General features: G+C 44.6%; 1 protein-coding gene across 3 annotated transcripts; it reads right to left on the bottom strand.

The window, feature by feature from the left end:
* Nucleotides 1-841: 841 nt before the first annotated feature.
* On the bottom strand, nucleotides 842-111,824 carry LOC146857227 (uromodulin-like). 3 transcript variants are annotated; one of them, XM_085647714.1, is made up of 9 exons: nucleotides 111,671-111,822; nucleotides 45,464-45,538; nucleotides 44,608-44,813; nucleotides 41,862-41,971; nucleotides 23,731-23,958; nucleotides 20,161-20,326; nucleotides 18,136-18,208; nucleotides 10,211-10,243; nucleotides 842-2,456 (listed from the first exon to the last, which is right to left on the bottom strand). In XM_085647714.1, the coding sequence occupies exons 2-8, from the start codon at nucleotides 45,510-45,512 to the stop codon at nucleotides 10,230-10,232; spliced, it is 846 nt and encodes a 281-aa protein (XP_085503840.1). In that variant the 5' UTR covers nucleotides 45,513-45,538; nucleotides 111,671-111,822; the 3' UTR covers nucleotides 842-2,456; nucleotides 10,211-10,229. The 3 variants fall into 3 exon arrangements, with proteins under 3 accessions (XP_085503840.1, XP_085503841.1, XP_085503842.1); XM_085647715.1 differs by lacking the exon at nucleotides 111,671-111,822 and adding an exon at nucleotides 111,008-111,146; XM_085647716.1 differs by lacking the exon at nucleotides 23,731-23,958 and having other exon boundaries at nucleotides 111,671-111,824.
* Nucleotides 111,825-113,233: the final 1,409 nt, after the last annotated feature.

The raw sequence follows: 113,233 nt of genomic DNA, 5'->3' as shown, positions 1-113,233 counted from the left end.
CTGACTTTATTTTCAGTTAGTTAAATAAAGTCTATTGACTCTGAGTTTTTGGATGCCATGTTACAATGAGAACAAAAGATGGAAATACCCGGTTCTATATTCATGCATTGATAAAGTAAGATTTTTTACACATTCCTGCGGAGTATTTTTTTGTACTAATACACTAAGATCAAAGGATAGGAACATAATAATAATAATAATAATAATTTATAATTTTATATAGCGCTGAATCACCCCAAGGGGTATCTCTGCGCTTGTAACAAATATACTTCCCTATCAAACAACTAGAAGAGGTAAGTTTTCATCAACTTTTCTAAACTGGAGAAGGGTCATTTCAGCGCGAAGGTATTGAGGAAGGCTGTTCCAAAAACTCGGAGCGAGGTAAGAAAAAGCCTTACCTCCGGTTCCTGCCTTCTTGATTCTGGGAATCGAAAGAAGTCTTTTAGATCCAGATCTAAGTGAGCATCCAGGAATATAGATATTAAGTTTCCTGGCAAGATAAGAGGGACTAAGCTTATTTAAGGCCTTAAAGATCATACATCCTATCTTAAATTCCACTCTTTTTTTACTGGGAGCCAGTGAAGCTTAGATAACAGAGGCAGAGATGGGGTCCTAGACGGTAAGCCCGTTACCAGGCGGGCTGCCGTGTTTTGTATAACCTGCAATTTTCCCAATGAGGCTACATGCGTAGAAAAGAGCAGAGCATTACAATAATCAATTCTGCTCATAATCAGGGCCTGAATCAAGGTCTTCCTGGTGGAAATAGGGAGCAACCCTACATACAACCCTCCTGCCCCCACAGACACACACAAAAAGTAATCAGCACTCGTGTAAAACAATCAACAATGTTGATGGGTTTAGTTTTAATCACATAATCAATTGGTTAAAGTTCACATTTGCATAAATGTACTTATTTGATTTTTGGTCTTTTGACAATCAAATCGCTAAGAAACTGCCTAGTTGGCTAGTACTAGTCTCGTGAAATTGCCCTTTGGCTGCTCTATAGAAAAAAACGAGCATTCACAAATCAAGCAGAGCATTTGCCTTTTTTATTTTTACTAAGCTGCGATATAATAAAGGTTGATTATGCTAAACAGGAATGGGGCTTTTACACTGTAGGTTGCACACCATAGGAGGATGTGTAGGTGCACGTCCGGCGTTCCTAACGTTTGTGTGAAAGGCAGAGTTAGCCTGCACTCTCCACACAAGTGGAAAGAGGGATTGGGATAAGAGGAGTTTTTGGATAACGGACTCGGGGATATTTACAAAGAAGTGGCAGAGTTTGGTGTTAGCCGTCATACCATAACGCCTCATTACGCCACTTCAGAAACACAAGGCTGCACCGTATTTACAAGGATATAGTGCAGCCTTGCGTTTCTCCCTGCGTTTCCCCACTTAAGTAGCTCCAACGCAGGCACCCTTGCACCATAGTGCAAGGGTGTCTGTGTGCAAGGGAAGATTGTTTATTGACAGGAAGGTCCCCCTTCTTGAAGCTTGAAATGCCATTTTGTCACTTCTATGTGTGCTGCCAAATGCAGCACACATGGAAGTTACAAAAGATTTTTTTTTTAAAGGATTGTTTATGTGCAGGAAGAGTCACCATTCTGAACTTAAACAATCAAAGGCATTTTGCTTTTTCCATGTGGCCTGAAAGCAAAAACGAGGAGACGGTAAGAATTTCTTTCTCGTTTTACCAAGACTACGGGGCATATTATCAAGAAACGGCGTTAAAATTATCGCCGCTTTAGTGGCAGAAAACCGCTGCTAAAGCGGCGATAATGGGCTTGATAATATGCCCTTGAGAATTCCCATAGAAGCCCATGTTCTGGTGTCAACATGGGCTTCTATTGGAATTCTCTGCGGCATATTTTCAAGCCCATTATCGCCGCTGTAGCGGCAGTTTTCTGCCGCTAAAGCGGCAATAATTTTAACGCCGTGGTTGATAATATGCCCCCAGGTTTTCCCTGGTCTTAATTTTGGAGCTGCCTCCTATTTACGCTGCCCTTGTAAATATGGGGCAGCGTCAAAATCAATGGGTGTTGCGGTGGAATGTCCACCGCAACACCCACTGCCCACCCCTTTCACGCTAAGAACAGCACGAAAGGGTGACTTATTTACCAGGCAGCGTTAAGCCCCGTTAAGTGGCTTAACGCTGCCTTGTAAATAAGGCAACGTCCCTAACGCCACGTAAACGTCACAAAAAGTGACGTTTCATCGGCGATAGGGGCTTGTACATATGCCCCTCAGTGTGAAAAAAGGTCCCTGATTGAAAGCAGAAAAGGCCCTGTCCCTATGTAGTGCAGATTAAAAAAGTGAGTCAAAATGGTCATAGGCAGTAATAAAGAAGTCCTCTGATCTCTGGTTGGCACAAGATAATCCCTTGTATTCGTTCACCACGCCATCATCCTTAGAACCATGCGAAGTCAACGAGAGGAACCCGCACCAGAGCTGGATGCCTGCAACGTAGGAGAGATGAAAGACGAGTGAGATAAGTAGCAGCGGGCAGTGGAGGGCAGATATCACAACAAAACTGAACTTTCCTACAGGCTCCTTTGGGTCCCAGGAAACTGAACCCACTCAGTGTCATTTCGAGGATGTTGGGGGCCCCGGGCAAGACATATTTTGAGGGCCTCTCATCGGAAAAGTTTTGAATTTTGTCACCAAGTTTCTCCTAATTCATGCCCACGGTGCCAACAATACTAAATTATATGCTTGTTTAAAGTTTGATTAAATATGTCTTGCCTGAGGACCCCAAAAATCCTTAAGATGACACTAGGTTGAGAGAGATAGAGTCATAAGTAAATATAAACAGATACGTTTAGATAACAAAATAGACTAGGCAGATGTCAACTAGGGAAAAAGTTCACCTATCCAGGGAGCCCCTTGGAAGGCGAGGACCTTGGTCAATTGCCCACTTTGCCCATGCTTTAAAATGTCTCTCAATACCCACTAAATGCCTTTGTCTTAACAACTCATGGATCTAAGGAGCAGCTTCGGTCAACCCTTAAACTGGAACACAGACCTGACAAAAACTCAACCCATAAGTACATTGCCTCTCTGTGCCTGTCTGGATTTCTTAAGAAGCCTGCAAAATGCTTGAATCATGAATCTTAAATGCATATCAATGAGCCGGAAAGAGTGGTTGCTTTTTAGTGGAGGTTGAACTTAAGATTTATCAGAAGCAGTTATCACTTTATCACAGAGGGATTACTGTTTGGGACAAGAAGATCAATTCACATTGGTAAATATGCACAAATGTATATTTACTCCTACACATTGAGTATCTCTACTCTTTTTTGCTATTCAGCATTACAAATGTAGACCTACCTCTAAATGTAGACTTACATGTGTCCACCTCCTCAGATCAGGAGGTGAAGCCTCCTACAATAGGCTTTATGAGTATAAAGTTACTACCAGTAACTTGGCACACATAGGTGGAGAGCCCCGCCATTGTGAGGAGATCTCCCTATGGGAAAGTATAGGGATAATTATTAAAGCATATCATACCTTAAAAAAGCTACTAAAAAATATTTTATGTATATTAATTTTACATCTGTATTTTTAACCTAAAACTAATAAAATAAAATGTTACAGCACTTTAACTCACCAAATTAAATGGGATTAAATAATTGATTAATTCAAATTCTAAGTAATAAAATGTAAACAATTTTTAAAACACCTTTATGAATATATATTATTTTACATTTATTTTATTTAACATTAAATAAATGCTGTAAAAAATGATTATTAATTAAGTTAACTTCTTTTTGTTTTATTTTAGAAATTTAACAGTTTAATTTTATTATTATAGGAATTATTATTACATTTTAGAATAATAAAATAATTCATAAATATATATAATGTTTATCGCATACTGCAAATTCTGAAACAATGAAATTTCGTTAACATGAATTTCTAGAGAGTGTTATTTTATTTCTCTGCCTCTATTGTTTTTATAGGAGTGTATTGCAGTCCTATGAGTGGCCATTTGCTTGACTTAGTCCAAGGCTGGGCACATGGGCCCGATTCACAGAACTAACCTAAGACAAAATCCTAAACTTACTACCATTTTCGTATTCACAGAAGGCACTTACTCATTTTGGTATTCACAGAAGACACTTACTCACTTCGGTATTCACAGAAGTTAGTGACTCCTAAATGCCTTCTGTGAATACCGAAAGTCTTAAAATTAGGATTTGTCTCAGTTTAGGAGTCCTAAAGTTAGGACTCCTAACTTTACTACTACTAAACTGAGAAAAATCCTAATTTTAAGGCTTTCGGTATTCACAGAAGGCATTTAGGAGTCCTAAAGTTAGGAGTCCTAACTTTACTACTACTAAATTGAGAAAAATCCTAATTTTAAGACTTTCGGTATTCACAGAAGGCATTAAGGAGTCCTAAAGTTAGGAGTCCTAATTATACTACAACTAAATTGAGATAAATCCTAATTTTAAGACTTTCGGTATTCACAGAAGGCATTTAGGAGTCCTAAAGTTAGGACTCCTAACTTCTGTGAATACGGAAATGAGTAAGTGCCTTCTGTGAATACCAAAATGGTAGTTAGTTTAGGATTTTATCTTAAGTTAGTTCTGTGAATCGGGCCCATGAGCTCGTTTTTACAGCTTTATGATTGTAGTAAGTTCAAGACTGTGGTTTGTGAATAGCAATGGTCTTAATCTTGTGTGGGAGGGTTGCCACCTAAACCCATCTTTAAATTATCAAAAGCCCCTTCCATTTAATTTAAAGTATTCCCCATTTCTTGATCCACTCCTTATCCATTTCATAAGTTACACCTACTTGCGCGGCGATCTCTGCCTCCGTGGTAGAGATCTCTGTACATAAGAGGTGACAGAGGCAGAGACAGAAGTCTGTGGCTGTATATTTGTGAACAGCATTTTGTAGTATGTGACTAGCACTGCCATACTACTACTTTACATACTACAAAATACAGTTTGTGAATAGGATGTAATTATAAACCGAGTGGGAGGCATTTTTAGGTCTTGTCTAAAGACAGCTTTACGTGTTTAGCTTCAGCTGTCTGCCAGTATTTTGTAACAGAAATTATATATATATATATATATATACATATACATACATAAAAATAATAATACATATATGAGATTTGGGCTCGGCTCCTTCAGCCATTGCTCAATTGGAGTGTCATTCAAATGTTGTTTCAGCCCTTAGAACAGCACAGTCACCGACCAGCTCCCCTCTGCCATTGCCTCTGTTTGCATTGCCAGTCTAATTTTGCATCATTTACACTGGGCAGTCATTCATTGACTGCATTGAGTGGCAGTCATATTGAGTGACAGCATTTTTGGCATTTTTCCTCTTTGTGTCTGAATCCACATTGGTAAGGGGAGAGGCTAAAGAGTCCTTGTCCACCACCACCCCCACAGCAAATGCATGCGAGACCTGGGAACTGTTGTGCTCAGTGTGAGGTTGAAGCCAGAGACAACAGCGCTGCTGCCGCACAGGTGAAGGTACTGCAGGGCAGGGGTCGTGCTCAGCACTGGTGTTGCCTCTGAGGTGCACTCAATCACAAAGCATCACTCACGCTGTTCATTGATCACTAGATAAATGCAGAAAGTGAACCACACCACTTTAGGATCATGGTGGCGAGTGAGCTCTGCAGCAACTTGGGCCCAACACTGCATCACACTGTATCCAGCGCTGTGGTAATGCATGGGCATGCTGGGCAGTTGCCCGAGGGCCCACAAGCATAGGGGCCCCATGCAGACCAAAATTAACACACATTTTCCTTTAAACATTTCTATTCCTGTGAGTGGTTTTGTAGGCAGGTCCCAGTGCACTGCTTTGTTTTGCCCAGAGGCCTATAATGCTGTTAAGACGGCCCTGACTGTATCACCAGATTAGTAGGAAGTGCCTTGCTATAATTATTATAGCACTCATGGTCCCCTGGAGATACAGGAGATGAACTTTCTTGTTCTTTTTGCCTGCAAGAAAAATCAGGCAGGAATCCAACATGGCGTCGAATCCCACCAATGTTAGGTGAGGTTATTCTTGTGATGCATTACAGTGCCTAATGGGCTATAAAGTGGAAACCTGAAGCAATTGCAACATGGCGACTGAGCTTACTGGTGCAGCCTACTGAAGGATGGCTTCTGCGTAACCAATACAAAGCATAATTTTGCAGCAATCCAGAAAGTGGACTCTTTTGTCTCCCTGGCTACAAGGAAATCCAATCAGAATTCATCATGGTGTCCATAATATGTGCAATGTGATCCTAGAAACGTAGGGAACTATTTGCTGCAATGGAAGGAAGTCCGGCCTGATTCCAACAAGGTGACCGAATCTGGATGTGTGGTGCCATGCATGTGGATACAGGTTGGTTATCAATGTGATGATTTATAAACTAGGCATTTTCGGTCCCTGAAATAACACTGTTGTTTATGCCCTCGCTCCTTCTCTAGTACTGAGACCATTGGATGTGGCTTCTGGGCTTCTAGCAATATGGTGAATGGATGCACATGAATTTGGGGTGTAGTTCAGTAGATACAGGGAAAATTATGTTCAGTGCATGAATTTGGCAGTGATCTGGGGGCAGATTTACAAGAACTGCCGCATCCCTACATTTACTGATTTACTGCTGCTGCCCATCCTGTGCCTGTTCTGTGTGTGAGTAAGGGAAAATGTCACTGCTGCTGCCCATCCTGTGCCTATTCTGTGTAAGAGTGCTACCCATCCTGTGCCTGTTCTGTGCGAGAGTGAGGGTAGATTGCACTGCTACTGCCCATCCTGTGCTTTTTTGTGCGAGAGTGCCGGTCAGCCTGTGCCTGTTCTGTGCGAGAGTGCTGCCCATCCTGTACCTGTTCTGTGCGAGAGTGAAGGAAGCTCGCACTGCCCATCCTGTGTCTGTTCTGTGCAAGAGTGAGGGAGGCTTGCACTGCTATTGCTCATCCTCTGCCTGTTCTATGCGAGAGTGAGGGAAGTTTGCACTGCTGCTGCCCATCCTGTGCATCAATGAGGGATGATTTCACTGCTGCTGCCCATCCTGTGCATGTTCTGTGCAAGAGTGAGGGAAGATTGCACCATTGTTGCTCATCCTGTGCCTGTTCTGCGCAAGAGTGAGGGAAGATTGCACCATTGCTGCCCATCCTGTGCCTGTTCTGTGTGTGAGTGGGTGAAGGAAAGTTGTACTGCTGCTGCCCATCCTGTGCCTGTTATGTGTGAGAGTGAGGGAAGATTACACTGCTGCTGCCCATCCTGTGCCTGTTCTGTGCGAGAGTGCTGCCCAACCTGTGCCTGTTCTGTGCGAGAGTGCTGCCCATCCTTTGCCTGTTCTGTGTGAGACTCAGGGAAGATCGCCCTGCTGCTGCCGCCCATCCTGTGCCTGTTCTGTGCAAGAGTGCTGGCCATCCTGTGCCTGTTCTGTGCGAGAGTGAGGGAAGATTGCACTGCTGCTGCCCATCTTATGCCTGTTCTGTGCAAGAGTGAGGGACGTTTGCACTGCTGCCGCCCATCCTGTGCCTGTTCTGTGCGAGAGTGCTGACCATCCTGTCCCTGCTCTGTGTGAGTGCTGCCCATCTGTATCTGATCTGTGCGAGAGTTAGGGAAGTTTACACTTCTGCTGCCCATCCTGAGCCTGTTGTGTGCGTGAATGATGGAAGATTGCACTGCTGATGCCCATCCTGTGCTTGTTCAGTGTGTAGGTGAGGGACGATTGCACTGCTGCTGCTCATCCTGTGCCTGTTCTGTGCTGGAGTGAGGGATAATTGCTGCGCTGCTGCCCATCCTGTGCCTGTTCTGTGTGAGAGTGAGGGAAGCTTGCACTCTTGCTGCTCATCCGGTGCCTGTTCTGTGCATCAGTGAGGAATTATTGCACTGCTGCTACCCATCCTGTGCCTGTTTTGTGCATGAGTGAGGGAAGATTGGACTGCTGCTGCTGCCCATCTTGTGCCTGTTCTGTGCGAGTGTGAGGGAGACTTGCACTGCTGCTGCCCATCCTGTGCTTGTTCTTTGCGAGAGGGAGGGAAGCTTGTACTACTGCTGCCCATCCGGTGCCTGTTCTGTGCGTGAGTGATGGGAGATTGCACTGCCCATCCTGTGCCTGTTCTGTGCGAGCGTGCTGCCCATCCTATATCTGTTCTGTGCGAATGAGGGAAGATTGCACTACTGCTGCCCATTCTCTGCCTGTTCTGTGCGAGAGGGCTGCCCATCCTGTGACTGTTCTGTGCAAGAGTGCTGCCCATCCTGTGCCGGTTCTTTGCGAGAGTGAGGGAAGATTACACTGCTGCTGCCCTTCCTGTGCCTGTTTTGTACGAGAGTGCTGGCCATCCTGTGCCTGTTCTGTGTGAGCGTGCTGCCCATCCTATATCTGTTCTGTACGAATGAGGGAAGATTGCACTGCTGCTGCCCCTCCTCTGCCTGTTATTTGCGAGAGTGAGGGAAGATTGCACCATTTACGCCCATCCTGTGCCTGTTCTGGGCAAGAGTGAGGGACGTTTGCACTGCTGCTACCCATCCTGTGCCTGTTCTGTGTGAGATTGAAGGAAGATTTTACTGCTGCCGCCCATCCTGTGCCTGTTCTGTGCGAGAGTGTTGGCCATTCTGTATCTGTTCTGTGCAAGAGTTAGGGAAATTTACACTTCTACTGCCCAGTGAGTGATGGAACATTGCACTGCTGATTCCCATCCTGTGCTTGCTCAGTGTGCAGGTGAGAGATGGTTGCACTGCTGCTGCCCATCCTGTGCCTGTTCTGTGCTGGAGTGAGGGATAATTGCAGTGCTGCTGCCCATCCTGTGCCTGTTCTGTGTGAGAGTGAGGGAAGCTTGCACTGCTGCTGCTCATCCTGTGCCTGTTCTGTGTGAGAGTGAGGAATTATTGCACTGCTGCTACCCATCCTGTGCCTGTTCTGTGTGTGAGTGATGGAAGGTAGCACAGCTGCTGCCCATCCTGTGCCTGTTTTGTGCAAAAGTGAGGGAAGCTTGCACTGCTGCTGCCCATTCTGTGCATATTCTGTGTGGAAATGATGGACGTTTGCACTGCTGCTGCCCATCTTGTGTCTGTTCTGTGCGAGAGAGAGGGAAGCTTGCACTGCTCCTGTCCATCCTGTGCCTGTTCTGTGAGAGAGTTCAGGATGATTGCACTGTTGCTGCCCATCCTGTATCTATTTTCTTTGGAAGTGACAACAGCTTGCTCTACTGCTGCCTATCCTGTGCTTGGTCTGTGTGAGAGTGAGGAAAGGTTGCATTACTGCCGGCCATTCTGTACCAATTCTGTGCGAAGGTGAGGGAAGCTTGCAATGCTACTGAACATCCTGTACCTGTTCAGTGTGAGAGTGAGGAAAGTTTGAACTGCTGCCGCACATATTCTTTTACAGAGTCTGTACAGTACTTTTTTCGTGTGTGTAAGTGAAGCTTGCATTAGTTAGAGGGCTTGGATATGTTTCAGGAGGAGAGGTGATGTTTTTCTTCAGTCATGAATATACATTAAAAAGTAATAATGCTCTATTTTGGAGTCCTATTCCACCATCATGTGATTTCTATTTGAGCTTCTAGTTCACATTATTTTAATAGACTATCTCTCAATTATATATTTAACTTAATAAATGCACTCATATTATGCATAACTTGATACCATACTATGTTACATTTGCTCTGATATTTATATGTATCCATTTAATAAGTATTGTTACATATTGTATGTATATTAGCTACTGGGACACCCTTTTTTGTTTATTGGAGAATTTCATTTTTTCATTAATGTTTTTTGTCCTTTCATTATGCCAACTATTATCAAGTTTGTATTGTACATTTATGACGTCCTATCTTTTACACATCTCTTTGTATTGTTTGTCTGAATTGCAGCCCGCAGGATTATATAATACAACACAATGTGCTTAGGAAACAAAATATTAACTTCATGTGCCTCTGAGGCACCTCTGTCGGCCATTGCTTGCCTGCCTTGTGCATTTGAGGATGTGAAGACAGCATCGCTCTACCTGAGCTGGACATTTTCTTTATGCATCATTCTCTAGTCCAATAATCTAGCATATGTTTAATGCCCTGGTTGTAAATAATCTGAAGTGATATAAAATGTCTATTCTGTTAATGAAACATAAATATAAAATGGAGTCATTTGTTCGAGCAAGGTGTCGTGCCATGATGAGGTATGGTCATGTGCATACCTTACAAGGCCCGCTGATAGCACTGCATGTGAATTCAGAGATAGTGAACACATTTACCGTAAATTGAATCCGACAACTATTCCTCGTAATCTGCAGGGAAAGAAAGGGGTGTATTTCAGTCAAATGTCCACAGAATATTTTTTTCTCACAGCATAAGACAGACAATTTTACAATTCATCTAGTAAAAAAAGCATCACCATTCCAAGCCACTGACTTCCGTTATGTGCATAAAAAGGAAATTTAGAAGTGCAGGTACTCACTATCTCAGAGTGCCTGTTTGCTACTCAGAAGTGCTGGGACTCTTCCATTCAAAATATTGTACTGCTCCTGAGATGCGCTGGTACTCTTCCTTTCAAATTAAAGTGCTGGTACTCAGTACCTGACAGTGCCTGTCTATTTAAAGCACTGTCCATTATCCTACAACTCTCATCCAGCACATGAAGCAGCTCACAATATGCCTGTTCGCATCATGCAAGACTTCCCATCTCTGCAGTTCTACAGCTCCTGTCCATCTGCGGATTCCTCAACCTCCAAGGATCAAATTCTCATCGTAAATCAACTCAATTTATAATTGGTTAATTGAGACCCTGGTCTTTTAACCTCTATAGATTAATTAAAAAGGCAACTTTTACACAATACAATGAAATTTAAGATGTCTTCAATTTAAGAATTGATATTCTCTAATCAGGTAACTTTTCCAAATAAAATAATCTTTCCTCTCTGGAGGCCCAATTATAGCATATTCACACAACCAACTGCTTTGTCTTTATGTGATCGGATCTCTTGACTGTTACACTTTAGCAACTGTTTTTTTAGACTCACATTTGCACACACCAAGGGAGAATCAGCGTTATTACAATCAAAATGACACTTCCCTTTCAAGATACGCAGTTGTTTCTGTGTTGCTTTTGTTCAATGTAAATGACTTTTTATCAATTCTTTTACCCTTTTTTTCCACTTGACAACAACAAATTATTCCAAAAGGTTATGGTTTGTTGAAAAGCTAAATCAGACCAAGCAGTCAATTGAAATTCTGGTCTGAGAGCTTGGATCCATGCTCCTTTAAGAAGCACAAACAGCAGTTTCACTTTCATATTTTCCCACATGATGAGGCCATCAATACAAAGGAACCTTAAAAAACCCACAGGAGAACTTTGGCTATTAATGCCTTATGGAGGGGAACCGTAAAATGTCCACTGTAGTCGATGGTAAATTTGTATGATCCCGCTATCTTGGACAAAGCTCTGGTTTCACATAGGTTATGATGGACCAACCAGTTAAAGCCTTTATCAAACAGAAAACCCACATATCTATATACCGTCACTTCCTTAATTTTGCATTCCCCAATAAACTATGAATATTTTTTCTGCTTTGAGTAAAAAACCTAGTGTCTTGTTTTTTTCTAATTTGACAATTAGGCAATTTTGCCCGCAATTAAGGTCACGTTCTAGTAATTTTCTTTGTAGGCCTAACTGTGTCTGAGCCATTATTACCAGTTAATCTACATATAATAGGCAAGGGACCAAAACACCAACCCTACTTTTGGCAAACATGCATTTACACTAGAGAAAACTGCTGACAGATCAGCTAGAAAAAGGGAAAATAATGTAGGGGCTAATACACGTCCCTACCAAAGTCTGTCATTTATTAGGATCTTTTTCTGATCAAAAACACCTTCTTGATCGATTTTAACTTTTGACAAGTTACTGTGATGCAGTTCTCTCAGATTGCTAAGAGGCCCGGTGGGATAGCCATTCCAATCAATTTATTCCATAATATATCCCAGCCTGCTCTGTCAAATGTAGCTCTGAAGTCTACAAGGCAACTGAAGCAATTTCCCCTCGGCTCAATTGCTTTTTTTGCCACGGCCCATAAACTAAAACAGTGGTCAATATTTCAAATGCCTTTTCGTAAACCCCCCGTTCTCCCATAAGTAGTTCTTTTTACCTCAACCCGCTGTTTTCAACTTTTTAAATGTATCTTGGAATCAGCTTTGGCTGTCATATCAAGAAGACTCATTAAACAATAAATGTTTTGTAATGTGGGGTCATCCTTCTTAAATATAGACTTCATCACTGCTCCCTTCCATCCTATAGGTAGGCACCAGCAGTAAGGGGGGCAGATTGTCTATACAAGCAGAAAAAACTGTTGTTTTACTGTTTTGCCTTGGCATTTATGTAGCACTTTTCATTCCCCTTACAAAGCGCAATGTGCTTTTCAATTGGTGAGTTATGTATCAGTAACTTCACCACCGTTTGGCTGTGCTGTGGCCTTAATCACAGGGACCTGGAGCGTGACATCATAGAAGACCTTCAGGAAATTGAGTCCAGTTTAAGGGAACAGACAAATGTTTATTTCTTTTCTGAATTCTAGCTGCTGTCGATTGGCCTTAGTTTCTTGGGTAATGTATTGAACAGTTTGTAGGTTTGTACCCAGAAAGAACCACCACTTACTAGTTTTTGGCGGGACGTAGTTTCAGCTTTTGTTCAAATTCATCTGTCACCTGCCTGCAAGGCATTTTGTAAGCCTTGATGTACCAAAAGTAGATGGATTGTCCAGTTTAAGAATAATCTGTGTGCCATCTAAGTAGCTGTTGCAGTGTATCTTAAAACAACTGATAAGTTCAAGTGATGGGGATACGTATATGTTGAAGAGAAAGGGGGCACTCATTGGGCCTCCGGGAACATCTAACTTTTGCAAGTATACAGCTGACAGGCAAAGAGACAGTATACGAGTTATGCTCTCTCAGTGAGGGAGGACTGAATCTATTTTAGAGCCACACCCCTGTGTTCCCTTGTCATTTAAATTTTCAAGCTGAAGTTGATAAGAAAAAGAAGTGCAGCAACTCTGCATGAATCTACTGTGTCCTAAAGGTTATCCCAATTTGCAATTTTTTGAGGTTGTAGTTCTAAATATCATCTGAGATCTGATTGAAGGTTGTCTTTTCAAGTAGATTGCCAACATTGGTCTGTTTGATATAGGCTTGAAATCTGCTTGGATCTTGGTGCCCAATTCTGTTTCTTTATGATTTGATGTAGGATATTTTTATTTCACTCTAAATTCTCCGAATGATATTGACTCATTTATGATGACTCTCCCTGGTGAGGCAGCTGAGGTTGCTGCTAGGATTCGCTTGAATATATTTGGTGGGTGGGGGTAGTAGATGATTCAGCAGTCATAACAAACAAGAACATGTTTCTTTTATGAATAGTAGGTTGAAGGAGCATAATTTTTGGTTGTGTCTTATTGTGTTCAGAATTCAGGCTATTTGGGAGCTGGCAGTCTTTATTAAAAATAGGCCTAAAAATATTTTGATTATTTTGAGGTTTTCTGAGACATAGGTCAATACTTCTTTTTTTATAAACTCCTTTTATTTATTTCAGGCAGTGCAGAAACAAATTAATAGACATCCACAAGCATTAAAAAAATTAAGTCACTGGAACTCATATGAAGAATGCACAGAGTTGGTTTGGAAAGTCATGGTACATCAAGCTCCTTATGTGCCAACATGGACCTTTTTACTTCTGATGTTTAACAGGGCACAGTCTTACTTGGTATATCATCTTCTCGATATAGGAGCGACAGTCCACTCCCCTCAAAACAACCATCAAAAGCCTGTAACTTTCGGATGGCCAGTAGCATGCAATCTTCCATGTGCCCAGAGGACACTCCATGACCAAATGGGAACTTGCTTGACAGGAACCCTCCCATAATTCACAGAAGACCTAATTCTGACAGGAGATCAACTGGGTGTCTCAGGACCATAGTGAGGATATTTTTCACCGCAGAACTCATGAGAATGATAAGCCTGGTATTTGTTTTTTGAAATTCGGTAATCATTTTGAATAGTTCTTTTGTTGAGTAGGGCCATCTGAAATATGTTGGGAGTACTGAGAGTGCTTCACCTTTGTAATTATTTCCTTGAAGGTTCTGTATCAGTTGTCTTCCCTCTACGTTCTTTGTCTTCCTTCAATGTCTTTCTAGAATTTAGATTTTAGTTTTTTGTACACATATGTTTTAATGTACTCCTTCCACATTTTGTCATGGTTGCCTGTCAGGTTTTTAGCTGGGCCTCTTTGTCAAAAAAACCTCAGTAAGTGAGTGCTGGAACTGTTTGGCAGTCAATGGTGAATTCAAAGGTCATGTTCCTGAGAATTCCTTTGGGGAAGAATCTATTTTAAAACTTTAGCAATATCTGATAAGGGAAATTAAGTGGGACATTTAGGGTAATAGTGGCACATTTGAGAGGTTTAAATTGAGGTGGTGGGCAGTGTTCCTTTGACTGAGATAATGTCCTTTGAGGTGAATAGGACATTGAGTGTATGGCCCACATTATGTGTGGCTTAAGGAATGCCTAATTTGCAATTGCACGTTAAAAGGTTATTGAGTAGGCCTGTGGTATGATGGACATGTGATATGCCGAGCCAGGTATTGAGCTCTTCTCAGATCAATAGTTTAGGGCGATCGATTGTGATATCTGTTACCAGGGTGGCCATTTATCACTTTGTGCGGGTATCTTGATAGAAGTTTGGAAGGAATGAAGTGGTGAAATTCGGGGTGGTGATCAGTCAAAAAGTAAGGATTCACACAATGGCGTCGATTATGGTAGTCACAGAAGCCGGGGTATTGTCTGGTCTACAGCCAGATGTCTCCCGTGCCTCTGATTTGGCCGATTTCTGTGAAGTGGTAGTTATCCACTGGGAAAGGCTTGGTGGAGCATGGATGGAGAGTCATATGCCTACCCATAACAGAGACCATGCACTGGACTTAGTTTGGACACTAAATTTAGAGATTACAGACATAATCATACAGCCATGTATTTGGTCAAACCATCATTTGACTGAATCATCTATTCCAATCTTGAAATACTCAAGCAGCCAGCTCATTGAATTCACAAACAAAAGAAAATGGAAGCAATTTAACATCAAAGATATGGAATCTATGCTTATTCAGACAACTCCGATACTAGGAGATTCAGTGTCGGAGGCTGAAAGGGAGGATACAAATTGGCTAACAGCAGCACTGGAGAGATTTATGCAATGGCAATTTATAACCAAACGAGCAAAGTCTGCTTCATGGGTTAATAAAGAACTGGAAGAGGCGAAACTTAAACCGTGCCAGATTGAATGCCAGTGGCGCAGTAACTATTGGGAAGAATAAAATACAAAGAGGGACAAATTGAATATAAGGCAGAGCTACAGCAAGTGAAATCTAACTATTGTACTAATCGAATTCTGGAGGCAACTAATTAACAGAAATAAACCTTCAAAATCTAAGACGATCTTTTTTCCTCTAAAAAGTCAGCCCCTAAAGTGAAAGCCTCTCAAGGCTTATGTGACAAACGAAATTATTTGTTATTGATAGAATCAAGACTATTGAGAATCAATCTCTTCAGCAAGGACTCCTTTCCAGGTGCGGCCAGCACAGGTAAGAGCGGTGAGGCGGGGCGGGGACGGGAAGTCAACAGACGACAGGATAGGGAAAATCAAATAAAAAAATTAATAAAACCAATTACCTTGCGCTAGCCACATTGCCGACTCGGCGATGTGGCGAGCGCAAGGTAAGTGGTTTTATTGATTTTTTCATTTCATTTGACCTATTCCGTCGTCTGTCGACTCCCTTCACCACACCCCGCCCCACGTCTCTTACCTGTGCTGGCCGCACCTGCTCGTGCCTAAGGCCTTGCTGCATGCAGAAGTGATTCCCCCGCTGAAAAAACAAGGGGATGATCCCATGGATTTGGAAAACTATCATTCTGTTTCACTACTTACTTTTCCAGTTAAACTATTGGAAGCACATCATGGTCTCGCTCTGAGCTGAGATTTACAGACAACTGCCTTCCTTCATCCACTGCAAGCAGGTTTTAGACCATCTCATAGTACAGAGTCTGTGATAACAGCAGTAATGGTTGCATTAAGACTGTAAAAGGATTACGGAAGGAATGTTGCCCTGGTTCTTTTAGACTTTTCCGCAGCCTTCGATACGGTCGATCACAGGATTTTGATTGACTGAGTATCTGAGGCAGGAGTTCAAGGCAGATCCTTTGAGAGAATTAAATCCTTTTTAGAAAGTCACAGTCAGTAAAACTTGGACATTTCACCTCAAATTCGAATGGACTTGAATGTGGAGTTCCTCAAAGCTCCTCCTAGTCCCTCATCTGTTTAATCTGTACACGATACCGCTAATAGAGGCACTGACAATCTCGGGTTGCAGCGTATATAATCACGCAGATGGCTCACAACTACTATTTCACATTGATAATACCCCTGCAGCATATGAAAAATTCCAAAACACGAGGAGATGTATTGCTAGCTGGATGGCGGCTAATCAGCTGAAGTTAAATACTGATAAGACTGAAATAGCCATGCTGATAAATAAGGCCAATATTTAGAGCAATACATTTTGACCTATTGACCTTGGTACAGCACCTATTCCAGCTCCTGCTGCCAAGGGCCTTGCAGTAGTGATAGAGACAAAACTCAAGATAAATTCCCAGATATGGACTATGGTATTAAAATGTTCCTTTCTACTAAAAACTATGAGGAAAATTGTATCCTTCCTGTCCTTTGAAGCAAGGAAATTATTTGTAATTCATGTTATTAACTCAACTCGACAATAGTGACAATTAGGGTAAATATAGGGAAAAAGTCCCTAGCACACCAGAGGTATAGGTTGGATTACATGATGTCCTCAAGGATACGAGGCAATTTAGACGGCTACACACGAACAGACCAGGAAGAGGGAGGGGAGAGGGTGGGGGTAGTTACTTTAATTAGTTTAGGGAACAAAAGTATACTCAAATGTTATGGACCCTTACAGACATTACTGATTACTATAGGCGAGTTCCGAATATGGTATTTACTGCATTGTAATTATTACGCTGTGTAACTGTTGGATACAAAGGTTGAAACATGTTTAGTTACCCAGGAAGTATGACGAGTCAATGCTACACAAAAATGAAAACTGCCATGAAAACCTGATATCATGTAATGTCCTCTGACTGTTGGCTCAATAAAGTTTGTATAAAAAAAAAAACTCAACTCGACAATGCTAACTCTGTCTATGCTGGTCTTACTCGCACTCCTTTTCACAAATTACAAATGATCCAGAATGAAGCAGCACGGCAGAACTTTCTACCTCCTGTGTACTCGCATTGCACACCCTTGCTTTGAGAGCTGCATTGGCTTCCAAAGGAGGAACGAATTTTCTTTAAAGTGTGCTTTATAGTGTTCAAATGTTTGGACAGTACCGGTCCCATATTTCTGGCAGAGAAAATTAAGAGGAATATACCCTTCCGCAACCTGAGATACAGTGAGGCAAACCGTCTTATCATACATACCTACATTTCGTAAACATAGATCAGGAGGTCAAAGATTTTCAGTAGTGGCCATTTCTGCTTGGAATGCTTTACTAGACACAATGTTTGGAGCAAGATCTTGGGACTTTTAGTAGTTTGCTGAAAACTTGGTTCTTTAAACAGGCTTGTGGTATTAAGAAAATTCTAGTTAGGCTCTCGATCGCTCCAGCATTATAAGCGCCAAGAATCTTTTGGTGAACGTGTGCTCTACAAGTATTAATAACATAACATTATAACATAACATCTAGCATCCAAGTTTCTGTGATTAAAAGAAGATCCAGAGTGGACTCAAGCAATATGCTGCAAATGTGGATTCACTTTTTTAAGGATCTAGGGTTTATCACGATGCTTAAAAAAGGTGTTTAGGTTTTGTGCTGCAAAATATCACTTCATCTAGCATAGCAAAAATCCTTTAACTGCCCTAACAAGAGCTCCTTCAAAATATGTGAAAGGTCATGGTAAATAACTTTCATGTGAGTATGACAATAAGTAACTACCACCTTGATTTACTGGTGAACTGAGGATTGTAATGCCAGTTCCTGGTCAGTCAGTGTCTGGACACTCATCCAGCAGCTCCACTAAATAGCCCATAATGCACCAGAAAGGATTCACAGTAATAGCTTACACGAGAATGGTCCTAGGGATACCATCATAGAACTTCGACGTATGTTCCCATCGGCGGACCTTCTGCGACGTCTCTGTATAGGAGAAAGGACAGGCGAACATCAGAGAATTACAGAACCCTCCTTACGGACACCCCCAATCTTCCAGTCTCACTTGCAGAGCCCTCCATTGTCTAGCAGCCATCACATTTTCTAATTCTCACTACTATGCCTCTTACATGTTTGCTCCCAACTTCCCTTTCTTTTCCCCTCTCTGGTGCACTCCCGTACTTTGACATCTGTGGGGTAGATTTTCAAACATTTTGCGCTGGGTTAGTGTCACAAAAGTGATGCTAATCAGCACAAAATGTTTTTTTACCAATTTCCAGTGCAAAACTTGGGTTGCATTGGAAAGTACCCTACATAGAACGCAAAACAGCGTGAAGAATTGCTTTGCATTACTTAGCCCCAAGGTGGTGTTACATGGGTGGTACATGGGTGTTCCCATGCAACCACCCCTGCCGTTTGATGCAAAACCCTATCTACAAACAATTGTAGACAGGGTTTAGCGCCAAAAGTTGACACCATCTGAAACACCATCTGAAACACCATCTGAAAGGAGGCGTTAAGAGGAGAAATGTTTTCATTTCTACTTTCTTTACCTACTTTGCATGCATGCTGCACTGTGCAGCAAACATACAAAGTGGGAAAAGTGTCTGAACTTGTCTAGGCATAGTATTTTGTACAGGAAGGGTACCCTCCCAGTACAACACCTATGCTAGACTCAGGCACACACCTTAGCACTAAGGTGTGTGCCTGGTGCACAGCAGCTGAAATCAGCGTAGATTTGGCACTCTCATGCACCCACCCTGTCATGCAACGCAGCATTTTTGGCTGCTGCGCTGTGTGACTTCTTTGAAAATCTACCCCTGTGTTTCTTACGCACTCAGCTCTCAGTGGCGTGCTTACCATTGTGTACCAGACACACTCGTCTCCTAGTGCACTGGAAATGACGGTCACTGCACATGCACTCACTTACCTGTGTCACTTGTTACTGCTCTGCATACAGCATCACCTCTTGGTGGCGAATTCCACTGCTCTACAAACACGCTCTCCTTCCAGCAGCTGTGACCGCTACTCTGCATATACACCCTCACATTACTTTAACATCTGCTTTGTACACACTTCGCTCCCAGCGGCTGTGCCTACTCTTCTGCTCACAGACACATCTCAGTCTCCAGAAAGATGAAAGGCTGAGTGGACCCATCTGGATTTGAACCTGTGACCATGCAGTCAAACACAAATTTGTGCAGTGGATGCATTAGTCCACTGAGGCACCAGAATTGGCTATTCACACATGTTCACCTGCAAGTCGCAGTGCAGAGTGCTAGAATAAAAACACTCCTTTAATGAAGGAGCTCCAGCTGTTCTGTACACACAAATACACTCTGCCACACACTCAGTCACTTAAAAAAATCGCAATACCGGCTATTCTGGAAAAACACATTCAACTGCAGTAGTAATGACGCGCTGCTTTGCTCTTAAACTCAGTGGTGGCTGCTAAGAAATGGGGGTGGTGAAGCAGGGATGTAGGGAGGTTAAAGAAATCACTTATCTGGTTACAGCCGCTGCCTCTCCTCCATCCTCTTCTCTTCCTCCTGACTCTCGGAAGCAGGAAGCTTCCAGGCTCCCCTAAGCCAATCAGGGCGCTGCTGTTACAAGTATGATAGCAGCGGTCGTGATTAGTCTGAGCGGCCTGTTTGGCCACCACTCAGGCAGTGCCTGAGAGCCTTGGGACATTTCTCCACCCAGCTGTGCAACATAGCCTGGTGGAGAAATGCTAGGTGCACATGATGGTTTGGCCGGCCCAAGTCTGCCGGTCAAACCGTCATTGGCGCTTAGTAGAAACCATAACACTCCTCCTCCTGCAGTCCAGCCCCGCCCCAACCAAATGTGTTATCATTTTATTTTTCCTTGTTGCACTGCTCTGAGAGCGGTGGGCGAAGCTCCTCTGCCTTAGCGGAAGAGCTGCCGCTGCTTGCACTCACCTCTTGGTGGCAGGCTCCACTGCTCTGCACACAAACATGGACGTCACAGTGCAGGTAGAGGTCACTTGGCTGTTGCCTGAATTTAAACATTTTGAAAGTAAATTTTCCTTGATCTGAATCTCCGTTCTGGACAACTTTGGCGGAAAAAGGTCCTGGGACAGAGGTGCTATGAGAGAAGAGATAACATGGTGAGTGCCGTTGTTTACATTCTGTTCTGTATCGTCAAAACTGTGTAAAAGTTGGCCAGCTACACCCGCAACCTGAATCAAAATCTACCATGTCCAAATTCAGCAAGCTTACATTTCTTCACAACACCCATTAAAACCTTTCCTCTTCCCCTACATTCTCTCAGGATTGTCAGAATATTATGGGATGCCCGGGGCAAAACTTAATGTGTGCCCTCCAGATGTTTCTTCAATTTGCCCAGGTGCCAGATGCACCTGTTTAGTAGTGCACACAAAAAATACACTCCACAGATGCTGCCTCTTTATTAATAAAGATAGAAAGCTTTCCTTTATTTAAAAATGATTAAATAACTTTTAAAGAAGCAGAGCAGGGCCCTGAAGAGGGCAGGCCAGTGACAGAATGCCACATCCTTGTGAAAGCCCTGCTTTGTCCCACAGCATACTCCTGATATCTTCAGACTAGTCTGTTCCTCTCGCCCCACTTGGTCCAACCAACATCCTTCCCTCTACAGGTAATCTTCTTTAGGAAAATATTAGTTTGACCGGGTCCTCACAAATTATGAATTTATTTGTAACTTCCTTCAAGTTTTCACAAGAACTCTACAGGTAACATCTGAGGTATTACAACTGCACTTTTGTGACCAGTGAGACCTAGAGGTATTCTTGGTGAGCAAATGTTTAATCTACAACCATGCCTCAATATTACATAGTATCTCACCAATATTCAGCTACCTGGGCAATCATCAACACTCAAGCGGCACAACATTAATTTATAGATATATTATCTATGATATTATCATACTGATTCTTTATCTTGCAAACCGTGTCCTTCGCTGTCGAACAACAGCTTCTCATGCCACGGTGACTTTATTAAGCAAGGTATATCTGCTTCCATATAGCATCGTACGCCATTAGTCAGTTTGAGTCCCATGGATCTCCAGGCTCTTGTCCCATTTTTTATTTTCTTGATAAATCCCCCAGCTTCCTCAGCTGATATCCTTTGGAGGGACCCCCAAAGTCTCTAGGGGACGATGTACTTGATAAGAGTGTGGCTCATATGTCTATGTGGTCATTACTCATCAGTTAATAGAGTACCTATATCTATGTCCCAGTGTTGTCTGTCATCATCCTCTGAACTAGCCATCAGTCAGCTATAGGCCCACTATGGGATATCATCCTCCAAAGTGAGGAGGTCACAATGATCTATGAGAGAACCCCAAGCTCCATGGGTTCACGGTTAAGCCCAGTTAACAGCTTTGCATAGCCTAGCAGAACTGAAAGTAAAGAAGATATCTAGCGGGGAATACACAACCTAATTTCTTAAACAGCAAAGTGTCATAAAGGTAGAACTGAAGTAAAGCCCCACCTACCTTTGTCAACATCAGTCTTATCTGCTGTAACAACACCTTATGTTCCGACGTGACCAACAATCTAGCATTCTTTGCCTGAAGTATCTCCGCTGCATATAGTTGTTTGGATCCGGTGCTTGATGCCAACTGATACCATGCCCACACAATGCATCATATTTACATGACCAATAGGTGTAGTCAGCAGGAGTACAATTTCTGACTCAATTATTACATAAGGCACCAAGTGTACCAAGAATTGCACAAAATATACGTGTGACGTCGGGAAGTACGGCTCCATATCTGGTGTCAAGAACCCTCCTTCACTGAACAGGAGTGTCATTACATCCATACTTAATCGGGGTTGTTTACTAGTCAATGCCATTTTATCAGTAAAGTACGAAGAGTTTGGAAAGGGGATATGTTAAATGTAATAGGGATATTTACAAATAGGTACTGCATTCTTAGGAGGACAATCATTTTAATGGGGGTCGTCTTGACCGCCATTGAGAGGTATGGAAATCCATCTCTCAATGGATTCCTGTAATTTAGACATCAGCCGGGACATAATGTCCAGCAAGATAACATCTAATCCTTGATGCATATTCATCCCTTTATATTTAACTAAACTTGCTCACCATTTCATTGGGGTATTCTAGATCCAGCCTGGTGATACACCACATCAGAGGAAATGCCTCTGACTTGCTTCAGTTGATCTGGACTATAGATATATTGCCTTAGCCTATAAACTCTCTAACAATAGGAGAAAGGCTGTATGCAGTGTACCTCACATATAATAATATGTTATCTGTGTAAAGGAAAACTATGTATCATCTATTACCCATTCTTACGCCATCTATCTGAAAGTAGTTCTTGTAACACACAAGCCTGGGTACAAGTACAATAGCAAATACCAAAGGGGATAATGGACAACCCCGTCTGGTACCCCTAGAAATGCCAATGAATGGTAACAAGCACCATATTTGAAAGTGGGCTCGAGGCATGGAGCCCGCATGTAGTTTCACTTCATAATTTCCTCGCCAAATCTCATTCCCTTGAGCGTCGCAAATATAAAGGGCCCTTCCAGTGAATCAAATGCTTTTTATAAGAGGAACGATGAATCTAAGCTCCCTGTGAATGAGCCTGTGAACAAACACGACTATGTGTTCCTCTTCTAATTCTGATTTTCATACACATTCAGTGTGTTATTAAGGTTATTAAGATCCAGGGTGTTGAGGCTAGGTTGCTACCAGTCCATTGTCCTGAAGACGACCCCATGTGTTTCTTCATGAGCAGGTCGAAACGTCGACTTGCTAAAGTCTACCCATATCTTTAATTGTCGAATTTCCAAACTCCAATGCCCATATCATTGGATTTGTTATAGATATATTCATGCATCCTATGGATGGAGACCCAAAGTATATATTGTAAATATTAATTTTGTGTTATGACATGTTTGTCATGTTCTATAACTCACTGTACTGCACTTGCACTGCGCCGTCATTTGGAGCACCTACTTTTGATTACGTTGGATGATCAGTCTACTACCTTATTTTTGCGTGTTGAAATATACATTTACCATCTTCATTTATGTGGATATTTGTCCTTCATTTTTGCGTTTATGTTGAATTATCGTCAGAAACATTGTTTCGAATAATTCCTAGACACTCACATTTATATATATGTACTCTATACCCTTGTTCTTGGGAATACAGGGTCCCCCATTTTTTGGTAGACTTCTGGACAAAGCAGTAAAGTCCTTTCTAGGCATCCAGTAATTGTTGCTGCGGATGCATTAAACTGGACGGTCCATGGCTATACGGGCAGAGGACTTAGCTCAACATACCTACGAGAAGGCAGTTACATGTACAGTTTCCACAGATGCCAGAATTGATCTGTTCCTATTTGCATCATGGTTAATTATACAGGCTTTCGCACTTTTGGCTTTTGTACAAATACAAACAATATACGTTGAGACTGTCACAGAGAGATACCCCACATGTTCTGCCCACCCCACTTACCCACCCCTTCCCACTTACCCACTCTGGAGAAGTGATACTCTGTTTGCATCATCCGCAGAAGCAGTTGCAGTGGCATAGCAGTTCTCCAGCAGCAGCACTATGCCTTCTTCATTGGGGCTCACCAGCTGCACCTTCACGTACACCTTCTTACCCAGCGGCAAAGCCCCAGACTCTGGAATTGTGTAATTCGAGTCGACAAACACAGACATTTCTGCCCTTGGTCTAGTGCCAACTGATTCAACAACGCTGGTGAGAAGCAGAGTGACATCTATGAGTTAATTAACTAAAAACAGAACCTGAAAGAATGTACTGTTATTGTCACTAACAACAGGCATTCTAGAGTGTTCCTTTGATGATGTCCGAGTGGGGTTTGAGAACTATTGGGACGTTATTTACTGGATGGCCCCTTTAAATAGGTACAGGGACAAGTGCAAGATGTTGCCCTCACAGAAATAACATGTTGCCATTGTATCATACATGGTAATGGAGATACAGTTCCAGCCTGAGTGAGTATCTGGGACCCCTTGCTGATGGTGCCCTGGGCAGCCACCCAGTATTGACTTACCCTAGAATTGGCCCTGCCATCCCTTCAGCTAGTACTGGTTTTTAACCCAATAACACTTTGGTAGAAAAGAAAACAAGCCCAGTTCTCAGACTGCAAGTCTCTGCTAGGACCGGGTTCTCCTCCCACCCACAACCATGACTATATGATGGCCAAGAAGTCAAACTGACCTGCTCTTTGGCTAGCCGAATACAAGATGGGAACTGGCCACTCGATATCGCTGTTGTATCATATCCAACATTAGCAGAACAATGCGGGTGAAGTAGACTTTTACATGCATACGGGACACCATTTTTACAAGCCCAGTCACATTTCATCCCAGCCAATTACAAAGTGCCATATGTGCGCAATGTTTTCCCATGGGCACAGAAAGGGTAAAACCCTTTGATACATCTGGCCCAAAGTTCTACAAGCATTGAAAAGTATTGGTTACTGTGAAAATGCTATTGTCAGCAGCACAGCATATTGAACTGTTGCAAAAAAGCTGTATTGAAACCAATAAAGGAAACAAGATTGCTTTCAGTCACTGCACAAGAACAATGGAGTTTTTTTACATCGCTAGTTGAGAGGCTCATGGTTTGATGAAAATACGACTGCCATGTTGCTTGCTCTGTCTCAGAAAACCTAGAGTCACCAGAAACTCTGTCATTACTCGAGACTAGTGTGATCAGAATTTCAAAGCCAAAAACCGGGACATTTCACTAAAATAGAAAAGGGACTACAATTTTACTACAAGCAAGTGCACAGAATTAAAGCGCTCCTCAGCAGAGAATTATAGAACAGGCAGTAAGAACATACATAGAATGCAATTTTTAAACCCAGCAGCTTGCCTATTAATTGAATTGCTTTCTTGAAACAACTGCTAACGCACCGGGACAGTCCTGGTAAATCCGGGACGTCTGGTCACCATAATCAAGACTTTACTCTATTTTAAAATGGAGTTTTTTAGACAAAGGGCTAATGTCTCTCATTAGCCTCCATGTGCGTTTCTAAGGAAAACAACACATGCAGATGGACACTGCTGTTGTGAGGGGGTGAATTCATAAGCAGAGTTTTGGAGTGGATTGAATTTGGTTGGGGCGAGGTTAGACCCCTGCGCTGTGGACTTAGAAAAACAATTAGTGGAATATGTTGAAGTACCAGAGTGACATTAGGGGGCTTGATCAAACAGAAGCCTTTTGGTAAGGTTCAGATTAAATATTTTGGCTATTTAAGAGTAAATTTGAGAGGTAAAGAGGTAGCGGTATGGAAGTGTACTTCATGTTGCAATGAATGAGTCACTTCTCCAGGTCATATGCACATCATTCAGTACTGTCCTAAATTAATTGTATCTGTGAGAAATTGGGTTGTAAATTGGCTGGGGTGTGAGCCCTGGTCAAGCAACAGCCACAATCCCTTGCAGGATGAACCACAAAAAGTCACTAAATTAACATGTGCTTAACCGTGGGTAACTTAGCACCAAATGCAGTTCGGGTTAACTTAGAGCTAATGTGTAAAGTATTTATGCAACACACACACAGCAATAAAATGAAATCACGAAAATATCCCAACCAATTTAGAAACAAAGAGTACATTTTCATAAATTATTTGACACCAAATTAAAAACAATTCAATCAGTAGAACCGGAGTTATTGATTTTTTTATGTTTTTAGTAAAAACTAGTGCCTAAAACAGAGCTTTCCAAAGTGTGTGTTGCAACACGGTACTGTGTCGCCTCCTATCTGTGGGTGTGTCGTGCGACGATGACGTCTGCGGCCAGATTAGGGCGAATGCTCTTGCATTCAGTGATGCAGTACAGCATAGGCGGAGGAAGGAGAAGCGTGCAGTGATGTGCTCCCCAGATACATTTTCGAACTTTTAAAACTCTGTTTTTGGCCCCAGGCGATCGTTCTTGTTTAGTTCCAAAATCATATGCATTCTGGGAGTTTGAGTTGTATGATGCTGGGGGGGGGGAGGTTTCTGCTGCTGTTAACATGCTCTGTAGCGCCTCCATCCTGGGTCCAGCAGGCACCAGTCTCGCCTGCCAAGCCCCAGCCTCAGCCAGCCGGGGGCAATGGCTGCTGCTAACAGGATTCCTTCTCCTTGTCGGACACCTGGCAGTGGCAGCTTCCGAGCAGTATCCGAAGGAGTCTCTGCTTGGCGCGTTGGCTCAAGACGCTGCATTTTATTACTTAGAAAACTCAGGCGTTAGCAGAGAGGCGGGGACTCTGTCCATCCTCAGCTCTCTGGGTTTTTTAACTTATGACCTCCGCATTTATTTACGAAACGTTACATATAATTGTATTTCTGTCTATTTTGTTGAATTTATTTCTCAGTAGTTGCACTTAATAATTATATCACAACCAACGGCTCCTTGTAATGCACAACCAGCAGATGCAATGCTTTTCCAGAGGCGGCTCTCGCGAGAAGTTCCTGAGGGAAGAGTAATGACGAAAGGGTGCCACAGAGATATGGGGGGGGTGAGAGATCGAGGGAGAGAGAGAGAGGGAGAGAGCGAGCAAGAGAGAGGGGAGAGACAGAGAGAGAGAGAGAGAGAGAGAGAAGGAGAGAGAGATACTGTAGGATGGAGAGAGAGGGCGAGAGAGATACCGAGGGAGAGAAACACAGAGAGAGAGAGCGAGAGAGAAGATGGAGAGAGAGAGATAAAGAGGGGGAGAGAGAGAGAGATAAAGAGAGAGAGAGAGAGAGAGAGAGTGGAGGAATAGAGAGGAGGGATAGAGAGGAGGGAGAGAGGGAGAAAGACTGAAGGATGGAGACAGAGAGAGAGATAGGAAGAGAGAGAAAGAGAGAGAGAGAGAGAGAAAGGAGGAGAGAGAGATACTGAAGGATGGAGAGAGGGTGAGAGAGATACTGAAAGAGAGCCAGAGAGAGAGAGAGGGAGAGACAGAGACTGAAGGGTGGAGAGAGAGAAAGAGAGAGAGGAGGGATGGAGAGGGGAGAGAGGGAGAGAGACTGAAGATGGAGAGAGAGAGAGAAAGATGGAGAGAGAGAGGAGAAAGGGAGAGAGAGTGAGGGAGAGAAAGAGAGGGAGAGAGTGGTGGGGAAAGAGGGAGAGAGACTGAAGGATGGAGAAAGAGAGAGGAAGGGAAAGAGACAGAGAGAGAGAAAGAGAGAGGAGGAACAGAAAGGGAGAGAAAGAGAGAGGGAGAGAGAGAGAGATGGATAGTAAGACACAGTGAAGTAAGGATGATGTGCCCTTTGGCGCGCTGCGCTGAGGAAAGCGGTCCCACTTGAGTTCAATGCGCAGAGACCGGCTGATAAGTTGCACAATTGTTTTACCACTCACAATTCACCCTTCCTGAACGGATTTTTGTAAAACTCATATTCAGCAAGGCAGCAGGCGGACATTGTGCATGGTTGGAAGGGTTGACAGTGCGTTCACCTTCCCTTTTTGTGCCATAAATCACTGGGGCATGTGTCAATGTGTGCATGATTATATTCTTGTTTCAGGCACAAACCTAACATTGCTTACACCCAGTTTTGCCAGTCACTGTCTTTGTTAGAACAGATTCACAATTGCTTTATTAACCTTCCTGTTTTCTCAAATTTGCTTGAAAATGCACCATTTGCCCACTATTTTTTCAAATTTTTCTCAGGGGAGAGCCCCCCTAAACACCCCTTAGGTGGTTCGGGCTCGCTCGCTGTGCTCGCTCGCATTACCGTGCGGCAAGATGAAGATTGTCTAAAAGGTGTGTCACCAACATGAAAAGTTTAGAAAGCTGTGGCCTAAAAGTACAAAGCACCAACTGTGGACATCTAGTCACATAAGACCGCGTCAAAGTCAAAGTTGTGATGGAGCGCGGTTCGGAAACAAGAAGTGGATTAGGTCCAGTCAGCGCTTACCTCCGGACTTAGAAAAATTCTTGAAGAAAATGTTCTGAGAAGGTAAAGTATAGCGGGCATGGCTGCAGGAAGAGTCAGCGGATGGAGCTTTGTCTGCGAATGGCGTTGGGTTGAAGCCTCCATGAAGATTTCTACGTTCGGACTTAGTCGCTGAAATGGAAGTCGAAAATCTCCAGCGGGACGAGGTAGAGGGATGTAGCCGAAGACAGTTCCACGAGGTCGGATACCCCTTAGGTGAAGGATTGCTGAAAAGGATTTGCTTCTGCTGAGAAAAATGTAGCTGGAGAAGCTGCTAAGTCAATCCAACCGGTGATGCACCTCGGGCAACTAGGTGAGCAAGTTGTTCCTGGTCTTCTCCTGGTTCTCAGAGCACTTTTGGGACAAAATGTGTCTAGGTCCACAGTTTGCGAAATTACCCATTTGGGCACCTTTAGCACCACAACCAAGGGTACAGGACCGATGGGACACCTCTTGGGGGTTCAGGACTCAGGCTAGGTCCATGTGAGAGTTCAACTGCTGGGAGCCTTTTATGTCCCTGTGACTCTGAACAGAGGCCATCAAACTAGCCCTTGAATTCACTTCTGGTAGTCCTGGGCACAGGTGAAGCTGTAGGGCTCAACAGCAGGCCTCTGAGGGTTCAAGGCAGGCTCCGGGCAGCAAAGCAGTCCTTTAAGGTACAGTAGCAGTCTGGCAGAGTGCACAGATGGTCACAGCAGCAGGCAGACCTCGGAGAGTCCTTCTGCAGGTCTCAGTAGGTCTTAAGGCCCTCTTTTTATATCCTGGTGGCTGTCTTCTGAAAGGTGGTATAAGCTTTTAGAAAGGTTCTTTGAAGTGCATGGAATTTTCTGACTCCCCTGCCCTGGCTCCACACTGGCTGCAGTGACAATGCATGGTTGTTAGGCCCTTTGTGTGAAGGCAGAGAACAGGCTATTCAGCTGTAAGTGGGACTGTGCTCAGCTCCACCCCCATCCTGCCCGCAGATGGCCCATTGAGGCACACATACTCCCTCTATGTGTGACTGTCTGGTAGGAATTCACAAAGTCTGTTAGCGACACCCAGTCATATGACCTAAGACAAAGACAGGCTGCAGGCACTAAGGGCTAATGACAGAAAAATGCCAACTTTCAAAAAGTGGCATTTTCAAAATTGTAATAAAATATCCACCTTTACCTTTAAAGAGGGTTTATCGTTACAATTTCATAGGTACCAAACAGGACATAGCTACCTGCTCCCTCTTAGAAATTACAGCTTATTAAATGTAATAATGAATCCCCAATGTTATTTATTTATTTATTTACAAGGTTTTATATAGCGCTGGCTAGACCCAGGGGTTTCAGAGCACTTTACAGGAGTTTGAAGAGGGACCGAGATAAAACATTTGCTCAAAGATATAGCATTCAGAACCATAAGGACAAAAAGCACAAATTGAAATGGCAAGGAATGTTTACATAAAGATTACATACAGCTTTTGCGGGTAATGAGTAATAAAGCTAGGGTAGGGGGGAGAGGAATAGATAGAGGAAGGGGAAGAGGATTGGGTGGAGGGAGACTCTGAATGGGGATGGGAAGGAGTAGACCTGGGAAGAGTAGTTGGAGGCCGGGACGGGAAATAGGGGGGAAGTGGGAGAGAAGCTTAAGGGAGCTAGGTAAAGAGGAGGAGTGGAGAGGTGAGAGACAGGATTGTAGTGGAGGGGAACCTGACAGGGGAAAGCAGAATAGGGGTCAGCGTCCGAGGCAAAGGATTAGTTCTTTTTTGAAGCTGAAGGAGGAGGGGTTACAACGCAGGTCTTAAGGGAGGGTATTCCAGATGGTTGGAGCGGTTCCGGAGAAGGAGTGAGATTGCGTGGATTTTTTATTTAGCAGAGGAGGGAGTAGAACGAGAGCGTTGGTGCTCCTCATAGGTCTCGAGCAGCCCGCTTTGTGGAGCTTATCAGAGAGGTACGGCAGAATATTTTGATGGAGAGCTTTGTTAGTGATGCATGCAATTTTGTAGGAGGTTCTGCCTTCGACAGGCAGCCATTTGAGGGCTTTAAGGGAAGGGGAGATGTGGTCAAAACGTTTGTAGTCGGATGAGCCTAGCAGCTAGGTTGAGCACAGATTTGAGTGGTGCTAGGAGTACTTCAGGTGTTCCAGAGAGAATAGCATTACCATAGTCGATTCTTGAGAGGACCAAAGATTGGACCACCGATTTGAAGTCCTCAGCAGGAATGAAGGGTTTAATTTTCTTGAGATGACTGAGAGTAAAGAGTGCTCCTTTAGCCAAATTTATTATGTGGGAGAAAGGAGTTAGGCTATTGGTAATGGAGATACCGAGAGATTTTACTGAGGTGGATACAGTGAGCGAGCAGTTGAGAGCATTAAGGTCGGATATCTAGGATAGGATGGGGAGCGTTTTTTTTTAGGAGAGACGAGAATTATTTCGGTTTTTTTAGGGATGAGTTTGAGATGATTGTGGTGGAACCAGGATTGGATCTTAGTCAGGGTGTCATTGAAGTGCATAATATCAGAGTGGGTTTTAATCTTATAGTAAAGTTGAGTGTCATCGGTATAGAGGTGGTAATTGATTCCAGCTTGTTTTAGAATGAGGGTGAGGGGTTCCATGAAGAGGTTAAAGAGAGAGGGTGAGAGAATAAATCCTTTGGGACACCAAGGGAGACAGGTGTAGGGTTAGAAAGGCAGTCATAGATTTTGATTTGTTGAGTTCTGTGTTGGAGAAAGGAGGTGAACCATGTGAGGACAGCACCATTGAGTCCAAAGCGAACTTTGAGTGTGTTAAGTAAGGCTGAGTGGTTAACTGTATCAAATGCAGCAGAGAGGTCGAGTAGAATGACTAGGCATAACTCGCCCTTGTCGAGGCAGTGGTAAATGTCATCAAGTATATTAAGCAAGGCAGATTCTGTACTGCAGCCTTTTCTGAAGCCTGATTGCAAGGAGTCCAGAAGGTTGATAGTGTCGATGTGTATATCCAATTGGAGCAGGGCGCATTTTTTGAGGACTTTGGAGAGAAGGGGGAGGTTAGAGCTAGGGTGGAGATTATTTGGGTTGTTAGGATCGGCATTGGGATTTTTGAGAATGGGGGTGATTTGTCCAAGTTGAAGGGAGAAAGGGACACACCCCGTGTTCAGGGAGGAGTTAATGATGGTAGTCCAGTATGGGGCAATGATGTGCTTTAGGTCTTGGACCAAGTTAGAAGGGAGCGGGTCTTTAGTATGAGAAGACGGTTTTAGTTTAGCAATAATGTAAAGACTTCATGTTTGGAAACGGGGTGGAAATTATGCCAGGATGCATTTTTTTTTGCCGGGGGTTGGTGAGGTTGGATTCAGAAGGGGATGTCATGAGAGGGTGGTGTGAAGAGTCGGGGGTAGATATGATAGGGAGAGAGATTTAGGAGAGCAGTCATAGGAAAATGGGGGGTTGGGTGGGAGCGGAGTTAAGAGGAAGGATTGATACATTTTGGTGATCTTTTCAGCGAAGAATTTTGCAATTTCTTCGCATCTCTCAATTGAGGCCGTCAATTTTTGGGGGGAGAGGATGTTTGGCTTTTTACAGCTCTGGGTCTATTTTTGGCCCGATCGAGTTGTGCACAGAAGAAGGAAGCCTTTTCATTGAGAATGTGTTTCTTGTAGTTGGATCTAGCGGATCTGAGGAGGTCAAGATGGGAGGGGGATGGGTGTTACCTCCAAGTTCTTTTGGCCAGTCTATGAGAGCGTCTTTCGTTGTTGAGCTCTGCGTTGAACCAAGATTTGGAAGGGATGTTCCTTTGGGTTTTTAGTTTGGGTGGGGCAATTTGGTCTAAGACCTCTTTGACAGACTTATTAAAATGTTCAGTGAGGTTGTTTGCATTTTGGGAGAGAGGAGTGAGCAGCCGTTGAGCTTGGAGTTTAGATTCCAGTTTGCCTGGGGTGATAAGATTAAGGTTTCTAGTCAGTTTCCTGTGCTTGGTGTTCTTAGGGGGGGGGGGGCAGTGGTTGCAATTGTAAAGAGAATGAAGTGATGGTCGGACCAGTCAATGGGGATAATGTTGGAAATGGAGTCATTGCTAGTGATGATAGCGTCAAGAGTGGCCCCTTTGGTGTGTGTTGGAGAGTGGCACAGTTGCTTAAGGTCACTAATCTCAAGAAGATTAGACAGGAGGTTGACAGTTGAGTCCTCAGTATCATTCCAGTGGAGGTTAAAATCTCCAAGGAAGAGGATTTTGTAGTTAGAAAGTAAGGATTGGGTGAGAAGGTTGGATAGTTCTTCAGCGAAGGGAAGAGGATCACCAGGAGGATGGTAGATATTATGGAGACGAATTGGTGGAGAGCCTTGAGCTTTAAGTTCAGATCCGAGGTATTCAAAGGTGGTATGGTCAGAGTTCTTAACAAGAGAAAGTTGTAGTTAATTTTTAAAGATTATATCTAGTCTGCCTCCAATTCTGTCAAGTCTGTCTTTTCTGAGGATGGACTAACCGGGGGGGGGGGGGGGGGGGGGGGAGTAAGTCAAGCATAGATGTAGAATTGTCCTTGAGCCAAGTTTCAGTAAGGAAGGCGATGTCAATGGATTCGCTAAGGATGGTTTCAGCTATTTCAGTCGCGTGTCGGACAGCCGATCGGCAGTTAACCAGCAAGCAGGCGAGGGGTTTAGGGTTGTTCTTAGAGTGAGAGCCTACGAGGATGGTGGTAAATTGCAGAGGGGGTCTGGGTGAGACGGGGAAGATGGGATTCTGCGAGTCCCCAGGATAATGGGAATGGTTGAGTGGGGGATGGGAGGGTCGATAATAGGAGGGTAGGGGAGGTATGAGTTACATAGGTCGAGAGTGTCAGAGGAGGAGAGATGGCTCGAGGCACAGGGGGCCTATGTATACTGTTGTAGAGGGGAGTAGTTCTCCAATGTTGAGGGTTAGAGGTGTTTTGTAGGCGATGACCAGTGGAATTATAATGATTGGGGAGGTTCAAGGAGGAGAGGGAATTGAAATATTTTTTGAGTTGTGCGAGTTCAGAAGTCAGGGTTAAGAGGTAGCGTTCAATGATATATATAGTGTCTGGGTTGAAGGAGAGATAGGGGAGGTTGGTAAGAAGGTAGGAGGGGAAAGGGTGTGTTCCGTGTTGACAGTGTAGGGAAGTCTGAAATGTGGGCAGGGTTGGAAGACAGGAGGGGTGGAGAGAGGGGTGCTCAGGTTGTTGGACAAAGGGATGGCCGTGGTGGGGTCAAGGGCACTCAGAGAATCAGGATAAGTGATCTGAGATGGTAAGGGGGCGAGAGGGGGGTGAGGAGAGATAGCATCCTGGATAAAGTGAGACAGGTGGCTTAGAGAGGGTGAAATAGGTGCCGCCGGGCGAACATTCGGAAATTCCAGGTGAGGGTGCTGGGAGGTAGAAGCGAGGTTAGAGGTGGCATTAGTGGTAGGCGGAGAGAAGTCATTAGGGAGCGAGTGAGATTGGGTGACTGTCCATGCTGTTGAGATGTCAGGAGGAGATTGAGGGTGAGGTTGGGTGATTGTGTATGCTGTTGAGATGTCAGGAGGAGGAAGGGTCGAAAGTGAGGGTGGGGATTTGGATATCGTAGAATGGGAGATAACATTAGAAGTTGAAATGCGGGGGGCAAGATGGCTGCTGACTGATTGCAGCGTGAGGTCGCGGTTTCTCTCCCTCCTCCCCGGTCCCAGAGTATGCCGATTTAGAGAGGGCGTGGGGATGCCCCTTCAAGCAAACTATCTGACTGTACTGTCCCGGGAATCGTGGGTGTCCCAGCTGTCCGCTGCTTTTCAAAATTTTCGAAACTTTTACTCCGGTTTGTTTTACCGGCAGCTGCGGCGGCTTTGGAGGCTTGGAGGTGAGCTGGACATGGCGCCCAGGCCAACCAAGCAACTGAAGGATGACGGGGGCCAGAAGGAGCCGCTTGATTGTGACGGCGGAAAGGACCACCCGAGGGATCCATCGGCCCCCCGGGTTACAGCGAGCTGCGCTGCCGCGGAGAGGTTCTAAGAAAACGGAAGATGCGCGAGGCTATGTAATTAGCGGTGCATCTACAGGTACCGGTAAAGGTCCCGGCGGCTGTACTCACCAATCAGCAGCGTCGGTGGCGGCGGCGAAACCTGGTATCGACGGGAGTAGGCTTAAAATCTTCAAAACCCCCAAGGAGCCAAGACAGGAGCTTCGACAGCCCACCCTGCAGGAGTCCTTCTCTGGGAAAACGATAGAGACGGCTGTGAAACAAGCCGAAGCAGGAGATAGAGCTCCACCAGTGGTCGCTGAAGGTACTGCTGCTGAGCAACAAAATGATATATCGCAGGCAGCCTCTGAGACCCAGGATATCTCGGTCATAGTTCCTGCGGGATTGAGAGCTGAAGCGCAGAAACTACAGAGTAAGGTAGAAGGTGAGCTCCCTGGAGGTCTGAAGTTGACTTATAGTATGGCATGTCCTAATGGCGATATTATATTCACTCAACCTACTGATATTGACGGGAGGGAAGTAGGGTCATTAAAGGAAGCATCAGTGTTGATTGGGGGCAAGGGGCCTATGGGACAGGCTAAGGTATCACTTAATAGAGGAATCCCTGGCACCCCGGATGATGAATGTTTTTTCTCATTAAATGACGACTCTGACTCCTTAATATCAAGCGAGGGAAGTCTGGATACTAGCTCTGATTTAGACTCTACAGTTAGCTCTTCAATCCAGAAGGCACCTGCTACTCATAGGGCTCTATCCAAAAAAAGGACAAAATCCAAACCAAAGCATCTTCCCAGCCCATCAGAAGCTGGGGAAGATAGGAAACTCTGTTGGGATTATTCGGCAACGTCACATCTTTATTGTGAGGGTGTGGCAGCTGATCCACAGGTGGACCAGGATGAGCCCCAGACCACATCTCTTGATCTTCTCTATACTACTTTGAAACAGATGCAAGGCGAGGCTAGGCTTGAGAGCCGGAGAGCTAAGCAGGCGGCAAAAAAAATTCAGAGTTCTATGCGGAAGATGAATAAACTATATGAGGAGATGGCTGACAGGGTCGCTCATGTCGAAGAAAGAACGGGCCGGCTGGAAGATGACGTTAGCAGATGGCACTCATTCAGAGAGGCGCAGGAGAAATTGACTGAGGATGTCCAATGGAAACTGGAGGACTTTGAGAACTGCCAGAGACGTAACAATATAAGACTTTTGGGCATAGCAGAAGGGGCCAAAGGACAGGATGTCAGAACATTTGTTATCAATTTATTTGAGGGAGCTTTCCCCGAGATGGAGTCCTGGGGATGGGAGAGTGAAGTTCAAAGAGTGCATCGCTTCCCCTTCATTCAAAAAAAGACTTACGGGGCACCTCAGGCAGTAAGAGCTCGGGCAATCCTGGTTTATGTGGGTAACTTCCTCCTCAGGCAGGAGACTATCGAGAAGGCTAAGCCAGAGGCTAGACGTACATTTAACGGGGTAACTTTTTTTGCCAGGCCTGATTTTTGTCACGCTACCGTAGAAAGATGATGGAGGCTGAGGCAATTGATAGCGCCCTTTCAGAGCCTCGGGTAGGAGGCCTTTTTGATGTACCCAGCAAGACTTAAGGTTGTTGTTAAGGGGCAGGTCAGGATCTTTTTCTCAGAGATTAAGGCTCAACAATACTTGACAGAATTAAAAGAGCAGAAGGGGGGCTAGGGGGTTAGCCCTTTTTGTCTGGCTTTCGAGACTTATAGGGGTTTTTTTGGAAACTTTTCGTCAGGGATTAAAAGAATATGGAGGGGATATGTGGGACATGGGGGGGGGGGGGCACGACCGCTGCATTCTCAGCTGCCACATATGGGTCATGAGTGACCCATTTGCCTGTAAGGGGGGAGGGTCTGGGGGGGGGAGCTGTAGGGGAGGGGTGGGGTTCGGGAAGGGGAGGGGAAGATTCAGGGCCAATCGTTTAAAACTCTAGTTTATGCGGACGACATTGCAGTAGTGACTCCCTCCCCAACTAGAGCAATTCTCGAAGTAGAAACAGAGGCTGAGGTGTTCGGTCGGATATCGGGATAAGCATTAAATGGCCCTAAGACACAGATTGTTAAGAATACCCAGGTGGTATGTAACGATGTGCGGGTAGTGAAATCTGCTGGGTATCTCGGTATCGCTATATCAGCAGATCTAGATAGGATAGTAGAACATAATATCGAGCCTATAATGGATCAAAGTAAAAAAGATCTAGACAGGATACATAACCTTCATCTCTCTATTGTTGGGCGTGCTAACGTTGTTAAAATGATCATTTTGCCCAAATTCCTTTATCTATTTAGGACCATTCCATTGATATTTGAAAATAAATGGTTTATTGCCATTGAACGTCTGATTAATAGATTTATATGGGCACAAGGGAAAACCAGGAGAGCCCTCCGATTTATAACTCTCCCTAGGGATAGGGGAGGATGGGCGGTTCCCGATTTCAAGTTATATTACTGGGCAGCAGCCTTCCAATATATGAGTGGGCTTATGCGAGGAGACACTTCAGATCCATTGGTTAAGATAGGATCAACTGATATATACGCAATACTAATTGGCGAAGACGCAGGTGATTGCTTCTTGAAATACACAGATCCTGGATATTATAAAAGAACCAGATTTAAGACGCTTATAGCAGGTTTTAAAATTTGGGCATCATTCTGTAGAAAACTTGGGCTAGGTAGATTTAATGCATATACCCGGATTAAAGGGAATGTGTCTCTTCCAGGAGAAATATTTGCAGACACTGTCATAGGTGATTGGGGCGGCGGGGGATTCGAAAATTGGGAGATCTTATGGGAGCTCAAGGTATCTTACAGTTTACTGAAATTCAAGGGTAGTACTAGGAATAATTTTTTTAAGTTTTTGCAAGTCCGGAGTTACTTGACAAATAAAAAGGGCGGCACTGCCGGGTTTTGTTAAAATAGGATACTGGATGCTATTGAGGGTGGGGCAGAATGTTCTATAAGGAAAATCTACGCTGAGCTATCTGCCTTAAAAAGTGATGATCTGGAAAAATATGGAAGGAAATGGGCAGATAAGCTACAAATTGCTCAGGATTGTTTCCAGGATTCTCTAGAGTTGGGGCAGACTGTGGAGAAGTGTGGCTCAATGATTAGAGCGGCAGACCCTGATGCAGAGGTCTAGCCCGGGACCAGGGTTCAATTCCCCGCCTCGGCGGGTCTTGTGCTCAAATATTCCACGAACCTGATAATTCTCACCTCGGTGCCTATTCCAATCATGGAGTCCCACTCTGCAACTCTGAGCAATAGCTTGCTTAATCTCCACAACGGCCCCCACAACGGCCCCCACAACGCTAAGGATGCCTGGCCTCCAACTTGGGGGTGCCCAGGAGTGGACGCCTCACAGGGAAAGCCAGGATGGGTTCCACAGCGGTATTCGTACAAGCGCCTTGAGACCCTTGCGGGTGAGTAGTGCGCTATACAAGTATCAATTTACATATACTCTGTTCAGCATCACTTCAGGCCCAACATTATAAAACGATATATTCCCTGTACCATACACCTGATAGGATTGCTCAATGGGGGGGAACAACAGGAATTACGTGCCCCCGGTGTGATAGCAATGGGGCTGATATTATTCATATTTTTGCGTTATGTCCACAACTTAATTCGCTACACAGGGCTATTGAATCTTTCATAGATAGGAATTTAGGAATCAATTTTGTCCTTACGCCAGTATGGATCCTCCTGGGGTAGGTCAGGGAAATGAGGAGGTCAGTTCGTCGTATTTCTTATATATGGCTATGTCAGTTTTGAGAATCTGTCTGGCAACAGCATGGCTGGATAAGGTACCCCCAACATTCCATCAATGGTTGGCTAGACTGTTGTCAGTATATAATCTGGAAAAAGGGATTTATGATAGGAAGGGAAAAAAGGGAAGGATTCTAGGGAAACGTATATGGGAACCTATTAGGAGGTGGAAGGAGAATGTTTGAAAAATAAGTTTTGGGGAAAAAGAAAAATTGGAATTTCTGTATTTTTTTTCATTTTGAGGTATAAAGGATCCTTTCTATGTTCTTAGCTCTATCTGCCTCTCGGATAAGGGACTGTGCTATGTGCAAAACTATTGTAATGTTTGTTCGGATTTTTGGAAAATTCACATTCAATAAAATAAAATAAAAAAAATAAAAATAAAAAAAAGAAGTTGAAATGGATGGTTATAGTCGGGGAGGGAGAGAGTAAAGGGGTGTCATGCGGTTGGGAAGCTGAAGAGTTAGGAGGTTGTTTGGATAGTAGGTAGGACAAGGTGCTGAAATGTTGCTCAAAGATGGCGAGGTGGTATTAGGAAGCTTGTATGAGGATGTTACCAGATTTGAATATAGAGATGTCGATTTCACCGAGGAAGGCAGGGGAAGGGGTAGTAGACAGTTCAAATCCATACAGAATTTTACTAGATTTAGTGATGGGGAGGTGGTGGAGGAAGATGCTGTTCTATTTGGAGGGGCGTTTGGAGTAGAAGATGGAGTTAGTTTTTATTAGGGAGGAGAGGCTGATGTAGTTGTCGACAAAAAATGTTTCATGTTGACGAATAAGTAGCTTTTTTTGGAAAGATTAGGAGGGTACAGAATGGTCCATGAGTTGGGTACATGTCTGGTAATGGGGGGGTCCTGTGGCATGAGGGAGTGATTGAGGGGGGGATGGTAGTTTGATTGAAAGAGGAGAGGGGAGAGGTGGCGCAGGATCAAAAGAGAAAGGGCGAGGAGAGGAGTGAGGGTCAGAGAAGGGACAGGGGAAAGTTAACGATTGGAGTAAACACAAGAAGGGAGAGTGGACACAGAAACAGGGTTAACAGTCAAAATAAGCAAGGGAGGGAAGCTAAGTTTCAATGAGAGAGCATTGCACAGTTTGTAAAACCAAGATAAGCTTTGGCGCAATTCAGTATAGGGGAAGAGATAGAGGTTGGAGACATGGTAGAGTCAGAGAGACTCAGTGAAAGAGTTAACAATCCGAGTAAACATAGGAAGATAGAAGACAGAGAGAGAACAATACAGAGATTATCAGACTTCGACTAGTTAAGAGCAAGTCGGGGCAGGAGGAAAGTAGTGAGGGGTAATTGAGGATCAATGAAAGGCAAAGATAGTGAAGGGATCAAATAATGCTAAAAAATAAGTGAATAAGCAGAAGTTACAATGAAAGGGTGATTTGGGGGTTAACAACAAAAGGTTACAATACAATAGAGCACCAAGAGTTAAATTAAACACTAAGAAAAAATAATTTGTGCCATTGTGAAGTTTGTCTAGCAGTATGCGATTTAAAGTCTTGCTTGTAATAACCAGAATGTTGAGAAGTCAAGACGAGGTAGTTCAGTATGGTCACAAAGGTGCAAGTTAGGTCCAGAGAGTCATGCAAGTTAGGCCCAGAGGGTTCTGCAAAAGGTTACAATACAATAGAGCACCCAAGAGTTAAATTAAACACTAAGAAAAATCATTTGTGCTATTGTGAAGATTGTCTAGCAGCAGGCAATGTGATATATCATAATTATCAGAGTGTGGAGAGGCCTGGACTAGGTGGTTCAGTATGGTCACGAAGGAGCAAGTTAGGCCCAGAGGGTCCTGCAGCTGCTCAGCATAGAAATATGGGAGCAGTCTCTCTGTACATGAAGTGTCAGCGTATCACATAGGTCCAAAAGTCAGAGAAAAATGTGATAGGTGGTGACCTCTCAGCAGGGGTCAATAGTTTGCTAATCAGGGGGATTAGTTAATCAGGTCCTGAATATAGGACGGGAACGCTGCTAGCAAGGGAGGGCCCAGTAGGGGGAGACAAAGATCACAATAAGAGAGCAGGGTGGTCGTCTGGAAGGGAAGAGAGGCGACTCACCATGATTTAAAATTCCATGGACAGCCGTGCGCCATTTTGTGGAGCTAGATCGAGTTGATCTTCGCCATCTTGTGGGGCTGAAATATTGACGCTGTGGCTAAAAGAGCCTGACAACGAGCGCTAGGGCGGCCTCACTGAGAGGTTCAGAATGCTGCTAGCAAGGGCGGGCCCAGCAGGGGGAGACAAAGATCACAATAAGAGAGCAGGGTGGTCGTCTGGAAGGAAGAGAGAGGCTGCTCACCATGATTTAAAATTGCATGGACAGCTGTGCTCCATTTTGTGGAGCGAGATCGAGTGGATCTTCGCCATCTTGTGGGGTTGAAAATATCGAGGAACAAAGAAAGATGGCCCCAGGCTTCTGTTGAAGGAGTCACCAAGCGGAGGGTTCCCCACTGGGATCGGGGAGTCAGTATGTCGGGAGTCTCGGCAGAAACGGACCAAGGCGATCACCATCTTCGGGGCCTCCCCGGAGGCGGTACGAAGGTGCACCTGTCTAAAGGAGGGGGGGGGGAGACCGAAAGAAGAGGAGAGATGTGTACAGTGGCGGACCGATATTGAGTCGGTGCATCGGGGGGGCAGCGGCGTCAAATACAGGGCCGGCGAAGTGGCCGATGGGGGCGACGACTGCGAGCAGGACCAGACCCCGAAGCTCCGGAAACTGGTCAGGTCAAGTGGCTCATCAGGAAAAGCGGCATGGAAAGTGTAGGCCGCACAGTAGTGAAAAGCAAATTTAGGAGTTTTTCAGTACCAGGGCAAGTAAATGCTCAAAAGTACATGTACAACCTTTCAAGTACACTGCACCCACACCCTGCCCTCTGGGCTACCAAGGGCCTATCTTAGGGGTGACTCATATGTAATAACAGGGGGAGGGGGTTTAAGGCTTGGCATGGGGGTTTAAATGCCAAATCGACATGGCAGTGTAAATTCAGACTTCCATGGCAGGCCTGGGACTTGAGTGGTTCTTAGGTGGATGGCACAATAAGTGCTGCAGGTCCACTGGTAGCATTTAATCTACAGGACCTGGGTATATGGTAAACCACTTTACAAGGGACTTATAAGTAAATTAAATATGCCAATTAGGTATATGCCAATCAAACCATGTTTATGGGAGTTTGCACGAGTCCTAAGGCCAACAAAAATCAATTTTAGCAACAATTGGAGGTAAGTAGTCCAAACATTTGGGAAAAACCATCCTAAGGCTTACAGGTCTAACAGTATCTAAAGGTAATCCTTATAAATATGAGGGAATTATAATAGTTGTAATGTGCTGTTATATTTAAATCTGAAAAAAACTAGAACTGAGTGGAATACACAGGCACGTGGACTACAGATTGACCCTTCATTTGATAGTTTTATGAGTATCTCATTTACAATTGTTTCATCATAAGGTTTTTTATATATTTATTGTGAAATCTGTAAATTTGTACTTTTACATGCAAATCATGTTGTTGTAAAATTACAAAAATACAAAGAGAAAAAAAAGAATGTTATAAGTCAGTTCATTGACATTAATACATGGAAAACATCCTTTTTTACCTCTACTCCCTAACATATTACACCAGTTACATAAGAATTATGCATCAAACAAAGACATAAGTGAGACAACCATAAGAAAGACTCTACAACCACAAATACAGACTCCCGTCCTTTAGAATGAAAAGAGTTGCCCTGAGACTGTGCCAGACAAGCCCATAATTTGCAGACTCATCCCTCCTATTAAACATCACATGTTCATAATATAAAGGATAACCCAATGGATGACATAATCATGCAAAGATGGTTGAAGTTTGGCTTTCCAACTTCCATATACAAGTTCTTGGCTACTAGAAGACCTCAAGTAGCTGTAAACTTTCTGTATAGTAACATGGAAGGTTTTCTATTTCACTTAGGTACACATAGACTGAATATGTGCATTACCACTTGGTGCGTGCCTCTAGTGATAGCCCATTAGGACCCTCAACACTTACCTCAGTGTGTTCAAGGCGAAGGTGCATGAGATAGGGATGTCCACATTGGGATTAGGGCTGGTAGCCAATAGGTGAACTGTGCCATTCATAGTAACAATGCCGTTCACGGACTGCGATAAAGAGAGGAAAGAAGAGGGAAGAACACATAGGAGACAAAAGAGTTGATGTGAATATGATGAAAGAGGGAAGGTTAAAATCAAATGTGAGGAAAGGCGAGAAATACAGAGAAGAAAGGGAGACAAGAGGCAGATATCAAGAGATAAATAGGAAATATGAACCAGAGTGGGAAGGAGCAGGGACTTTACAGGAGAAGTGTTGGGGATTCAAAAGATAAGGAAAAGGGAAGAAAGAAATAATTATAGAGGAGAGAGGATGCAACGAAAAATGAAATTATGGGAAGATATCAGGAAATAAAGAAGAAATATGGATTAGAGTGCAGGATCTAGGGTAGATCATGTAGGAGAACAAAAGGAGAGGACACAGAACGAAGGGGAGGGGCATAAAGAAGATAGGAAGTCGAAGGCAACAATAAGAAGAGACGACATACCAGGGAAGAAAAAGGAGGAAACAAGTTTGAGAGAAGGAAGGAGGGCAAGACACAGAGGAGAGAGGGGCAAGAAAGAGATTAGAAAGAGAGTGTTTAAGGCAGGGAAGGAGAACAATTAAAGAAAATAGTTGAGAGACAAATGGTAGAGAAGTGAGGAAAGATTTCAGAGGAGAGAAAGAATCAATGCGGAGCAGAGAGGGGGCGCAGCACAGAGATGGTCAAACGAGGAAATAGAAAGAGAGCAGGTAAAGGTAGGGAACAAGAACAATGAAAGAACACAGAGGGAGACACGCGGGACAGAAATGAGGGAAGATATATCAGAGGAGAAAAATAAACACTACAGAGCAGAAATGAGGACGTGGGGAGAGTATTGGAAGAGCAAGGAAGGAGGTAGAGAACAGTATAGGGAATTGGAGTCAAGAGAAACCCAGAATAGAGGGAAGCCATGGGGAGAATGCACCGGGGAGAAAAATTGGAAGACAGAAGAAAAAGAGAAGAGGAGAGACGGCAAGAAAATATAGATGTACAGGCGAGGAGGGTTTCAAGAGAGAAAATAGAGGAGAGGGGAAGAAGAGTTTAAAGAAGTGAAGGATAGAGGAAAGTGAGGATGAGAGAGGGTAAGAAGGAATGGGAGAAAGGCAAAGTGGGACATAATTGAGGTGAGAGGTGAAGCAGAGAGAAAGACGACAAGATGGAGGAAGTTAGAAAGTGTAAATTAACAGCGAGAACAAACAGTATACAGAGGAGGAAAGGGGGGACGTGAAAATGAATGGAAAATTATAGGGATAATGTGAGCAGAAGAGAATAAATTCAAGAGAGGTGAGTGGCAAAGTATAAATAAAAAACAAGAGAGACAGAACAGAGAAGAAAGAGAGGTGGTAAGAGAGAGAAAGAGAGAGACAGAGAAAGAGAGAGACAGAGAGAGAGAGACAGGTAGAGACAGACAGAGTGAGCGAGAGAGACATCACTGTTATTTCACAAAAGATTCAATTTCCCATTCAAGGACCTGAAAGCATAACATCATACAAGCAGAAGACCAGATTTTTAATAGCCCCAGACCAGTCAACACGAGAACTCAAATTTGTAAAGTCAGAACAGCAGCTTTTAGAGGCAACTCAAAATCTGCTGGTTAAGAAAGAGTTCCTCACCCACCACTTTTGAACATACAGATGCCACCTGAACTCCAGCCTCCCAGTACCGCTCTATGCATTTCAGTTTCTCAAATACCACGACGCCTAAAGTACTTATTGTCACATATCACTAAGCATACTTTACAAAAGTACTCTGTGAAAGGCTGATAAGGTACTTCAGACACTTATAGGGCTGGGCGGTAATGGGATATCAGCCAAAAACTGATGGATGTCTGACCAGCATCCCTTGCTCGACCCCATATTGGTTAGAATTGGAAATCACGGCTGCCTGATTGCGTGGTGGTTGCCACTGAACTAAAACTCACCAGTGCTGCACTATTGGCTGATATGCTGTTGGAATGTCAGCCATATTTTTTCCAATCTGCGATAGTCCTGGTCATGAAAAATATAAAATGTCCCCCACATGCTTGGAGAAACCTTCAAGCATACTAAGAACATTGCTTTCTATTTTACGAAAACCAACTCTCCACTTCTGGGATTTCTTTAGAAAATTGAACAAAATTCAAGCCGGACAGACATGTCTCTGTGACATGGTTGTCTGGCGGGCATTGAGTGGTTTCCCAAAACTGCTCCTGCTGTGGTGGCGGCAGCAGCTTCAATAAATAAGAGCCATCAACCAGCAGCAAACTCTACATCTGAGGAGTGATCACAGCTTGGCCGGGGGAGAAGGAGCTTCTACTGCTCCATCATTTTAGTGACCCGCCCGCCCAAGTCTGCACAGGGCCAAATCGGTCTTTGATGTGAGGTAATGTGAGGTCAATTTCCTTTTTATTGCTTTACCAAAAGACATTGAATGAGGAGATAATTCTCCTCTAGCCAGACCTAAAAATGACTCACCCAAATGTTCAAGGGATAGTGGTCAGTGCTGGACTACTGTATGCCCAGTCTTCATTAAGTGTTAGAATATTTCACATAGTAATACTGGCAATGGATGTGAATTCTAGCCAAGCCAGTAGAGACAGGTTGGATGTGAAAGGCCTAGGCAGTCAGTCGAGGGGTGTAAAAGTTAGGAAGGAGAAACAAGGAGAAGGTGGAGACAAGTTCTTACGCTGAAGTGAAGGCCGCATGCTCCACGCAGGAGGGCCGCACTGGTTAGTGAGACCCTCCCATCCGCAGATCCAATGCATTGGCTATCCAGACTGTTCTGAAATGAAAAGCCCTGGTAGCCTTGACTGGACATCTCAGAGGCATCGAGAGAGACCACAATACCATCCATGCTGCAAGTCACTGAGGGCACGGGGGCCGCTGAGATACCTGCAGGGTAAGAGAGGCAAGAAATTGTGGGCATATAAGGTTATAGAACAAGCTGTCCCACCAATCATAGTAAAACAGTGCCAATCAAAAAGAGAGATACAGACCACCCAACTCAAGGAGATGCCGACAACCATAGAAAACATCACCGATCACCACATACATGGAGATATAGATCACCAAAAACAACAAGGAGAAAACAGTAGTCACTTTGGAGAGTAAGACACACCACCACAGGGAAAGATGTGAGCATGTCCACCCTTCCAGCCTGATCATGTACAGCATCTAAGCAATTTTATAGCTCTGGACAACTCCAATCCCTGCCTTGAGCATGCCTACCTCTCAGGCAATGTCCACTCCCCTCCCCCACGCAGCTCCACACCTCGACCCTGGCCCCTGCAGCATGAGTATGCTCTGCTACCTGACGGGAGAGCTAGGTTCCTGACAATTCATAAATAAGGCATTTCAGATGTCTTCTATGGCCATAGTTCCAACATCATGGTCTCAAGTGCCCTGACATAGGGTTTTCACTACATTGAAGGCTGGGTTTGAATATTCCTCAACAAATTTGTGTCCTAACTCCTCTCCACAGAGTTTCCACACACTGAATTCATTGGACCAGCACACCTGCACATTCACAACCAATTACTTACCTGACGAAAGAGAGCCAACGACGAGAAACACCCCAAGGAGCAGCGCCATCTCTGCGACGTCCACACTTCGTATACCTGAGGAAGAGAGAGAGAGAGGACAAGGATGAATGAGTGGGAAAAATAAACCTTTCCCTCATTTCTGCTCATTAATCTTCTAAGTTCTCCCATACTTGCAGAGGAGTGATTCCGGCATTTTTTATCACATTCATTTGATCATTATAGTGGCTGACCTCTCCTCAGTCTCTGATCTCTTCACAGTGACTCTCTTAGCATCTGATGTCTTCTCGGTGATCTCCTGAGGCTCTGATCAAGCCTCGGTGACCTGAGGTTCTCTGCGGATACCTCTGTCTGTAGCATCTTCTAGGTCCAGCTCACAGTCACTTACCACATCTCAGTGAACAAAGCTTTAGCTAGATGTGAACACAATAAAGATCCATATGGGGCAGTTGCACCCCAAAACAAGGATTTATTGACACATGAACACAATACAGTATAGCAATAACCTTTTCTCTGAATAGGCTTAGGCGAAACTACTTTTCCATGCATAATGCACATACATCTGTGGAAAAATGTGTGTTTTAAGCATAATACATACGGGGTCATCCATTTGAAAAAAGTATGCGATGTATGTTAGGTGTAGCTGGTAATATTGAGTAGGGAATATTGTAATACTTAAATACCATAGCTAAAATACTGAAGTCAAAAATGTTGAAAAGTAAATGCAGAGAGGGAAACATAGCTTTACCATTCTTAACTCTGCATCTACGTACCTTCACGATATATGGCTATACATATATATCTTCAAGGTACATAGATGTGGAGTTTGGTCTAGAGAACCTTACCTATTTACATATCAATGCCTTTGTCCTAAATATTTTGGCTATGATATTAAGGCACCACAATGTTCCTTACTCGATATTAGAGACCCACACCAGGCTTTCCCTCTCATTAAAAAGGCACATGAGACGCCGGCTCAGTGTTTGCCCATACAGATGCAAAGGTCTGACAGTGAACCTTGCTCGTACAGTGTATGCAGGTGCAACTCACATCCTCTTTCATATTCCAGTGAGACATTTTCTATTCAAGCCGCCTGTCGACACATAAGGAAAAAATCCAGAAATGACTTGAAGTGCGGAAATGTCAAAAATTGGGAATTACCCAAGATTTTGGTTATGTAATAAAATGTACTCACATCCCCTGACTCTGACCTAAAACCATTTTAATCTGTAAAGAACAATGTATCCCCTCATGTGGCACATGTACTTAATGACCTGGACAAAGCTTTCTGCCAGGGCCGTCGTCAGCCCTGGTGGCGCCCGGTGGGACAATGTTTTTTGGTGCCCCCTCCCCCCAATGACCACTCTTGCCATGGGTTCCCTCACTACCACCCTTTCACAATGTCCCTGAAGTCTCCATTACCACTCTCTCTCAGATGCATTTAATTAGTTCTATAGCGTCACTCATGAAAGTGAAGGATGTCAGAGCACTTTACATCACACATACATTACACAGAGACAAACAATCATACATGTGTGAATCAGTGTATAGGACACATTACATAAGACAGAGGACTACAAGGGGTAGGATTCACATGCCATCCATACTGGTAGTTTAAGTGTGCTTGGTCTGGAGAAGCAAAAACTCAGAATTTAAAACATAACACCGAGGTTAGGGATTCTCTTTAATAATTAGAACTGATTTCTACCCAAATTAACCCTTTTTGTAACATTAGGATAATGAAAGACTAGGGGGGGAAATAACGCTCCAATCTATACCTTGCAGTTTGCATGCAGTTCTTTGTTGATAGTTGATAGCTCACTGTTCTATGTTAAGATTTTAACTTATAAACTGCAAGTATTAGGAAGTCTCTGACAAAAGCATTAACTCAGTGACCTACTTACATTATATTCACTTTGTGATCTGCAAGATACATGTTCTTTGCAGCAGTCGTATTAACCCTCTGTGCTGCCTTACGATGAATCAAAACCTCCAGGAGTCAAAACTTTCACTAGACAAACCTCTGATCTCTCTCTAGGAAGAACATTAATCACCGGAGTCATCTTGACATTTTTATTGTTGCCTGAAAATTGCTGGAGGCCAGGAACGTGGCAGCAGTGCTTTTCAAACCACAATTTACTTGCAAACAGGTGCCACCACCTGAAGTCAGCACCCAGTACGGTGGAACAGTCATACCGCCCTAGAGGCAGCCCTGCTTTCTGCAGAGCAAAACACAGAATAGTTCTTTGAGGGGAAGCTCCAGCACCCTGGGGAACAATAGCGACAAAGGGTCTGATTTACAGGTCGGAAGTAATGGCAGATCCCCCAATATCTGGACTGAACTCTCAATATGGAGTAATTTCCACCAGTTGAATTTTCTTCTCAATACTATATGGTGGATAAAATTCAGCTGGGGGATTTTACTGTTTTTAGCATTTCCTGAAGTTGTTTGGATATGTTCACTTACTATTGAACTCTAATTAGAACATTGGAATTTTAAGCGCTCCATTGAAGACAATGGAGTGCTCCGGGCTTCTAATGGCCAGTAGAACCCGGAGCATCAACATTTCAATGTTTGTTCACAGTTGTTGCTGTGAACAAAATCCTCACGGAGCCCAAGGGAATTTCAATCCCCTCGGGCTCTGTGCTGTACGTGCAGCACACATGCGAAGTCAGAAAATAAAGGAGAAAAAAAGCATTTCTCCTTCATAGCGCATGGTTGGAGGGCACGCTATTTTCTGGCTCTAAACCCTGTCTACTTTATTTAGTAAATAGGGTTTATCGTCAGAAACCCTGGTTGGGCACATGGGAAAGCCCATGCACCACCCATGGTATGCCCCCTTGGCGCTAAGTAATGCAAAGCAGCTCTATGAGCTGCTTCGCATTACTTTCACGTTGTTTCCAGCTGGAAAGAAAATTGGACAAAAAGGTATGGTGCCGATTTGCATCATTTTCATGATGGAATCAACGTGTAAAATCTTAGTAAATCTGTCCCATGGAATCCTTTGTTTGACAAATTCTTAAACAGGGTCTTGCTTGACAAAGTAGAACTAATTCCAGCAGGTAGCAGGGAGCATCTATATCAGTTTATGTAGCACCAGTGTCTTGGCAATAAAAGTGATATGTTACATCAATGAGGACATTGTTCCAAGTTGGAGGTGAAACAATATTAATGAACACCTACTCAACGGGGAAAAAATAGAAGAATCAAAGAGAGGAGAGGGAGAGAGAGAGAGAGAGAGAGAGAGAGAGAGAGAGAGAAAGTGTGGAGGGGAGGAAGAGGTGGAGGAGAGGAACTTTTCCCGCGATCACTCAAAATTCTCCCCCCCAACCTGATGTTGTATCTACATCTTTGTTGTTACGTCTGTTACGGATGTGGCACACCTATATGTTTTTTCCTTTTTTCTTTGAGCTACCAGATGACTGATTGCAACGCCACTTTATAGATGGCAGTCTGGGGCACGGACAGTTCTTGCCGTGCATTACCTGACACGTTATTATCATTATTAATATATTCTTTAACTCCCGTTCCCCCTTTTTTTACTGTGTTTTTTTACTGTTTATTTTTGTTGTCTCCTTCTTTCACCCCTCCCCCCCTTTTTTTTATCCCCTCTAGGTAACACACAATCTTGGAACGCTCTGAGGAAATTATTCTTAGACTTATACTGCTTATTAGGTCATTGCACCCCGCAGTTTTTAACCAAGCACACCCTCTCACTTACGCGGGTTACCCTACCTAATTCCTGGAACCCCCGTATATACCGTGCACATCCTTTCACATAGCTAGGTCCTGAAGAAACGCCACTGACCTTTATAGGCAAAGCAGGCGTGAAACATGTCGACCTTTTTCCGAGTCACATAAGCACATTGCGCCCACTAGTGACTCCCTGATCTTCTGGTCTTTTTATCTTACCAGGGACCCCACAACATTAAAGAAGCGTATTTGGACACCCCTAGGTAATTTTATCCACATACCTTGCACGCACGCAACCATTTATTTCTTGGATCCTTTCCTTTCCATCCCCCTTTTTTATCCCACACACTCGCACTCACCTATCGGCTTTTCGAGGAGCAACAAAAAGCCCGATGATGAAGCAAGACATCCTTCGGGGTGTGTGAGGGCAAATAAGAGGCTACACTGAGTCCTCCCCTTCGGGATTGGATTCTTGATACTGGGGATAGATCTCTCTGCCACTCTTCACCTTCACCTCTTCCTCTCCTCCACCTCTTCCTCCCCTCCACACTTTCTCTCTCTCTCTCTCTCTCTCTCCCCCTCCTCTCTTTGATTCTTCTATTTTTTCCCCGTTGAGTAGGTGTTCATTAATATTGTTTCACCTCCAACTTGGAACAATTTCCTCGTTGATGTAGCAATTAATGTTGGACCATAACTAGCTCCTGGTCCCCCCCTTCTTTTCTTGACATAATAAAAGTGATATAACATTTAATAAGGAAATCTAAAAGTAAACTGTGATAACTTGGTTATCCAGTGGAACCAAATAGTGTCTTAGGCCAATCGACACCAATGGTAACAACAAGATGCACCATGCCGATTTGCCTTGGTGTCGCAAAAGAGACTTCCGGCGATACTGTGTTGTAGCTCTGGCATGAAGGCAGGTATAGTACTTTTTAGGTCTCGCCTACGCAGCACACAAGCGCTGCATAGGAGGGGACCTTTAGCAATCGCTCAGGACTTTTGCCTAAACGCGTGCATGTTTTCCATTGGTTTCTATTGCGACTCGTGCACGTTGGGTGTTTCCCTTGCGGGAGCGAGCAGCAGCGCCATGTGTTAGCAATTATCGCGCTCGCTCCCGCAAGGTAATGGCTGAGCGTCGCTGCACTCGCCGCCGCTCATGAAATGTGTGATGCTCCTCATAGCCCACTCTACCCTAGAAGGCGCTAACTGATCCTGTCACACTTCTTTTTTAGCAGTGATAAAAGCCCCTTGAAGCCCAGTTGGTCCTGGCAGGCTCTAGTTGATCTGTCACACAGCTCCCCCACCCGTTGGAAGTACAACCTACCCCCTTGAAGCTCGATTGATCCTGGCAGGCACTAGCTGAGCTGTCACACAGTTGTCCACCTCCTCCCACCCCCAAACCTCCACCTTCACACCCTTTCGAAGTGCAGTCTGGCTCCTTGAACCCAGGTTAATCCCAGCAGGCACTAGCTGGCCTGTCACACAGATTCCTCCTTTGAAGGTGCACCAAGCCCCTTGCAGTGTATTCGGGTCTGATAGCTTTCTCTTTTTAAATGTGTGACGCTCCTCGAAGCCCACTCTACCCCGGAAAGCTCTAACTGGTCCTGTTACACTCTTCTTTTTTAACAAGGATATTGCCCCGAGAAGCACATTTGGTCCTGGCAGACACTGGCTGATATGGCACACAGACCCCCTCCTTTGGAAGTGCAGCCAGGCTCCTTGAAGCCCGGTTGATACTGGCAGGCACTAGCCGGCCTGTCACACAGTCCCCTTGCGCCCTGGCAAGGCCTGGCAGGCTCTCTTCTCCTGTTAAGTGTGCATTAAGCTCCTTGAAGCCTACTCGAGCCTGGCACGCTGACATGCCTGGAGGGGGCCGCCTGCCCCCCTGTCAGCCGCTTTGTCCCGCTGTGATGTATGGGCCCCGCCGACCGAGTCGGTACATTGTCCCTCGGCCACGTGCCCCTACCAGGCCAATCCTAATCTAGCGCTGAGATAATCGCTCTTTTAGAAGGAGGACAAGAGGTGCGCGGTGTGCTGGACAGGTGACCCCCCGCTTTATTGTGGCCTTGCTGGTCAGCTGCCCAGCCGCCCCGAGTGTTTACAGAAAACCCCTGCCCTGTGTCCTTATCTCTAAGGGGAGGGGGCATCTACCACGGACCCTCTCCTCATTCAAACAGGGCCACAGAGGGTCTGTGGAAGCACTCGTGTCCGGCCATTCTCTACCCGCCATGTGCGCTGGTGTAAGACAACACACACCCACCAGAGATAGGCTCATTATTGTGAGATAATTGACCAGAGGACAGGAAGCCTGTCACTTTTGGACTGACGTGGACAATGAGGGCCAAGGGGGTGCCCCCCCCCCCCATCCTGCCCCCTCCTAGAGCAAACACTCTTGCTGTGTCCTCTTTCCTCCTCCCGAGGGGGTCTCAGAGGTCAAGCTCGCAGTGCAGTGTGTGCTCAAGTGTGCTTGATGCTGCACTGGGGACTGGCCTATGGGAGAAAGAGGGGGGAGTACAGAAAGGCAGGGTCTCTGAAAGGCTGTTAGAGCTGAGACAGACTCATTCACTTCTGCCACAGCCACAACGACAGCATTGTGTAGGAAGTCAAACTACAGCTGCTTCGTAGTGAAAAATGGAAATTACATTTACTAGAAACTTGTCAGTTTCATTTTGCCAAATCATGCTTTTCCTGGCTCGAATGCAGAAGACCACACATAGCCTTCGCAGGGAGCTGGGAGTAAAAACTGGGATTCTGGGCTGGAAATAGGAGTTCTAAATCACTGAATGCCATCTCTTCGTCTCCGTTAAGGGGATGCTGAACTTTATTCTAAACAAGAACTAAAACAGTGTATTCGTTCAAACACAACTGACACGAAGATAAGACGTATTAGCAAGCACTGGCAAAACCAACAGGGCTGCGTTTGCCGAAGGTGGTTTGTCTTTGCCTCTGGTATTACGTTTTAGATTGTTTTTAAAAAATATAAATTTTATTACAAAAATCATTGAAAATGGCTACCAGTGCATACACACAAATGGGTGGCCAGTTTGAAATAGCTTTGTAAAAAAGCTTTCAAAATAACATTGAAAGAAGGCCACCTACAGTTACAAACACATGTTCAGCCATCTTTGTATGGTTTTAAAATCCATTCAAGCATGGTCACCCATGTGTGGACATATGCATGCATGCACATGCATGGGCAGCTGTCTTTGAATTGTGTTAAAGCCCATTTAAAGATAGATGGTGCTTGTATTGCCCACATGTGTATGTGGCGGCGAGGGCCCAGGAGGAGTACCTGGGAGGCTGCTGGGCCAATGCAAATTAAAACAAGCATTGGCATAGCCAAGAGGTCTCGCCTTTCTGGCCTTATAAGTGTTTAGCCATGTAACAGTTGATGTTGTTGCACCAAGGATATTGTACTGCATAACTAAATACTTATAAGGTCCCAAAGGCGAGACCTATTGGCTATGCCAATGCTTGTTTATTTAGCCAGCGAGGGACAGAAATAGAGAGCTGCTTAGGGCCCTGGTTTAATGCACATTTTTTTATTTTGCCAGGGTTCGGTCCTCCGAGACCACTAGTCTTAGCGCCCTGCAGACAACTCGAAAAGTCACCAATGATGCTTCCTTGACCTCAGCAGGATGGGCAGGCCTACCTTTTGGAGGAAAAGTAGAGCCTCTGGACAGAGAAGCATTGGCATATACAGGATGATATCAGCTGCAGATGAAGAACCAGGTGGGCTACATCGACGGAGAACCAAGAAACATCCTATCCGTTCAGCGGGCCAAGCCAGATTCTCTATACAGACCTACAGGCTCTCCCAACGTCCCAGTTACAGGAATGTTTCCATGAAAGGTTAGGAAAGAACAGAAAAAACTATGCAGTGACCGATAAAAACCTGAAGGTTTTGAGAAAGGAGACGGGATCTTGCAGTCACCTTGTATTTATAAAGTACAGTTTATGACACTTCTGAAGAAAGAGTTTGAAACTCACTGACACATCAAGGAGAAATGTTCGAGACAAAACATGCCCTGGCCCATGTTCCCAGGTCAAGAGCACCGCATCCCAGCAGCGCAGAAGGCGCTTCAGTTAAACACAGAGGTGTTCGCGCAATAACCACTCCACGCTGATTAATTTAGCGTAAAAGGCCATTTATTAGGACAGGGTTGCACAACATACCATAAACATCAAACCCCCCAACAATCCCAACTTCATGCCTCTCATTCCCCCATTCCAATTACTCCTTCCCACATCCCCCAGCGACCTCTTCACTTATCCCATTCGCTTCCTCAATTCCCTTTCAACCACCTCCATCATTTCCAGCCATCGCACTCCTGCCTGGTGCACCCCCACCTTGCACCTGTATCCCCCTCCCCGGAAGGGTGAGTATGCCCATCATGGACTCCCCCCCTCCCAAGTACCGCCAAAACACACCTCAACCCGTCCTAAACTGGCACGCTTTAAAACAATGTCACCCTTACCCCCCTAGAACAGTCGGGTGGACAATTTTAAACTTCCCTAACCCACCCTAAGGCGCTGGGGACAGGAAGAGGCAGAACTTCCTCTCCTGTCCCCTTTTAAACCTTGCCTAGTACCCCACCCCTTAACCTTGCCTAAGACCCCACCCCTTAACCTTAATACATCACCCTGTCCTGATCCCGCGCGAATACCCCAGGGGAAGACTGGTCTGCCGACCTTACTTCCCCTGGGGGCCGCATTGATTTTATAGGAAAGGGCTTGGCAAATGTTTCAAAGTAATTCATCCAATTAAAGCGAGACTGGAGGGGGGTCTCTGAATTGAGATGAAGGGGAGACTGACGAAGAAGCTCTGGGAAATGTCATATCGTGACCCATACAAGAAGGAATCTTCTGCTTAGGAATGCCTCTGGATGCCAATCACTGCAGGAATTAACTTGTGTTCTAGAATTGTCTAAAGGATGCGTTTAGAGGTAGGCTGTGGCAGGGCGCCTCTTGGTAATCAGAGGCTGGGGAACTGCTGAGTTTCTGTAAGTTCCTTTGTGGAAAACCCCTTCCGTGCGAGCCAGGCACTGAGGGGCAGACACCTGTGTTGTGTTGGGAGGCTCATCCTGAGTAGGGGTCAGGGCCATTTCTAGGTGTTTTGCCGCTCTAGGCGAGAATTGAAAAATGCCGCCCCCCTCCCTTTTACTACCATCACTCGCTCCCCCTGTCATCCAGGCTAGAAGAATTAATGCATTAGATCACAAAATGTGCCTCGTTATGCCGCATAATTTGCCTTTTTTATAACCATAATTTAGCCAACCCTCCGCATAATTTGGTTCCCCCTGCGGCTTAATTTCAAGTGGCCCGAGTATAAATAACACCAACAATCAAAGAGCTCATGGCAAAACAGCTGAGTAGGTTAACTGCTTGCTGCAGAGATCTGCAGTGTTAGCTGGCCACAAATTGAAATATTTGCACAGTCTACTCCGCCTTTTATCTTTCCAAGTTAAAAAGGAGTGTAATATTGACCTATTATGTAAGCCCGAGGCACAATTTAATTAGCGATGTATATTTTGTAAGTGGGCATATAGAGCGCAAACGCAGCCATAGAACATCACAGCGCGGTACAATAGTTGCCTGGGTACTTTTGAGTGGTAAATCATACAGAGCTGCCAAACTGACTCTAGAACCAGGTGGATTGGAGAGTCTTGCTATATGATTGTTTTCACGCAGGTCAAGCATCACACGCTTCATATCTATCTGCCGCTGATATGTCTTGCATAAATCGTGACAAACAACCCCAAAGGCTAAAGCACAGGAGGCAGAGCATGTGAACTTGTTTTTATTGCAGGTTAGAAAATAAATTATGGCTATTCGTCTTTTTTTTACTATTTCCAGATCATAATAAGACCGGAACCTGTATTTTGGGGTGAAAAAACAAAAAACGAATTTCAGATTAACGTGATGGAAAAAATAAGCCTCTTGGCCCCATATATGTTTTTATGTGTGGCGTGCTATTAGTCACCTGTTTGCACAGCTTAAAAACAAATGAAATTCTTGAATTATAAACCAATTACCTGACACGCTTATTTTATTACCTAGGCACCAGAGCAGCTGACACAAACAGTTCGCCCCCCCCCCGCGCCGAGAGAGAGGGTGGTGCGACGTGCGAGACGTAGTCACCATCACTGGCTGCTGCATAAAGCACCGCTCAGGGACTGGCAAAAAATGACGCCCAGGGCCGTCATTGATAGCGCTTTCCCGCGCTACAAGATTGACGGCCCTGGGGACCCACACACTGGTACCGCCGGCCCGCTCCACACACCACTATGCTAGGATGTGCTGTGCAGCATGTACAAGCAGGTGCGCCTGCACTCACATACAGGTGCTGCTGCCTGACCATGAGGCAAAAAAAGTTGCAGTACAACTTTTTATGATGCAGCCCATCTCTGAATTACTTTTTGTGAATCTAGGCCCTGATTCCTTACTGCTCATACAGATTGAGTCTCCCAATAAGTTGCAGTGATCTACGACATGGATTCTGGGAAGAAATTCTGTTTGACACTTTAAGAAAGAGCTTATTGTGCTGTATGTTGTGCTCCTTTCCGCTTTGTTATCTCTGACGACCCCCTTTATCTCCACTTCTCCACGTTTTTCTTTCTGTTTTACTTTTCCATTCGTCACTTGGGACACTGCAAAGTGTTCCTTGCAAACTTAGTGATGTTATTTAAAATACAATGTATTTGTTGCTTTTCTTACTTTTTTTACGTTCACTTACATGTGTACTCTTTTCCATGTGTCTGCACGAGAATGGTGACATTATTTATACTGCTTTTAAAGGTTATGAAATGGGTTCCCTATGGTTTCTTTACAATACTGAAATTATAAAAATGAAAAGAAGGATAACATACGTAAAGAACTTCACCTGCTTCTTCTGTGAAACAAATGCAGACTATTCCAGTGGGCATTATATGCATGCACAAATAAAAAAATAAAAAATCCCCCTTTCGCCGCCCTAGCCCTTTTGCCACCCTAGGCGGCCGCCTAGTCTTGCCTAATGGTAGAAACGGCCCTGGTAGGGGTGGGCTTCCGGGGGCTGTTCTTCCTGCCTTGGTCTACTATACATGGCGGTTTCCAGTATCAGGGACATTGCTTTTATCATTTTTCAGAAAGAAACCCCGTGCTTTTGGGAATTATCTATAAATAATGAGAAAAAAAACACCAGCTAGTCATTCAGGTTGCCATGGCACAGCGGGCGGGCGGGTGGGAATTCTGTAATTCTGCCGTTTCATATGAGGAAGACAGTGAATGCAAGTGCGCGTGCAAGTTAACAAGGATGGTTAGGAAAAGGAATGTCAAACCCAGGAGTTTCAAATGAATACCTGGCGGAGGAGGTGATAGACATGAACCAGAATTATTTATTGTTCATTCCTTTGTTCACTAAAATATCCACATTGGAGTCTGTTGTAGTGAAAATGAAAGTTGTAAATGTAGAAGGAGTGCTCCTCCGCATCGAGAAAATAATAAAATAAAAAAATACCCTAAAATAAGACATTTAGGGGTGTGCGTAGCACCTTTCCAATCACACTTGTAATTTGCCTTTCTCAGTTAGATCTTGCCACACAGGCCCCCGACCCCTTTATGAGCACAACCTGGCACCAAGCCATATGGTTAGCAAAGACCTTCCCCATCAGCAGCACTCTCTCACCACAACACCAGAACCCCTCAGATAAAGCTAGCCTAAATATGCTGCATCCTCATGTGCACAACCTGCTGTGAGGCATAGGCGAAGAACACTGCCCAAGTGACAACACAATCCAGATAAAAAACAGAAAACCCATTTGAAACGCCCACCCATATACATGAAATACAACAAAAAATCTCCCAAGAGAGAATGGAACCAAACTCTATCTTAACTCCACACACCCAAACACCAGCAGACACAATAGACATGGAAAGGTGGCAATATAGAGAATGTATTTTGCTTCAATAATAATGGTACTTAACACCATACAAATGTGAACACTATAACATATCGTACACCCTGACACCACTTTCTGCACTCTAGGGAAGGGATTTGTAGAGCACTGTATTCCTTGACCAGAGTCCATAAAATATCAGAAGGGTATAGATATAAAAACCAGCACAACTTTCTGCAATGATAAATGGCAAAAGAGCTCCACAGCTTGGAAGATTTCCCTTAGCATCAGGACACGGTTATAAAAACCTCTATGCTGGTAATGTCCCTCTACCTAGCACCATCGGCACGTATAGCAATTAATGGATGTCTTTCTGATTCTTTCACCCTTCACCAAGGCACTAGACAAGGTTGTCCCTTGTCCCCATCTTTGTTCTTGCTGGCATTGGAACCATTAATTCAAGACATTAAATTAAATTTGAATATAAAGGGAGTAGGATTTAAAGATATACAAGTTAAATTAGCTGCTTATGCGGATGACATACTAATTATGACTGAAAATCCGGGTCCTTCAACTACGGCTTTGATGGCTACTATTGCAGAATATTCCGTACACTCTGGCTATAAACAGGGACAAGTCGGAAGTAAAACCCTTGAATGTGCATTGTACAATTTTTTTTTTTAGGTAATTCGGGATTGGCTTGGCAACTGGGATACATAAAGTATTTAGGGATTGAATTCGGTTGCAATATTATTGACACCCTGTATCACGAGAAAGTAACTCTAGAAAAAAATCACAAAACCTTTGGAGTTTTGGTCACCAAAATTCATAACATAGTGGGGAAGAGTAGAAACCATAACAAGCATTTGCAATGCAATAGGTCTCGTATTATTTAAGTTTGAGCTATTGGCATTGCTAAATAATGCAACACCAATAGCTCAAACTTTAATAATGCGAGACTTATCGCATTGCAAATGCTTTTATTGTGTGTAGTGGAGTGCGATATAAAGTAAATTGGATGATTTTCCATTAGAAGAATATATAAACCTCCCTCACAACTCAGGCGACCCTCTGGGTCCCTAGCCCCTGATATGAATTTTAACAAGCTCAACACTCCCCCTCCACTCCCAATGCGTGAAAGTGACACCTTGCCTGCCCACATTCAGCATCATTTGTTTAAAGACCCAGGGTCAACATCTCTTCCAAGTCACCTGTGAATGAGGAGTGTTCGTGTGCGCAGAGCGGGCCAAGGTTAATAGCGAAAATAACTTGTTTTATACAGCGCTTCAAATCAAAGACTTGATGTCTCAAAGCGCTGTAAGCAATAGGTGTTCCTTAACTCCAACTGTTTGGCAGCTTATAGCTTCCCTATATAAGGACCAGCGGCAGAGAAGACCTTTTGCGGGATTCAAAGTCGTTACCTCCAGGTAATAGTAGATGTTAGTGGTGAGCGTTTAAATGTGGATCATCCTGCTGATAGTCGGGTGGTTTATGGCCTTTGAAACAGTGCGCACCTGGAGCCCTTCACTCCCTTCTGGTTCATAAAATAGCGCGGTCAATTATTGTCCGATAAAGGCCCCGCACTGTGATTTACAGCGCCTGTACCGTTAATCGAAGTGGGTTTGTCCAGTTGGTTCATTCAGACTGACTGTTCTCTTGGGGGTATTTATTCCCCTAGTCCCAGAAATAATTGACTATGTGGCGGAATTATTCAAAATGTTACTGAAACTAGAAGCCAGTGGATATGTTCTCATTTTTATAAGTAAACCAAGAATGGCGCCCGAAGGCTCTGTGCATAAATAACTCATGATAAAGGCCCTATTGTCAAGAAAACTTGAAGGAAATTTGGGGAAAGCAATATAATTAACTTCCACTACACGTGTGTGAATTTGTAGACGCAAATAAGAAAATGTTGATTTTTCGAGAGTTTGAAACTGCTTTGTGCTGTGTGACGTGCTGGAAAACGGGGAATTTTATTTCAGGCGGTTTTTAGTAAATGTGAAAATTACGGACGCGCTGCTTCACACACCGAAATATATTTGGTAAAACTCCCACACCCTTACAAGTTGAATGCATGCCAGTTTTATAACTATCAACTATGTTATCGGTATGTTGATATAGTAAACACACATGGGAGAAACTGACTCGCATTAGAAATGGCGCCGGAGAGTGGCGCATGCCGTTATATTAAAAGGCGGCCGTCTTTTATTTTACCTGATAGGGCCCAATAAAACCCTAGCTAAAATATGGAAAAATGACAAAAAAATTGGCTCCGGCACCAGAGGAATGAGTACATGCTGGAGATTTTGGTTATATATCATTCACAATCAGTGTAGGGTCCGTTCGTGGACAGATTAATAATGTGAACCATTTTCGGAATGTGTAAATGGGCCGCAGTGCGATAAAGAAAACTGCATAATCGAAAGTTTAAATACCAACAGTTCTAAAAATCCTGCAACGTGAACCAGCGGCTGCCACTCGACTTTACTTGGCTCTCCACCGTCCGTGCACCCCCAAGCTTGTTCTCAAGGTCTCGACTCAAGACGTCTCCTCTCTGTCTGCGTCCCTGCAGACCTCACGTGCACTCCAGTGCATGTACCGCCAACTAGTGCCCACGCCCCTGCATGACCTACCTTTAGGCTCTGCACTATGCCTGCTCCCGACCAGCGCAACCTCGGTGACCCCACTGTGCACTGTGGACGCAGCCCCTGTGACCCAGTGGGTGTGTATCCGAGAGCGCGCGCAGCCTCGGTGACCCCCCTGTTCACCGTCGACAGCAGCCTGATGACCCCACTGTGCACGTGTGGGCGCAACCTCGGGGCCCATCGAGGCATCTCCACTGCGCCTGCACCCCTTAACAACTGCACCGTGTCTCCTCACCTGTGCTTGCACCGCCCTGTCTCACCTTCAAAGACACACTTCAACACTGCCGCCCTTGTGCCTTCACCCTCATGCACTGCCCTGCACCACACCTGCAGCTTTAGCCCTCAGCAAGACCACTCACTGACTCATTGTCAGTGAAATTGCTCTCCCTCCCTCGCAGCTCCACCATTAAGTGAGGCCTGCCCCTGCACTATCAAGTGTTGGTTTGAGGCCCTCCTCCACCCGCAGGTTTCCCTGCGCCTCATCCCTGGTGGTCCAGTGGACCTCTGTCTCCATTCTCTTGCTCTGCTTTTTCTCTCCTCTTTCACTAGTTTTTTTCCCTCACTTCTATCTCCCCCTTCACTCTCCTTCTGGGTCTTTCCTCCATTTTCTGTCGTTTTCCCCTCATTTCAAGCTCCCCCCTTCACTCTCCTTCTGTGTCTTCCCTCCATTTTTCACTCGTTCTTTACCCTCATCTCAATCTCCCCCTTTTACTCTCCTGTGTCCTCTGTGTCTTTCCTCCACTCTTTCTTGTACTTTTGCTGCCTTATTTGCACTTTTATCTCTCTTTTTGCCTTTTTCCTTTTGCCTTTTTCAGCCCGTTTTTCCCCACCGCTGCTGCCCCGCGGACCCTCACCCCCAGCACGACCAGTGCGTCCAGCCAAGTCCAGCTCCCCTCCCCGCTCCCGCCTCCCAGCTGTGCAGCCCTCCCCGACCCCTACTTAATGGTGGCCCCTGCGCGGCCGCTCTGCGGCCGCGCCGCCGGGGCACCAAAGGCAAGCCTGTCTGTGCCCGTCCGCGACCCGCGCCAGGAACCCTGGATCTCTGCACAGCCAACGCTACAACCCAGCGGCACTCCACGCTCTCAACCCAGGCCGCAACAACGACTGCAAGCTAGCATCACCATCACCATCACTCACAGACCCTTCAGCTGTCACCGCTGCCGGCACACCTGCAGCACTGCCAAGACCACTGACCTAGCGCAATCCGCCCGCAAGAACACAACCGAACCGAAGACCCTGCAATGCATCCTCCTCAATGTCCGATCCCTCCACAAACACGTCACCGAAATCTGGGACCTCCTCGACAGCACTACCCCGGACATAGCATTCTTTACCGAAACCTGGACCAACACCACCTCGGGCCTGGACATCGCCCTCGCCATTCCCCAAGGATACAAGATCTCCAGGAAGGACCGCCCCACCCGCCCGGGAGGAGGAATCGCCATCGTCCACAAATCCACCCTCCGCCTGAGCACACTCCCCGACGAGCCCACAGACCTGATGGAACACCTTCACTTCAAGATACTGGCCAGCCCTACCTCCACCCTCCGAGGAACCCTCATCTACTGACCCCCTTGACCCCGCGGACTTTTCGCCAACTCCATCACGAACATCATCTCCCCGCATGCCATCCAGTCCACCAACTACACCCTACTGGGAGACCTCAACTTCCACCTCGACAACCAACTGGACCCCAGCACCACATCCCTCCTGGACAACCTCCACAACATTGGACTCCACCAGATCGTGACCGAACCCACGCACTCAGCAGGACACACCCTTGACCCCCCTCGACCCTCCTCTACCCAACAGGAAACTCCATCACCTTTTGCCACACCACCAAACTCCCATGGACTGACCATCGATGCGTCCACTTCACCTTCAGAACACCCACCATCCACAGACACCAGCACCTGCTCCCACGAAGAAACTGGACCAGAATCACTGAAGACCAGCTAACTTCATCACTCAGCAACTCCACCCCAACCATCGCGGAAAACGACGACGCCAACACCGCAGCCCGAACCCTGCACAGATGGCTCTCTGACAGCGCCAACACCATAGCCCCCCTCAAGAAAAACAACAACACCCACGCCACGAAAGCTAGATGGTTCACCACTGAACTTTGAGAGTCCAGACGTACTTGCCGCCGCCTCGAAAAGGCCTGGAGAAACACCAAATCCACAGAAGCCCATAACAACTTCAGAGCCGCCACCAACGCCCACCACCAACTCATCAGAAAAACGAGGAAAAAAGCGATTGAAGACAGAATCTCCACTCATGCACACAACAGCAAAGAACTCTTCAACATCATCAAGGAGTTCGCCCAACCCACTAGCGAGTCCACCGACATCCCTCCCTCACAAGACCTCTACGACAAACTCAGCACCCTTTTCCACCACAAAATCAAGAGCATCTACGACAACTTCGACGAAGACAACCAACACACTGAACCCTCACCAACCACCCCAGACACCCTGAAGCCTGCGATCAACAACTGGACAGCCCTCACCACTGAAGACGATGAAGTCAATCCACTCCGGGGCCCCCACGGACCCCTGCCCTCACCACATTTTCAACAGAGCCGCCGACACCATCGCACCCATGCTCTGCCACACCATCAACCGCTCCCTGGCAACCGCCTCATTCCCTGATGACTGGAAACACGCTGAGATCAACCCCCTCCTGAAGAAACCCTCGACGGACCCCACCGACCTCAAAAACTACAGACCCATCTCCCTGCTCCCGTTCCCAGAAAAAGTCATTGAGAAAGCTATCAACAGCCAACTCACCACATTCATCGAAGAGCACAACATCCTCGACTCCCCCCAATCCGGCTTCAGAAAAAAACACAGTATGGAAACCGCCCTCCTCGCCGCAACAGACGACATCCGTACCTTACTGGACAAAGGAGAAACAGCAGCCCTCATCCTCCTCGACCGCTCAGCGGCGTTCAACACAGTCTCTCACCGCACCCTAATACGCAGACTCCACAACGCAGGGATCCAAGACAAGGCCCTCGACTGCATCTGCTCCTTCCTCTCCGGCAGAACACAGCGGGTCAGACTCCCCCCTTTCCTCTCAGACCCTACACCTACCACCTGCGGAGTCCCCCAGGGGTCCTCCCTCAGCCCTACGCTCTTCAATATCTACATGGCTCCACTCGCCCCCATCGTCAGAACCTACGGACTCAACATTGTGTCATACGCAGACGACACCCAACTCATCCTCTCCCTATCCAATGAACCCAACACCGCCAGATACATCTTTCGAGAAGGCATGGAAGCCGTCGCCAAATGGATGAAAAACAGCTGCCTACAACTAAACACCAACAAAACGGAAGTACTCATCATGGGCCCAAACCCAGATGCCTGGAATGACACCTGGTGGCCCCCTGCCCTCAGAAGCCCGCCTACCCCCACGGACCACGCACGCAACCTGGGAATCATCCTGGACTCAGAGCTCAAAATGGACCGCCAGATCAACTCCGTCTCGTCCTCCTGCTTCCACACCCTCCGCCTCCTACGTAAGACCTTCAAATGGATCCCCCTCGTACACAGAAAGACCATCACTCCCACCCTGGTCACCAGCAGGCTTGACTACGGCAATGCACTTTATGCCGGAATAAACAAAAACCTCACCTGCAAGCTACAGAACATCCAAAACGCCGCCGCAAGACTGGTCCTCAACCTGCCAAGACACTGCCACATCTCCCAGCACCTGCAAACACTCCACTGGCTCCCCACCGAAGCTAGAGTCACCTTCAAGATGCTAACCCACGCTCACAAGGCCCTCCACGACACGGACCAGCATACCTGAACAGCCGACTCAAATTCCACACACCCAAAAGGACCCTACGATCAGCCCAGCTCTCCTACGCAGTGGTCCCCCGCACCAGAAAGACCAGATCGGGAGGCCACTCATTCTCCTTCCTCACGGCCAGAGCCTAGAACGACCTTCCGCTCCACCTCAGACAGATAACATCGCTCCCCGTCTTCGCAAGCAACCTCAAAACCTGGCTCTTCGACAGACCTCCTTCTCGATGGACTGGAACCTGCGAACCCTCCCCACACCCCCAGCGCCTGGAGACCCTTACGGGTAAGTAGTCGCGCTTAACAAACACCTGATTTGATTTGATTTGAGCACTGCCCTGTGTCTCACATGTGCATGTAAACATCAGCACTGCCCTGTGTCTCATCTGTGCATGTAAACATAAGCACGTTCTTGTCTCACCTGTGCCAGCAGCTTAAGCTATGTCCCATGTTTCACCTGTGCTGCCGCTTTAAGCACTGTCCTCCACATTACCTGTAGATACACCCCTCAGCATTGTTTTGCGTCACTTCAATGCCTGCACCCCTGAGCACTGTCCTGTGCCTCACCTGTGGCTTTACGCCTCAGCACTGTCCTGTGTTTGCAACCTTAAGCACTTTCCTGCATCTCAATATTGTCTGTAGCCCCCAGCAGTGTCCCGTGTTGCACCTGTAGATATAGTCCTCAGCACTGTTTGTATCTCACCATTGTCTGTACCCCTCAGCGCGGTCCAGTGTCTCACCTTTAGGTATGCCCCTCACCATCGTCTGTACCCCTCAGCGCTGTCCTGTGTCTCATCTGTAGATGCACCCCTCAGCACTGTCCTGTGTCTCACTTGTGGATACACCCCTCGGCACTTTCCTGTGTCTCACCTGTAGATACACCCCTCAGCACTTTCCTGTGTCTCACCTGTAGATACACCCCTCAGGGCTTTCCTCGGTCTCACCTGTAGGTACGCCCGCTCAGCACTGTCCTGTGTCTCACCTGTAGGTACGCCCCTCAACACTCTCCTGTGTCTCACCTGTAGGCACACCCCTCAGCGCTTTCCTGTGTCTCACCTGTACGTACGCCTCTCACCATTGTCCTGTGTCTCACCTGTAGATACACCCCCTCAGCACTGTTTTGAATCTCACATTGTGTCCCCTCAGCACTGTCCTATGTCTCATCTGTAGCCACACCCCTCAGCACTTTCCTGTCTCACCCGTACATACGCCCCTCACCATTTTCCTGTGTCTCACCCGTAGACACACCCCCTAAGCACTGTTTTGAATCTCACCATTGTGTCCCCTCAGCACTGTCATCTGTAGCTGCACCCCTCAGCAATTTCCTGTCCCTCACCTGTAGGTATGCCCCTCACCATTGTCCTAACTCTCACCTGAAGATACACCCCTCAGCACTGTTTTGTATCTCACCATTGTGTCCCCTCAGCATTGTCCTGTGTCTCACCTGTGGACACAGCCCTCAGCCCTGTTTTGTATCTCACCATTGTCTGTCCCCTCGGCACCATCTTGTGCCTTGCCTGTGCCTGTACCGTTGCCTGCAGCCCCGTCTCCCGTACCCTGTTTCCAGCCGGTGCCTGTTATGTGCCTGTAAACCCCATACACTCCAGAAAAATAACAAACCCTTCAGTGATTCTCCAGAACCCTGTAATCTGATTCTGTAAAGTACCATATCTCATGACTCACAAGGATACGAAGCGAATCTAAATTAGTAATTTTCTCTAGTTCTTCTCTTACTAGGAGCGCATGCTGGAGGGCGCGTGGAAAATGAGGGGGCACTTGACGGGCACACATCTCTCAGACACCCTGCAGCAAGCAAGCACTCGTAGTGATGGAACACGTCACCCCGGTAGTAGTGTGTGTAGGGCTCCTCTCGGCCTGTACCCCCTCAGTACGGCCTAGCTAGACTTCGTGTATCCTCTCAGGCGGACTCTGAATGTCTACACCGAGCTACGAGGTCTCTCTAGTACACGGTACCGGGTCTGTCCTGTGCAGAGTACTGGGGGTCTCTGCTTTGCACGGTACCGGGGTCTCTCCTGTGCACGGTTCTAAGGTTATTCTGTATGCGGTACCGGGGTCTTGGGTCTGCCATGTGCACGGTGCTGGCGTGTCTCCAGTACACAGCACTGGGTCTCTCGTGTACACAATACTGTTTGCATTTCCTCTGCAGGGTACAGCGGTATGTCCTGTGCACTTTTCAGAACAGATCTCCCATCCTCCGACAGCACCCCCAGCACAGATTGGGATTCGCAGTGAATGCATCCCTCAGCACAGATTGGGGTCCTCTAAATGCACCCATCACCACAATTCGCTACCAGCTAGCAGACTGCATGCCCTTAGCACACAGAGAAGCCCCTCTGACTGAGCCCCTGAGGACAGCCTGAGTTCTTTCAATGCACCCCTCAATATAGACCCCCCCACCCCTAGACAACAGCTTGGGACCCTTTTGCTCGCACACCCCCTCAGCAGAGATTGGAACCCCTTTCTTTGATCGCCCAACCTCAGCATGTGTGAAGACTTCATACGTTTCGTACCGAAGTGCTGGGCAGGAGCCGAAGGCAGCAAAACCCACAATCCGGGGATTTACTCAAGTGGCTCCTGCAGCAAGTGACAGAGGCAGGCATGTTTGAACAGCATGACTGTGAATAATGAGCACCGAGGGGAGAGGGCGGGGCTTCGCGGCTCTCTGTGCCCCCTAGCTCCGTGCGTGAGGGCTCATAATGGCCCCCAGAAGCGCCCTCTGCCTTTTGGTGCCTCTTCCTGGCATCTCGTTGTATGCGCCCCCCCCTTATACCGATCGCTCCCCGCCCCGGTATGTGAGCACTAAGGATTATTAGGGGAGGTGGGGGCGGTTATACCGAAGTAGCGCCAGTGACAGCTAGTGCCAGGGCGCCGCCTCACCTGCCAAGCTCATGCCCCGGTGCCAAGGCGTAGCGATTCGTGAAGGGTACCGTGCAGACCGGCGTGCAGATCTCGCCCAGCAGCCCCGGCAGTGTTGGGCTCAGCGGTGAACGGCAGCAGCATTCCTCGGGTACCATGCTACTATCCGGGCGGAGGATGTCACGGGGATTATGGAAGTAAGGGTTTCCGGCTGATCCTCCTTTCAGCCGGGCAGTGGGTCACTGTCCCAATAGCACACGGCTCCACCACACTCTTGGCAGGCGTCAGTTGGTTCTGTCACTTCTTTCCCACGGCTTTCACTGTTCCGTCGTAACTCGTACGCAAGGACTTTTAGTTTCGTTTTTTCTAGTCTATTTGTTTTACAATAGACATGTGCTTTCAATTATCGCGCCCGTGTCTGGGCACGATAATTGAAACCACATGGCCTATTGGTGTCTATTACGCGCACCAAGCGCGTAATAGACACCAATAGGCCGTGGGCGGAGCAACGCGCCCACCTGTGGCCAATTGCGTGCAGTCTTTTATATAAAAAGACGCACGCAAAGGCCAATGGGATAGCAGAAAAGGAATCGCACGCGCACAAGTGTGTGCAATTCCAGGGTCGATTTCTGAACCCCGGACAAAAGGACTCTCGCCTACGTGAGCACTGCTGCGCAGTGCAACGCAGGTCGCGAGAACTTAAAATGATGATCACACCTTTGGTTAACTACCTTTTAAACATGCTTCCTCTGCTCCTGACGGAGGACTTTCATCATAAACTAGACATTCTTCTTACAAAGTTTTTATGGCGTGGTGAAAAAGCCAGAATTAGCATTAAAAAATTGAGACTTGATAAATCTTTGGGGGGAGTCAATTTAGCGGATTTTAATTGTATCAATCAGCTTTTCTTGCAAAACAGAGTTCCTATTGGATTTCGCCTCCAGTTCATTATAACCCGGTGTGGGTAGATGTAGAAAAATCCATTCTTGACAATTTAAACCCTCTGGTACTATTTACCTCCAATCAGCTTTACCCAAACAGGTCTAAATCTATTTTCAAAAACACAAAACTGGCACTTCTGTTGATAGATAAGAAATCAGACGTAAGTATTAGAGATTCCAAGATGGAATCTTTATCGTTCAATCGTAGGGTACTCTACAATGGGAAATCATTGGAGCTTGTTTATTGGATTAAAAAGGGTATCTTTTTTCCATATCAGTTGGAACGCTCTCAGTATCCAGTGACTTTTGCAGATCTTCAAACCAGCGATAGTTTAGATAACATTGAATTTTATCATTTTTTTTAAGTGAGAGCGGCAATAACTAGTGCCAAATTTCATAATGTGCCTCCATCCTTACCAAAGTTCGTGGCAAAGATGAATAAACTAGGTCACCAAGTGTCACATATATATAAATTGCTTCGCCCTAAATCCTCTAAGATTAATGATAATTTGGTCGCTTTTTGGGAATCGCACACTTCGCTTCCAATACCGCACTCTTCATGGCCACTTATTTGGAACGCGATAACAGTAAATAAAATATCCCCAGTGTTATCACAAACTAAATATTGTCTTTTGTACAAGGCATTTTGGACACCAGCTAGATTACACTCTCTTGGTATCCGTGAGAATCCTTTTTGTTGGAACTGTAAAGAGGAAACTGAAGATTTAGCCCATCCAATTTTACACTGTAAGGCTGTATCGTCCTTTTGGGACAAGGTTTTTGCCTTTCTTTTTCAAAGTATTTAAACGTGAGTTAAAAAGAGAGTTTTCTGTAATAACTACTGTTTTTTTAACAAATGATTTGTGTACCGACACAGTCAAAGATCTCTTGGACCTTTTACTTACGTCGGCAGTAAAGATGGTTCTCAATAATTGAAAAGACACACACAAGACTTCATACAGAGGATGGATGACCTGGGTTACTCACCTTAGAGGTGCTGATAATATTGCGCTACAGAACTCTCCTTGGAAACCCTCGTTTAGATCATTATGGTCCTCCTTGGACATTTATTTCAATACACACAGACCGCCATGATTAATCATATTTCGCCTGTACTCTCTGCAATAATTATGTTGATAATATTTGAAGCTTCGATTGTAATTATCATGTTTCCCTTTTATTTACAGTGAAATTTCCAATGTCTATATACTAATTATGTCAGTTTCTCGATATAGGTTTCTCTAGGGGTTTATCATATGGTGTTTTTTCCCCCCCTCTTTCTTTTCCTTTCCTTTCCCTCTGCTTTTCTATTTCTTTAGGGTTTTCTTTCTTTTTCTCTCTTCTTTCCTTTTTCTTTTCCTTCCTTCTCTTCTTTCCTGTCCTTTTTCCGGGTTTTTTCATTGCTTTATTTTGAGTTTACTTGGTTTGGATTACTAATTTCGTTACTTTGCAAAATTTTCTGCCATGCTATTTTGTAATCTTAGCCCACGCATTAAGCTTGTACACCACTCCAAACTTGTTTTCTCTTTTTGGTTATGTTGACTTCTTGTTGAAAATTCAATAACGTATTTGAAATCATAAAAACCTCTATGCTAAGGACTTCAGACGATGAACAATGGATCAGTTCCTTTCAGTGCTTAATTTGTGCCAGTGACTTCCGTGCTCGGTACCAGCACTTAACTGTCAAAACTGGCACTTCTGGCAGTCTGCCACATGGTGGCGCTGATTGTCTAATTTAAAGATCAGCACAACAGTAGTTATGAATTCAGCGTACATAAAAAATTACTAATACCTTCTGCCCAAGACATTCTTATAGCTTTGTGGGCCTAGAATAGTCTGATTTGTCACACTTATAGGAGTGTGATTGTTAGAAGTTGTGTGGTAGTGTCATTGGCAGCACTGGCAGGGACAATGCGTGGTGCAAGCTGCAGTGGCCTCATGATGAGGGCCCTAGCACTTATTTTGTTTACAAATTAAGCACTGACTCCCTTACTCCTTCCTCGTGGCCTGTCTCATCCCATCCCTTACAATGTGCAGGAGGTGTGCCCGTCTTTAGGGCTAAGGATCAGTTTGATAACTGGAAGGAGACAGGCTACCTTTCTGGTACAGGGAGATGGCTGGGGCCTTTCTTGACGGTTTGGGTTCAGCACCTGGAAAGCCGGGAATCGGATGAGAGTGAAGGGCAGAATAGCGTTGCGGGTGTGGCTGAGACGCCTGTGCATATTAAAATATAACACTCAGACTGAACTGGGGTTAGGAGGGCACATGTAAAAAGGACTATGACAGTGTGTAATTACAGTCTGTCAGGCCCTGTACATAATAACTACTTCTAAAAAGATTAGGCAGTCAAGACATTGAGGAACTAGTCTATCTCTCCACCTCATAAAACAAATCCACGTGGCCACTCTAGACAAAGAGGCGTCTGAGTAGCAACTCTCTTTATGTGGCATGTTTTTTGGGTGTCTTGTTTGGGAGTTTGCCAACCTTCCAAAGTACTTGTATTTTTGTTCACCATTAAAATATTAGAAAGTTTTAAAATATGAAAACTATGTATTCACGTTCTAAAAATATCACCCAGAACCATATCTGGGATGGTTCAACTAGATCATGCTCACTATGAAGAGATTACACCGGTTCTAAAAATAAGACAAGAGAGATCCTTTTCAATCTCAAGCGAGCCAACCAGCACTGACATACCGATGTTCAAGATAACAAGCATTGGCATAGCCAATAGGTCTTGCCTTTAGGACCTTAGAAGAGTTTAGCCAGAGCTCTTGGCTTTGCCAATCATTTCAAGCTGTTGTGCAGCATGTTGAAAAGTTATGGGTAGATATTCATTTGCACCATTACATCATATTTCATTTTTTGAGGAATTTACTGTTGAAGGTATTGGGTTACCTATATCCCTTTGGTTTCTAAATATTTTCTTTTAAAGAAGTACTCTGGTTCTTCCCCCATAATTTGCATTTTAGTGTGTTGCTACAGCAACTACATATTTTCCTTGAGAAAGGTCAAAAATTGGTCAAAATGCATCAGGCTTCTTTTTGCCCTCGCGCTTGCGCTCCCTAAGCTGTGTCTAGATAGAATGTTAAAAGTATAAAACAAAAATTGGAAGCAATATTAGAAAATTGTTTTTACCATTGTTGTTACAATATAATGCCATGTGTTCAGCCCTGTGCCGTTCAAAACTTGTTGTTGCTGTAGGACTGCCACAATTCAATTTGATATTTAGTAGTGGGCAGATGTCTTAAGAGTTTTTATATCTTAATAGATTTATGAATTAGGTAAACTTTCTATGTTTATTGGTTTCACGGGGAACCCTTTCTGCTGGGTTTACTTGACTTAATAATTTATGTTTCTCTAAAGCTAAGGAAAAATGTCACATGCATACATCCTGTTATTGATGATGCATTTTTTTTGTTAAAGTCCTATTTTTTAAAGTAGCTTTATTTGCTTATTAATTTGTGTTAGTTCCTTTAATTTATATGTTCATTTTGTTCTTTTCCTTTTATGTTTCACCGGTTTTAGAGCACACTATTATTTCTTGGATATTGTTGTAAAGGTTTGCCACGACTTTTTGATAGATCATGGACCTAATGATCATAAATTTACCTTATTAGGTATAGTTGGTCCTAACAAACGTGAGAAATTGCTCATTTTTGCCAAACAACAATTGCACCAAAAGCAGCGTTGGAAAAAACTCAAACATCATTAAGTCACTTATCTTGCAAATATGTTATATAAGTGAATCAAATCATCCCATCAATCCTTTCTTAGTGTGGCCACATATAAAACAATTGAGAAACAAACATGTATCCAGTGTTTTTTTTTGTTTTTAATCCATAAACTTCTACAGGGCAGTTCTTTTACTGCCTTGGATCATTGCCTGCCCAGAAACCACACATGCATCTGTACAATGTGCAAAATAGCATTCACTACCAATGCTGTGTGAAAGGAGGGCCCTTATGACTAACAAGAGATACTACCTCTCTAGAGCCATGCCCACTTCCTCCACTGAACGTGGACAATAACCAGTATATTACATGGGGTGCAAATGCATGTAGGTTATGTGGTGAATGCCTGGATCTGCCTAGCACCAGGAGCAGCGAAGACACTAGCAATGGAACCTAACATGCAAAAAGGGCTAAGCTTTTAGCTGTTCCTTCTTCTGGACAAGTTTAAATCTTGCCTCCTGGATGCAGATTTTTACGGAACCATGCAAGCACAGGTCCTGGCCTATGTGGATGTTAGGCCTTCCATGTGTACGGGCATTGGTCAGTGTGGCACTGGAGTCCATAAGCAACTGTCTTTGTGCATTACCAAAAGGCGACAGAGGACGATAGACTATACCAAATCATCTCAGAAAAATGGGGTGATTGCTGGGAGTTAGAGGGGGACGAGGGCCCAAACGGCAAAATGTAACTTTGCTAGTGCTCCAAAAATCTTTTCTCTGAGCGGGTTGTAAGTAAAAATGACCCATTTTTGGCATAAATCCAAACCCTTTCCAGCGCTGCTGCATGACTCATGAAAAGGCATGGCACATGTCGTTGGAGAACTACTACGCTACGGACTGCACGCGCTGCGGCTGCTGGCTCTGTTGCATTACGTATAAGGAAGTAATGGCAGAAATGCCAGCGTGCCTGACAGAGAAACTCACCATCTCCGATAACAGTCCCCAAACCAGGAGCCATACCCTAGCCAGGCTACAACTTCAATGTTGCAGGTTAACTTTGGTCACAGGCTGTTCCAATCTGCTTGCTAAGTCAGTTGAACAATATTCCATGCCTTTTCAGATCCACCCTGCTCCCCTCTGCAATCCAGATACAGCCAACCAGACCGATCTAGGATGGTCATTTTTCTGCAGCTCCACAACTGTGAGCTCCTCTTTCGGACTCTGAATGTTGTAATCTCCCTGTCACTCACGGTGCTCCGGTGTGCTTGATTTTAGGTCCAGCTTTTTACAAGTATACCAAATTAAAATAATGAAGGGTGATACTGACACTAAGAGGTCTATTACGATGGCGGGCAGACACCGTAATGGAATGCAGGACCCTCCGCCAGGGGTGCGGTGGACCCGCACCTGCAATTAGGATGCCACCGCCACCTTGGCGGTGGCATCCCCTATTCCCAGCATTGTGGTGGGCGGTGCTCACAGCAGCGCCCACCACAATGCTGGGAATGCATGTTGTGCATTGGCATGCACAAGGTGACAGGCATTGCGCGGTGCCTACCACCTTGTCCATGCCAATGCAGGGGGGTACCATAGGTACCCCCCATGTGCACCCCCCACCCCCAACCTCCTGGGGGCCCACTACGGGCACCCAATAGCAAAGACCGCATGCCTGTCCATGGTGGCAACGCCGCCATGGACAGGCTGCTCTCCGCCGTAATCATAATATGGCACCATATTAACCATGTTTTCCGCCCGGTCTACGAGTCGACCAGCAGAAAAGCGGCAGACAATCTTTTCGTCCGCTGCGGACCCCCCAGCCATCCTAATATGGCGGGGGGTCCCAGCCGGGCCATCGGTGACTACCACTGGCCGGGTGGGGGCGATCCGCCCGCCATCCTAATGGGCCTCTACGTGTTCAAGGATACCTAGATTTCCCTCGTGAGTGCCCTGTTTTTACCTTTGCTTTGTGGAACTTGTAGTTAGTATTGCGTTTATTAGGGAGAAAAGCAAAACAGCAAGTACCAGAATGCAAAGGGAACAATCGGGCAGGATGAACTGTTCACACTTGACAAAGGAGCACTGTTGTTTATTCTGCCCTAAAGTCTTAGCATTTAGTTATTTTTGTTTAGCTTACCTCTGCACCGTATTGATAAACTCCTGGTGTTCCTCATTGAATAGTGTTGTTTTTTAGGAATCTACGGCTCCTCGGTCCGCTGTACGTCATTGTTCCACATACTGCACTTGTGGGTGGGTTAGCAGCCTTGTGCACAACAAGCTGCCACCCATAAATTCCACTCTATGGGCCGGATGGGCAGCGAGGCATGCAGTGAGTGCGCCGCTGGAGTGCCAAAGGCAAGCCCGCCTGCGCCTGCCCGCGACAGGAACTCGCCCAGCGCCAGAACCCCTGGTTCTTCCTCTCGAGGAAGCCAACAATTATTTAGGTATTCAAGAGAACAACTTCTTGCCTTGCGGGAGGATGGGAAAAATAAGTGCAAACTCCCTTTAAACTTGAAAGTACCCATTAAGGAGGGTATGTTTACTTGCCCTGGATGCTATCATCAATTTACCGCATTTAAATCAGATTATACCCCAGCTTTGACCTCATCTCCTTCTCAGGGTCAATGTGGGTTCACCTTTACAGGGTTTCTGATAAATGCTAGATCTTTAATCAAAAATATAATCGAATTTTCAGACTTTGTTTCCCCCCCAAAAAAACAGATTGGGTATTTGTTACAGAAACTTGGGCTAAGGAGTCTTCAGGGCCGGACCTAGTCGACGCAGTGCCTCAGGACTACACCCTCTCCAGACTGGCTAGAATAGGCAAATGTGCAGGTGGCTTAGCAATTGTCTATAAGGATTCCTTTTCCTGCTATATAAATTCATTGACCACTATTTCAGATTTTTGTGAAACTCTGACTTTCTCAATTAAAATGTCGTACACAGATTCATTCGCTGGAATTCTGGTCCATCGACCGCCGGGACCTAGGTCCTCCTTTGTTATGGAATTTGCTTACCTTATAGAGCCACACCTTGGAAAACATAACTTTACTCTCTTAGGAGACTTTAATTATCACATGGATCAGGTTCTCCGTTGGAATCCTGCTCCCCAAAGGTAATTAGGTTAGGTAGAGAGATTATTGCCCCTCACCTTACAGCGACGCTCAACTTGGCCATCACTTTTGGATGTTATCCACGTTACTGGAAAATAGCAGTCATCAAGCCTCTATTAAAAAAACAGACAACTTAAATTCTACAGAATTTAAAAATGATCGTCCCATTTCCTTACTTTCGGTTCCTGCTAAGATCTTGGAGAAACAGCTGAATGCACAAATCAGTATTTATCTAGAGCAACAGCAGCTACTGGATCCCTCTCAGTATGGATTTAGAAGCGGCCATGGGACGGAAACTGCTTTAATAACTGCAGTAAATAATATTCGCATCTTGGTACATGCGGGACAAACAGACTCTGCTCTGATGTTGCTAGCCTCTTTCCTTACTGACAGAATACGAAAAGTCAAGCTGGACCAATTTTATTCGGATCCCATCCTTTATGCTTGTGGAGTTCCGCAGGGGTCCTCTCTGAGCCCAACCCTCTTCAATATATATGTCTCCCCTTTGGCTAAACTGGTTAGATCCTTTAGATCGGAGGTAATATCTTATGAGATGACACACAATTGATTGTGTCTATTACCAAAGACATAGAGGACTCGGCTGCCAATTTGAATAATTGCATGAAATCAGTGGCATTATGGATGGAAATCAACTATCTTCAATTAAACAGAGACAAAACGGAGGTTCTTATGTTTGGAAATCAGCATCCCCCATGGACACATTCTTGGTGGCCTGAAATGCTGGGATCATGTCCCTGCTCAGCAAGGAATCTTGATGTCATAGTTGACATCAATTTATACTTTAATCTCCAAGTTAATAAGATTGTGTAATCTTGCTTTTGGGTCATAAGAACCATTAGAAAGATATTTACGTGCCTTTCATTGGCCACACGGAAGCAAGCTGCAGTAGCATTGATCCTATCCAAGATGGATTATTGTAATGCCCTTTACTTAGATATAAATAAGTCTTCCGTTAATACATTTCAACTGGTACAGAATGCGACAGCAAGATTAGTCATAGATATTCCTAAATATCACCCAAGCCATGAAGAAACTTGCAGCAGAAAAAAAGAATTCTGTTTAAAGCACTGTGCATTGTGCACAGGGCATTACATAATTCAGGACTTGAGGGAATTAGGCATATCTTTCAACAATATGCTCCCACTAGACAACTGCGGTCGGCTACAAAACACTGGCTTGTTGTTCCCAGATACAAGAGGTCACAATGGGGAGGAAGGGCGTTTTCAGCTGCAGCGGCTAAGCTTTGGAATTCTCTTCCTCCATTTATCTCTGATGTAGAATCATATCTTCCCTTTTGAAAGGCCTTGAAGACCTGGCTTTTTGCCTTGTAAACATTGATCTGTGAAGACTCTCTGCTCCTATCAGATAGTGGAACTGTTTGCAGCACCTTGACACCTTCAGGTATTTGTTTGCGCTATATAAAAAAGTAATTCATTCATTCATATCTCTTGTTCCAAAGGCAGTGGGACAGGAAGGAGATAAGGGCATTAATGCAATCAGAGAAAATGCTCCCCTATTTCCACTGGTAAAATAGGGGAGATTTATTCCCCTGTAAATCCAAGGCATTACAGAGCCCATGTGACTAAAGCAATGTTGGCGACACTCCAGATATGTTTGAGATCACCACATATAGTCCTAAATGTTTCACCAAAATGATCAGGAATAAGCCACGAGCTAGTACAGATGAATTCAAATATGTGCTTTATTCAGAAACACACCTTCCTTTGGCAGATCAATGACGTCTCTGCTACAAACATTTCACACATCAGTTCCAAACATCCTCCTCCTGGACGTTTACATGGGTAGCAATTTTGCTTGCAAGAAATTTAGATCACTGGCTGTAAAAGCTAGATATTGTGGTGCGCTTCACAATAGCTTTAATGTAAGTCCCCAATCGAGGACAGAAGAATTTCTTCTGTGGGGCAATACATATGATTACTAAATGGGCCACGGGAATTTGCATACTATAGCAGGGGACCTGAATCTGATGATGTGTTCACATAGGGACAAAACTCTGGAGAGGTACACGGGGTACTAGTGTAGAGCTTGTTGAGGCGTGCCCTCTCAAGGTGGGACATTCCCAGTACTCAGCAGCCTATAAAAGTGATGAAAGACTAGACCACAACCTAAGAGAAGAGACATGAGGTTCCTTCCTAGTACTGAAGAAGCAGATCAGGAGGTCATAGCCCTCTTGTCAGACGCGGCCGCTGCAGGTAAGAGCAGTGGAGTAGTGGGGCCAGGTGAGGGGAGATTTCGAGAGATGACCATGAGGGAAAATTAAATAAATAGGTTCCCCTCGTGATCGTCTCTTGAAATCCTCCCTCACCTGGCCCCATCGTCCGACCGCTCTTACCTGCAACGGCCGCCGCTGCCTCTTGTCCTTGCAGGTGCAGCATGTTAAAGATGGTAATGCCCACGTGTAATGTTGTGTTAAAAAAGTCTGATAAAATCTGTTGAAAACTAAAAGTGACTAAATGTTTATATTCATTTTTGGTGAATAGTGCTCTTTTCATGTCATGCATATTTATTTAATAATAATATAATTAAATCTTAACCATTTGTGCAGCATGTAAAGATGTATATACCAAGAGGAAGTAAGAAGCTAAGTGGGGGCAGCCCTTCGCCTCACTGAATATGTTCAATAAATACACAAGAGAAGGTTAACCTATCTAGTAGGGAACTCTTAACATCTAAGAGGTCAGTTGACTGGTCTCAATATATCTCACAATGGTAGAGGATCTGCACCCTGGTAAACTGATGCATCCCTGGCATCTCATGAATATATTAATAGGATCCTCACCCACAGGTACCACCCGTGGCATGCTTCATCATCGGATCCTCACCCACTACACCTAGTGTGAGTGGGTCGGCTCTACGCAGTTTGTAAGCAGAGCTCTTCCTAAGGGATAACAAGTGCAAATTAAAATTGCCTTCAGGATCCTAAGTCCTCTTTACTAGCAAGGTCCTTTACCGAGAATGAAAATAGTGGGATGTTTAGTGGGTATAATGACCCCTAACAACGATGGATCAATATGTTGACATGTTTCAGCCTCTATTTTGTGCCATCTAGGGTCAGCAGACTTTCTTTAGGACCGACTGTATACGTAGAATCCCTACGAAATATAGTTGGTAGGTACCAACTCTTAGTAGTAGTTTACACAAACATTAATATCATGACGCCTCTTTAGCTCTTTATCTTCTATTTAATACGGGTTCATGAAGTAGTGGGGGTGGGCGATTCCTGTAGTCACACTTTCATCAAGGGACTTCATCTTCCCTATCACCTACTTGGCTACCCAAACTCCTCTGCTGTAAAGATGGCAACAGTCACTTGTAATGTTGTATCAACATTTTTAATAAAATCTGTTGAAAACTAAATGTAACTTTTTTTTGGTGGAATTCTATATAGCGTGAACTAGACCTGAAGGTATCCGAGTGTTTTGAATATGACTCGTTACAACGCGAGCCATCACAACGTGTGCCATAACAACGCAGACATTACAACGACCGCGCTGTTACCACGCAAAACCGTTAGTACGCAAGTCATTACATCGACTTGCAGTAGATGACGTGCTGACATTAGAAATGTATAATTTACTATTCCAACTCCAGCCTACGTAACAGTAGGGAAGGTGTTGGAATAGTAAACTATACTATTTCTAATGTTAGCATGGCATCTACTGCAAGCTGATGTAATGATTTGCGTAGTAATGGCATTGTGTGGTAACAACGTGGTCATTGTAACAACTGCGTTGTAAGGGCATTGCGATGTGATGCCCGCGTCGTAGTGGCTGTTTCCCGCACCAGTTACGTTACAGACGGACACATTCATTTTTTGTTAGGCATGGGGAGATTAAGTGATTTGCCCAGAATCACAGAATGTTCAGCGTCCCTGCCAAGACTTGAACCCGGTTCCCCAGCTCCGAGGTCGACCGCCCTAGCCGTTAGGCCACATTCTCTCCCCAACATGATGATTATATTCATTTTTTAATTATATTTCTCTTTTTATATCATGCACATGTATTTAATATTACTATAATTAAATCTTAAACATTTGTAAGGGTTAGGATTAAGGTTAGATTTAAGGTTTCTCATTTGAATTTAGTTTAATAGAGATTAATTTAACAAATTGTAATGTGATTATGTATGTAATATATATGACGGTGAGGAATATTTTTCTTTTGAATGAATGAGTATTAACATATTAATATTTTAGTGTTTATGAGATTAGGGATGACTATGTGATTTCATTTACTTTAAGTTATTGGTTAGTATGAATGCTTTATGTGTGTTAATGGTTGCCTTTTTTGAATTCATCAACGTAAATGACAATCATTTATTATTAGCTTAGTTAAGTATCAAATATTTGAAGTCTGATCTAATTAATAGTAACATACTTATTGAATTCAGTTAATAATAATTAAACCACATTTCTGTTAGCACTAGGTCAGAAGAGATGGGGTTGAACTAAAGGATATTTAAATTTTAGGGGTTAAAGATAAGGGTCGAAAGGATGGCAGTTGGAAATTATGGGGTTGAAGTAATGTCCAGATTTAGAATGAAATGAGCTAATGCAATGTAGAAAATAATGTTTGGTCCTTTATAAAAATGGATCCGCCTAGCTTAGGCCTTGTGTCAAGGGATCACAGGTGCAGATGATCGTCTGCCTCCCGCCTGAAGGGCTCTTAAGTGAACATATTGAGAGGGAGTCATTAAGGTTGCAGCTACTCACAAGGTAAGACCTGCATCGCAAACAGGCCCGGTTCTAAGGGGGGGTTGGGTGGGCCAGGCCCACCCAAACATGAGCCAGGTCCACCCAAACATGGGCCTTGGCCATCGCAGTGAGAACATGAAGGCCAATAGAAAATGAGCACTATAATTTACAATGTTCCTCCGAACGTTGTTTTTCTTCCTATTCTGGGAGTTGTGTGATTGGGCCTGGGCTCTTTCTCACAGCCATCCCCAATCACCCAACTCCTTTTAGAAAGGTGAGTTGTGTCGTGCAGGTACAATAGGAGCATGGTGAAGGGGACAAATTCTTTATTTGGCACAGAGTAACGAGCGCTGGAGAAAAGAAGATTGCTTATTCTGTTTCACCTTTTCCTGACCCCTGCAGCTGCTTATCAGATCAGGCTGTGACACAAAGTTTGACTAATGGAGGGGGTAAGAGAATGTGTTACTATTTGTTTTAATTTTTAAATCTACACAGGCCCAGCAAGGCACATACTTTGTGTATGCTTCATTTATATTGTTTTTATCATTATCCTGGCCATTGACGCAAGACAACAAGAAAAATGTCCAGATAACTGGGGATTAATGATCATGCTGGAGAGCAATCCTTTGCCTGCTGGTAGTTTTAAAATGCAGATAATATTTTCACATTCATTTTATTATAATACTTGAACAAAACAAGCAGATTAACGGTTGGACTTGGCCACACATTCCAGCTCATCTTTTTTCTTAATGGCGTAGGAGTTGGAAGAACCCTCAGCAGCATTGATCAGTTCATCAGCCACACTGTTAAGTACTCGCACACACGTATTGTTGAAGTTCAGAGTACTTTATTCAAGTAAGCGCCAACACAGGCTCCAGATTGACCAGAGCAGGAACGACGTTTAGGCGGCAACGTGATCAGCTGTAACTGTCAACCTGACAGTTGACAGCTGATGACATCACAGCTGTTACGGAACCCCAGCTGGAACAAAACATTAGCGAGGGTGCTATGGTGTCCGCGCAGGGACACAACAATAGAGAACACAACACATCCTCCCCCCTAGGAGAAAAGAGAGGGAAGAAGAAGGATGGGGGGATAGAGAAGGGGGAAGAGGGGGAGGAGTCTACTCACAAATGTAGTCTCTAAACTTTGCCGGTGGGCCAAGAAGCCTAACCGCTCTGCTAGTAGTTACTGGTTCAACATTGTCCTACGATGGTGGAAGGGGCAACTTCCGTCTGACTCTTCCCGTGGCAACCTGAGTGGATGGCCCATCAATATGCCCAGAAGGGGTGCATGCCCTCTGGCTGCTCATGGGAGTTGGTTCCATGGGAAGCTCATACTCTGAGTCATAATCGGATGCACAAGGTTGCGTAGATTTGCTCTTTTGGCCCTGTATAGTACTGCTGGCTGGTTCCTTGGACGTGGTAGTATTGGTGTCATCCCTAGGGTGTCTAAAGGATGAGAGGTTGGAGAAATGCCACACCCTTCCATCACTAAGGAGTGCGGAATTGCAATAAACTTCACGGACCAGCAATGGCGGTGTAAACTTATCCTGACCTTTAGCAATACGACCACTCTTCTTTACTTTGACAATCTCACTTTCTTTGAGAACTACTGGTTTACTTCCATGTCTTCTATCGTAGTATTCCTTGACTCTAGACTGAGATTCTTGAAGCTTCGTCTGTACATGCTGAGCCGACCAGTCTACTCTCTTTGCTGCCCTGATCCAGCCCACATTGTCCTTAGATAGTGGAGTTATCCTCCGCATTAGCTCAAAAGGGCTGTGACCAGTTGTCTCGCATGGAGTTATCCTGTAAGTCCATGTAAGTCCAAACAGTCTTAAGTGTCTCTTGCCTCCAATTTAGATTGTTGCTGTTGGCAATCTGAATCATTCCTTTTACGACCCTGTTGAATCTTTCAACAGCCCCATTTCCAGCTGGCTGGTAGACAGATGTAGTTTTGTGATCAATGTTATTCTTCAAGACATAATTTTTGAAAATATCAGAAGTGAATTGAGTACCGTTATCACTCACTATTTGCTTGGCAGACCCACACGACTGAAAACGTCATCCATGAATTTTAAAATGTTTAACGCCTCAGGATTGTTGGTGAATTTTACCTCGGGCCACTTGGTAAAGTGATCAATCATAACAATTATGTACCACTCTACTTCACCATCAGATACCGGACCCATTATGTCCACTCCGATTCTCTCCCAAGGCATACTGGGGCTGGGAATGGGTTGGAGAGGTGGTCTAAGTGTTACTTGTGCTTTGTCTGAGTTCATGCAGAGAGCACACTCCCTTACTGTTCTTTCTATTTCTAAGTGGATTCCAGGCCACCGATACATGTTTTTAACTCTCCCTTTAGTTTTTACTATACCCAAATGTCCTTTGTGACACAGTTTGACTAGTTTACTTCTTCTACTGTGGGGTGGTACAAATTCCCCACTTCTGAGGAGGAATCCGTCTTCGAATGACAATTCATTTCTTACCTCCCAATAGGCTTTGTATTGTTCGCCTTGCTTGTTCTTGTTCTTGGTGACCCAACCTTCTTTCAACATCCGTATGACTTGATTAATACTACGGTCATTGTTCTGTTCCAAAAACCATTCTTCCTTAGAAATACCACTATTTTGTTCTAGTACCATGGCAATCGCTTTCCCCTCCGATTCTGTGCATTCTTCGTCACTTGCTTTACATACAGGCATCCTGCTTAGAAAGTCTGCAACTACGTTTTTTATACCTGGAACATATTCTATGTCATACATGAAGTCGAATAGGCGTACGGATAATCTGGCTAATCTCGGGGAGGCTGTGTACAATCCCTTGGTTGTGAAAACTTTAGTCAATGGTTTGTGATCAGTACACAAAGTGACCTTCCTGCCCCATACAAAATGCCTGAAATGTTCTAATGCCCATACACATGCAAGGGCTTCACGCTCAATAACAGAAAAGTTCTCTTCTGATGCATGAAGCGAAGGCTATGGTATACTCTACGCCCTTTGAGCCTTTTTGGGTGAGTACTGCACCCAAACCCTTGTTACTCGCATCTTTAGTCACAACATTTTTTAGAGATGTGTCAAATCCTTGTAGAGGTAGTGCGGTGCACATATCCTTTTTGATGATTCTGAAAATCCTGTCACAGCCATCTGTCCACACAAATGTATTCTTCAATTTTTGAAGTTCGTAAGTTTTGTGTGAATTTCTTTTTATTAACCTTGCATAAAACTCCACCACTCCCAAGAAAGATCGCAGTTCATCTTTGTTGGTGGGCACTGGTGAATCCTTTATTGCTTCCATAAGTTCTTTTTTTGGACTTATAGCATCTCCTGTTATTTGATGGCCCAGGTTGTTGACTGAATTACTTGCAAATTTGCATTTAAGAAGTTCTGCTGTTAACCCCTTTTCACTCAGGATTCCAAGGACTTGTTTGACCCTCTTGTCATGCTCCGCCCTAGTCCTACCCATGACAAGGATGTCGTCCTGGAAAATTAAATGTCCGGGACCCCATAAAAAATGTTATGCATCAGTCTCTGGAACATAGCTGCCGCGGAGGCGAGACCAAATGGGACACGTGTAAACCTGAAACACCCAAAAGGTGTTATGAATGTCGTACGTTTCTTGCTGTCCTGATGAAGTGGCACCTGGTGATATGCCGACTTCAAATCAATTGTGGAGAACCACCTTATTCCTTTAGTCATGGCCAGCATCTCGTTGATTTTAGGAAGTGGGTACTGTTCTACGACTATGGGGCCGATTCCAATCCTGGAAAAAGGCTGTACGAATCGTTGTACGGAGCGTTTTCTCCGTACGACTCGTACCCGGTAAACTTTCCGTACAACCTAGGAAGTACGATTCGTACAGAAAGCTTATTTCCGTACGTTTCGTACAAAAGACCATACGGGTAAAAGAAAAACTACTAATCAGATACGGAACAGCCTGTACGCGACGTCCGTACGTATTTAAGCAGCGGTTTCTGGCCCAGCAAGTACGATTCGTCCCTACGGCACTCCGTACGGCTCTTTTCTTACGGGAGCCAAAAACAGCTGTAAAAGCAGAGGCCCCAGGGGTACGAGTCATACAGGCATACACCCCCATGTGTTGTGTATGTACGGTGCGTACCCCCAGTGCGTATGTATGGTGCGTACCCCCAGTGCATATGTATGGTGCGTACCCCCAGTGCGTATGTACGGTGCGTACCCCCAGGGCGTATGTATGGTACGTACCCCCAGTGCGTATGTACGGTGCGTACCCCCAGTGCGTATGTACGGTGCGTACCCCCAGTGCGTATGTACGGTGCGTACATACGCGATGTTGTTGTAAGGTGCGTACATATGCAGGGGGGGCCTGTACGACTCGCACCCCGGGAACAACTTTTCCCGGGATACGAGTCGTACAAAGTTCGCTTCGTAGCGGGTAAAGGCATTCCCCGTGTACGGGACGTTTTCCGTACGAATCGGAAATCGGAAAGCCGGTCCGGAATCGTACTAGTACAGTTGGACTGCATTTCTACGATTCGTACGGAAAAGTGTCCGGGTCCGTCTCGTACAACTTTTCCCGATCCGATTCGTACGGATCGGGCCGATCCGTATGTATTTTTCCCGTACGAATCGTACTTCACGGGTCGGACGAGACTTGTACGATTCGTACGGAAAAAATTACGGATACGAGTCGTACGGAAAAAAAAATACAGGATCGGAATCGACCCCTATATTTTTATTTAAGTCGAGCAGGTCCACGCATAGTCTCAATTTTCCATCGGACCGTTTTGCAACAACTAATGGTGCGACCCACTCAGACGCCTCTACCTTTTCAATTATACCCCCTTCAAGAAGTTTGTCAAGCTGATCCTTGACATCTTTTCTTACTGCGAAAGGAATGTTTCTCACTTTATGTACAACAGGGGTTGTGATCGGCTTGAGTTTGATTTTATGTTGGTACCCTTTCAAGGCACCAACCTTTCCGCTGAATACGCGCGGAAATTCCTCAAGTAAGCACTTTGCATAATATCTCTATGCTCTGTTACGCTCAATACCAGATCCATTTTCCTCAGATCTAAGATTATTCCCAGGCTCCCCTGGTCCATCCATCCCAGAACAGATGGGCCAACCTTAGACACATACAGTTTCCCTGAGGATTCTCTGCCTTTGTATGCAAAATTGAGTTCTCTGTAGCCGCATACGTCAATCTTTTCCCCAGTGAATGATTTTATTACTATGTCAGTTTTTTTCGATGTTCACCGATTCTTTCTTTGAACTTCTCTGACCATACCCTTCCATGAACGATGGTATAGGGCGAGCCGGAGTCCGCCACAATACTTATGTTAACTCCTCCTATGGTCATGTTACATACAGGTTTTTTAGTTTTAGGTAGATTCATGTTTGTAGATTTTCCAACTTGTTCACCATCAAAAACATGTTTAAGTTGTCTTCATCTGATAAGTCTTGTTTGCATCGGCAGTTCTGAAGCTGACTTACTCACCAAACGGAATAGATGATCAGACACATTATAGGGGAATCCATACACAGATAGAGGAGGAGAGGATATGCTAACCCTCGCTACCATGTGACACAACGGTTCAGTCGCAGCAGGATACATTACAGTCCACTGGAACAAAACAGTAGTATATCTATGATCTAAGCTATGTCAATGTATTCTGAGGACTAGACAATCAATGTAATTGCCCTTTGTAAACAATGATGATACTTAAAAGTGACACAAAAGGTGGTTCATCTGTGAAATATCTGATGTATCTCATGGAATATTGTAATGCAAAACCCTAATAAAAAAAATTTAAACAAAAAAAAAATCTGATAAGTCTTGTTTGTATTCATCAGATTCATCCACTATTTTTACTTGTCTCAGTTTCCGTTTGTTGCACGCTTTGAAAAAATGACCTTTGACTCCGCAATTCGAACACTTCACTTCGCAACATTTTAAATCATTTGCCAAATGAGATGCGCTTCCGCATCTGTAGCATCGTCCCCAGTTCTTTGACTCATATTTTCTATTTTGCTGTTTGTATCTACTTTTATTCCAGTTCTATTTTGTGTTGACTTTTTGATCGCTTACTCTGCTTACATTTTCACTGTCCTTCTTTTCTTTACCTTCAGTAAGGACTGCTTTTGCGCAGCGTCCTGTTAATTCCGCTTTGCGCGCTATGTCTATGATGTTTTGCAGGGGGTATTCCCCTTTTGCCCATAGGTTGTCTTGAATATTTTCATTTGAGCCTTTGCATTACAATCTGATCTCTGATGAATTTATCGTGGAGTGCACCGAAACGACAATTAATCGCAAGATGTTTTAAAGCTGAGACATAGTCATCTATAGATTCGCCTTTACCTTGCTTCCGATTAAAAAATTTGGAGCGATCAACACCAACACAAACTGTAGGTTGTGTGGACAGGAGTAATACGTATATCCGGGGTTGTTCGGATTTTTCATAGCCCAGATAACAGGTATCAGCCAAACCGTGACTATTCTTAAGAGACTTTAATGCCTTGGTTATGCTGTCCAGATCGTGAATCCAGAGAAATATTAAGATCTCCACATTGGCTAGGCCATGCCACGAGTTCCAACTTCAAATTTTCAAATATCTGAGGATCGTCTTAGTTTGATCCATAGATTGAGCACACCCTACCCCTACCACTAGTTCTACGATAACCCACCTCCCTAATGTATCCACGGCCTTGTGTGTAGCCTGTCCCAGAGTGGTCCTTGCTAATATAGCCACTCCTCGGATATTTGAGGTTAGAGATGTGCATGCCAAAATGTTATACCCTCCGATCCTCAATAAATCTCTTTTCCCCCAAGGAATGTGGGTCTCTTGTAAACATACTACATCAAAAGCGTTTATCCTCTCTAACTCGGCCAGTCTTGCCCTTTTTGCTCTGTCGTTCAACCCCGCTACATTCCATGAACAAATAGTTATCCTCCCCATCTCAATTTAAATTTGAGTTCCCATGATAATCCTCTTGATAATCCTCTGCTCCTTTTCTCTCCCACCTTTCGTAACATGATCTGTTTTCCATCCTTTTCTTTTAGCTGTGCACAAGTTTCATTATCAGTTCTGGATATGCTTTTTCCCCCCGAATTTTCACCCCGCCCTTCTCTTGCCACCCTCCGCCCATCATCCCCCCACCCCCAACCCCCGCCCCTATGCCCAACCCTCCCCGTGAGAGGCACTCAGACTCAGGCTTGAGTCTGTGCATAATGGATGTGCCGCACAGAACCAAGAGCCCTGAAGTATGTATTCTTTATGTTTCTGAATACATTCGGCTACCAAATCCTCAAAACAAACCCCCCCCAAAAAAATAGAGTGGGCCCACTACCCCGTTTGCCCACCCCACACATATTCCTTAAGTACACATTTCCCCCCCCTTTAAATATCACCCTATATCCCACGGCTACCTGTACTAATTAAATAAAATAAGTGACATTGCCCGAGATCTACATTACCAGTGATCTAAATTCTCTTTACTGAATTAAATAATGATCTGTATCTAGCCTGAAAGGCCATCCAGGTACTCCTTGGCTTTAATTTCTGACAAAAAAAATCTTGTTTGCCCCCCCAAATCACTTTGAGTCGAGTTGGATTATTCATAAAGGCTTGTGCATTTTTGTCCTGAAATGGCTTGATCAGCTGCCGCAGCCTCCACCGCCTTTCGATGGTGGAGTGACGAAAATCAGGTCAGACAAAATAGGAAATTTCATTCCTGGTCCTCATTGCTTCTGGCCTAGCTTTTTTCAAAAATAGCTTGGCAAGAAATTGCCAAAGTATACCAGGATGACACATGGGAGAGCTCTGGCCCTCACTGGCTGTTTCTGTACAAAGGGAACGCGATGGGCATGTTGCACCTCTTGAGCCCAGTTCCAGTCTGTAAGTTCCGGAGCGTGTCTCGTAACATATCTACAAAATACGAGCGGACATCAGCCCCCTCGGCCCCTTCGGCAACCCCAAGCACCCGCAGGTTGTTCCTCCGCTGGCGGTTTTCAAGCTCCTCTAACTGCCATTTGATACCGACTAGATGAGCCTCATGTGGTTTTGTTAACTCCTGATTTGTTGTAAGGTCTGATTCTGTAGAGACAATCCTTGACTCGAGGTCTGTCAGTCGTTCCCAAATGCACTACAAGTCAGTTTTTGAACCACCCATTGCACCTTTCGCATCGCTGCCTGGGCTTTACGTCCATTTTGGCGCGTCTCGTCTCGTCGCGGTGCATCGATATGGCCTGAAAGATAGCTTCTAGCGTTGGGGGGGGGGTAGGCCCAGATGGATTGGAAATGGGATGGCCGTTAGGCAAAGAACTGGTGAGTTGATTTATAGGGGTGTAGTCTCAGGTAAGATCCTTATCTCCCCGTTTCCTTTTTTTTTCTCAAGACAGTTTTTGTCTTAGCACCATCATCCTCGTCCAGATCACTATTGCTCAGACCCATGGTATTGACCGACCAATCCTCCGACCACTCGCCCCCATCCGATACAGAAAAATAATAATCACTGGGCTCTTTATCTGGCTCTCTATCCATATTCCAAAGTAACAGGAAAATGAACCTGATTATAGTGTGCACTGTTCACAAGAACAGTGCACACTATAATCAGGTTCTTTTTCCTGTTACTTTGGCATTTTCAAATATGTGTTATGTCAACACACTACAATAGTCTAGCACCCTTTTTCAAAAACAATTACACAAATTTGAGTTTAGACAACCAAGAGTGCACCTCTATCTCTTTCTATATATATCTCTATCCATATTACCATTGTTAACCTCAGAAGCACCTTGAAGCTCTTCTGTCTGGATAATACACACAGCGTTTGATAAATGCTCCTGGGAAGGTGTAGTTGCGGTATCCTGCAAGTAAGCCTGTTTACCCCTACCCATATTCGCCTCACATGAATTATCTGCGTTTAAATCTGTATCGGAGTTCATCATATTATTCTCACCCCCCCCGTTAGCAATCAAAGGGAGAGGGAGGTTATCGCCAGGCCTACCTTTAGTCCCAGCTCTTGACAGTCAGCAACCGGTGTGGGCAAACTCTCTTCCTCTCTCGGCACCTCCACTGCGCTCTCTGTTCTGATCTGACTCACCGTGACTCAGAGCTGATTTCCCGGCTGGTCCTCTCAGCAGATCAACCACTGTGGGGCCTGCCGGGCGTCCCATTGGTGCGGCCCGCCTCTTCCTCTCTTCTCCAAGTTTGGATCGGCTGCTAGCCCCCGGCGCCCCTGCCTGGGCGTCTCCACCGGTGATGCCCCTGCGATTGCCGTCGCGGCCTCCAGACTCGAGTCTCCAGCCTCCGATTGCCCGCTCAAAGCCAGACGCGCTGTCCTCGACTTGGTGCTTCCTCACGCTGTTTTCGGTCCCATCTTCACCGCCTCAGCTTCAGCCTCCACGGATGCCGTCACTGCCAGGTATGATCCCACGACGTGAATTTCTGAAGCCTCTGTTAACACTTTGATGAAGTGTCGTAGAACCGCCAGCCCAATAATAGTTCCTATTAGGTGCAGATAGCTCCCACAGGTCTTTGGGGAGTGTTGTAAGTCCTCGTTGCAAATTGCTGGGGTCATCACTACATAGCTCTTAACGCAGCATTTAAGTTTCTGGCTCTCCACCGGTCTGTGCGCAGCTACGGTCTTAGATGACCGCCATCTTGCCTCGATCAAAAGAGGATTACTACAAACAAATGTTGTAAAACAACTAAACAAGTTGACTGTTCACCCTATTTATATATCTTTTTATGTATTTTGTTTTAAAAATATTTTGGTTGCTAATATTTTGTTTTTTTTAAATTTTGAACTGACTGAATTGAGAATATTAATAGTTACCCCCTGCAATCCAACACTTTCCCTACTGTTGCACTCACTGGAGTGGGAGTAGTAATTTTTACCCCTCTGCTATCCAACACTTTCCCTTGTAGTGAGGGCTGCAATTTATATACGTACATTGCTAAGTTAGCATAACCGCGTTAGATGTTAGAAAGCCATCTTGCCACTTTTGCTGCTTTTGCACATGACACTGCAGTTACATGTGGATTATTAAAATGCTTGTTTGCCTTTTCTTCACATGAGAACTGTCTGTTGTTCACATCCCTAGCCGTGAGCTGCGACCTTGGTCTGAACATTGTGTAAAGAAACAGTCTGGGTCGCTAGACGGTGCATGTTTTTGGGTTCAGGTTGATCGGCCCACTATTTAGCCATAACACGCACACAGCTGCAAATACCTGAGAGTCGAGCGCTTTTAATATTGTAGGCTGCATGCTTAACACACACATTCTGAAGAAGAGCTTTCCCAGGAGCAGTGCACACCTGATCCTGTGATGTGATTCAACTAAGCTGATCTTTACGGTATGGGGTTCCCCATTCAAGCCTAGAGACCTTTTATTAATATAATAATATTAGTTTACTAGCGAAAGGAAGGTGGCTGTATTCCACTGTCATTTGTAAGATGATCTCTCCTTTCATTTTTTATGTTATTGTAACAATGCTGATGGTTTTGATTTTAATAATTTGTCTGCTTATGTTAGCCAAAGTACTGCATCTTATGACATGAGGTTTATAAAATAAACTCTTTAAACTTTATCGTGTCTCTGTTCACTGTTGTGGACTGATATGAGAATAATAATGAACAGGTATTTCTGATTCCCACCATTCCTGAGAATACAATAAGTCGCTTGTTCTGGGTTGTCTATACATTGGGACCGCCGAGATAAATACGGATAACGAATGGGACACTGATGCTGGTCGGATAGGGGTTCTGGGTTCTGAGGTGAGTTTTTGGTACACAGCAATTCACTGAGGTCCTGGTTTCCTGCATAGTTCTGTGCATGAGCAGAATCCTTGCAACATGGCGCACCTAACGTTTGGTCTATTGATTTGAAACGCCTTAGCAGTGCTTGTATTAGTCCACGACTCCCTCACTCTTGTTTCCGGATAACGGGAGTGACGGATTTTAACCTACCTATTACTCACCTGATGGGTTCTTTCAAGCTTGATCATTAAAAAGGTTTCTTCAATTTCTGAACCCTTGTGCTACTGATTAAACTCGTTGTTGATCTTCTGTGTGTCCTTATGGCGGTCGAAATTGCTGCACAGAGCCGTACACCTCTGTGACGTCATTTGCCGGACGATGGGATGGCCGTTATTTTTGTAGTGAGTGCAAATGGAACCCATCCTTATGAGTTGTTTTACTCTTGGGTGACACTGCCAGCAGTGAATGCGGATGATAAAACGTTTCACTCGTATACTCACACGCGGGTCCCAGCCAATTATACGCCATATCGGACGCTAGAGATTCCCCTTTCAGCCTAGAAGCATAGCATTTGGTTTAATGGCGCCCTTCCCCATGCGGTTGCACCGGCAAGAATGGGCCCTTTGTCAATTTCAGGGGCCACATGGCCGGTGCTGGCCGCATTTATGCCTCACCCCCGCTATTTGCGGTGGATGAGCTGCGTGCGCTCCATACAACCCTTATTTCAGTATCTAGGGCTTTGATGCAATACGTTTCACACAACGTTCAGTTAGGTCCTGCTGTTGTGGGACTATCAGCTGGCCACCCGGCGGTTGTTATTAGTCCCGTCATAGTTAATTCGGTGATGGGCAAGCGCCCCCAAAATAAGGATGATTTTCCTTATTGGCTTGTTGAGAAATTTGACCAGCTGGAAGCAGTGTTTCCACACTCTACAGAGGTGGAGAAACACAGAATACTCACCATTAGTTTGCCGAAAGACATCATCCCTGATGTGTCAGATTGTGACAACTGGGGAAATATCTTTGCCGCAGTCTACTCAAAGTGCTTCGGCACTCCGTCTATGGCCATGCTGCCCTTTGTCATTAAACATGTTCAAGATCAGCACGGACCGGAGGCGGCTGTAGAGTTGGGAATGAGGCTTATCGGAGTATTTGACGTTGTTGCCCCCCTCGTCCTTGGTAATCTCAAGGGAGATGCGGTACAATTCCAAGTGGCAAATGGCTTAGTCCGCGTCGCTGAACTAGATAAGCCCAAAGAGTTACCTAAACTTATTGCGGAAGCCTATAAAACTATTGCCCGCATTAGTTTGGGAGTTAAACCGACTGTAATAATTCCTGACTTGATACAACAAACTAAGGTGAGTTCGTCTGGTAAAGACGATCGTCCGGCTTTTCCAAAGCGGAATTGGAGAGCAAAGAAACAGGGACAGCAGCAACAGAAACCGGGTTCTCGTCCTGCGTCTCCCGTACAGCAGACTAGCGAACGCACTTATGATTTGCGCGATCTTACTAGTATTAAGTCGACTGATAGATTTCAGGTTACTGAACAACGCTCTCCTCATTCTTCACAGGAAACATCGGCCTCAAAGTCCGGTGGCGGAGACTGTGGCAAAGGTCGGGGTGCACAACAAGGTCGTGAACAACCCCGTCAGGCTGACGGTAAAGGCAAGCAAGACGAGTTTGCACGTCAACGTCCCCCGTTTCAAAAGAAGAAAGTTGCTGCACTGACAGCGAGGTATGCCACAGATAGTGAGAACGCAGCTTCGGAACCTGACATGGGCCCTAACGCTGCTAGACAGCGCAGCGGAGGTTACAGTAGTGCGGCAAGCATCTCTGGAGGCAACAGCAACTGACACGGCCATTACTGTTGAAACTGCTGACACTAGAGTGGCTCCCCCTGACAGACTATATGACATAGTCCTCCTAATTGAAGGTGACATACAACGTACAATTCAAGGGATTTTTTGGGATAATCTGACCTCTTCTTATGACATTCTCCTAGCGGAGGCAGACTGGCCCCCGGCTTTCATTTTAGATGCTCCTAGAGGGGAGGAGGTAATCCTCCCGTCCTTTGCGCACACAGTGCCAAAGGACCACGCTAAAAAGTTTGAGGAGTGGGCTCTGGTGCTAGCACCGGCTTTATATCGTACTCAGGTGGGCTGGGATAAATTGTCCCCCAGGCATGAGATTCCATTGCGGTCTATGCCCCAGCCACAACCCCAATATCCCATGCATCACGAAGCCAGACCGCACGTCGCGGCAATCCTTGAACAATTGAAATATCAAGGTATTATTGAAACATGCGTGTCACCAATGAATAATCCTTTATTCACTGTGACGAAGCCTGATGGGTCGTACCGCCTAGTTTTGGATTACCGGCATTTAAACTCTCATTGCCGGACATGCAGGGTACAAAATACTCACAGTTCTGCTCTCGTCGATAGTCTCGTGCGAAAAAGGTTTAAAACCACACTTGACATTTTCAATGGCTTTTACAGCCATAGCCTGTCCTCTATTAGCAGTCAGTGGACAGCGTTTACTTCAGGCGGCAAACAAAAACAGTTTAAAAGACTATCCATGGGCTATAAAAACAGCCCTGGCGTCTTTGCCGCACGTGTAGTCTCTCTTTTAGAGAGCATAGATCCAGATGCGTACTCGTATGTCGATGATATCTATCTCACAGACGACGAGTTGTGGCCGCATCTGTGTCGCGTTGATCGCATTATTGTTATGTTCGCAGACTTCGGTTACAAATTCAATTTTGCGAAGTCTCACATTGCAGAGTATACAGTGTTGTTCTTGGGCTACGAGCTCAACAATGAAGGTCGAGGATTGGCTCCACACTTTCTGGAAAAGTGCGCATGCCTGCGTGCTCCTACAACACAGAAGAAATTACAGTCTTTGCTGGGCTTTCTGAATTTCGGTCGTACGTACATTCCTGATTATGCCCAGCATATCAAGCCGCTTTATGCCTTGGTACAACCTACTTTTTCCAAATCGTGCTGGTTGCCGGAGCATTCAGCTATTTTGCAATTACTGGAAGCTGATCTTCTTGCTTCAAAATACTTACTGACACGTGATAACCGCACTAACCTGGTAATAAGAATTGTGCCAGGCGCAGTGGGTTTCACGTACTTAACGTTCAATGAGGGCGATACTGTCCCCATTGCCTACAAATCACACCTGTACACTTCGGCTGAACTGTGTTTTTCCTCTGACGAGAAAGTTCTTACGGCAGTGCAGATGGCGATTCTCAAAGAACGAGCGCTGTCGCAAGGAAAACGCATGTTGGTTGTCACACCATATCCTGCCCTTGAGGCAGTGACCAAAGCGAGTGTACCAAATTCTAAAGATTTGCATCCTCAGTGGATACAATGGGCCACTTCCTTGACATCGCCCGATGTCACTTATATCTTTGATGCCTCATTACAGACTCAGGAGTACTTGCAGTATGAATTCGTTCATCCAGCTCCTCTGTCTTTGCGCCCGCTCGAAGATTACCATTGTGTCATTTACACTGACGGTTCTGCGCAACCGGCGACTGGATCGAAGCATGCCTATTCAGCAGCCTGCGCAATTGTAGTGGGTACTTTCGTAAATGGTGAATTCCAATCTGATGTCGTGCATACGCAGTCATTGGTGATTGTACCGCACAGTTGGCGGAGCTTCGTGCTCTGGTGCTTGCACTAGAGTTTGCTGATCCTCGGGTCACTACTCTTATAGTAAGTGACTCGTTTTATTGTGTTCAATCTTACAACGACAATCTATATTTTTGGTCTCAAAATGAATATCGTGATTCCTAAGGTAGCACAATTAAGCATAAAATGCTTTGGGCTCGAGTGGCAGAACTTAAAGAACATCTGCCTCTCGTGAATGTTATTCACACTCTCGGTCACCAACGAGTTGGTGTCCACGCTGTCGGCAACAGCTTAGCTGACGAGGCAGCAAAAACCGCAGTGGCGACATATCTAGTAGCAGCAGTTACAAGATCCAAAAGTAAGATTGATGATGACATTTGGCAGCTATTGCTGCTACAGAAACGGGAAGTAATTACCCGAGAGGTTTCCCTTCTCGTTACCATTATCACGTAAGTCCTGATAAAGTCCCATTAGTGAGAATTAACGATGTTGGTGACAGATTGATTCCCAACGCGGACTGCAGACTATTGTTGATAACAGCAGCTCACGAAGGTCTGGCCTCTGCCCACGCCGGCGTTGCAGCTACTGTTTCTCTGTTACAACAATGTTACTGGTGGTGCGGTTTATATAAAGCTCGCGCTTATGTTCTTGATTGTGACATTTGCTAGCAGATTAAACCTTCAACTGCTGCGCGCCCACCACAAACTCAGTTGTACTTATCTAATAAACACTAGGGTGTGTTTATCTAGATCACTGCGGTCCTTTCACTTCTGATACTGCGTACAAGTACATCTTGGTTGCAGTGGATTCGTGCACACGTTTTCTGTGGGTATGGCCACAAAGGAGTGCTGATGCCCGTACTGTCATCAGGGATTTGCGTGTCTTTGTGGGAAGTTTTGCGTGTGGTACCTTTCATTCTGATCAGGGCCCTGCGTTCGCCTCTAAGGCGTACAAAGAAGCCATGAGAAATTTGGGGGTCCAAGTCAAATTTTTGTCTCCCTACCGACCTGAGGGTAATAGTGTGGTGGAGCGAATGAACCGTCACTTAAAGCAATCTTTGACAGCTAGGGTTTTAGGCACTGGCCGGAACTGGCTAGCCCATCTGTATAACGTCCAACGTGCACTTAATAATCTCCCTAGAAGGTCTCTGGGTGGGCGGACCCCGTACATGATGCTCTTTGGCATACGAATGTTTGTCCCGGACCTTGATGGTCTAGACATGGCGGCGTCAGCCGCACCCTTTGACGTAGATGATCACTGTGCTGCATTGCAGACTCTACAAGAAGCCAGAGACAGTCTCGCGAAGGAGCACGTGCCTCCACATCTGATGCTGCGCTTCAGATTCCGGTAGTCGGCTGGCTACCTCGAGTTGGTGATCTGGTCCGTGAGAAGGTGGAGAACAATAAGGAGTTCTGCCCCTCTTATCGTGCACCGGTTCCAGTGCTTGGCGTGCAGGGTACACGAACAGTCATTTTACCTCCACTTCCTGGTCGCAAGGATAACAGGTACATCTCTATTGACAATGTCACGCTACAGCGACTCCAGCGGTTTCTTGCCCTGCGATGCTGAGAAACTCTGTTTTGGCTCCAGCTTCTACCACCTTGTCTGATGTTGCCATTGAGATGCATACAGTTACTGGTCCTTTGTTGCTACAACCGGCTGGTGGTCTACCTGAAGATACTGAGTATGCTTATCCTGCAGATGTACCATTGCCTGTATTACAATCCACCGCAGTTAACCAGTCACGCTTCTCCTTTGATACTAACTCAATGACTTTCAAAGCCCCATCAAAAGTTTCTATTTTTGCTGTCTGGTTTAAAAAACATTTTTTAATTCCCCCTTGGACTTACATTTGGCTGGTGCTCGTATGTACTTTTTATTCATGTCCATTGGATTTGTGGTGGTATTTTTTCGTCTTGTGAATGGACACTACCTAAAAGAAAGATCTACAATTAGACTAACTGATGGAACTTTGGCCCCCCACTCCTCATCACACATCATGAAAAGGGACCAGACTTTTGTGAATATTACTGCCTGGCCTGTGTTAGATGGGATTGCGTGGGATGCTGTTAAATTTCAAATTCGTGGTCCCACTGAAGTTATCAATGTACCAAATGTATTTCGTGTTTCTATGGGTGTTGTAGTTAAGCAAAGCATCCGCTCAGATGATTGGGATGTTCAAGCCATAGAAGCACTGTTTTCTGATTTGAGATATTATGCTGCGTTTGATGCTGAAGATTTGTATTTAGATACTGCTAATTATGATGAGCAATGTTGCTATCAACATTATGGCAATCATTTCCTTCATAAAGCCAATACGTTTAGAAATTTTGTAAATTACACACAATGGGAACATTGTCCAGTGCCAAGGCTGGGCAGCTCCACCACATTAGTGAACAAATTCACATATTTTTCTGATTTCAGTGTTTCAAATCCTGCCTCCTTTTATTTTAAAGTGGCAGCTGAGTCTGCCTCGAAAGTTAGGCTGACACACACGAAATTGTTATATTCCAAATCCTTTATGGATGATTTGGCAATCAGAGGTTATGATCTGTGGAAAGCTACAATTGATCTTAAATCAGTTTGGGGTGCTAAACCGTGGCAGGTACAAGGAACAGAAGCTTTGCATCGTGCCTGCCTCATCCCGAACCACATGTTGTTTTTGAATTCAACAAGTTTTCAGACCACCTGCTTTGGATTGGCTACTTCTAAAACATTTAATTCTCCCTCTACTCCGGATCTGAGTGCTTATCCTAATTGGGATAATCATACAGATCTGTCCCTTGATGCGTTGCAGTCGTATGTTTCTAACACATCCTTCAATATTTCCAAATTAAATCCGGAAGGATGGTTAATATGGCAAACGAGCTCAGATTCCTGACATCGTTTTCTGGATTTAAATCCGGGGTATACGCAGGTTCGTGTGGACCCCCGTTTTGAATCATCTCATACTGTAACTACCTACTCTGTAGGGAAGTTATGCCAATCTTGGCTGCAACATTCCACCTTGGCATCTGTTAAATTTCATTTATCCAAATTACATGACAAAATAGATTTGAATGATTTTGTTAAGGGTCCTGCAGGTGGCAGGTCCAAAAGATGGGTATATGCAGTTTATAATGAAGTTTGGAAGTTATCACAAATTGAAGCTGCTTCCAGATTATGAGCTATTGATCAAGCCAATATGGAAAAAGTATTGGCTGTTATAGATAATAGCATTAACACCCTTTCTTCCAGAATTTACACGTTAGATAATATCGTTTCATCTGTTGTTGACATTGTGCAGGATGACATGTCTGTTTTATATCATGGTCAAAATCAATTGCGTTCTATAATGCAATTTGCATGGACATTGCAAACGTTAAAGGCTTGGAAAGTCCCTTGGGACTACATGAATACTTCATCTTTGTTCCTTCCTTTTAATCTAACTGCAAAACAACAGTTCATGTCCATGAAAGATGCAACATACTCATTGCTGCACATTGAAAGTTAGAACCTTTGCCTTTCTCTGTGGCCGAATTGAACTCCGCTGTGTGGCTTATCCACGGGTTAATTACATTACCATTTCCCCTGTTTAAGTTCAGTTCTTGCATGAAACATTATGCGCTAGGCAGATATGAACAACTAGGTACTGCCTTCCTGCATGAAGTTTGGTCACTCCCATTCACATACAGGTGCGTGAGAGACGGTAAAGAGGTCTACTTAAAAGGTGAAGAGTGCACTTCCACTCCGGATCACTCTGTAGTATGTCGGCACATTCAATTGCATGGTGCATGCAATGTGCACGCTCCTAATTTAGCTTGCATCCTGAAAGGGATTCCAGTGCCAGCTATTACACCATCATTCAAGCTGCTGGCTAACGGTAGTTATTTGCTCTTAAATAATGAAGCTTTCTGTGGGATGTTAGTGGGAATTCCCTACATAGTGACTGTATCACAGAGAGTAGTCTGCTGTAACAACGTCCTTTTCCCACCCCCGCATGGGCGGCTGGATGTATCCATCTGGCCTTCCATTCCAACCTTGAAAGCAGAGTTCAACAAGATGAGCAGAATAAGGGCTCTATTGTCTCAAAAAGAAGTCGCGCTGACTTCTTCCCGGGAAACATTTGTCCTTCACGTAGCAAACACGCGCACCGAGGTGCAAGCGCTTTTGAATACTGATCTCCCACTTCATTTTGGTGCCCTGATTCAGACTATCTTTAATGCCTCGTCAACAAGTGGCCTGGCACATTTTTTCAAAATTGTGGGCTCCGGCCTCGTGACCTCCTTCCAAACTATTTTTGGTGTGATCCCGGCATTTTTTCAATCTATTTTTTCCAGCGTCTTTGGAGGTCTCCCGTTGATTCTCGCGCTCGTGGCTGGGGTGCTGTTGTTGGTCTGCTTACTACACAATGGCTGCACAGTTTGTGTCACACGAGAGCCTGTCCCGGCTGCTCCATCTTCGTAACCGGATGCTTGAATACTATGGAACACTACCACTGGCAATCTTCAGCTTAGCCTATGGATTGTTCTTCCGGTTTTCCTACTTTACAACCTGTCTTTCATTGCCTAGAATGTCCGTTCCAATGGGCTCTGGATTTGTGCTTGTCAAACTCGGTGTCTCCTGCCCCGGATTATGATCGACTAATGAGTCCCTTAGTGGCTCATGAGTTGGACTGTTCTGGTGTCAGGATTATGGCCTGTGGAGCGGCACATGGAGTCCTAGGGAATAGGGACATCGGTACAGCTGCAGATGACTTCCTGGCAAGAAGTTATCTTGAAGAACATGCCAGTTGTCCTCTGATGGTATTAGAGGTTCCAGTTGTCGAAGAACATGTGTGTTCATTCCCCTTACTGAACTGGATGGCAGACAATTTTGTAGGACGTTCCAATGATTTCCTCTTGGAAGCTGTTGCTATTTACTGTGCTTATACGTTGATGGATTAACTTGGATGTCGTCCAACATTCCTTTGCACAAACTTTTAATTTTTTTATTCGACATCCATTCATAATTTTTTTCCCCATTTTATGTTTTTTTTTTCCTCTTCGAACCTTCACTGCCTTTATATGGATTTCCAATTTGTGCTCTTAGTTCCGTTCTGTCGAACTTGAACTCTGCGTTCCTTAATTGTACCCCTATTAGTTAGTGGTCCGGTCAAGGGGGGGGTGTAGTGAGGGCTGCACTTTATATACGTACATTGCTAAGTTAGCATAACCGCGTTAGATGTTAGAAAGCCATCTTGCCACTTTTGCTGCTTTTGCACACGACACTGCAGTTACATGTTATTATTTTGAAAAATGCTTGCTCGCCTTTTCTTCACATGAGAACTGTCTGTTGTTCACATCCCTAGCCGTGAGCTGCGACCTTGGTCTGAACATTGTGTAAAGAAACAGTCTGGGTCGCTAGACAGTGCATGTTTTTGGGTTCAGGTTGATCGGCCCACTATTTAGCCATAACACGCACACAGCTGCAAATACCCGAGAGTTGAGCACTTTTAATATTGCAGGCTGCATGCTTAACACACACATTCTGAAGAAGAGCTTTCCCAGGAGCAGTGCACACGTGATCCTGTGATGTGATTCAACTAAACTGATCTTTACGGTATGGGGTTCCCCATTCAAGCCTAGAGACCTTTTATTAATATAATAATATTAGTTTACTAGCGAAAGGAAGGTGGCTGTATTCCACTGTCATATGTAAGATGATCTCTCCTTTCATTTTTTATGGTATTGTAACAATGCTGATGGTTTTGATTTTAATCATTTGTCTGCTTATGTTAGCCAAAGTACTGCATCTTAGGACACGAGGTTTATAAAATAAACTCTTTAAACTTTATCGTGTCTCTGTTTACTCTTGTTGTGGACTGATATGAGAATAATAATGAACAGGTATTTCTGATTCCCACCATTCCTGAGAATACACTAAGTTGCTTGTTCTGGGTTGTCTATACATTGGGACCGCCGAGATAAATACGGATAACGAATGGGACACTGATGCTGGTCGGATAGGGGTTCTGGGTTCTGAGGTGAGTTTTTGGTACACCGCAATTCACTGTAGATCCTGGTTTCCTGCGCATAGTTCTGTGCATGAGCGGAATCCCTGCAACACCCTACTGTTATAATTATTGGAGTGGGAATAGTAATTTTTACCCCTACGCTATCCAACAATTTCCCTACTGTTGCACTAACTGGAGTGGGAATAGTCATTTTTATCCCTCCGCTATACAACACTTTCCCTACTGTTGCACTGTTTGGAGTGGGAATAGTAAATTGTATCCCGCCACTATCCAACACTTTCCCTACTGTTGCTCTCACTGGAGTGGGAATACAAATTTTTACCCCTCCGCTATCCAACACTTTCCCTACTATTGCACTCACTGGAATTGGAATAGTAATTTTTACCCCTCTGCTATCCAACACCTTCCCTACTGTTGCACTGACTGGAGTGGGAAATTTAAGTTTGAATAGTTTAATGTTTTAATTTATAATAGAATGTTTGTTTTATTAGATTTTATGTTATTGGTACATATATATATTCACTTTAAAAACCATAGGTTTCACACATGTTATAGTTAGGTGGATATTTCACTCGTAAAAAAACAATGAAATTCCCCCGTTATAGTTAGTTCAGATAACTATAACTCGCGCGCCCGCAATCCACTGCACATGACGTCACATATTACATCACTCATGACATGGTCAGTGGCATCACTCATGACATCACTGATGACATCATCCTTGTGATAGAGTGGCGGTCGCGCGAGTTATAGTTATCTGAACTAACTATAACGGGGGTATTTCATTGTTTTTTTACGAGTGAAATATCCACCTAACTATAACATGTGTGAAACCTATGGTTTTTTAAGTGAATTTGCAAGGTTTTTTAAATGCTAATTCCTAACTATAACGTGTGTGAAACCTATGGTTTTTTCAGTGAATTTATACGGTTTTTTAAATGCTAATTTATTTATGTATTATTATTTTTTTTATATATTTATTTTACAATAAACTACGTATTAAAAATTATTATTATTTTTTTTTTGGTTTTCACCCTGCGATTTTTTTTTTTTTTTAAATATTTTTTTGGGGGGGTTTTTCAGGGTGCGCGCACTGTGTGCGCACCCCCGCTATTTTTAAAAAATAGCGGGACCCCCTGACAAAGGCTAGGGGGTCAGGAACTCTCTACCCTGCCCCCTTTTCACGTTCGCCACCTTCCTTTTTCACTCTCGCACTGAAAACAAACAAAATGGCGGCCGACACTTCCTGATTTCGACCGATTCGAACGTTGACGAACATGTAACCACCAATCAGAATTACGCTCGCGCACGTTAGGGTGCTCGCACGGTGCTCGCACGGTGCGCGCACCCTGCGCGCGTATAGATATATATATGCTTTTAAATGCTATTTTCTCCGGAAATACTGAACAGATTTACACCAGACCTGCAAAAGGCACTTCCTTGACCTTATGGCTACCTCTCTGCCAAATTTCAAGTAATTCTGTTCAGCCGTTCGGGCTGTAGCTGCGACTAAAGGTCCTATGGAAAAATGCATGGGGAAAACGCGTTTTGGGACCCCCCTTTTTTCTCGGCCCCCGCTTGACGAATCACCCCGAGACTTTCAGGGTAGGAGCTGAACGGAGCGCCCCATTAGTTTTGAAAATTTCGCGAGGATTCGTCAACCGGCGCCAAAGTTATTCAAAATAGAATTTTGAGATTTTCTATGGAAACACGGTCCTAACTATAACTATCTACTGGCGACCGCCAGTAGATAATATATATATATATACATACATATATATATATATGGGTCCTGGTCGAAACTCACGTTGTGTTGAAAAAATGTAAACACTTACCTGACTATTTAAGTCGTTACTTGCACGTAGCGTGTTGTGTGATCAAGGCCGCAGTCCGGCAGCCAAAACGCGTCATTTGGACCATGTTATGTTGGATCAAATTGGAGTGTGTGCCCGTGTGTTTCTCCAGTGTGGCTGAACCTTGGGATTTTGCTTGCAACATTTCGGGAGAGGATGGCTGTCTCTTCTCCACAGACCCCCTCATCACTTTTCATCCTTTGGGCAACGGTGACTACTTTCACCCGTATCTAAGTGGAGTCTCCGGTAGGAGAAAGGACTAGTTACTGCCCCCTGCCAGCTAAGAAATTTTCATTGACAGCCACCGCGGCGGAAGTGTATTACAAGTCGGAGGACGCGTTTGTCATCTTTTCACCTGGTGGTGACTACACACGATTCGGTACAAGTGGCAGGTTCGAAGAGGTGTATGTTTGTTGCATTGATAGCAAGCACTCGCTATCGCTATCTGTAACTCGACATTGCTGACATTTATTTAACATGTCCAACGAAGCGCTACGTGAGCGAGAGGCAGCTGCATAAGCGCTATTTGGAAATTTGCCGGCTGTTCACAATCAAATGAGGGCTACTGGTCAGTGCCAGGGCTCTTGCAACAATGACTACAAATCTTTATTGAAATTGCTTGAAAAACTCATGCAAACAGAACTCACAAAGTGGTGGGAGGGTAAATCTTTGCAAAAATACTGGGATGTGGGTCGTGTCCCATGCCGACTGAGAATCATGCTGGCCCCCAGTTTTGAAAATCTTAACCCCCAAATGCTCAAAGAATGGGCAGAGAGTAATCTTGACGCCTCTATGAAGCGGATTGTGATCCTAATTAAATATGCTGAAATCAACTGCACTACAACCATGAAGGAGATTGAACGCATCAACAGTGAGCTCGATAAAATGGATCAGAAAGATTTGATTTCCAAAGGACGTGATGATATTGCAACAAGACTAAATAAATATGAAGAAACAATTAAGACACGCGAAGCATTCAAATTTGCCCGGGACAAGGTCGATTACGAATCTGGTCAGATTTTCACTTTCGCAAGGAGGTATGACTCGGTAAATAAAAAAAGAATCAACAAACCTAATTTGACTACACAGGGAGTCGCAGCATCCATGCAGGAATCGACCTCGACATCTGACCTTAGTTCAGCATTAGAAAGTGGTACTGATTCGGAAGTTGGTACAGGAAGAATTGGACGCGGTGAGACAGCAGTGTGCAATTTCACTCTTGCCGAGGAATTGGATTTTTTTAAGATTAGACCGGCTACAAACCCTGCGTCCTCGGTTGCCGAAGAAACAAGGCACCGACGAAACTGTAAGAGTTGTGAAAGAAGGAAATGCAGGAAACTCAAAGTTGAACAACAAAAAGAAAAACAATTGGAGACGCAAATGAACACTGACTCCAAAATCATAATCAATCTCACTGATCTAACCCTGACTAAAGCTGAGATCCAACACCTCTCTCTGGGTTTGACATATTGCCCGGATAGCAGCTTTAATTATAGCAGGATACTTATCAACATGTTCATGTTCATCCGAAAGTAAAAATTGATTAAGTTCTTAAAATTTAAACACACGAGCATGGCAACTTCTGTACCCTCTTCCTCATCGACACAATCAGGCAGTAATCTTCAGGTGTCCGATATCCCTACCATCCATACCTTACTTTAGCTACAATCTGTGTCTCAGTCCTCCTCCACACAGCAAATCCTACGGGAAAAAGGCATCAACTTTTCCAAAGCCATTTCTAGTCCTTTCAAACCCCAGTCCACATTCACACCTATGATGCCCAGAGATGCCATTGATACCTTCAACGATGTCATTGTTGAGGAGTTAAAGTCACTACATCAAAGAAGCATACGGAAACGGCTTAGGTATTACAATCGCAACAAGCAGTATGCAGACTTAATAAAAAAAACTACAGAAGAATAACAAGGTGGTAATCAACAAATCTGACAAAGGGGGCAACGTTGTGCTCTGGCCCAGATCTCTGTATGTTAAAGAGGCACAAAAACATCTCAGTGATAACACCTTCTACAGGATACCCAGTCTCAAGGAAGTTGATACAAAAAGCAAAGAGTTAAAAAAGAAACTTAACAATTACAGATCAGAAGGCCTCCTCACTAAAGATGAATGCCAATTTCTATGCAATGATTTGCCAGTGCTTCCGGTGTTATACTTTCTTCCCAAGGTACATAAGGGGACTTCCCCGGTCCCAGGACGTCCGACCATCTCAGCTCGCAAGAGCCTCTGTGAGAACATGTCTAAATATGTGGATTATTTTTTGCAGGAATTCGTCACCCAATTACCTTCGTATCTGAAAGACACTAGTGAATTTTTGCTTAAGATCAAAGATATCCCTTGGTCTGAGGATTATATTCTGCTGTCCATGGACATTACTTCTTTGTACACCGGTATTCGGCACTATGATGGTCTATTTGCTTGTCAGCAATTCCTCAAAAATAGACCTATACACTTTTACAAACACAACGAGTTGATTGTATTCATGATTGAGTAGTGTCTCAATAATAATTTTTTCATGTTTGATAAATTGATTTATAAACAGCTGAGAGGTGTCGCTATGGGAGCCTGCTTCTCCCAGAGTTATGCATGCCTTCATGTGCGCTGGTGGGAGGAGCAGGTTCTTAGGGTGGCACACTCTGCTGCCTGGAATAGACACATTGTGCCTTGGCTATGCTATATTGATGATGTGTTTGTGATATGGAATGGTACCATTGACAGTGCACTGTTGTTTATTTCTGCTCTCAATTCCAATGACCTTAACCTTGAATTCAATGCTAATATCAGTGCAACTTCTGTTGAATTTCTTGATGTCAGTATCTATATTGCTAATGGTACACTACATTCCAAGCTACATAGGAAACCAACTGCTGGCAACTCCACATTGCATGCCTCAAGTTTCCACACCAGACATCTAATTGCCAGCATCCCATATGGTGAAATGCTTCGGCTACGTAGGATTTGCAGCTCTGACAGGGACACCGCACAGTGCCAAAATGATGCCCACCACAGATTTAGAGCACGAGGTTACTCTGACCACACTATTGCCACGGCGACAACTAAAGCTAACTTAATACCCAGGGAAGGGCTCTTGACTGGTAGACCAGACGCTGATTTGAGTGATACTGAGACCCTTTCGATTCCAACAAAGATGGGGTGGTCAATACTCGTCTCATTATCACTTTAATAAGGAAGAGCGGGCTATGAGATCTATTAGAACATTGGAATGTCGGAAGCCCCATTGAAAACAATGGAGTGCTCTGGGCTTATAATGGCTGGTATAAGCCCGGAGCACCAACATTCCAATGTGTCTTTGTTCACAGCTCTGGCTGTGAACAAAGACTTCAGGGAGCCGGAGGGAATTTCAATCCCCTCGCGCTCCCTGAAGGCTTTGTTTTGTTAGAACATTCTGCCCTCTAGTGGCAGAATGTTCTAATAGCCTTATAGTCCGTCGTAGCAGGGCTATACCGGCATTTAAAATCCCTCTGCTTTGTTAAAGTCCCTCGCCTTCGGCACAGGCCTTTAACGCTGCAGCGGGCCTTTAACGCTGCAGCGGGCCTTTAACGCTGCAGCGGGCCTTTAGCAGCCGGATTAGCCCGCTACGGCGGGCTATAAGGCTATATTATTAACAAACAATGGCCGATCATTCTGTCTGACCCAGTCTTAGGGACCCTAGTAGCTAAGGGCCCAACCATCACATACCGATGCGCTTTCTCTATGTATGATGCGTTGATCAAGAGCAGCCCAGAAGTCATCACTAAATCCAATTGGCTCACTGGCATCAAGGGGTTCTTTAAATGCAGTAGCTGCACAGCTTGTAAGTTTGGTATCAACATGACACAAGCCAGCGCTACATTTCGCACTGAACCTTTCACCATCAAGAGCAGATACACTTGTAGAACTGGATTTGCAGTCAACTTACTACAGTGCAGTTGTGGTCTCAGATATGTTGGCAGCATCAAACTTCAAGTTCATTTGCGTATTTTACAGCATTTACGTGCCATTGTCAACAATGACCCCGCATACCCAGTAGCAAGGCACTTTAGGGAGCTGCATAACAATAATTTAGACCATCTGAAATATTTTGTTATTGACAATGTATCCCCACTCAGACGTGGTGGTAATCATGAAAAAAAGCTTAGGCAACTGGAAACACGCTACTTCTTGGAGCTTAATACTAAATCACCAGCAGGTCTCAACATTAGTGAGAACTTACACAACTACCTATAAATTCCCGTAATATGTCTGTCGCTCTTGGTCTAGCGTTCAACTTAGTATCAGGTCTCACTTACATTTATTAAGGGGTCTGTGTTAACGCTTTATTCTTACCTTTTGCATTACTACTCGCATGTAGATTTCATATTCTTGTATGCAGAGTGACGTCAATTGGGTGTCTCCCAGCCCTGGGTGTACTATTTTGTCTATTTGTATTGCATTTAAGCAGCGATAAGGTATATGTCTCTGGTTCATATAAGCAGTCTCTTTCATGTTTTCTCAAGTTCGATCCCTTTTGTTGCTGTATTATCCTAGTAATTTTCATACTTTATAATTGTGCATTACATGTTCCGGCTGGAACTTTATGGCTTTGTGACGTCCACATAGGCAATATATATTTTACCATTTTGTTTTTAGTTCTCCACACTAGACCGCACCTTGTGTTAGTTTTTACATTTTAACCATGTTTGTCACTATTTAGCACTTTTGCCTTGCGTATCTTTCCACTACCCTTTTTACAAGTAATTCGACCATAGCCCGTTCTGATATTGATGTCACACATTTGTGCATTCGATACTTCGTTATCTCCGTTTGCCTTATCATGCCTAGTCCCCTATTCATATGCCCAACTCTGCTGAAAGAGAGTTTGCATTGTTTCATTTAGCATGCAACCCAAAAGCTTTGTACAACTCTTATTTTTACTGTGTACTATTAGCCGCTGTCTTATGCCGAGTATTCTTTGCGGCCACTTGGGAGACGATTAGGATACACTAGGCTAGCTTTCATTCCTTTCACTGTTCATTTTTCCAGTGTCGGATTTGTCTTATACTCTTAACATGATTTATATCTTTTTTGTGGTGTGAATCAGAATGTAAACAATTTTATTTATATTGTTACAATACATTCGCCATAGGTTGTGTTGGGTAGATCTCACTTAACTAGTCTGTCTACAATGTCCTTTAACAAGGCTGTGTGTCAGTAATGAGGCATCAACATGTGACTCTTTGAGACCTGGTTGAAACTCACGTTGTGTTGAAAAATTTTTAAAAATGTAAAAATGGTAGAAACACATACCGGACTATTTAAGTCGTTATTTGCACGTAGCGCATTGTGGGATCGAGGCCGCAGTCCAGCGGCCGAAACGCGTCATTTGGACCTTGTTATGTTGGATCAAACAACTTACTGATCAAATTGGAGTCTGTGCCTGTGTGTATCTCCAGTGTGGCTGAACCTTGGGATTTTGCTTGCGATATATATATATATATATATATATATATATATATGTATATATATATTTGTACATTTTTATATAATTTTAAAATTATAAATAAATTAAAATGAATAGTTTTTTAATTGTTTTAAAGTAAATATATATTAATTATTAGGTATGTGTTTAACTTTTTTTAATTAAGTTCATTTGTTATATTTGTTCAAATTTATAATAAATCTTTCTTTTTTTTTAAATTCATTTTGGTATTTAACATATTTAATATTTTTTTATATATATATATATATTCACTTAAAAAACCATAGGTTTCACACATGTTATAGTTAGCTGTACATTTCACTCATAAAAAACCAATGAAATTCCACGTTATAGTTAGATCAGGTAACTATAACTTGCGCGCCCACAATAAACTGCTGATGACGTCACATAGTACATCAGTCATGACATGGTCAGTGACATCACTCATGACATCAATGATGACATCTGAAATTACACATTGTGGATTGCGGTCGCGCAAGTTATAGTTACCTGATCTAACTATAACGTGGAATTTCATTGGTTTTTTACGAGTGAAATGTACAGCTAACTATAACATGTGTGAAACCTATGGTTTTTTAAGTGAATTTGCAAGGTTTTGTAAATGATAATTCCTAACTATAACGTGTGTGAAACCTATGGTTTTTTCAGTGAATTTTTTTTTCTGGTTTTTCACTATGCGCACACCCTGCGCTCACGGTGCGTGCCGTACGCGCCTTGCCTTTTTTTACACAGCAACATTTGTTTTTTTCTCCCTTGTGGGTCCTTTAATTTATTTAATGAATGTGATTGTAACTTCTTTATTTTTTTTTTATTTTTTTTTGCCGTGCGCGTACGGTAAGCTTACCGTACGCGTACCCCGCGAATTTTTTTTAAAATTTTTTAATTTATTTTTCGTACTTTTGGGTCCTTCATGGACCCCCTGACAAACACTAGGGGGTCTGCAACTCTCTTCGTTGCCCCCGTTTCACGTTCCCCACCTTTGTTTCTCAGTGCGAGAGACAGAAAATGGCGGCCGACACTTCCTGATTTCGACCAATTCGAATGTTTACAGTCATGTAACCACCAATCAGAATTGAGCTCGCGCACGGCACCGTACGCGTACGGTAAGCTTACGGTAAGCGCACGGAGCGCGCTTACAGATATATATATTGATTTAAATGCTATTTTCTCAGGACCTACTGAACAGATTTACACCAGACCTACAAAGGGCACATCCTTGACCTGAGGACTACCTCTCTGCCAAATTTCAAGTAATTCTGTTCAGCCGTTCGGGCTGTAGCTGTGTCTAAAGGTCCTATGGAAAAATGCATGGGGAAAACCTTTTTTCTCAGCCCCCGCTTGACGAATCCCCCCCGAGACTTTCAGGGTAGGAGCGGAGCGTAGCGCCCCATTAGTTTTGAAAATTTCGCGAGGATTCGTTGACCGGCGCCAAAGTTATTCCAAATAGAATGTTGCGGATTTCCTATGGAAACACGGTCCTAACTATAACTATCTACTGGCGACCGCCAGTAGATAATATATATATATATATATATATATATATATATATATATATATATATAAAAATCTAAATTTTGTACAACTATATTTTTTACATCAATATTTTTTTCTCAATATTTTTGTACTTACCTGTTTGAGTCTTGGGAGTTGATATTTTTGCATTCTATATTTTTAATCGATATTTTTTACTTCTATATTTTTTACATTGATATTTTGTCAGTGAACTGACTGATTTACATACTTGTATGATTCATTGTCTCTGTTTAATGTGTGCGTGATGTAAAGTACTGTGACGCCCTACACTGATATGAGTAGCGCTATATAACAAAAGAAATGCATATGAGAGAGTGAGGCTATGGAGAGATGAAGGGCACTGTTGGAGGGTGGGAGTAATGGTATCTGTAGAGAAAGAGATCATTGGTTGGGCGGCAAAAAAGACTTCGCACGAGCGCTAAAGCCGGCCCTGTCATGGCCTTTCTGTTTTTATTTAATTAGCTGTCAGGGCATTAGGGCAATGGTGCAACATATTTTAAAGTGCGTGCTAATTATATTTACTGCTATATTCAATGTTTTAAGTTTGAAGGTCATTTTACTAATGTGTTTTACGGGAATAATAAAAGTGGAGCTGGATGGTGGCTGATATGGGGCTGGGGCCCAAGGTCAGCTGTGAGATAAGGTGCACAGGAGAGGGATCGTAGAAAAGTGGATAACCGGGCCTGGAAGTACACGTATTGAAGCCTGGCCTGTTGGAATGTGAGGGTTTGCTCTTACTTTCAACTAACTCTCCACATGCTCTGTATACACACAGAATCGATCCCTTGTATCATGGTGACTGTTTGCAAGTAGATATGAAGTAATATAGGGCTTGTAGGCTACCACAAGCAGCGACAAATTGGGCCCACAGTGGCCCACCCAAATGCACCCTTGGCCCACCCAAATAAAAATTCCTGGAGCCGCCACATGTTATATTGGGAGCCTGCATCGACCCCAGGCATTTCCCTAGGAGAGCAGTTGTAGCGCATCCCTTCAGATGGGGAACATGGAGTGAAGAGGGCAGGAAGGATGAAAGGGTTTATTGGAGAAACAGCGGGAAGGCAGCATTACCTGGCATGACGGGTGTTGCTGCAACGCTCATGGTCCACCCTGTTGTTACTATAGCAGGTAACCCCACCTGTTCTCCTGCACAGAAGAACATCCCAATGTGTGGAAGAATGGTGACTACGGCTACAAGCGTATGTTGGTTAGTTAATGTGCAAATCGCGTTTTACATTGTTGTACAGCAAAACCTCTCGATGTTTCCGTGTTGTTTGCATGTCTGAAACAGCCATGTATTCTTGGGGCTGTGAAGAGCGGTGTGCTCTTTCTGAGAGCGGGGTCCAGCCTACCTTCCGGTGTCTGTGCATAAAGACAGGCGGTTCCGCTATCTACAGATAGGTGCTGCTTCCAGGAATATTTACCAGGGCCTGTGTCTAACGTGGAAAGTCCCAACCTGTAAATTCCATTAAACTCTTTCCTTTGTTTTGATTGTATCCCGCCTTTGCAGTAAAGTGAGATTACACGTATGGACTGAATAAAATGGCCAACTACATACATACAATACAACCATAGCTGCTAAGTATCTTAGGTCCACGCGTGACTAGTAAGTCTAGTCCTGGTGGTTTTTCTTAGAGATCTGTGACTTGTAGTCCTTATTCTATACTGGGTTCAGTAAAACTACAAGTCCCAGAATTCTAAGAGAAAGCTAAAGTTGGCCTACCTAGTCATATACGGACATGGGAAACTAGCCAGCTATATATAACACAGATAGGGGTGACACCCTTCACAAGAGAAAACCAATATGGTAAAGAACAGCACAGGAGGGATAGTCATGGAGCCCTTTGGTTTTTCACTAACAAGGTTTGACCCCTGTGATTCAGTCAGCCATTATTGTTGTGCCATTCGATTCATAGTCTCAAACATTCATTTTAAACTCCTAATAGCAACGAGGTGTAAATTCAACATATTTAAAATTATCAAAAGTAACTATTAATTTGGGTATTGGGGTGGAGAGTCTCGAAGGACCCCAGATTAGCCCTACTACATGTGTCTGTTGACCTGCATTGTAACAGATGCCAAACTGCACTGCCCTGGACGCGGCTAGTAACTGCTAAGAGATAAGTAACCAAGGAATGGAATAGTGTTGTGGGGGGAGAGGGGGAGGGGGGGGGGAGTTAAGGGGGCACGCAGGAGGGGGGACCAGCACTACATGTGTTGATTGTAACAGGGGTCCTGTCCAGTGGTGATTATCAGATAATGATGTTAGAAAGTTGAACGCCATGCACTTCACTGCTGTGACCATTGATATGTCTGGAACACAAACAATAAAATGCGCTATTAAAAAAAGTAACTATTAATGTATGCCTTTTTCGTCTGTAATGAATAAGATGTTTGTGACAGGAGCCATGTATTATCAGAAGGGCCACTGAAATTATGCGATTCTGCAGCTGCAGCGTTTTTTTCATGACTATGGGTTTGCATACTTAATCCACCATCTGCTGCATAAATTACAAATTACAACCAAAACAATTTCGCGTCTAGCTCAAATAGAACAAAAGTTACTTAAAGACGGTTCTGCAGGGGATCCGGTGCTGTGGCAGACCTTCTACATATGTTAGCAAGTCGCCGTTTAGTTGCTGACTCCTGAATGTAGGTAGTATACTGAAGCTCAGGAGTTGAAACATCTGCCCAGACAGTATTCATGTGTGTTAACATGACAAAATAGTAATTAGCAAACTAATTACTGCCGCAGAAGTGCATCGTTTGTATTTTCTTTTGAAATACATTAACCAACCCTGCCGCACAGCTGGACATATTTCCAGTTTCTTGAACCATGGTGGGATGCTCCGATGTAACTAGCGGCCTTGGGATAGTTTCAATCCAAGTTTAAACTGTTACTAAGAGCCCAGTCTCTCTTACAAGGACCTGGAGCCGTGCTTGCTGTCGTGGGTGACTATCTGGAAATGTTTAGAATGGAGGCGAAGTTTTCTTGGTAGAAGATAAGCAAGGTAGGAAGTCCCTCTCAAAAAGTGTTCTCTCTGCAGCACCCAAAACAAACCAGTTGTGTCGCCGAGTTCCTGGTGCAGCTACCCACAAATGCCCCCATCCAGGGGGTTCTTTCATGTCAGCATGCACTGCTTCCTGCGCAGGAGGGAGGGCTGTTCTTGGTTCACGTGTCAGCCAGTGGTTACTGGGCAGTATGCTAAGGGGACAGTGTTGTTTACCAGTACTGCTGTAAAAGGGCAGCGACTGAGCGCCTGCACTTCATTGATTCGCGAGAGGGAGCACCTGCACTTCTTTGAAGGGGTTTAATACTTTCAGTGGGAGAGTGCCGGCACTTCTCAGACCTCACACCTCCATTTTGGATTAGGCCACTGGGTACGCACGGGTTGTACAAGATGAGGTGGCGTCGTTATAGAGTTGACAGTAGTATAGTTTGAAAAACAGCATGAAACCCACCATGGGAGTTGGAGCCGAAAGGGGTTATCTGGGTTTGACCAAAATGTAACACCCATTGTAGTTTTTCAGAAACGTTCTTAATTGTACAGTGGATGCAGCTAAAAGTAACAAATAGTGCATTGTACTCACTCAGCACAGGAAGGACGCTGCGAAGATCTGCTCTCTCTCCTGTGTGCCTGTCTCTGGCCCCTCGGTCTGCCTTTTCATGGTATGTATCTGACTGTAAGACACGACGTCGAATCCACCCTGGAGCGTAAGGGCTGGATCAGGTATTTCTGGTCGGCCCTGGGGATTGTGGGTGGTAGGAATTCATAGAGCGCGCCTGGGGGCAGAAGTGAATAGGTCAAGATTGTCCAATGCCTATCCACCAGATCACGCGCCACGAGGAGTCCAGGGGCGGGGCTTGTGACACCTTCAGGTGCTCCGTCACAGCTGACAACGGGCTCTCTCTCCCTGACAGTCGACCCCCTCAGAGGTGTTTACGTTCTTTCAAACTAGATCACGCGTAAGAAGGAGAGAGAGCGGAACAGGGTTTGTGAGATTGCTTCAGGCGCAGGGGTGGGTCTCCCATCACAGCAGGCAGCACCCTGACTGGTCTCTCCCTCTCTGGAAGTTAGGCCAACTTAGAGGCCCAAATAGACCTGGTTCGCTTCTAGCTTTGGGGGACACGGTTCTCCCTTTGTCAAATGTTAAATGATTGAAAAATGTCTAAACCCAAGCTTCTTTCAGATTATTGCTGGGCCAAACAGCCCCTCAGACCCTCACTCTAGGGGTGCGGGTTGACACCTCAGAAGTCAAGGACACCATAATCTCAGCCTTTGTAGGGATGGGCGTTCTCAACCTATCGGTGATACAGCACGTTGCCACCCACTACTGCGACCAAGCAGAGCTGCCAATGGCCTGACTCAGCAGCACGGAGTGGGTGGGCTTTGCACCCAAGTGTAAGTGACAGCAGCAGCACCGCACTCACCTGTGCTGGCAGTGAGCTGAGGGAGGGGGCACACTAGAACCTGCTTGCTGCCTAATCAATAGCATGCATTCAACTGCCCTCACTCATTTCTGTATGAACATCAAGTAATTGTCAGTTTCACATTTCCTGCCATGTAACTAGCGCTGTTGCCACTAGGAAGGACAGTGTGCCAGAACCACTCAAGGAAGTCAAGGGCATTCCCAAGCCTCGGTAACAGCTGGATAAACGTCCATTTTAGGTCAGGTTATGTGGAGCTCTAACTTCTGGAAGATGTGTTGTTACCAACATGTAACACATATACATGGAGTGGGCTTTGGCTATGCCTCAGAAACCTAGTCTCTCTTACTTCATTCTATTATCTGTTTGGATATGTCCTTTCGTCTTCCATTGCAATGCACGAGGGACTGTTTTACACCTTCCACGTGCACTAAATCATGACTCATTCAATACTTTATTTAATGCAACCTACACACAAATCAAGGGTTTTCAAATTATTTTTAGAGTCTCGCTATTATTTTTTATGCTTTTGTCAGTGCTCGAATATGAGCCTAACCTTATGATGGCGCCTCTGTTCTTTCAAATGGAGATGTCCTGACCTCACGATGGCCGCCCCGAAGTCTTGATGCCGCATGAGTTCTGGTGGTCCATTTCTTTCCAGTGCACGCGGCTGCTGTCACCCTGTCACTAGGCCTCTTCTGCTGCTTATCTAGCTTTTTACTGCA

The sequence above is a fragment of the Triturus cristatus genome, chromosome 3_2 (assembly GCF_964204655.1).
Source record: "Triturus cristatus chromosome 3_2, aTriCri1.1, whole genome shotgun sequence".
NCBI classification, from domain to species: domain Eukaryota; kingdom Metazoa; phylum Chordata; class Amphibia; order Caudata; family Salamandridae; genus Triturus; species Triturus cristatus.
This window is presented reverse-complemented; position numbering and strand designations above follow the sequence as displayed.

What these genes read in the sequence shown, in the direction of transcription:
- LOC146857227 (XM_085647714.1), bottom strand. Translation starts at nt 45,512, where the DNA reads ATGGCGCTGCTCCTTGGGGTGTTTCTCGTCGTTGGCTCTCTTTCGTCA. An exon ending in GTATCACTTCTCCAGAGTGG is followed by an intron (nt 20,327 to 23,730) that starts GTAAGTGGGAAG and finishes CTTCTCTCATAG; the next exon opens with CACCTCTGTCCCAGGACCTT. An exon ending in GTGGAGCCTGCCACCAAGAG is followed by an intron (nt 18,209 to 20,160) that starts GTGAGTGCAAGC and finishes TCTCCTATACAG; the next exon opens with AGACGTCGCAGAAGGTCCGC.